Source organism: Lingula anatina, chromosome 8, assembly GCF_051362555.1.
Source record: "Lingula anatina isolate TDL-2025a chromosome 8, LinAna3.0, whole genome shotgun sequence".
NCBI classification, from domain to species: domain Eukaryota; kingdom Metazoa; phylum Brachiopoda; class Lingulata; order Lingulida; family Lingulidae; genus Lingula; species Lingula anatina.
The window spans coordinates 16,968,227-17,089,452 of NC_141774.1; the positions used below are offsets into that span (position 1 = coordinate 16,968,227).

At 38.2% G+C, this 121,226-nt stretch overlaps 10 protein-coding genes across 17 annotated transcripts; 7 read left to right on the forward strand and 3 right to left on the reverse strand.

Annotated features, from left to right (window-relative positions):
* Positions 1-6,313: 6,313 nt before the first annotated feature.
* Positions 6,314-9,599, forward strand: LOC106159943 (fibrinogen C domain-containing protein 1). 2 transcript variants are annotated; one of them, XM_086994325.1, is made up of 4 exons: positions 6,314-6,521; positions 8,141-8,283; positions 8,486-8,582; positions 8,727-9,599. In XM_086994325.1, the coding sequence occupies exons 1-4, from the start codon at positions 6,431-6,433 to the stop codon at positions 9,140-9,142; spliced, it is 747 nt and encodes a 248-aa protein (XP_086850451.1). In that variant the 5' UTR covers positions 6,314-6,430; the 3' UTR covers positions 9,143-9,599. The 2 variants fall into 2 exon arrangements, with proteins under 2 accessions (XP_086850451.1, XP_013391852.2); XM_013536398.2 differs by lacking the exon at positions 6,314-6,521 and adding an exon at positions 7,402-7,529.
* Positions 9,600-12,324: 2,725 nt separating this feature from the next.
* On the forward strand, positions 12,325-28,327 carry LOC106159944 (uncharacterized). The gene is made up of 18 exons (XM_087019206.1): positions 12,325-12,493; positions 14,335-14,415; positions 15,075-15,133; positions 15,710-15,830; positions 16,289-16,418; positions 17,055-17,192; positions 17,744-17,879; positions 18,279-18,434; positions 18,901-19,028; positions 19,895-20,050; positions 20,888-20,928; positions 21,549-21,662; positions 23,991-24,085; positions 24,438-24,537; positions 25,406-25,636; positions 26,010-26,149; positions 27,012-27,111; positions 27,576-28,327. The coding sequence occupies exons 2-18, from the start codon at positions 14,352-14,354 to the stop codon at positions 27,761-27,763; spliced, it is 2,097 nt and encodes a 698-aa protein (XP_086875332.1). The 5' UTR covers positions 12,325-12,493; positions 14,335-14,351; the 3' UTR covers positions 27,764-28,327.
* Positions 28,328-30,152: 1,825 nt separating this feature from the next.
* LOC106159257 (uncharacterized) lies at positions 30,153-37,384 on the forward strand. Of its 3 annotated transcripts, none has more exons than XM_087019208.1 (6): positions 30,153-30,477; positions 30,851-31,090; positions 35,632-35,886; positions 36,112-36,251; positions 36,508-36,607; positions 36,880-37,384. In XM_087019208.1, the coding sequence occupies exons 1-6, from the start codon at positions 30,474-30,476 to the stop codon at positions 37,062-37,064; spliced, it is 924 nt and encodes a 307-aa protein (XP_086875334.1). In that variant the 5' UTR covers positions 30,153-30,473; the 3' UTR covers positions 37,065-37,384. The 3 variants fall into 3 exon arrangements, with proteins under 3 accessions (XP_086875334.1, XP_086875335.1, XP_086875336.1); XM_087019209.1 differs by having other exon boundaries at positions 30,156-30,477; positions 35,632-35,790; XM_087019210.1 differs by lacking the exons at positions 35,632-35,886; positions 36,112-36,251; positions 36,508-36,607; positions 36,880-37,384 and adding exons at positions 31,926-32,056; positions 32,761-32,860; positions 33,151-34,219 and having other exon boundaries at positions 30,172-30,477.
* Positions 37,385-38,936: 1,552 nt separating this feature from the next.
* LOC147760489 (uncharacterized) lies at positions 38,937-40,795 on the forward strand. The gene is made up of 5 exons (XM_087019211.1): positions 38,937-39,058; positions 39,269-39,523; positions 39,735-39,874; positions 40,119-40,218; positions 40,484-40,795. The coding sequence occupies exons 1-5, from the start codon at positions 39,055-39,057 to the stop codon at positions 40,666-40,668; spliced, it is 684 nt and encodes a 227-aa protein (XP_086875337.1). The 5' UTR covers positions 38,937-39,054; the 3' UTR covers positions 40,669-40,795.
* A 1,381-nt stretch (positions 40,796-42,176) lies between these two features.
* Positions 42,177-44,441, forward strand: LOC147760490 (uncharacterized). Its single transcript, XM_087019212.1, has 5 exons — positions 42,177-42,327; positions 42,517-42,747; positions 42,973-43,088; positions 43,286-43,385; positions 43,781-44,441. The coding sequence occupies exons 1-5, from the start codon at positions 42,324-42,326 to the stop codon at positions 43,963-43,965; spliced, it is 636 nt and encodes a 211-aa protein (XP_086875338.1). The 5' UTR covers positions 42,177-42,323; the 3' UTR covers positions 43,966-44,441.
* Positions 44,442-44,549: 108 nt separating this feature from the next.
* LOC106159960 (uncharacterized) lies at positions 44,550-52,887 on the reverse strand. Its single transcript, XM_013536442.2, has 9 exons — positions 52,638-52,887; positions 50,085-50,316; positions 49,244-49,398; positions 48,671-48,926; positions 48,282-48,418; positions 47,462-47,553; positions 46,884-47,042; positions 46,298-46,367; positions 44,550-45,958 (listed from the first exon to the last, which is right to left on the reverse strand). The coding sequence occupies exons 2-9, from the start codon at positions 50,294-50,296 to the stop codon at positions 45,885-45,887; spliced, it is 1,155 nt and encodes a 384-aa protein (XP_013391896.2). The 5' UTR covers positions 50,297-50,316; positions 52,638-52,887; the 3' UTR covers positions 44,550-45,884.
* On the forward strand, positions 51,653-74,049 carry LOC106159957 (sodium/mannose cotransporter SLC5A10). Of its 3 annotated transcripts, none has more exons than XM_013536435.2 (16): positions 51,653-51,816; positions 54,608-54,717; positions 57,945-58,016; positions 58,416-58,520; positions 58,986-59,045; positions 59,989-60,093; positions 67,731-67,836; positions 68,742-68,822; positions 69,003-69,220; positions 69,808-69,943; positions 70,469-70,576; positions 70,871-71,021; positions 71,650-71,818; positions 72,067-72,282; positions 72,539-72,695; positions 73,110-74,049. In XM_013536435.2, exons 2-16 carry the CDS (start codon positions 54,628-54,630, stop codon positions 73,355-73,357), a joined length of 2,022 nt encoding a protein of 673 aa, XP_013391889.2. In that variant the 5' UTR covers positions 51,653-51,816; positions 54,608-54,627; the 3' UTR covers positions 73,358-74,049. The 3 variants fall into 3 exon arrangements, with proteins under 3 accessions (XP_013391889.2, XP_013391891.2, XP_013391890.2); XM_013536437.2 differs by lacking the exon at positions 51,653-51,816 and adding an exon at positions 53,037-53,400; XM_013536436.2 differs by lacking the exon at positions 51,653-51,816 and adding an exon at positions 53,598-53,616.
* A 662-nt stretch (positions 74,050-74,711) lies between these two features.
* LOC147760491 (uncharacterized) lies at positions 74,712-82,537 on the forward strand. The gene is made up of 7 exons (XM_087019220.1): positions 74,712-75,729; positions 76,842-77,185; positions 77,955-78,147; positions 78,711-78,964; positions 79,396-79,561; positions 80,976-81,121; positions 81,594-82,537. Exons 1-7 carry the CDS (start codon positions 75,562-75,564, stop codon positions 81,748-81,750), a joined length of 1,428 nt encoding a protein of 475 aa, XP_086875346.1. The 5' UTR covers positions 74,712-75,561; the 3' UTR covers positions 81,751-82,537.
* Positions 77,657-98,272, reverse strand: LOC106159958 (uncharacterized). 3 transcript variants are annotated; one of them, XM_087019222.1, is made up of 6 exons: positions 97,827-98,258; positions 87,359-87,637; positions 85,937-86,473; positions 83,887-83,928; positions 83,183-83,223; positions 77,657-78,057 (listed from the first exon to the last, which is right to left on the reverse strand). In XM_087019222.1, the coding sequence occupies exons 1-6, from the start codon at positions 97,963-97,965 to the stop codon at positions 78,037-78,039; spliced, it is 1,059 nt and encodes a 352-aa protein (XP_086875348.1). In that variant the 5' UTR covers positions 97,966-98,258; the 3' UTR covers positions 77,657-78,036. The 3 variants fall into 3 exon arrangements, with proteins under 3 accessions (XP_086875348.1, XP_013391893.2, XP_086875347.1); XM_013536439.2 differs by lacking the exons at positions 77,657-78,057; positions 83,183-83,223 and having other exon boundaries at positions 83,480-83,928; positions 97,827-98,272; XM_087019221.1 differs by lacking the exons at positions 77,657-78,057; positions 83,183-83,223; positions 97,827-98,258 and adding an exon at positions 96,353-96,804 and having other exon boundaries at positions 83,480-83,928.
* Positions 98,273-99,801: 1,529 nt separating this feature from the next.
* On the reverse strand, positions 99,802-108,601 carry LOC106159925 (PR domain zinc finger protein 14). The gene is made up of 10 exons (XM_013536374.3): positions 108,340-108,601; positions 107,071-107,495; positions 103,645-103,725; positions 103,140-103,300; positions 102,660-102,933; positions 102,246-102,375; positions 101,808-101,934; positions 101,375-101,485; positions 101,040-101,193; positions 99,802-100,875 (listed from the first exon to the last, which is right to left on the reverse strand). The coding sequence occupies exons 1-10, from the start codon at positions 108,402-108,404 to the stop codon at positions 100,655-100,657; spliced, it is 1,749 nt and encodes a 582-aa protein (XP_013391828.2). The 5' UTR covers positions 108,405-108,601; the 3' UTR covers positions 99,802-100,654.
* Positions 108,602-121,226: the final 12,625 nt, after the last annotated feature.

A 121,226-nucleotide genomic window follows, 5' to 3' on the forward strand; every position in this document is an offset into this window, starting at 1 on the left:
TCAATACAGCTTCAAAGTAACAGTTAAACATTACATCTCGGCAAGCGATACAGATACCAAACGAGGAGGTGCCTCTTTACGAACTTGGGACTCTGACAGAAGATAACTCTATTATTGTGCTGCAGTCTATTTCAAAACATTTGAGTCGTGAAGACGGCAGTCAATTGGCTGCAGAATGTGGCTTTGTCGCTCTGCTGCTCCATATTCTTGGATACTTATTGCAACAAGGTCGTAGGGCGCTAGATATAATCGCTGAACTTACTTCAAAAACTGTATTTGACTTGAAATGTTCATTCTCAATGCCCGAGAGCCTAAACGCCATAGCTTGCATTAACTTGTCTTATAAACAATTGGGCCAGGAAATGGAAGATGCAGTCCAAATCCTATCTCTTTTTCCAACAAGTTTTAATGCACAGGATGCATTTAATCTTTTAACTAAACATCAAACTAGTTTTAACATCATTGATGAAAATTGCAAAACACAAGCCGAAAATTTTACCATGTGGGATTGCCATAATTGTCTTCAAACCCTTTGTGATGCTTCGTTTCTAGAGTATGATGCAGCAAGTGAAACGTATGCCATGCACAACATTATACAGGCATTTGCACAAAATCAAACTTCACAGGAAAACTTAGATCGTTTCAGAGCGACTTTCTTGGCATTTATGGAGCATCTGATTGATCAGATCCACACACTGGCTATAGCAGAAAAAGGTCGCGAGGCATCCACTTTTTTTGAAAAAGACAGAGATAATCTTTTGGCGTGTATCGGTTTTTTTGAGGCATTGCAACCGGGCTCAAAGAAAGCCACTTACAACATAACGAAAAAAATAGCTTTCAGTCTCAGACAAATAGGGAGGTTCACTGACTCTATTAGATGTTTCAAACAATTATTAAAATTCACTAAAGAACAAGGACAACAAACTGAAAATTCCGACCTAGCATTCTTCCATTATAACATAGGTTATCTACAGGGGCAACTTAGTGATCCTCGTGCCGCTGTTGAAAATTTGTCCATTGCAATAGCCGAGTATGAGAAGCAGAGAGAGGGTTGTGATTACAAGGATTATTGTAAGTCCTGCTATAATTTGGCACTAATGCTTGACACAAAAGAAGATTATGCACGCTGTTTGGACATACTGAAAAAATGTTTTGACGAGGCCACTGTTAACCATGATTTAAGTATGCAGTATCTTGCACAGGGCACCATTGCAAAAATCAAAGCCAGACAAGGTGACGAAGAGGCTGTTATGTCGACTTTGCACGACATATTAAGGTCAAATCCAGAAATGGACGGTAAGGAAAACGGAGTAGGTGTGGAGGCCTTGCACGAGGCGGCTTTTGCTTTGGCTGGCATTGGCAAAAAAGAGGAAGGTTTATCTTTTTGTAGACGGGCAGTTGCTGTAGCCAAACACTGCTATGGCGATCACCCTGAAACTGCCATTGTTCTCGGGAACTTGGGTTACCTCATGGTTAACAACGGCAAAGAAGACGGTGCCATAGCTGTCCTCGGGGAAGCTATAGCTATGAGAAAGAAGACACTGGGAGATTACCAGACAGATGACATAATATTTCATTTAGCTTTTGCAAAGTCTGCACTGGGAAACCACGAAGAGGCCCTCAAAAGATACCAAAGAGCTCTATGTATAAATGAACAGGTTTTGGGTGGAACACACGATCTTTCCGGTGTAATATACGCTATTATAGGTTTTGAAATGAAAGAACTGGGCAATGCAGATGGTGCTGTGGATGCCTGTAGGAGAGCTCTAGCTATAATGGGAGAATGCCACGAATATACAATACACACAATGATTTTAATGGCGCGTGCCCTAACTGCACAGGGAAATTCCGCAGAGGCCATCAGTACACTCCAAAGAGCTCTTCATATACAAGAGAAAGTACTTAGTGACAGTCAAAGTACGGGTTCTATACTACATACCATAGGGTATAATTTGATAACACTAGAAGATGCAGATAGTGCTGTGAATGTTTTCAGAAAAGCTCTGTCAATGCAGGAGAAGGTGCTGGGAGAATATCACGAAGAGACAGCAGCTACACTATGTTCCTTGGGTCGCGCCATGTCCGCACAGGGAAAGCACGCCGAGGCCCTCAGTGCATTCCAAAGAGCTCTACATATACAGGAGCAACTTAAGGGTGAAACTCATGATACTGCCTCTACCGTTCATGATATAGGCATGGAAATGATAAGGCTACATGACATAAATGGTGCTACATCAACTTTCAGAAGAGTAGTAGCTATGATGGTGAATATTGTCGGAAAATATCACGAAGAGACCGCGCAGCATATTTTTTTGCTAGCCACTCTCCTATCTAAACAGGGAAAGCACGCAGAGGCTCTCAAAACATTCCAAAGAGCTCTACGCATACAGGAGCAAGTGCTAGGTGAAAGTCGCCAAATAGCGGATACATTACATTGCATAGGTCTTGAAATGATTACCCTGGGAAAAGGAGATTTTAGGGATATCTTCAAGAGAGTTCATGCCATTAACGAAAATATGCAGGGAGAATATGAGGGAGAAAAAGAAGACAAAATAGAGAAAATGCTCGAGTTAACAAGTGCCCTGTCTAAAATGGGACTACACTCAGATGCTCTTAATTGTTACCAAAAAATATTGATTTTAGCCGAGCGAACTCTGGGCGAAAGTGAAAAAACAGCTACTACACTGCACTACATAGGTTTGGAAATGCTAATGCTGCGCAATCCAAATGGTGATGTGGGTAAACTCAGGAGAGCCCTGGCTATAAGAGAGAGAACATTGGGAGAATGTCACCTACACACAGCAGATACATTACACGTGCTATCCTGCGCTTTGTGTATGCAGGAAAAACACGCAGAAGCTTTAAGTGCACTGCAAAGATCTCTTAAGATACACGAAAAACTGATGGGTGAAAGTCGCATTACAGCCCAAATACTGCACTGCATAGGGATGGAGATGATGAGAATAAAAGATACAGACGGGGCCGTGAATGCCATCAGGAGAGCTTTGGCTATGAGGGAGAAGACACTGGGAGTTGATCACAAAGATACAACAGATACAATATTTCTTTTGGGTCTTGCCATATCAGCACAGGGAAACCACGCAGAAGCCCTCACTACATACCAGAGGGCTCTAGGCATACAGGAGAAAACGATGGGTGAATGTATAAGCACAGCTACTACACTGCACTGCATTAGCCATGAAATGCATATGCTGGGTGATAAAGAAGGAGCTATGATAGCAGTCATCAGGGCAATAGTTATGGGAATGAAAATCATTGGAAAAATACCACAATGAGAAAGAAGTCGCAAAATATGAATGTGGTCTTGTAGTAAGTGGAAAGGAAATCTATTCAGAGGTCCCGAGAATAGGCACATACTAAACAACTTCACATATATTGGATTTTCTTTAATGAAAGTTTAACATTTGGTTTCTCTATATTGAACATTGTGTACATATATATACGTCTGGGATGACACTCCTATTAGTATCGTCCTGAGATGTACTATAGACGTGGACTGACCATTCATTATGCTCTGGAAGATAAGAAAATCACAAAAAACATTTCACCATAATGGAAGGCAAGCTGGAACATACTGAGAGCGACGGGTTAAAAGCTATTGGAATTTGGAAACTGGCAAATGATTGCAAAATTAAAATCGCCGATCCTCTTTATAAGTTCTTTTTAATGATTTTTTTATATTCAGGATACCTGTGTGAGGTATTTGACGTGTATATAGAGGTAACATTTTCAATCACATGTACATTTACTTTGGGTCAAATATTCACCTCGAATGATGTATTATAGAGGTAACAGTATGGAAGTCTAATGCACCAGTCAATAGAAGCTCCGCCCCGACCCCAACAACACGCCAAGGGAAGCTTATGTCTTTCTGGTTATTGATGCATCACTATAATACCGTACCCTCTACCAGGGCGAGTGATAGATTTTTACAGATATTCACAGATATGTCTCTAGCTAGATAGATGTTCATTTAAAGCTGAGTTGAGCTGGCAGTTGGATGGATGGAGATTAACGATGCAATCACACTGCAATTTAATTTATTTTGGGTCTGACAGTTACCCCGAGGAAAGAGATTTAGCTGCAGCCTTAGAGTGAGATTGGAACTTCGGAAATTTATCCACAACTAATGTTTAGTGAGATGACAAGATGAAGACAAACTGGGCATTCTTGAAATATTCTCAAAACTGAAAGATAATTTTTATGATATGTTTTTATTTAATTTGTACGCCAAAACCAATAAATAGGAAGACAAATAAAAATAAGAGATCATGTCAAAATTAACCTGAATAAACAGAATATGTCGCAGTTTTTCTCTCTGCCTTAAAAGAACAATGTACGATGTCTGCAAAAGACGGAAGTTGCGTGCTGCTTTACATTAGTGCTGATTTACATAATAAATTCATGTGATTTACATAATAAATTCATGTGACTTTATCAATCAGCTTCGTGTTTTTTACTTCTAGTTGTTCACAAAAGTTAAAAAAGTCTGTCATTCAGACTTGAAATTTATACATGAAGTTCGCTTTAAAAATGAAAACATTAAAGATGTACCCGAAACAACATGCGTGTTTGTTCGGAAAACATTATTGTTTTTTGTGTACTTTATTTTTTCTGACACTTTATTTATTCACTTATATAATGCATTTTTCTGACTTTTCTATTCTCAATTCCATTTTGTTCTTTTCTTTTTTGTCTTTATTATAATAAATTTAAAGTTAAACTTTTATCTCCCTTAGCTTCTATTTACACTGTAGGGTTTGAGCTTTTAAATCACTATTTTCATCAAATTCCAATATTTTTCTACATTTCCCCCTCAATGAAACATTCATATTGTAGCGTGCTCTCCCTAGTTTCTCTCCCTATAATACGAGTCCGGCTCTCTGCACTTATGGTAAGTGGCGGGCACAGTAACATAACTCGGCCCTCAGAAAAAGCTGGATCACCACGGTCTCGGCTCGGCTGTATCTACTGGATACCCGGCTGTCTCGGCTGTCTCGGCTAGGAACCCGGCTGGCTGGCTGGCTGGCAGGTCGTCTCGGCTGGAGGCTCAGCTGGAAACCCGGCAGGAAGGCCGTCTCGGCTGGCGGGTCGTCTCGGCTGAAAAGCAAAATCTCTCTAGTGTGAGCACACCTCGGTTAGCCTCATCGGCGTATTACCATGCAGGTCGAGAGAATCCTCTAGTAACTACAGAGCTTCGGTACTGAGAGGCGTGGTGAATCTGACACTGGAAGTATCTGACTGCCGCATTCTGCTTTTACACCCCCTTTTATATGGGCGTGAGCCATATTTGATTGTGAGTAAAATTAAGGCATTCTTCAGTTCGTCAATTACTAAAATTCAGCCGGCCAAATAATGGTGTCCTTAACGGCAATTATAAGCACAACATAACTAAAAGTCGATTTCAATTAATTAAAATAACCGTGAATTGGCCTACAGTTAATGAATCATTTTAATTACATTACATAACTTCCTGTTATCGAGTGATATCAGCGGCGAGTTGTTTTCCATTTTATGGGGCTAAAAGTTCGTCAAACGTTACAATATTTTGGGTGGTGGCTGGGCATTTGAACCTTTAAAGCTGAGGTATCAATATGTTAAAACTAAATGGATAACTTGAAAAAATGGGCTTAAATCTTGATATAAATAATATGCTTTGAACTTACACAGAGCGAAACACGTTTCTATGGATGAACATGCAAAGACAAATGTGCAAAAATTAACTACCATTTTCTTAGTCATGGTAGATATCATGTATTGCAATCCAGTTCACTGATTTATACTCATCAAGGTATCCTGCAATTTGGGGTATTGAGGCCAACTTTCGGCTGCATTATTTGTTTTTGAAACAAAACCCAGCACAGTTTAGTTCAAACTCCGCAAAATTCTCTTGCCTTCTAGACCTTGTCAGAACGGCTGAGAATTTTGGACACCTGTAGAATGTTTTTTTTCTTTTTTTTCTTGATAAAAACTTTGTGGCATTTCTAAGCTATCTGTTCTCAGCTGGATTATTTTTTCCCATCAGCCATAAAAACCACGCGATGTCCTTGTGTCGCTCCATTTCCGATCACAAATCGTACAGCTGCACTGTGTGGGTCATCTTTGAAATTCTTATTTTTTTAATGACAGCCTTGTTTAGGCTCTTTTTATCTGCCTTTCTTCAGATGGTTTAATTTTTTTACGACAGATAAGCACACTGAAATTGGTTAACCACCTCTTCTTCTGTTTCCGACCAGATATAAACACATTTAAAGATCAACTTACCAGGATGTGAGGCTTTATAGTTCTATTATTTGCCATTACAACCCATTCAAAAACAGGACTTGAAAGAGTCAACAAGACTAGGCGCTTCCTTCGACGGCCATATTCTACTTCTACCAGAGGGGAATAACCATCAAGTCTGCGTAAAATGAGAACGTATATTTGGATACCAATGATGGTTTGGATAGCGGTGACGAAAGAGGCAGTTACCTGTACATGCCAAAAATTTGAAAGAGCAGGTAAGATGAAAAATAACAGAAAGCAATCCAAGAGCGAAGACCACCGCCAAGAGAAAATGTAGAAAAACCTGAAATGAATAAACAATAATAATAATAAACGTCAGACCTAGATTTAAATAACATTGCAATTAATCACCTCTTGCATAACGTGTCTATCAGGCAAAGTATATAAGTTACAATGCTCACTTCTTTAAAATTTAGATTTTTTAGGTTTAAAGAAAGCTACAGTAAATATATTGACGTACAAAGACATACATTTGTGCTTAACTGAGTGGAGGAAAGTATTACAAGTCGCAGACGGGGTGCTGTTTCTCCTATAATTTCCTACGTTGTTTTTTACAGTGACTGTGTGCGGCCTGATGTCATAGTATAACCTTGTTCATTATTATGTTTTTTAAAATGAATTTCATGTTATCAAATCGCACGCCCTTTCTGGCATGCGAAGCTATCTTGACCGCAAATTTCGTTTTCAACCTCGAGACGAGATCAACAAAATTACTTTGCTCGCCAAATTAATACCTGTATGAACCGTGATTCGGTAGCCATTTTTTTCATCAAAGGAAACTCCAAGAATAACAGTTCAGAGAGCTTCCTATACCGTGATTACCTTTGAAATGACACCGTATGCCAAGCATGGCACAAAAAAGAGTTTCTTTATAATTTTGGTGATTAACATTATAAACACCGCTATCAAAGTGCTTTGTACAGGCATCACCCTGAATGCACGGATCACCTGTTTCTATAAATTTAAGAATTCATTCCTGGCTGTTCTAATATGAGCAGCATGCATAGACGAAGATTGTATACCCATCTAATGTCCATTTGTGGTATCTTTCGTCACATTATGTAAAACGAAGGTCCCTACGATACGTAAACAAGAGTTTGAGATGCTTTTAACATATACACCAGGCTTTATTTCTTAAGACAACATGTTAAGAAGAAAGTCAATCGAGTATCTTGTCTTATGCCAGGCCTTTTTGTCTATATTTCCCAAAGTTTCCATCTCAGGTAAGAGCTAACTTATGGCACTTTTAAATATCAAAGAGGGTGGGTTCTCTGCTTAATCATATGCAGGTTCATAGATGAGAAGAGGGGAGTTTCTTTGACTTTAAATATCTGTAGACATGCAGGTACATGTACAATGTACAACCGGTAGCCATTAAATGTACTTACTTTAAAAAGGCTTCTTTTTATTTAAAAATTAAGATTAGGTCTTTGATCAATAACGAATTAAAATCTTCGTAAAAAAAGTGAAAGATCCGCCCCCTCTTCAACCAAATTAATTTCATTTGAATGTGAACATTTTTTTTTCTTATTACCCCTTCCCGTGTGCGCAAATAGTGGATTTATAGAAATGTTGTGTTTTGCTTATCCTTGATTTTATAGTCAAGGGTATTCACTTATCTAATTTTATTAACTAATCTAGCTGAATTATCTTATATTTCTGTGAGTGTGCATATGTGCAGTTGCATTTGTTTGTGTTCGTGTGTGTGGGTGTGTGTGTGTGTGAGTGTGTGTGAATTCCCGTGGATGAGTTATCACTCATTTGCGTGCATGAGAGACAAATATATCAATAAACGCACTGCATTATCAAATAACAATCCCTCGTTCCCACGCAGATTGCTGTTGTCCACATCCAGACTGTGCCTCCATCTATCGGTCGGGAGTACATCAGAGCGGCGTTTACTGGCTCAGACCGTATGATAACAAAGGAGGGTTCTGGGCGTATTGTGACATGTTGACTGACGGGGGCGGATGGACGGTAAGACTCTTTCTATATTTGTGTGTCTGTGTGGGTCTCTTCTCTCATTCACGTGAATATCCATACACGCATGCGCGCAATTAATGACAGATTAAAGTCACTTAATGATAATTAATGATATTAATGATTAATTAATGATATATATTCCTTTTTTTAATAGACAAGAGAAAGGATGTTTACGGGAGATGTTCCTTATTTACAGGTGTTCCAGAGACGCAAAGATGGTTCCGTTGACTTTTTCCGTGACTGGGAGGCATACAAAGAAGGATTTGGATATCCCAATAGTGAACACTGGCTCGGTAAGGCTTTGTAATCAAGAATGACCACTCCTAATTATGGTGTGAAATACATTCTGCGCATAGGAATGACAAGCAAAATTTAAAGTTGGATGAATTTCTAATTCATTTCAATTATTAGATTTGTTAACTTATGGTTATTTCCAGGCAACGAGTTCCTCCACCGCTTGACGGGACAGAGGGTGTACGCTTTGAGAGTAGACTTGAGAGACGGTAACGGTACCGAAGCCTACTCAAAGTCCTCCCTCTTTAAAATCAGCGATGAGGCTGGGAAATACACGCTTACACTGGGGGACTACTCGGGAACGGCCGGCGGTCCCTTGTCTGGTAACGGGGCCGCGTTCAGTACGAAGGACCGGGACAACGACGTTTATAATCAAAACTGCGCTTCGATCTTCAAAGGCGCATGGTGGTACACAAAATGCCATTCTTCTAACCTGAATGGGCACTACTACAACGGACCGCACGACTCCTATGCTGATGGTGTGAATTATCAGCAGTTCAGAGGGTACCATTACTCGCTTCCATTCACTGAGATGAAGATACGCCCATCTGATTTTTGAAATTATTATGCTCTGTACTGTATACTTTCAATACGAAAAATTAAATAGGCACTTGCTCTGTGTTGCGAAACAACCCTATTTTTAATCATTAATATCCAATTATGTTTTCTTCAAACCTGATGTTGTCTCATACTAAACGTTGCACCCCCCTCCCCCATCTCAAAAACCATCCCTGGCCTTTCAGTTAAATATTTTAATATTTATATTAAAATACTGCTATGGCTATATCATTAAAGCTCCCTTTTAAGCCACAGTATAATATTAGTATATCATGCGTCCACTCTTTTTTATTTCTGCAGAATGCCTAACGATAAAATATCAAGCAAGATTCTGCTACGATTTTGTGGCCTTATTTAGAATTCAAATCGGTTTAAACTGAGACTCTTCGAGGCAAAAACTGCTACATGTATTTTATGCTTGATGAAATAAAGTTATGAAAAGTAATTGTACATGATAATCACTGGTCTTCGTGTGCCTTCACCCAGCTTTATGAGGCCTTTTGAATCACTTGAATAGCTGTCTTGGTTATAGAGAAAATCCCAATACCGAAAACGGCATTTTTCCCCTCAAATTGGCGCCAGAGCGTCATCCGTTGGACACTGTACTTAATCCCCGTCTTTAATTGGCCTTTTGGGAAGTTTGTTTTAATTTTTTATAAAAACTTATAAGCCCAGGGCTTTGTTTCTATGACTTTGGTCCTTTTACTATTAGTGGCCTTAAAACATCTCCATCCTACAAACACAATGCACCACATGTAGTTGCTGAAACACGTTTTATATTCTGCAATCAAAGAAATTCATACGAGGGTTTAAATAACACAAAATTAAAGATGGTGTGTATCTATGTCAATTCAGATTGAATCTGATTCTGATATTAAACATAAAGCGCTATTTTTTCTTTAAACGTCTTTTAATAAGGTGGACTTCGCTTCAAGCGACAAAGTGGTCTAAAAAAGTAAAGTAGGTCTTAAAGACTTCGACTTCATGTGACTATATGTGTCACGAAAATTAAACATTGAGCCTAGCAAAGACTGCTAGAAATTGTAGCCGACAAGTTATCTTTTTTCTTTAAGAGGAGTGGAGCGGCGGATCTTAATATATTTTATGACTTCCTATACATTTTAAAGTGTGTGAATAAAATGGATTATGCAACCAGTGTTATAATGAAGAAGGATATAAAAATTGTTGATGGGTTGCTTAATTTACACGAAATGTACACGTAAATCGCATTCCTTTTGGGGAAAAAAATTGTCGGCGCTTTTGCTTTTTTAAACGGAAAGCAACCCACCTGTCACTCATCTATGTGTTTTAACGACACCCTCCTCTTGGGACTCTGCTGCCTCTGTTCATTTGCTGCCCATGGCTCGTGGTAACAAAGGCTACTCAAAATTAAAACCATCCAGATGTAAACTGCAATGAGTATCATCATATGCTCTTCCACACTTAATCTCGGTGTACTATAATAATAATAGCAAAATGATAATTAAAATATCTGACGTCAGGACTTTAGCCAGTAATTTCCAAAGGAGGAGGGGGATTTATTAATTTTTTTCAAAAAGTGAACCTTTTACCACGAAACCTTTGTGTACGGGTACCTAGAATTTGCCTGGAGAGGTCCTTTCCAGGCACAAAGGGCAGCGGCGGACTCAGAGGGGGTTCAGGGGGGTCCTTACTCCCCGTTCGGTTTCTGAAAAATATATCACATCAATATTCCCCTATTGAAATTAGAATTCTGACTTGCTGAATCATAGTTATAAACCGCAGCAAAGGCACTGCTTGCTCTCCAAACCAATAAAAAATGTCTCGGGCCATTGAGCAGGCTCCGAACCCCACGCTAAGGGGGCAATGGTCGGCTTCGCATCCGAGGCCTGTCGTTCCGGACCCCCTCCCCCTTCAAATAATCCTGGGTCCGCCGCTGAAGGGGGTTTTTTTCTTTCTACCCCCCCCCCCCCCCCCCCCCCCCCCCCCCCCCGGTTACAGGCCTGAAGTCGTGTCTTTCTTAATATATTATGTGTACTCGTACACAATGTACATCTGGAACCTCCTCGCTAATTGTGAAAATCATGAAATCATGTTTGAAGACTGGCGTTGCATCGATTTGAAAATAACGCATTGCTGGAAATCCTGTCATATGAAAATATTGACAAATAAAAAAGAACACAAAATAGATGAATTAAAAAAAATGTCCATCTCTGCGGCTTCAAATTCTTATCATCCTTTTGACAACCTCTTTTTACCACTCTTCCCTTCGCAGTAAAATAAAACCCTTGATCCCAGCAGCGTTTTTAAACACAACACTTCAGTGACATTTGGTGTAGCTGAAAATGGACGGTGTGTCACTGTGCGTGTAGTCCATATCGTCACACCGTCCAGTAGCATTCCATTGTTTAACATACCTGTAATACCACAACGTCATTCAGTAATGATGAAGTCGGCCAGGTATGCATGTAGTACGTCTACTAACCTACCTATTAAATATGCAGCTTTTCACAACACCCTTACTTTAGCGCCACAGGGGGGCGGGCGGGAAGATCTTGATGGTTTTGTTGATAGATACTGTTATCTGTCCCATACCGCACTTACGTATAAAGTGTATATGTGCAGGACTGGTATGTACAGGTGCATATCACACTACAGCGCGAGTGTGATAGGAGTAAAGGCACACTCCACGGGTTTGAAAATCCCCCCAAATGCTAGTTTTTGCCATTCACAGCTTAATGAAACCTTACATACATCTTAAAAACGATTTGAAGCTTTTTTTTTTTCTGGAGCCTACCTGATGTTGATATTTCCGAGTTAAGGAAGAGTCGATTGTTATAATGACTTGGCAGTCATTTTAAACTAAATCAACCTTTATAAATTAAATTAAAAGTTAAAGGGAAAGGTAAATGAGCCGTGAGTACTACAAAATTGCTTATTTTCCCGGGAAAATTCCATTTAAATAAATGTTAGTCAAATTAAGTTCATGCTTGCCCGGGCGCAAATAACCATTTTCTTTGAAAATTTTCCACAGGCCAAGTTTGTCTACCATCGAAAAACCTGCAGCATTAATTTTTTCTCATCTCATAACTCGAGAACTCTAATTGCTATTTCCTATTTTTGAATAATTTTAGATAACATCACATAAATGCTAGTTTCATCGACAGAGAATGCTCACAGACTTTTGGTGTTAATAGAAATGAGGACATTCCATAAAGACAGAATAATTAAGTCAGATCTTTTCCATCGATAAAGTCATTACTGCCGACATAGAGATGTGGCGTAAGGCTACATGTGTTGGGTACTAATGAAATATTGCTCTCTTTAGACTACGTAGGTTGAAGGGGGGTCGTGAAGCTCAATGTCGACAAAGGTAAGTCGCCAATAGATGTGCATTTCTCATAAATATCCGGAATAAATGCGTCAAAATGCACGCAGAATACACAGACAAGCTAAGCTAGACGTGTATTTCGTGCACAAATATCCGGAGTGAATACGCCGAATACTCACTGTTAATTGTTTGATGTGAATGCTTGTTTTGGTCCATTGTAAAGGGCACGTAATTTTTAAAGAAATGCCTCATCATTAAACATAGAGGCGAACGTTTCATATAAGTCTGAAAATATTTGTTTCGAATATACTTGTTTTATGAAGAAAGCAAATAGCATGAGAACTAAGTAAGCATTGGGAACATGGATGTTTTCCATGCCCGCTATATATAGTTATATATGTCACGGTGGGTAAAGGCTGGTTTACTCACTGCTAAGATTCTATAATCTTAAGGCAACCAACCCAGACAGAAATATTTCTTATCAACAAAAAATATAAAGAAGTAAAACGATCAACAAAAATATAAAGAAGTAAAACGAGAGTGCTACATTAATAATTCCTTCCAATTACTAAATTAAAACAACTTCACATTAATTGATTATGCGCTGAAATTGTAACATTTTAAAAATTAAGCACAATGCAGTAGCTGTACCCTTAAATCTGATAATTTATTATTTTAAAATTTCCCGCAGTGACTCAAGTTTAATTAACAGAATTCTGGCCTGTGTGTGCTCACATGCACTAGGGACAAAACGACTGAAAGGGCGGCAGGTGGTTTTATTTATTACGAAAAGCTATTAAATTGTGTTTATACAATCATGTGCATACAACACAAAATTACTGTTATGTAAATAAAGTGAAATTAAAAAGACAGAGGAATGTGGAAAAGAAAAAGAAGTCAAAGATATAACACACGTGTCCTTTGCCAAGCAAAAGATATTTTAAGAACAGCGTCTAATCGGTTAAGGTAATGAGGAAAATTAGCTTAATATATCATCCAAAGTCAGATTTTTATCCACTAAGGCTTATCTTACAAGACGGTCATTTAGAGACAAAATGTACGGGTGTTAGAACGTTTGACTCGTAGCAACTGGGCAACTTGCAGCCTGCCTGTAATTATACCTGGTCGACCTTACGAAAATGCATTAAACGCTTTTATACGATTTTCTCTCTTTGCATTTTCGTGGAACTTTCCTTATGCGATCAAATTTTGTATCTTAAAGCACATTGTGTCAGTAATTCGCTGCTATGTCTTGAAAAACATCAAAAGTCAGGTATTGTTAACTAAAAGATGTCTTTTAATACAATCAAGATAATGTTTTCATTTGATCTTGGACATTTCCATGGATCATAAACGCAAAGAACGGTAAAAAAATTAAAGGCCCGGCAGCGCGAGACAGGTCCGTACTTGGGGGGAGGGGGGTTGGAAGAGCCCTCCCCCCCTTTTACCAGGGAGTAGTTATTTTACACATTATTGGCCCAGCAGCTCTTGTTGCTGCTCTATTTGTGCTACATGTATAGCGTTCGGTCTATATAAACCGATCTTTTTTAGTCATTTGTTTAAAAGCGAAATGATAAATGATCTTAGAATTGATCCAGTATTTTTAGAACGACCAAAAAATTAAAGGCCCGGCAGCGCACGACAGGCCCGTACTTGGGGGGAGGGGGGTTGGAAGAGCCCTCCCCCCTTCTCCAGGGAAAAGATCCCCCTTTTAATACATTCATTTCATTTGATCTTGGACATTTCCATGGATCATAAACGCAAAGATTTTTTCGCTGATTTTTGTTCATAATCCCCGAAGAAGGCCCAGGGGCCAAAAGCTCGGATTGTATTTTACAACTGAATGTAGATCTTCAAAGATGCACAAATATATATACTTCTAGGTTCGAACTGATGAACGATGTGGTCACTTCTATTGTACCTTCTCGCCATGACAGTGTTCCTGTTACCCAGACCGGGGACTGGTATGTATACCCAAAATATAGAAAGGTCTTTAAAAAAGATATTGCTGAGTAGTAATTTTACACTTTATTGACCCAACAGCTCTTGCTGCTGCTCTAACTGTGCCATAGCGTTCGGTCTATATAACCGACCTTTTTAGTTGTTAAAAGTTTGTTTAAAAGTGAAATGATAAATGATCTTAAAATTGATCCAGTTTTTTTTAGAAAGGGTAAATTTACACTGATTTTTTTTTCGCTGAAAGCAGACGAAGTTGGCGGATAGTGAAATGTAACGTCACATCCATATAGCGCACAACGTTAGGCTATGCTTGGACATATTAACGAATGTCCAAGGGCTAAGTGAAAAAATATTGCCGTTGTGTTGTGTGAAATATGACAGCTGTGGAAAACACAATTGTTGACGTATAGGGTATAAGTACTATGAAGCATGTGTCCTCGGCAAATAGTTGTTAAATTGTCTCTCCATGACAAAACTATTTCCCACGGCATATCGGGAACGATAGGATTGCAATTTTCCTCGAACAGCCAGTTGTGAACAGCCTGTGAACATTGTCCGCTTTGCGTCGGGGTCCCATTTCCTCTGGCCGGGTAATGTTCTTCACAGTCCCTTGACAGTTGTGCACTATTCGTTAAATAATTATATTTTAATAACATCATTTCAGGATCACACTTCAGGTTCGGTACAATCAGCTGTGCACCATCTCCGGGCAATGCACTGCAGGTCAGTGACCCACTTTCGTTTTTAGAAATGAGTCAATATATCGATACTGAAATCTATGGCGGGCGTTAATGGTTTTTTATTGACTGAGCACGACTCCTTACTACCCGGGCTTGTGAAGTTATTATGGGGCCATGGCCAGTCAACGCATTGCAGTGACGCGACGTCTCACGTTCACGTTTACTTGTTAATACCTTGATGTTAGACCTACGTTCTTGATTCCGTAAAGACAAAATGTGATTAATTTTTGAGCAACAACATGTAAGATTGCTTTTAAAATTTTACATATATTAATATATACATGTAGACTTTCTCCATTGCATCCTTGTTTTTTCCAGCATCATCACTTTTTGCGTCTTTACCAAGCAATAGTATAGACTTAACTTTTAAAGGCAGTACACGCTTTTTAAACAGCTTTTATCCAAGTGCAGTGCCGCATTTTAATTTGATCCCAAAACCAAATTCTTAATGTATCTATTGTATTACTTTTACTCTGTTTATTATCAAACCTGCCCCAAAAGAAAAATGATTTCCGATTTTTATAATTGACTTAATAAACTCTTATCTTATCTTACGAAGGCGCGCTGTTCTTGGCGATCGGCCTGGAGATTAACTGACGGTCCATGCAGGAACCCGTGCACAGAAGAAGACGTGGGGCAACTCACTACTGGGCTCCTAGGGTTCTGGCAGTGTTTCTTAGGTTAGTAATGCTACAGGGCCAGGTGTGACAGGAATGGTAGTCCGCTAGGAACCGTAGTCCGGTCCCCATTACTTTGTACAGGTGACATTCGTCCCTTATAGCAACCTCATTGCTTCTGCTTTAAATTTGGGCTGTTTTCTTCTAATGTTCGAATGAACTTAAAATAATAAAGTTTTTAGGGTGGGCAAGTGGTTTTGAAATATCGCTAGCTTGCATATCAAGAATTATTATTCTAAACAAAACATGACAACTTTAAGTAACCATGCCGGTGTAACGTTACAAAGAGTTCCCCATGATAGAGAGCCCGCCTCCCATTCATTTGTACGTACAGGTCAGCCTCGCCCTAGATTTTGACCCACTTAGGTCAGACTAACCCTGACCATTGTAACTATATGGAGGGTGGACTTTCTGTCATATGGACCCTCAGTTTCGTTACACCGGATCTTCTTTTACTTTAGGCTGCGGATTCGCACAAATCATTGCCCCACATCGATACTACCTCACCGCCATTGACAGGGACGACTTTTGGCAACAGGGATACAATGACTTTACATTTAATCTGCCAAATGCCGGGGTGTTTGCGTTTGGGTAAGTCTTTATCTTCTTATCTATAATAATAATAATAATAATAATAATAATAATAATAATACGTTCATGTATGTAAACATATATACTGGGATATTTATTGCTACTCATAACAGTTGGATTGTACGATGAAATTTCTGTTATATATTTAAAACCTAATTATCTCGGAATTATCATTCACAATTATTACCATAACTATTACCATATAGCCAGGTCAATACCCCCACACCACACTCTAGCCCAAATGTTCTTTCACACCATCTGTGTTTTCCGATTGGACAGATGGTATGGAAGAAAAATAAGTTATTCATAGCCAATGAAATTATACTAAATTTGTGTGTTAAATAAAACAAGTAAGGCTGCAGGCCCGTAGCCAGGGGGGGGGTTCGGGGGGGGGGGGGTTCGAAAGAACCCCCCTTTTTGCTGGAAAAAGGTCCACTCTGGGTAAAATTTGACATAGGTACATGGGGATTATATGGTAAAAGGTCCACTTATTTAGAAAACGAACCCCCCATTTGAAATTGCTGGCTACGGGCCTGTGCTGCATTCACAATCAAAGTTGATCTGCAATCAACCTGTTCTAAATGCCCCCAAAGTGTGTATTTAAGTTTCTCATAATGTGTATATTTACGCCGTCAGATACGTAGGCTGTTGCTGGGTAACGTTGGTCTATGGAGGGGGAAGCTGGGCCGTCTATACCGAATATAATGCCGGCATTCGAAGCGACACGGGAACACCCAACTCCAGTCCCATAACCACAAGCAAGCCATTAATTGAGTAAGTGTGTCTGAACAACCTGCGAACGGAGAAAAACGTCTAAGTTGTGATATGTTAATAAGCACGTCAGTTAAGCTTTTTGTAATTGAGCGGCAGTCCCTCGAAAAGAGATACATTTATATATGGGGAATAGTACTTCCCCTATACACAAACCCAAATTATAGCGCCTACACCATCCGAACGCACTGAAAAATGGCCAGTTGTCACGTAACCATAGAAACGGACACATCCCAAGATGGCCGCTGTGGTAATTGTTATTTATATAAAGGTACAAATAATTGATAGATATAATTATTGGAATAAACAAAGTAGGTAACTCTATGTGTTATAATGAATTTGGTCAAAATCCAATCGTGTAATGCATCAAATTTCACGTATTCAACATATTCAATTTTTTTTTTGTTGAAATACATCGCCAAAAATGCGTATCTTTCACTAACATGTCATTACGTCAACAGGTCTAAGTCTAAACAGCGTCCCCTGTTTAATGTATATTTAACATATTGGCTCAAACAATTCATAATTCTTATCATTATCGTCATTTTTCTTAGCATGGATATTTTATGCGGATATCGATTTGAGATCCCGTACGCGGATGCAGACGGAGATACTGTGCGATGTCGCTGGGGAACGGGCTTTGAGTGTGGCGGTATATGTAGCAGACTTCCAGGGGCCACTTTGTACCCAGTACGTGAACTCTCTTTCTCTTACTCTCTTTCTCTCTCTCTCTCTCTCTCTCTCTCTCTCTCACACACGCACACACATATGTTCACTTTTTCTCTCTGCTTCTCTTACACACGTGCATCCTCTCTTTCACCCTCACTCTCACAATCTCATACACACATTAATGCGACTACGCGTGCATATCACAGGCACACCGATTCAATTTTCTTTGATAAACGGAAATCGTCACCGAGTAAGGCGATTTCTTTTATCACGTTTAAAAACTTGGTTTTACAGTGATTTTAATGTAGTCCTTCCTTAATTATACAAAGGCAGAAAAGCGTAAAAGACACAGACTTTACACTATCTCTCAGTCTGCGATGAAAAATTATTTCAAACTGTGCATTTTTCACTTCATTTCAGAACTGTACTCTAGTAATCCCGGCTTCTGCCCGTCCTCTGTACGGTAACGGTCTATATGGAGTAGCAATAATGCTGGAGGATTTCCCGACATCCAGTATAACACAGGGGGGCGTGCCGAAAGATGGATCGACTCCCCTGTCAAAGGTACCATTACAGGTAAGCCTGGTAAATTGGTGAATAAAAAATTGAAACAAGCAAATAAATGAATAAATTGATGATCAGCTAAAATACGATAGATTTTTAGAGCTTCATACAGCAATATTCACAGGGATGCTCCTTTTACCCAGGTGCAGTACGTATTTGAAGATGCGTAATTTCACTTTTTATGTTTAAGTTACCTTACACATACTAATTTATGTGACCAGGAAATTGCTAAAAAGGGAAGGGCTCTGAAACATGAATGAAATAGAAAATGAGGGCTAGTTAACTATGATGACACTTTTAGAAAAATGATAAAAATGGTTATCTCCACCCACAGGGGTGGGCTGTCTAAGGTAAACATTTTTAGATTTTCACCATGTATCTCTGAAAGAGGGAGGGGGTCGGAAAAACTGTTTGTACACTTGTGAAAATGATAATAAAAAAGATGACACCTATCGTAATCACCTGGTGAACATTTCAGTATATTGCTCGAGTAAAGGATGGTTGCGATTGCAACAGCCGGCCATCTTTTACAAACCTTCCAGTGAGTGAATTCATAAGTCCAGAACAGCTTTACGCGATAAACATTAAGGCAACTTCCCCGAACGGGTATGTATATAGATATTTGTTCCTTATTATACCAGCTATTTATATGTATAAGCACATGTAAACACTATTGCTTTAAAATGTTGCTTTGGAATATTGAATATTGTCACACCTTCATTAATTTTGTTTTAAAGAGCGATACTAAGTACTTGAAGCAATGAGTTCAATCATTTATTTCTATAAATGTTCACATCACCAGACTAACGAAGAAACAAAATTCCAGATTTTGATATTGATTCACCAGTGAACACTTTTTGATTGCAATAAGCCGCTGTAAGGGTCTGGTTTAACACAATCAAATGCATTCCTTTCCCAATGCGAACTCGAGTTAACTTTGCTGTCATAACCATTTGTCTCGCCACGTAGTCAGGTTCCCTGGCCAAGAACTTAATTACCATTGTTACATGGTCACATGGGCACACCTTACCCTATCAGGGGCAGTGTAACAGCACTCTCATGGAAATCCTAGTCAACTAAGCCAGAGAAATGACTTAAGTTTTTTTTAGTGAAACTAGGGAAAGGCTGATGTAGTCTACGTTTGGCAGTATATCCTGCAAAAAGCTCAGCGACAGTGAACCTGATAGATATTTTACTCATTGTGTAGTTATATTGGGGAAATTGAAACAGGTGTTTGGGATACGACATTAACATGCAAATTTATCGCCTCGTCCAAATGTGAAGAAAGCAAATGAAGCATTCTGATGTTTTCATCATCACGCCAATTGTTTCCAGTAAAACTTATGAGCCTTACCTTACCACCTTTTAGGCAGCTTTGCCTCGTCTTCTCGTGGAAGTTATGTCTGTATGATACATTCACAATCCATTGCAATATACTTCTATTTTTAACTTCAACTTTTTTGCCAAGGTAGAATAAGTACCATCAAGGTCATCCCGCCAGTAGGCGCAAATGTGGATCCAATAGTTCCGATAGATGGCACCACTTCCTATGTCAATTTGACCTGGACACCGACCACTGCACAGATCGGTGCGGTCCAGCTATGTTATGAAGCCACAGACAGTAATGGGTATGTAAAAAAAAACTTGAAGCTGTTTAGATGTAAAGTAGAGTGCATTCCCATAGATTTAGATCGATCCATCTAGATCGACCTAACTCCTTGGGGGTTCACGTTATATTGCTGTCAGCCGAGCGCGCACGGTAGTTAATTACCCCCTTACAGCTGTTAGTTGGCGGGACAGACATTTAAGCCGGCTAAGCTGACGGTAATCTAATGAGACTCCCCACAGGGATAGATCGATCTAAAATCCGTGGGAATGGGGTCGTAGTGTTATGGTCTTAAAAGGTGGTCGGTGCTCAAAAACTGTAATAAGTTGTTGTCAATGTTTTGTTATACTAGTAGTATTCGTCAGATAGGCTACTGGTCTGCTGATGGATGCTCAATGTTACGCAGCATAGCTTAAATCTTTGAAGTTAACTTTACAATGAAAGATGTCATTTGGACTGTTCCTCCAGAAATGCCTCGATCGTATAAGGTTTTTCTTCCCCAAAAACGTACTTTTCCTGTACTTATGTCAAAATTGAATATCGTAGATAAAAAAGAGAAACATAATGAAATGAACTTTTCCCCAAAACAGTGCTCATATACATCGAATCAAGAGACCAATTGCTATAAAACGCCCGAGTTCCGACAGACCGTTTCGGTGAAATAATTTAAACCAATAATTGGTCTTAGCATTTAAAACAACATTCGAAAAACACACGAAAAAACATTAGTAGTAAAATCTTACGAATTTGTTACATGTTTAGACACCACGGGCTCTAAGGTGCAACTGATTTAATATGCATTATGAATGTCAAAAATGTGATAATTAAAGAAACGAAACAAATTCATTTCCATTTGCAGTTGTCCCGGGCCCTTCCAATGTGACACACTTAAAGTTGTAGGTAAGATGCATGGTTCGATATTAATGGTTTGCACTCGACGTAGAGCCTGGTGACTGGAACCAGTTACTGGTGTGACAGGAATGGCACTGGTAGTCCTAGGAATGGAAGTCATTAGCCCCATATTGATTAGTACAGGTTCGGGTTAGTCGAGTTAGTATATGGGACCATTGTCACCCGTACAAAGTAAAGGTGGAACGGACTACGGTTTCTATTACCAATCCTGTCACACCGGTATCAACAGATACAGATCGAGACCAGTGGCGCAAAATAACACGCGATCTTGTGGGAACAAGTGACTTAAATACTGCTCATATTTTATAGTGCGTCGATCAGAAAATCATTGAAAAGCAAAAGAAATCAGTCACTTAGGACCGTCTACTAACATATTTTCTCATACTATGTATATGTAATATGCGGCAAGAATTCAAGATGGTCTTAAAACGGGTGACAATACTGATTAAATTCAATTCATCTAGTATACACGTCTTGACCTCTCTTCTCATAACCACACGATCTGGATCATCCCAGCAGGCCTGTTTTCCCCGTAACCTGAAAACGGTTATGCATATATCATTTATCACATAAGATGCCATATAAGATAATATAGTATTTTGTTGCAGATGACCCATGCTTGTTTGACCCACCCTGCTTAAATAATGGAACATGTAGTAGTATGGACGGTCAGTTCACGTGCACCTGCACACCGTCCTTCACCGGGACTCTCTGTGAGACACGTAAGTTTAAAAAACTCAATCTATTTATATATGGGGTGCTGAATGAAACATCGAAAAATCGAATTTTTACTCTTTGTTCAATTCTGTTACGCTAAGATCTAGATAATTGTCTTACAAAGAAGAAACCGGAAAAGGCTGTTTTAACACATTTCGTTCATTTTAACATAAATGAGATCAACTTAAAGGACTGAAGGAGTCATTAATTAGAATTGAATGGGTGATGAAATATAGTGCAACCTTGATTAGTCACGTAATGGAGACTACTTTAAATCTATATAGCTTTTCCAGCTTCCAATTCCAAATGCTTTTCGGTCCTTTGGACTAAAGCCAGTCGTTGATTAAAATATCATCTCTGTTTCATATTACGGTATTTAATGTTACCTGATAATAAACAATAGGAGGTCTTTACTTTTCAATTCAATCCAATTCAATTACCACGGTATTTCTCTCGTTTACACACACACACACACACACACACACACACACACTATATATATATATATATATATATATATATATATATATATATATATATATATTATTAAAAATGAAAACGTTTTTCCTGTACGAGTAATATTATATATAATAAAAGAAAAAGAAGAACAGCAACTTTCTTGCCCCGACCGGTTTCTTTCTTTCTTCAGGGGGTTTTGTTTATTTGTTACTAGGTGATGTCATAAAGGCTTAAATGTGACGTCTTTAACAATGAGTGTTTAATTATTACTTTTACCAATGCTTTTATCTATTCAATGTAGGTTTATACTTATTAATGAATAGATTTTCTTTTATTTCCCTTTCTGTTTGGGTTGTTTCCCTGGTGAATTTATAAAATGGGAATACCGTAAAATCCTTATTTTTGTTCATAGAGCATTCCCTAATGTGCCCACTCACAGACGTGCACTGATATTTAGGTTGTCTTATTTGTTGTCTGTGAACGGTCATTCTATGTCGGAGAGTGTCTCCAGTTTGGAACAGACAAAACAGATACCGAAGAACGACCTGAGGACCACCAAAGACAAAATTAAAATTAAAAAGGAAGCCATACCGTACATATCAACATATAATCCAAAAAATCCGGAAATACATAAGGTCATAACTGGAAACTTACCTTTGGTAAAACAAGATGACAAAATGAATGAGATACTAACCGAAATGCAGATTATAAAGAGTAAGAGACAAAGTCCATCACTAAAGCAAATTTTAACAAAAGCAAAATTTGAAAACAATTCCAGGACATATGTGGAAACCTCAACAATACGAGTACAGAAATGTGAGGTACCCAGGTGTGGCACCTGTCCACTAATTAAAGAGGGGAGCCATATAACATTTAAAAATGGACTTACATTCAGAATCAAACACCCATTCACCTGCACTAGCTCAAATTTAATCTATGTATTAACTTGCAGTGGATGCGGTGAGAACTATATAGGACAAACTGGAGACACTCTCCGACATAGAATGACCGTTCACAGACAACAAATAAGACAACCTAAATATCAGTGCACGTCTGTGAGTGGGCACATTAGGGAATGCTCTATGAACAAAAATAAGGATTTTACGGTATTCCCATTTTATAAATTCACCAGGGAAACAACCCAAACAGAAAGGGAAATAAAAGAAAATCTATTCATTAATAAGTATAAACCTACATTGAATAGATAAAAGCATTGGTAAAAGTAACAATTAAACACTCATTGTTAAAGACGTCACATTTAAGCCTTTATGACATCACCTAGTAACAAATAAACAAAACCCCCTGAAGAAAGAAAGAAACCGGTCGGGGCAAGAAAGTTGCTGTTCTTCTTTTTCTTTTATTATATATATATATATATATATATATATATATATATATAAACCTAAATACCAGTGCACGTCTGTGAGTGGGCACATTAGGGAATGCTCTATGAACAAAAACAAGGATTATACGGTATTCCCATTTTATAAATTCACCAGGGAAACAACCCAAACAGAAAGGGAAATAAAAGAAAATCTATTCATTAATAAGTATAAACCTACATTGAATAGATAAAAGCATTGGTAAAAGTAATAATTAAACACTCATTGTTAAAGACGTCACATTCAAGCCTTTATGACATCACCTAGTAACAAATAAACAAAACCCCCTGAAGAAAGAAAGAAACCGGTCGGGGCAAGAAAGTTGCTGTTCTTCTTTTTCTTATATATATATATATATATATATATATATATATATATATATATATATATATATATTAACCCATTTACGCACTCATACGTCCAAAATCGCAGCCTTGTTCGTACAAAATGCAAAAACCTGTCTGCTGTACAGTATGCTGTGAACTTTTCTAGCCACCTGTAGAACGAACGCCGATTGCAATCCCAGTGCGACAGACTGTCTCGGCGTTACGGGGATCACTTCAGACATTGCTAGTGGGGTGCTGACGGTAAGTATCTTCATAAGTGTTTATTCCGGTGTGACAGGAATGGTAGTCCTAGGAATGGAAGGCTGGACTAACATATGATTAGTACAGGTTAGGGTTAATTGGAGTATTGAGGTTAATATATGGGACAAATGTCCCCCTGTACAAAGTAATGGGAAGCGGACTCCGGTTCCTAGCAGACTTCCATTCCTGTTACACCGAAACTAAGCACAATCGGTGTTTTCCGCCGTGGTTCATTGTATCTTGTAAAATCACATTAACATTTGGCACTCGTAAAGTAGAAACAGCTTAACCATGACATTGTTTTAGAAAAATGTCTTATTCTGTCTATTGTTTTTCTTTTTACTTAATCCAGCCAATAGCTAGTGTGATGTGCAGTTTCAATGGTCGCAATGCCATGGATGTCAATGTGGTCCACTACTGCAATGCTGGGGCCTGTGCTGAATTCACCACAAGTGAGTTTTAAGGGGTTAATATGGTCTGTAGTAAGGTTGGTCTCTTCGTTGATATTTCTGTTAACAGGTACATGTTAATTAATGGGCATTGGTTTTAGCTCCGCACAAGAATTCAACGGACTTTAAACGTCCCCTTGGCATTAAAGAATAAATAAGATTGAGAATTTTAGAAGTCCGTAACGAAAGTGTAATGGATAAGCATTATACGATTCGAAAATTTCACAATAAAGTTTTTGAAAACATTTGTAATGTCTGTAAAAATAACGGCAAGATCCCTTAATTTGGAAATTGAAAGTTATTATTCATGATATGGACATAAATATCAAAACGTTTTAATTAGACCTCGTTACTTCGATTGAGTTGTGAAAAAATTTACGACCCGAGCAGATTGAGATAATGTCTGCAGTAAGTCCACTGGCGCCACTTATCTTTCTCAATCAGCATCTGGAAATATATATTAATCTTTTTATCGCAGTTAATAAACATTTCATGCATGTTGGTCGCCACTGCAGCGTTTTAATCAGTTTCTATGATTATTAACGGACGGAATTATGTACAACTATTTTTTTTTTTTGTATTTTTTTTTTTTTTTTTGATAATGACGCCTAACTTGTAAGACGTTTCAAAATCTTAGTGGAATGCATCACGTAAGAATATAAATTGCTGTTATATTATATGATATTAAGAATATTAGGGAATACACTCTTTATCTCATTTATCAAGAGGTAGATAAACGATAAAAAAGCGTAAAAAATCGTGTAATTAAATGTAAATTTATGAAGAAATGGGATTGAGTGGAAGTTATTTTCTCTTAGTAATTCATGACAAATGTAAACCTTCCTCGTGTAATAATTATTTTACTTTCCAGGTAATACTCTATTCTCCGAGTGCACTGTAGCGAACGCTTATAAGAATCTAAGCACAGAGACGCTATGCAGCGTGGCAGACACGGTGTCTCCAATCTGTACGTTCAATCCGTTCTTCCTCTTCTTCACGAACTCTGGATACCGTTGTATGTGCCCACTGGGGACGTACCCGTTCATATTCCCTTTCTCTTATGTTAGCAGAGCATCCACGGCGGTGTCGGCGTGTTTTCCAAGTAATTATTATTATTATTATTATTATTATTATTATTATTATTAAACGTAAAACATGGATTCAGAGCAAAGGGAAATATAAAAAAGCAAATTATTTCTAAGCTTTTATTATTATTACTATTATTATTGGTGTAAAATGCACATTTATCAAGTTATTGTGTTGCTTTCGTTGTCATCATCGCTTTTCTTTCTTATTTCTATAATGCAAGCACAATTTGACATGATGGTTGTGAACTAATCTTATGTTACATGGATATGGTATACCCTATATCTTTCTTTTGTATTTACACCATCTTACCAAAAAAAAAAAAGTTCTGTTTAATCCAGATAGATTTTTAGTATATATATATTTAAAATTTCTGTGAAATGTTTCAGTTTCTGGTTCTCTCTGCATAACCAACGACGACTGCAACGTTAGGGCGACGGACTGTCTTGGCATTCCAACTCGTCCTAGTTTGGGCTCTCCCTCTGAATTCCTGGGAGGGATATCCTCGGACATTGCAAGTTTCCTAACGGTAAGGTCTTCTCAGCCTTTCTTTTTCAATTTATCTTTATAAATTTTTCATTTTTTTAATTTTCTCTTAATTTAGAACCGGTGTGACGAAGCAGGGCGCGTGCAACAGAGTCCACCCTCCATTTAGTTATACAGGTTAGGGTTAGCCTGATGCAAGTGGGTCAAAATCTAGGGCAAGTCTTAGATGTGCCTATTAAAGGGAACTGGCCCTTCTATCACGTACAATCACTCCCCTGTGACTCGGTGTACAATTTAGAGTTGCATATACTGGAAAAAATATTAGCATATTTGCAAAAGCGTACCTCCAGTGGTTGATGGGTGGGTTAAAAGAGTAACATGGTTCCTTGGCACGTTTTCTAATGTTTAAAATATTTTGGAAGATATGATCGACAAGGCAAATTCCCCGCTTCGGTGGACTACCTGTATGTTGGTAGGTAAGAAAGACATACATTAACACGCAATCAAGATATTATTGTCGCAACAAGCACATCGGGTAAAGTCTGTGTCACAACTTGGCCAGTATTTCAGTATAGTCACATGAAGCAAGCGTGGATTCCCTATAACGCATATATACCGCTTTAATTAGTTTCTTATACGACTCACAAAAAAGTAGCCATGCCATTGCATAAACCAAATTAATCACTCCCTCAAAACATGAAGATAATTTCGTAATTTTGCCCATGCTCAAGGACCTTGTCTTCAGGCAAAGTCCAAGGGATACCAGCCATTATGTTTTGAAAACGTAAAGGAATTGTGAGTGACATATTTGAATGGAAACACTTGTGTTATGTATAATCATAGCATGCATTTTGTGAACCTATGTATTGTTACATTCTATCCATCCGTTTTTCCTTGAATTTCAGTCGATAACTAATGTGATTTGCAGTTTCAATGATCGCTACACCGTTGATGTCACGCCCGTCTACTATTGCAACGCTGGCAGCTGCGTGGAATACGACACAAGTGAGTTTTAAGATGTTATCGTGCTCTTTAATGACAGGGCCGCCGCCTTCATATTCCCATTTATATTATTTGGGCATTAGTTTAAGTTACACCTCAAAGTCAACAAAATCTGTTTTTCATTTGGTAACAAAGAGTTAAGAAGATGAGCATTAAAAGAAGCCGATAAGAGAAATGTGTTAGAAAAGCATGATATGATTTAAATACATCCCATAACAGCCTTGGAAAACATTAGTGATATTGAGGGAATGGAAGGCGTTGACTCCACTTCTGCAGGAGCAGTATAGAAAAAGCTGCCATGATTCATTAGTGTGGATATATAGTGGAATGCACCAAATTATTTATTTATTTATTACAGAGAGTTCCAATAGTTTATGTGTTATGGTAGTTTTATATAGATTCCTGGTACATAATCATCACCTTCGTTCTCTCATTGTATCAAATGTCTTTTTCAATGTTTTTTTCAGGTCCTCTGGAGAACGCGCCAGTTGTGAACGGAAGTATTCTTTTCTACGAAGGTCTTGTCAGGGATTTCTTTCCGTCTTTATTCTCAACATATCCCAATGTGGTGCCAGATCCGAGTACTGGGAACCGCCTGACGTACCTCGCTCAAAATATCTACACGACGGTCTTTAGGAAACTGTTTCCGCCATAGTAAATGGCTGCGCCGATTCCTGCGTTGAGTACAAGTGCCATTGGAAATATTCCATGTCTAAAACATACAGTAGCTTATAGCGTATTATGTTTATTGAATATGTAAATAATACCGTTGTTTTTACCTCGTTCATTACAGTTAAGGTCTTATTACATGCGTTGGATGTTTCAACTTCTCTTTCTCTTAGTTTATGTCTTTTTATTCTTTTTTCTTCGTTGTCTGTGTCTTACTTGATCTTTCACAAATAATATATATCATCGGATAGTCGAAATGTTTAATATCAGTTATCATAATCTGTTGCCTTTGATTACGTGTATAGATAACATTTAATTTTTGAGAATTCGTTGTCTACTATTTTACTATTAACTTTACAGAAATATGATAACTAATAAAAATTGTCTCATTCAGAATGTTTGACGGATCGTATTTATGTAAATATAATGCATAGAAGAGGAATGTTGTATGCTTATTTTTAAGTATTTGTGTATTCTGGATGTTAAATAGCAGGAATGTGCATACTTATTAAACTTTTAATTTGTAGAAATAAACTGTTATATTACGCAATTATTTATTTTTGGTTCACACTGCTATGACTCGTATTGTAATAACCAGCAGGTTGGTTATTCAGGTTCTTTGATTTACTTTTCACCAGTAAGACAACTGAGACAGGCAGGTATAGTTTTCTGCTACATGGTTTATTTAAGTGTAAAGCTCAGGTATCTGTTCTCTCTCTCTCTCCATCTCTCTCTCTCACGATATGTATCGTAATATATGTCTCTGTCTCACTACGTCCATCTACATGTTTATCTATATGGCTCTCTATATCTCTCTGTCTATCTCACCCCCCTCTGTGGCTCGGTCGCTGCTTTTATACTCTATCTTAATTTACATTTTAAATGAATTTCCATAACTAACATGCAACATGACATGTCTTTATATACATGTACATTTGGATAATTAAAGCTAAAACAAATGTGCATATCTCATTTATGCAAATTTAGAAGACTATCATTACTATTAGTGGTTCCCTACACATATCTCCCTTTTTTACCAAAAAAAAATTAAGGAGCTTAATCTTTTTTAAACCTATTTAACCGACAACTATTTATTTACTGTAATTGATAGAATGTTAAGCCATAATACAAGGTACACATTTATGTGTAGTGAACCACAAATAGTCTTCTGAATTTGCATACATGAGATATGCATATTTGGAAGACTATCGGTACTATTCGTGGTTCACTACAGTACATGCTCCTTTACAAGTCGCGCAGATGCTGGATTTTCAATATATATAGGTTAATCATCATAAGGAATCTTGTAATACCAATTGTCTATTATCTAGACTGGTTAACTAGGAATAATAATGATGATGCTGATTTATTCATATATGGAGCATTACGTAATGTCAATGCCCCTCATAGTTGAGGAACTAAAATATTCAATGTACTAAGATGGTAAAATGACAAATTAAGAGTGAATTACACACATCAGAAGATGGAATTCATGCTTACCGAAGTACGAGGCGTAACGGGATATTAATGCACGACACTGCCGGACGTTCATGTATATCTTGTGGTTGATAGACTGTTATCACAACGGTAAAGACTCCTGCGAGTGCTTATTATAGCTATTACTTTCCCTCGAGCTGGGCACTGTAATTGAATGTCTACGAATAATTTTAGATAGCATCTCTTAAATGATAGCATGACTGGTTGACCACAATTATGATGAATATATAAGGCTGTATTCCGAACAGTGGACTAACTACTCCGCGCCCCAGATATGTCGACCGACTAAATACCTTGCCGTGTAACCCCACACTGAGCTTCAGAGCTAACTTGACACTAACCTTTTCACTGTAGCCTATTCTCCATCGTGTCAAGTAACCTCTGACCACATTCGATTGCCCCCGCCGCCCGCCAATCAAATTTAAAGCCCGCACTCAATGACTCATTGAACGATCTAGCCAATGAACGTGAACGAGTCAAAGCGCGCTTTGTTCAAATCCGGACCAATCAAAGATAAGGCTGAATATCAGGGACTTGCCGTAACCTGTGGGCAGCACGCAAAATACATCATCCCTCAGTAGATAATGATGCAGGGCATCAAACTGCTCTGGTTTCAATTCCGATATACTCCATGCTTTCTTTGTGTACGGTTATGCACTCGGAACTACTCGGATGTCTCCGCACTCGACAATAACTATGTTGTTAGTATGGAGCTTGCGGAATCAGCCGAGGATTGCCGATTGACGATCAACCAATCAGCGTTTTCACCAAACTTTGGTGAAAAATTTTGAAACATGGATTCGATTGGCTTATATAAATTGGGTCAAACTATTTTCGTCAGAGGTTACTTGACACGATGGAGAATAGGCTACAGTGAAAAGGTTAGTGTCAAGTTAGCTCTGAAGCTCAGGGTGTGTAACCCGCGAATAGAGACTAAATATATTCGCCATGGGGAAGTATTCAAGTGGGTCGGCCATATTTGACCCGTGGAATAATTAGTCCGCTGCTTTGAATGCATCCTATGATAATTAGAATAATGAAGGTGTCTCCGATGTCTCTCCACCGATGTCTTCATTTGCATCACTTCTATAGCTAGGCCAAGTGCGGATAAATTGAGGATTCCAGCAAGTTTTCAGTTTTGTACTGCATTGTTATTTCCTAACGTTTCAAACAGCTGTGAAGTTTTCTGCCAATATACCATGGGTGAGTCGCTCGTAGAGAAGCTTTTGCATGTGATGTAATATTAATTCATATTTTCTCCATCTCACGTAGTATAAGAAAGAAGTAACGAAAACACACTACACACACACTAACATAGGTTGATTAATATTTGTCCAGTGAAGGCCGCTTGGACCAATGCCAAGCCAAAGTGAAAATCATTATGGATTTAACTTACTGAATATAAAATTAACATGTGAATCTGTAAATAATTGAGAAGAGTACTGGAATATATCGTGACTAAAATCAATTTTATGATAATTAATTACGTATGAATGAACTTTTCGGGGTTGGAGAGGAATGGCAAATATCATAAAACCCCCCTATCAAATTATTAATTGGCTTGTCTACTTTCCAGGCAATACCCTATTCAGTGAGTGTACTCTACCAAACGCTTACCAGAACATAACCGCGGCGCCGGAATGCACAATTGGCAGCGTCTCTACGAGTCTCGTCTGTACCTTTAACCCGCTCTTCCTGCTCTTCTCCGCCTCTGGATTCCGCTGCCTGTGCCCGCCGGGGACGTGGCCATTCATTTATCCGAGCTTTGCTATACCTAATGCACCGCCTGCAGAGGTTGTGACAGTCTGCATCAATAGTAAGTGTCAACACTTTAATTATCATACACAGTATCTTTATCATTTAATTTTTATTAGTTATACTATGGGACCGTTCATATGAAAAATCTATTTTCTAAAAATCTATTTTCTATTCGCGGTATCTTGTGATCACGGTCTGTGCCCTGAATACCCCGCGGCGTAATTACTGGCAGCGCGACCCAGTTACTTCCAAAGCTGTAATTAATTCTTGGCTGCGCTTGGAGTGATCACAAGATACCGCGAATAGAAAATAGATTTTTAGAAAATAGATTTTTCATATGAACGGTCCCATAGTGTGTAAGGAAATACCTGTGGAAAACCAAAATAATTTAAATCACGCTGTAACACCGTCCATTCAATAATAATAATAATAATAATAATAATAATAATAATAATAATATTTGTCGTTATTGTTGTTACTTTCATGTTATCAGGCCTACCCAACTACCAGGCTCGGCACCTAATGATCCTTAAATTCACCGATAGATCGGACCACACTACCCGTTTTCAAGGTGTGCGTCAGTACGCATTTCACAGTTTCAGAAAATTTTATCGGAAGAAAATTTGAGATGAGGTACACTACTTTGCAAACCCGCTGAAAATCATCACTATCACAGCGCGTACTAGGCAAGAACGGTGTCGCGTTAGAAACTGAGAAGTGCGTACTGATACATACCTTGAAAACGGGTATTGTGGTCCGATATACCGGTGAATTCAGGATCATTCGGTGTCGAATCTGGTGTTAGGTAGGCCTGGTATTTATTGTAAAATATTAATTTTTAAAGCACGACGAATGTTTGTACGTTTTAAATGAGTTAAAATCTACATTCCAAGTTGAAGGCTCTCCATGCTCAACGGACGCAGATTGCAACCTTAGAGCGACGGACTGCCTTGGCGTTGTCTCAGATTTTGTCGTCCCGGGGCTCTCGGGACGGATTACCTCGGACATTGCAAACTTGCTGACGGTAAGAATTCGCATATCCAAAATTTCCCACTTCAATTTACTTTCACAGAAGTCTGGGAACAACGCTTGGTTTATTTTGGTCGCTCAGTCACCTCTCTCTTTAAATTTGTAAGTGGTGGTCACTTTGTCTTACTGCGCCTGTGGACAATAATTTTTCAGCCTCGAAGATCACAAAGTGAAATTAATGTCTGTCTGAATTTTCTTGTAAAAATATAAATTTTTAAACTCTGAAATTTGTCCTGTCGGCCACAAGATACCGTGCTCTATCGTTTTAAGCAGGACCTGTCTCTTACACACAATTCAAATACATTAATTAATTAATTAATTAATTAATTAATTAATTAATTAATTGATTAATTAATATAAAATGATATAAATTCATTTTCTGGGAAATGTCTTCCTTGCTAATTTTTCAAAGGGGTCACGGAAGATTTCAGATTTTCTCTGAAACACTCATATTTGGCTACAGTGTAATATGTTTTGGTAAGTCAACTAGCCTCGAATGGCTCGCTAAAATTTATTAAGGCCCACAACAAGGCCTATTTTAGTTACAGATTTACGATGACTAGGGAAAAATGCTGCTAAATCAGTAATTATATTAAGAAAAAAAAGGCGATGTGGATGAGTTTGTATTGGGTTTACCTGTGTTTGTTATAAACATTGCATATAATTCTAATCTCGTGCTTTTTAAAACTTTCATTGCAGCCAATAACAAGTTTTATATGCAGCTTCAACGACCGGTTTACCGTGGACATTACGCCCAGCTACTCCTGCAACTCTAACACATGCACCGTTCTAAACACAAGTGAGTTTTAACTGGTTAACATGGTCCCTAGTGAGTTTTTTGTCGTTGATTTTTCTTTTTGATGGACACAGGGATTACATTCAGATCAACAGACGATCACTGTAATTACAGACAATATAAAAAAGATTAAAAACAACAACAACAAACAAGCAAACAAAAATGCCGTATGGAAAACAAACAATATAAGCATTACATAATTCAAAGATATCACCTTATAGTCTTAGTATCAAAGTATCAATAATCTTCGCAATATTTATAAGTCACATGTCTATGTCACGTGTCTTTTGCAGGTCCACCTGTCAACACGCCACTCGTGAACGGGAGTACTTTGTTCTACCAAGGCCTCGTCCGTGATTTGCTTCCAACCATCTTCCGCACGTACTCCAATGTGGTACCAGACCCGAGCGCCGGAAACCGCCTGACGTACCTCGCTCAAAATATTTATAAGACAGTCTTTCCATCGGTGTTTCCCTAACTGTATCTTTATCGTCGAGATTTGTTGTGCACAAATCGATTTTTATTTGTGTATGTTGAACTTTAAATGGTAAATCTTAATTGGGTAAAAAGCTGATATTTTACATGTATATATTTAAATTCCGGACTATGCAAATGCTTAGTCATTGTAGGGTATTCTGAATACCTCTGAACTTGCTTTCAAATATGACTCGTTTGTTCTCCTGCTTCATATGACCCAGATGCATGCTTACAGGGAACTGTTTTAGAAAAACGGCAATTATTTGTCGAATTAAGGTTTGGTCCTCTCAAAAGAAGTTGATTTTGTACAAAAAAACGGCATGCAATTGGTGATATTTTGAAAGTATGATAACGACTTGTAATACATTCATGTTGTACTAAATATAGTGGGGAAACATCCATAGCATGATCCAATACAGTTTTTAAGCATAATTATACCCGCGCATCTACACATGCATGCTTCTTGTATGCCGTTTTGATGAGAATAAAGTTGCACGACCCAACTTTTCAGCAAGTCTGAATTAATGTGAACCACGGCTTGCACCTCTATGTACAAAATGTACATATTGTTTGATATGGAGCCTTTCATCGTTATATATGTGCATTTTCATAGTAGTGTAAAACAAAATAACCACAGTTTAGTTCGGCTGTTCATCTTTGTCATCTTTCCATTATTTTAGGCAAATACTACGAACCTGAAACAGTTGTTTAGCATTTTATACCTGTGCACGCATATTTCATCTCTCTGCTGTTTATGATGAGTAAATGTATACGGTCCAAACATTCAGAAAATAACATATCCATGTTCGAAATAGATATATACATCTTAATTTACGAGGTATGTTTCATCGTTTCTTAATATTTAATAAAATTTCATATTTTGTATCTTTTTGATTAAGCGTCCTCTTTCTCATAACTCCGCCTTAAGTAAGTAGTAAATGACTATATAGTAATATAGTAAATAATAAGTAAATATTGAATTACAAACTCCATCTAACTAAATGATTGAATGAATGAATAAATGAATGAATAGATAAACAATGAAATAACACCTTTACACTAGTGCTATTTTACTTATGTGGCCCAGCTTATATGAACGTTAAACCATTGTTATAAAACATGGATATTGAAACCGGAATGTTTACAATGCAAAATCTAGGGTTTCGCAGTAAGAACTCGAGATCTTCTCATGAACCTGTGGCCAGAAATATCAAAATGCGCCGAACACGACTGAAAATCATCAAAAACTGCCATAAGTTACCAACCAAACTTAGTTATCAGGAAGTGACGTTCCATTTCAAAAAATGTTTTTTCCTACAGAAAAACCACATCCAGAAAAAAAAAATGATAAGAGAACGATAAGAAATTGCAAAAAAAGGAGTAATATAAGACTTACAAAGATATATCTGCAATATTCAAAGCCTTTAATCTTTTAAAGTGAATTATGCGGATTCTGATCAACACCCATTTTGAGATACTATGAACACTATCATCATAATTCACAATTATTACTGCAATTTTACCATATTTCCAACAGAAAAAGCTGACTCAGTGGCAATAACAGTCACCATCTTCTTGATTTGTGTTAGATATGAAAAAAAGAACCATTACATGCACACCTTGTGCAGTTATTTTCGACCATTTTACCAAGTAAAACATGCGTTTTCGGTATGTTAATACATGACAGTGCCGGGCGTTCATGTATATCCTGTGGTTGATGAACGACGGTAATAATTCCTGAAAGTGATAAACACAACTATTTACTTTTCACTGAGCTAAGGGTGCTAACTCCGTATCTTCGAATAATTTTGGATAACATCTCTTAAACGCAGGGTAGTGCGAGAAAGATGACCGGCTGCACTTTATTATAACGATCAAGAAAAACTGTGACAAATTTAAAAAAAATTAAATAATATAAGGACCGATGTCTCCCCTCCATATCGTCATTTGTACTGCTGTCGTACCTAGCTGGCGTGTGGATAAATTAAAGATTCTAACAAGTTTTTCAACAAGTTGTGTACTTATTGTTACTACTGTCTTAATTAAGACTCAAAACGTTGTGGAATTCAAAGTCAACATGGGTGAGTCGCTCACAAAGAATTAGCTGAACAAAAATGGTTTAAGATATCCAGAACGAATGTGTTTAATCATATACATAAAAGTACCAGAGTTTACTCAGTTCACTTCACACCTATATGACATAGTCGTTGCCGCCATAGTCAGTTTTATTTATTTTGGCATTTCAAATGTTGCAAACGTTCACCATTAACGAACTATTTTACTTCTTAACTTTCCAGGCAATATTGTATTCAGCGAGTGCACTGTACCAAACGCATACCAGAATGCAAGCACGCAGATGGAGTGTATACCAGACGGGTTACTTGGCAGTAACGCTGTGCCTCCCATCTGTACATTTAACCCGCTGTTCCTTGCCTTCACCGCCACTGGATTCCGTTGTATGTGCCCACCGGGGTCTTTTCCGTTTACCCTTCCTACCTCCGTTTTTCCTAGTCCAGTAGTGGATGCGACGTTTGTTTCCGAATGCGTCACAAGTATTTATCATTATTATTGTTATGATTTATTATACCTTGTTACAACATTCAATGATAACAAAACACATAATTGCCTTTCATGTAATTGTTATTATTATTATTATGGTCATGTTGGTGTTGTTTTAGTCCAGTTATAATCATTATTTTGATAATTTATTTCAAATCAATATAGTTGTTTTTTGTTGTTTATACATAATGTTCTGATTTTCGTAAAAATATATATAGTTGAAGGCTCTCCATGCACTACGGACACAGATTGCAACCTAAGGGCGACGGACTGCCTTGGCGTTGCCAGCCTTGCCAATACAGATATCCCACCGCAGTTCAACTTCGGGATTACCTCAGACATAGCACGTTTTATCACGGTAAGCACATTCTTTTTCATATTTTTATTTATTTATTTATTATTATTTATCTGTTGTGTTCTTTTACTTTTATACTGAAAACATTTATCCATTTGTTACCCTGCTTCCCACAACCTATCCTGCTACAGTGTACCCTCATGTAAGCAATTGCAGAGGATAACTGCCAAAGCAGCGGCGTCTTTTGGATTTGCCTACGATGATAAAAATCATCATTCGTATTTTTCAAACTTTTGCTTTTTAAAACTTTTTATTGCAGCCAATAACAAGTCTCATATGCAGTTTTAACGACCGGTTCACCGTGGACATCACGCCTATCTACTACTGCAATGTTGACGAATGCGCCATTCTTAACACAAGTAAGGTTTTTTTTTTCTGGAGACCTGTAAGAGATCCACATCCAAACGATTAAGTCAGCTACGTTTATACACTCCCTTGATATTAAAGATTGACAAAAAATTTAAAGTGTGGTATGGTTGTATTCATATAATTTTTTTAATTATTATCACATTCCTCGTAGTAAGCTTCAACAGTTTATCCGCATAATGGAATCCCTACCTGTACAATCTACGACTCAGCTGTCAATACCCTGTTCAATACGTCACGTGTTGGTGTCACGTGTCTTTTGCAGGTCCACCCGTGAACACGCCACTCGTGAACGGGAGTACTTTGTTCTACCAAGGCCTCGTCCGTGATTTGCTTCCAACCTTCTTCCGCACGTACTCCAATGTGGTACCAGACCCAAGCACCGGAGACCGCCTGACGTACCTCGCTCAAAATATTTATAAGACACTCTTTCCGTCGGTGTTTCCGTAACTGCCTTTATCATCACGATTTGTTGTGCACACAAATCGGGATTGCCTGTGCGTGTTGTTAAACATTAAATGCCTTTTATCATTGTTGGAAAATAGCTGATATTTTATATATTGAATATCCGGAGTATGCAAATGCAAGCTGAGTCATATAGTGGGAAACAAACAATATGTTAAGCATCATTTTACCCGTGCGTCTGCATGCTTCTGGTATGCCGTTTAAGTTTAGATTAATGTTGCACGTTCAGCAGCCTTGGGTAAATGTGAACTGCAGGATTGCACCTTAATGTACAGAAAAAAAAAAGAAATACATCTTACTCGATATAGTGTGTTTCATCTTTATATGTGCATTTTCATAGAATTGTAAAACATAACCATCGCAATGTAGTTCGACCGCTATCTTCATCATCTCTCCATTATTTAATGTAGACACTATGAACCTGAAACGGATGTTTAGCATTATACCTGTGTATGCGTATTCCAACTCGGCCGTTATGATAAAAGTGAATGTATACGACCCAAACTTTCAGCAAAATAGCGACTGCATGTGCGAAATAGATATATACATCATGGATTTACGTGGATGTTTTGTAATATTAAACATAATTTCAGATTTCTTCTCCTCTTGACTGAGCGTCCTCCTAAGTGCGTAGACACCTTACGTAAAATAACAAATATTGAATTAAAACCCCCATCTAACTAAATTATTAATAAATGAGTAAATAAATGAATAGGTAAACAATGAAATCGAACGATCAACAATGACGCCCCTATAAAACATCAAGTATATTGAATCCAGTAATTTTACTATGTAAATTATAGGGTATCCTGGTGTGAAGGCCTGTCCTGAACCCCTGAAATTATAAAAATGTGTAGGACTCGACTGAAAATCATGAAAACCTTTAATTACATCCTTACTAATTTCCTAGAGAGTGACGTTCTACGTGTATTTTTTAAATATTTCTCCATAAAGAATGACCACAAAAAATAAAGAAGGTAAAAACAGGCTAATTCCAAAATTCACCGCTGTTTTGGTGGTAAAATGTGATTTATTACATTTCTAGGTGTTGTTAACAATGTATATATTATAGGATTTTGAATCCCACGTGAAAAGTTGTTATCCCTTTAAATTATTTTCGTGCTTCCGTAAAGCTGTTGTGTGCAATTGTCTTGATCTAAGTAGCAATAATCAGTCTATAGAGACCGTTAACAATACTAATGTACGTTTAGAGTCATGACCAGTCGTTCGAAACTATAACGCCCATCTAGAAATAGCGTTATAACTATTATCATAATTCTCTATTATTATTTCAATTTTCCAGAGATGGTGTGCAATTGTCTTGGATCTAAATAGCAATAATCGGTCTATAGAGACCGTCAACGATATTTTAATACAATTCTCAATTATTATTTCAATCTCCCGAGTTTCCAAAGTTGACGCAGTATCAATAACTCTGACCAACTTTTTATTTTTGTGAAATATGAATATATGAACCATTTTATTCACACTTCGTGGAGACTCAGTATTTTTTACCAATTTACCGAAATATATCTGGCATTGATGGGACATTTTAATTTACATTAAAATGCCTGACACCGCCGGGTGTACACGTATAACTTGTGGTTGATAGACAGTTATCACAACGGTATAATGACTCCTGCAAGCGAAAATAACTGTTTTCTTTTCTCTGAACTAAGGGTGCTAATCCCATATCTTCGAATAATTTTGGATAACATCTATTAAACGCAGGCTACGGCTACGGCCAGAAAGATGACTGGCTGGACATAATCAGATAAAAAATATGAAGAATGTAAATAATATAATATAATGCAAATAAAGACTACAGTCTCCCCTCGATTTCGTCATTTGCACTGCTGCCATACCTGGGTGACGTGTGAATAAATTAAGCATTCTAGCTGGTTTTCCAGAAAGTTGTGCACTTGCTGTTATTACTGTCTTAAGTTTCAAAACGCTGTGAAATTTAAAGTCAAACATGGGTGAGTCGCTCACAGAGACATAGCTAAACTAAAATGGTTTTAGATATCTAGAATGAACGCGTTTTATCAAATTCGTATACATTACAGAGAGAGAGGTTAGTTCATACCTATATGACGTAGTCGTTGCCTTGGTCAGTTTAATTTATTTTGCCATTGCAAATGTTGGAAACTTTCACCATTTACGAACTATTTTACTTCTTAACTTTTCAGGCAATACTGTATTCAGCGAGTGCACTCTACCAAACGCATACCAGAATGCAAGCACTCAGATGGAGTGTATGCAAGACCAGTTACTGGGCAATGACGTTGTGCCTCCTATCTGTACATTTAACCCGCTGTTCCTTGCCTTCACCGCCACTGGATTCCGTTGTATGTGCCCACCGGGGTCTTTTCCGTTCACCATTCCTACCTCCATTTTCCCTAGTTCAATAGTGGAAGCGACGTTTCTTTCCTTTTGCGTGACAAGTAATTATCATTATTATTGTTTTACTTTATTATAACTTGTTAGAAAAAGGACAACATACAGTGATTACATAGCACACATTTGCCTTTCATGTGCGTTTTACTATTAAAACCGAATTGTTAAAATTGGTGTTGTTCTAGTTCAGCTATTACCATGATCTTGATATTTTATTTCAAAAGGAATATAACGTTTTGATTTCCTTAAAAATTCAAGTTGAAGGTTCTCCATGCACTACGGACGCAGATTGCAACCTTAGGGCGACGGACTGCCTTGGCGTTGCAAGCCTTGGCAATTTGAATATCCCACCGCAGTTCAACTTCGGGATAGTCTCTGACATCGCAAGTTTTATCACGGTAAAATAATTTCATTTTTTCAATATATATATATATATATATATTAAAAAAATAATATATCACGTGTATACCATGGCACGTGTATACTATTATTTATCGTTTGTGCTTCACTTTTATTCTGAAAAGGTTTATCCATCTGGTATGCGGTTCCCACATTCTATCCTGCTACCATCTTTTAAGCAGTCCCAGAGGATAATTGCTAAAGCAGCGGTAATAATAACCATCGTTTGTATCTTTACTTCAGCCAATAACAAGTCTCATATGCAGTTTTAACGACCGGTTCACCGTGGACATTACGCCTATCTACTACTGCAATGTTAACGAATGCGCAGTTCTTAACACAAGTAAGTTTCAACGAGTAAACATGGTCGCTTAGTGTTCATACACGGGTATGAGATCCATACTGAAACGATAAAGAAACGATTTATACCCTCCCTTGGTATTAAAGATTGAGAAAAAATTAAAAAATACGATCATTGTCATATTCCACATAGTAAGCGTCAACAGTTAAATAATCTGCATAAAGGAATCCCTAGCATTACAATGTACGACTCAGCTGTGGATACTCTGTTCAAAACGTCACGTGGTGATGTCACTTGTCTTTTGCAGGTCCACCTGTGAACACGCCACTCGTGAACGGGAGTACTTTGTTCTACCAAGGCCTCGTCCGGGATTTGCTTCCAACCTTCTTCCGCACGTACTCCAATGTGGTACCAGACCCAAGCACCGGAGACCGCCTGACGTACCTCGCTCAAAATATTTATAAGACACTCTTTCCATCGGTGTTTCCGTAACTGCCTTTATCAACACTATTTGTTGCACATAAATCGGGATTGTCTGTACGCGTTGTTGAACATTGAAATACTGTTTATAATGCTGTTTCAGGTTCATAGGGTCCACATTAAATAATGGAATGATGATGAAGACGGTCGGTTGAACTAAATTGTAATGATTATGATTTACAATTGTATGAAAATGCACATATAACGATGAAACGCATCATATCGAGTAAGATGTATTTCTTTTTTTTTTTCCAGGTCTACCCAACTACCAGACTCGGCACCGAATGGTCCCGAATTCACCGGTAGATCAGACCACACTACCCGGTTTCAAGGTGTGTATCAGAACGAATTTTACAGTATCAGACTCGACACCACTCTTGCCTAGTACGCGATGTGATAGTGACGATTCTCAGCGGGGTTGAACAGCATTGCATCACCACTCAAAATTTGTTCAGGGTATGATACTGTGTAGTGCGTACTGACTCACACCTTGAAAACGGGTAGTGTGGTCTGATCTACCGTTGAATTCGGGACCATTCGGTACCGAGTCTGGTAGTTGGGTAGACCTGGAAAAAAAAGAAATACATCTTACTCGATATGATGCGTTTCATCGTTATATGTGCATTTTCATACAATTGTAAATCATAATCATTACAATTTAGTTCAACCGACCGTCTTCATCATCATTCCATTATTTAATGTGGACCCTATGAACCTGAAACAGTTTTTTTAGCATTATACCTGTGCATGCGTATTTCAACTCTGCCCTTTATGTTAAAAGTGAATGTGTACGGCCCAAACATTTAGCAAAATAACAACTCCATGTACGGAATAGATATACACATCTTGATTTACGTTTTGTGATATTTAATATAATTTCGTCTCTTCTTGACTGAGTGTCCTCTTATTCATCTCTCAGACGCCTTACGTAATGTAAAAAAAAAATATGGAATTACAAACCCCATCTAACTAAATTATTAAGGAATGAGTAAAAATGAATAAGAAAACAATAAAGCAAACATCTTTTTCTTGCCCTTGATCTACTATTTGTGTTCTTGTCATATTGCAGTAATACGACACAACCTACAAGAACGTTTAACAATGAAACCACTATAAAACATCATGGATATTGAAACCTGTAATTTCACTATGCAAAGTATAGGGTTTCCCAGGCACACGTCGTGTAGACTCAGTTATTTTGGATCATTTTACCGAAATACATCAGGCGTTACAGGATACTAATGCACGACGCTGGGGGGGGGGGGGGGGGGGGGGAAGGGGGGGGGCAACACGTGTAAATTGTAGTTGATACACAGTTATCACAACGGTAAAGACTCCTACTAGTGATAATAACATATATTTTCTTATCTCTGAAGTAAGGGTACTTATTTCCTGTCTTTGAATATTTGGATAATATCTCTTAAACGCAGCCTACGACCAGGAAGATGTCTGGCCTGACTTAAAATTAACGATCAAGATTAAAAAAATGAAGAATGTAAAAATACATTGATATAAAGACTGATATCTCCCCTCAATACCGTCATTTGTACTGCTGGGATATCTAGGTGACGCGTGGAGAAATTAAGGATTCCAGCAAGTTTTCCAAGTTGTACACTTACTATTATTACTGTCTTTAGTTTCAAAACGTTGTGAAATTTAAAGTCAACATGGGTGAGTCATCACAGAGAATAAGCTGAACAAAAATGATTTTAGATATCTAGAATGATTGCGTTTGATATATGTATATATATACTCATATGACTTAGTCTTTGTCAACAGTTTTCGATTACATTAAATTTGTTATGGGAAATATTGTAAACTTTCACCATTAAATAATGATTAAAGTTCTGCACTTTCCAGGCAACACTCTATTCGCCGAGTGCAGTCTACCAAACGCGTATCAGAATACAAACACGACGACGGAATGCACAACGCTTAGTGTCGGCAGCTTGACGAGTCCCGTCTGCACCTTTAACCCGCTCTTCCTTGCCTTCACCGTCTCTGGATTCCGCTGCCTGTGCCCAGCGGGGTCGTCTCCCATTCCCTTTTCTCCTCAATTAGGAGTGGCGGTTCCTTTCGTCTGCTCGAGAAGTAATTGTTATTGCTTCATTTTGTTATATCTTACTATAAAGGAAAACATTGCAAAGCACATACCCGACTTTCGTGTAATTGTTATTATTATTATTATAACTGTATTGTTATAGTTGGTGCTGTTTTAGTTCAGTTATCGGGATTATTTTGATCGTTTGTTTTAAAATAATATGGTCAATAGTTTTTGTTCATTCATAATGTTCTGATTTTCGTTAAAAAATCTAGTTGAAGGTTCTTCATGCACAACGGACGCAGATTGCAACATAAAAGCGACGGACTGCCTTGGCTTTGCAAGTCTGGGCAATTTGAGGATAACCTCGGACATCGCTAATTTGATCACGGTAAAAACATTATTTATTTATTACCATTTATCTTTTTGTGTTCTTTCACTTTTTTTTTTCTGAAAACGTTTATCCATTTGATATGTTGTTCCCATATGTTGTATCTTGCTACCATCTTTTAAGTAACTGCAGACTATAACTGCTAAAGCAGCGGTGTCTATGTTAATAATAACAATCGTAGGTATTTTTTACTTCAGCCAATAACAAGTCTTATATGCAGCTTTAACGACCGGTTCACCGTGGACATTACGCCCATCTACTTCTGCAACGTCAACCAGTGTGACATTCTTAACACAAGTGAGTTTTAAGGAGTTAGCATAGTGCATTTGGTCGTTTTTTTATTTTTATTATTATTATTATTATTATTATTATTTTTGTACGGGATACTGGTAAAAGACCCAGATCCAAAAAATTAAGTCAGCTACGTTCACACACTCACTTGGTTTAAGAGATCAAGCACGATTGACGAAATTAAAAAAAAAATGTGGTATGGATATATATAACATAATTCAAAGATGCACTGCTTGGGGATGTATCAATATTATTTTTATTTTTAATAATATCATCAGAATCATTAGAGAAATAATAAATTTGTATAATGGTGTAACAGAATCTCTAGCTGCAACTTCTACGCCTCAGCTGTCGATACTCTGTAATATACGTCACATGTTAATGTCACTTGTCTTTTGCAGGTCCACCTGTGAACACGCCACTCGTGAACGGGAGTACTTTGTTCTACCAAGGCCTCGTCCGTGATTTGCTTCCAACCTTCTTCCGCACGTACTCCAATGTGGTACCAGACCCAAGCACCGGAGACCGCCTGACGTACCTCGCTCAAAATATTTATAAGACACTCTTTCCATCGGTGTTTCCGTAACTGCCTTTACCATCGGGAATTGTTGTTCAGATATTGGAATTGCCCGAGCATGTTGTTGACATATTGCAATTGAATGCGTTGGTAGCGCAGTAGCTGATATGGTACGTACTGAAAATCTGGATTATTTCACTGGATATGTCCATAGTTTTGATACTGGACGTTTCCTCCTTCTTTCCTCTTTTTTTTTCGTTTTCTTCTTTCTCCCTTCTTTCTTCTTTTGTTTATCACTCTCTGTTACTGCACATACTTCACTCTTTAAAAATAGTATCATTGTTTGTTAGATTTTAGTAGTTGTATTGTCTTACCAAACTGTATTTCTTTTAATCTTTTAATCTTTCTATCAGTTCTACAGAGATGTGGTACTTCATCAGTGGTTTTGGGCATAGTATTTCAATGATATGGATAAATAAATTTCTTTGTTGACCAATTCCTGTGTAAACTTTCATAATTTTGAATACAGTAATAAACTTAGTAAGTAAAAAAAAAAAAACTCTCCTGTTCTAAGTATGATGAATAATGAACTTCATATGGTTAATCATGATTGTAAAGATCACCTACATTTAGAAATACAAACAAATACTTGTACGATAGAACAATATATAATAAACTTTATTTTAGGAGGGTAAAATACATTTGGTGTACACTTATCTTCCACATGGTACTCTATGAGGGGTTAAAGGAAGAAAAATCTTATGCTATAAAATGTTATGTGTTAGTTAACAGTTAAAATAAAGCCTTGAAGTTATTCAGCAGCACTATCATGTGTGGCCTTCACTGTTCATTGTCAAGATAGAATGCACCAACTATAGTCTGCTTTAAGCCTCGGTCACAACCGGACGCACGAAATTCAGGATCGTACGTCCCCTGCGATTTTTGGGTGTTGCGGAGGCCGTGGAGGTCGTAGAGGTAGAGTAAAAGACTGTCTTGCGAGTCGCAAGGGCCACATGAGATGTCTTTTCAGGCAGGGACGCTATTTGCAAGGAGCGATGGTCGTGGAAATTGTACTCATTTCTTGAGTTTGTCATGCTTCCTGTGTACGTGGCACACACTCACCACTTATGAAGAGAATTCAACGCAAGGCGAAAGTGGTGCCCTTTTGCGTCAGTTTTGCTTCACACTTGCCCCACGCGTTTGTGGTGACGTACTGACGGCGTACGTCAGTTTTGCTTCCTGTTCTCCTCTTCCTCCTCCTTTTTTTCTACTATGTAAGCTTCTTTCTCTTGCCTTTGGAGGCATATTAGAATCTAAATTGAGCAAAAATTTGAAAAATTTGTAAATTGTTGTACACGTTACACAGTCAACGTTCATTGTAAAGACACGAGCATGCGTCGTGAGCACGCCTTTTATACACCAGGCGTATGGGTGACGCACGTGCGATACATTCCCGGTGTGCTCTCGACTTTGTTCGTTAGTTGTGAGGGCGTGCGCCTTACTCAACACGCAAAGGGCACTTGTTCCTTCATTGCTTGCGACATGCGTCTTGCACAACGTGCGTCTCTCTTACTAACTCCGTGCGAGGGGAGAAAGTTACGCTTGCGGCCTCGCTGTTCGTAGGCTATTCGTAGAATCTTTTGGACATGTCCAACATCCTCCGTACGTGCTTACGGGCTGTCTGCGAACTCGAAATTGCGTAAGAAGGCCTTACGTGGGACGTGAGATTCTGGGCAAAATTTGGACGCAAACAGCCCGTAAGAGCCCGTACGGCCGGTTGTGACCGAGGCTTTACATCACCTTACGGAGAACTCCAAGCTATGGCACATGGGTAATTCTGAACAAATTAGATTTATATTATGCTCCCAAGCGGAGGGCCTCTTGTAACAATAATACTTTTTAATTAGGAACATATAACACCATGTGTATAATAAATTTATAAATAAATAAATAAATAAATAAATAAATAAGTATGGGTGTTATGGAAATTACAGCTTTGGTTGCAGGTAATGACTCTCGTGGACAACTAAAGAACGCTGGATATCCCCGATGTTGGCACAGCCTATAAAAGAGAATAAACAGATGCTGAAAATATTAGCACAATTGTAGAAAAATAATCTGCTAAGAACTGTAGAAAATCTTAAATCTACAACTTGTGGCCAAATCAAACAATAAACCAAACTACTATGTATAATATATATAATTAAAGGTCAGCGAAAAATACGGGGTTATCAACAGCTACCTCACCCATTAAAAGCAGGGAAGAAAAAAATCTAAGATGATGACTGTGAACAAGCTTGTAATTTAAAAAGAAAACCTCTTTATCTCAATACACATCTGTGTGAATAAGTGTTATTTAAACAAACACATAGGAGTTGCCGGTACATTATCTGGATTATACCTGCTAGAGCCATTGCCAAGCTGAGTTCATCTCTCAACATCTGCAGAACCAATTTCACGCCTGCTTCCCCCTAAAATAACCCATCATACATGTATTGAATGACCTGTGGTGTGTGTAGGGTACGGCAGGTGGAGCCACTAGAAGAGTAGGGCGCCACTGAGAGGGTTTTCTTGGACTTGTAGCGGGGCATCCTCAAAGAAGTGTCAAAACAAGTTGTGTGATTCCGTTGGGCTTTATTACAGCGTATCTGTTCCCCAGTCGATACGCCATTGGCCATCACAATAGGAGGGGTCGGAAGGGGGCGCATGTATGGGGCAGGACGGTCTCGAGAATGCTTAACCGTAAAGGAGACTTCACTGGCAAATACTGATGGAATTATAGTTTTACTTGGAGGGTGCACAAGTTGATAATACATAAATGTTGTATAAAAAGGTAAATTCACGAGAGAGACAGAGAAGTCAACTGTATTTCCAACCTAATGCTGTCTAAATTTGCTCATGTAACATACATGTCACATATGAATGAATTAAAACACTTAAATAAAACAATCGAGGTGTAATTATATATGTGACTGTTACATCCTTACATTGTAAGCCAATCCGTACAGCGCAGGTCGGCCGATAAAGACTGCGCGTGCGCCAAGCGCCAAAGCTTTAAGAACATCGGTCCCTGACCTAACCCCACCGTCTAGGTAGACCTCACACCGCCCCTGGACAGCTTGGACAACCTCGGACAACACATCTATCTATGCAGACAAAACCAAATACAGAAAGAAAAAATTAGAACATATATAACGTGTGGATGTGAGCCAAATATGTTACGCCTAGGTTTAGAGGTTTAGAGGCGCCAATGCGTATCGGAAATATTTCTAACATACAGTTAAGTAGAGTGGATATTAGGGCCATAAGAGTGCAGAAACGACACAGAGACATTTACGAGACATGAATTAGAAAGAAAGACAACTATGCAGAACATGTCAGTGGTGAATATTATGTTGACTATGGCAGTACCAAATTCCACCAAAATGTTCTTTGTTTCTTTCTTTCTTTTTCTATCTATCTATCTATCTATCTATCTATCTATCTATCTATCTATCTATCTTTCTTCGTGTGTGTGCGTGTGTGTGTGTGTGTGTGTCAAAGAGGACTTTGTTCCAATTTTTACCGAGGCAGGCACACCGTCGAGCTGACGCCCTCCATGGTTTGATACCATGATCCCGTCTACACCACTCTCTACCGCCCTGACGGCGTCTTCACCTAGCATTCAGACAATATGATTTAATAAATGGATGAATAAGCCAATGGATGTATCAATGGATGAATCTATTAAGAACAATATAATATGCAGAATAAAAAACAGGAGTGCACAAGCATTAAGACAAAATGATTTAATAAATGAATATATAAGCGAATGGATGTATCAATGGATGAATCTTTTAAGAACAATATAATATGCAAAATAAAACAAACAAAGAGGGGTGTGCATGTTGGAGTGCAATCTGTAAGATATTTGTTTGGTCATGATATATTTTATTTCAATGTGTCTGCTGTTCAGGAGGATAAGGCAATGTTTCTCCAAAGTATTCTGCTCGTGCCATTGTGCAGGCATATGCTAGTATGGTGGTCAATGGGGGAATTGTTTGGTGGTTTCTGCACTGCAAGACAGAGCCAATGTCATGCCTTGTTGTGCAATGGATGTGCTCTCAACTACCGCAATAAGTATAAGTGTTAAATTCCTGGAGGTAAACGAACGAAAGTTCCCCTTTGAAGTTGGAAAAAATGTTAACTTCTTAACTTTTTTAAAAAATAATTGGCCATGCCTTTGAACATTATAGAAATGATACCTCTCACAAGTTTCTAAGTTACCCAGTTTCCATTATTATTATTATTATTATCTCACTTGAATGACTAACGTACCTTGTAAGACTCTAAACAACTTGTTAACATTTAGATTATTATTACAGTGTGGACAGATCGATCTCTACCTGTGAGAACACCTTTAACCACCACAGGGAGTTTTGTGAAACTTTTCAACTTCTTCACATCACTCCATAACAACGGTGCAAATCCAAGTCCACACACTCCGTCATATGGCTTTCCGTCGTCGGATAAATTCTCAGTTCTGTAAAGGGATAAATATACATTTACCATTGCTGCTATTTATTTTTATGCATTGGTATATAATATTTAATAACACTTACTATTAGTAACAGACTTTTTCTTCTTCAATAACTAACTAACTAATTAACTAACTAACTAACTAACTAACTAACTAACTAAATAAATAAATAAATAAATAAATAAATAAATAAATAAATAAATGAATGAATAAATATATTGCTCTAAGAAAGCGGTGGTAGAATCATCACTGTACCTTAGGTGCTTTGGCAAAGTAAACTTGTTTCTGATATCGGCTCGTTTCATTCCTGAATGGTAGCAGTCAATGGTCAGCACCAAAGCCCTGTAGCCACTCTGCTCAGCCCTACGTATAAGATCCTCCGTCTGTTTTTGGTTTTTAAAAACGTAGAGCTGAAACCAGCGCAGGCCATCTGGTGTGGCGTCGGCGACCGCTTCCATTGTGGAGGTAGCATATGTACTGAGGATCATGCAAGAACGCACTGACGCTGCAGCTAAAATATATTTTGGTACATGTAAACAAATAAATAAATACATGCATTTTTCATATGCGTGATGGTAATCGCTTTCCTTTGGAGATATCAAACGAATGATACAATTCTAGCTTTTTGAATTCTAAGTTTAAATTCTAAACCTTCGCGGTTTAAAAAGAATCTTAGCATGTGGTCGGACAATGAAATCGCACTTAAATTTATATAAATCAGCGGCAGCAAACCACAAAAATCTACATCGTTTATAAAGCCTGCATAATAAACGGGTCACGTTTTTTTTTTTTTTTTTTTTTTTTTTTTTTTTTTTTTTTTTTTTTTACCTCTGGCTGTTGCCACTTCTCCGTCAGGGTGCGCCATGCGCTGTACGGCAGTTGGCGCGATGCCGACTGGGAAATCTACTGGCACGCCCTGTATGGTGGTGGCGAGATCTTGCGTGGAGACGTCTCGACGCAGAAACATTGGCCTCAGTCGATATCTAGATAAGTAACTTTGTTCTTTTAGAAATGAGCGAGGGGGTGTATTTATTTATCATTTGTGCGTTCTTTCCTGAATTTTTTAAAAAATTAATCAATTTCTTTTTCTTTTAATAAATTCCTTTCTTCTTTCATTTATATCGTTAATAACCCAATTCGTGAAATTGTGCTTTTTAAAGAGATGTTACTCCTTCGGGAAAACTCGCACTTGGTACATGTAGTAGACCAGAAATTTATTTAAAAAAATGCCGCAGCAAAATTGCACCTAGGGTTGACGGGTTCAGCCACTTGTGAGATATCTTTTCTAAAAAGGTGAACAGTGAGTTAATAGCCATTTTCGAAGAAAAAAAAAATTTATCACGCCATTATGCGTTCACATAGCCACGTGATTTTAAACGGTTCAATACGCATCACTGCCCTGTGTCATACCACCACTATTAACTGTACGTAGCTGTCAGTAATACTACACCATTCACTTACATGCCCGAATAGCCAGCAATTTCAAAAGGGTTATTCTTTTTCTGAAAAAATGGACCTTTTACCATGAAAATTTGGTGTACCTAGAAATCATTTTACCCAAAGGGGACCTCTTCCCGACAAAATGGGCGGTTCGTTCGACAACCCCCATCCCGCCCGAACCCCCTGGCTACGGGCATGGTTTACCACATAGCAATTCTGATACTTCTACCTCTTGAAAGCGGCCCTGTTGTCCCCGAGAGTCTGTTGATCATCGGCACCACTTCTATAGTGATCGTAGGCATTTTTAGTCATCTTTTTTAATGCAATTGCCTCTACGTCGTCCAGGCAAACCGGAATAGAGTCACCGTCTGCCATCTTGGCTTCCTCTACAGGTGCGCACGTAATTGAATCTTGTGAGGTCATTTCCATAGGTCGTGACATAGTTGTGGCTGAGACGGTAACTTGAGTAAATAGATAAGGAAAAATTAGCACTGTCGCCAAAATTACGCCGATCAATATCCCGTTTTAATTGAGTGTTCAAATTGATCAACAACCTCTAGTTTGGAATAAAACACCACGAGTATAAAACATATTTTATATCAAAATACATATATTAAATGTTACCAATTAACTAAACAAATCTTTAATTATGTCCCCCCTACCCCCCCCCCCCCTTCGTTTTCACCCTCGGTTTGGGGCACCAACTGTCATGTTGGTTTCCACATCTGTGACACTGGCCATTACTCTCTTAACGTACGCTCAGCCCACCCTGAGTTTGAAGAACTGACGCACACGGTCCCCGATACTGATTCAATATCAGTAAAAGCATTGATGTTGGCAAAGACAGCACCTACAAAGCGAAGTTAACTTGCAAAAAAAAAAAAAATAAAATAAAAAAATAAATAAATAAATAAATAAATAAATAAATAAATAATAATAAATAAATAAATAAATAAATAAATAAAATAAAAAAGATAAAAACTCCCTGTAATTGAAAGAGACCTAGGCTACTCTTAAAGAAGGGGAGAACAGCATTTTAAGTTTCAATTAAAGGGATTATAACTCTTCGTTTCGGCCAAAAAATGAATTTTCCTGGAGTAAACAGCAATTATCCCATACTAACCAATGGTTAATGAACCCATTTTTACATTCAAAGTTAGTACCTGGTTTTTTCTAAAAAGTTTGTTTTTTTGTTGAAATCTCTTAAGAGATTTTAACAGAGTATAGTCATCAATGGATGTCACATAGTCTAAGGACAAGCTCAGATATCAGAATAATAGCTATAACTGCCGTTTTTTTTAATTATTATTATTATTTTATTTATTTATTTATTTATTTATTTTGGTAAAACAGAATATATTATATTTCTATGAGTTATTCACAATGTTTTTATTGCGAAATATAGATCTTATACGAAGTTATTATCCCTTTAAGATTAAAGGTATTATTGAAGTGAATATAGTTTAGCGTTACACTATGAATAAAATAATTAATTAATTAATCAATAAATAAATGAATACATAAATCACTCAGCGCCTGAGATTCCGACACACTCGATTCTTGTCCATAATTTATTCAGTTGATGTAATCCCCATGGCACACCCATCCATTGTTCTTTTTATCCAATACTTGCTGGACGCATTGCTCCCTTTAATGTTTTTCCGATACTAGGCCAAAATACCTTTGCGATTCTTTATTCAAGTCAGTCGCGATCGAATACAATGCGCGAAGCTTTTTGTAGGAACTGCTACCGCAATAATGTCAGACTCGTTTACCCTGTATTTGCCATTAAATCTCTCGCGCATGAAAGTAAACCGTGTCAAGGTCGAATAGCTGAGAAAGCGACGTGGGGGCCTTGAATGACTGCCGTGAGAGAACTCAGCATCCAGGGGGTTCGACGAGGTTTTTAAGCGGCGGGGAATATCTGGCAGAGCTGGAGGCCAAGCAGTAGGTCAATACTCGTACGTACACAATTAACTGTCTAGTGCAATCGACGTCGGTTGACTCACAAAGGATACCCGCATATGTTAACCTACATATATACATATACGTGTGTTCAAAGCATCACAGCATTAAGTAGGGGCCTATAACACGAATAACGTTAAACTGAAGACGCAATGGCGTTTTAAAACTAATTTCAACGAAACAAGCTTCGAGATTCCAAGATTCCATTAAGAGCTAGCCGATAAATGCACTGGTGTTACTAGAGCAGACTTTCGAATGAATTCACATATAGCTGTAGGGTCAAAACTGACCGGTAGGTCAAAAGCACGTACATATTTACTAGCTATCGATCATCGATTAGACTGAGCATGTCATGAGATCTCCGAAGTAAAATAAGGGGATGAACTACTCTTCCTCTCTATAGCCCCCTCTGTGCCCATTTGCGATATAATTTGTACCAAATCCTTGCTGGGTCATCAGACACGTAGCCTACGATATTCAATGTTTATGGTAATAGCAAAACACACATTAACCCTATGGAATGACCCCGAGGCCAGCCGTTATCATTGCGTCGTCCACATTTATTCAAGAGGCATAAAAAAAGTTATCGCTCAACTGAACTTATAATATGAGTGATTCGGTTTTATTAATTGTTAGATCTAGCTAGTGCAAAGTGAGACCAGTGCGAATTATTCCAAAAGAAAAAAAAAATGACGTCACCTCCCAGCTGGCCTAGGATAGAGAGTATACGTAGGACATTACATCGGCTGATACCCCCCCCCCCCCCCCACACACACACACACGGGCGAGCGCGCTCGTGCATACACACGTAGTTCACCTCTTCTCTTCACATTCCTCTTCTCAGCTATTCAGGTTAAGTAGAAGGAAATGTCTATATCCTCCATAAGCCGCGTTTTGTTTTCTTAAATTTCATATGAGTCAGCACTGCCTAGATCTTTTTTAAAGCAACAGAGCCTTTATATTGATCCATGAATCCTGCATGATCTGGTGAAGGTAAATATCAGAATATTAGTCTCCATATATTGGTTAACTGAGGTATTTAATGCATGCTGTTATGTGTATTCTAAGATGTATCAGTGATGTGGACGTGTAGGTGTATATATGCGTTGTTGTAAACTCCCCTAATTCCATGACCTCATAAAAAAAAGTATACCACACCCCTCCCTCATTTTCCTCCCGAGCTAACATTTCGGCCTATAGATTGGAAATGTGCCCATGCTGTCAACACGCTCAATTAGCTTTTACAGTTAGAACACTTTCAGATCCCTGTATGGCAAATATTACAGGACAAAACATGTATCGCTTAAAACGAGTTACATGTAACACCACTGAGAAAAACCAAATCCACACTCGACATAGATATAACCCTAACACTGCTTGCTCTTAAATGATAGATAAGAAAAGTAAGCAATCAGGAAAAGTTCGCTCCAGTGACCTGTGCTCTTCTTGGTCATCCCGTCTCCGCTCCCTCCCTCTTATCGCGACAAAATAACGTCGATTTTCTCCTAGTGCGATAGCCCAAACATAGCCAAACAACGGCGTGTATTCAGCGAAGAGCTTTGAAGGGGCGCTGAGAAAAAGTGAGTACAAAGGTATGCGTCTGAAGGGGTGCGTTCTAATAGTTGTTGCGTAACGACGACATTAAGGGTGTTTTGACTTGTTATTGCTACGGCGTGCATTATTTAAAAATGGTCGGCGAGGAAGAAAAAAAGGGGGAGGGGTCACCTCTTAACGAGTGCAGACAACAGCCGAGACAAGACCACTTACATATTTTATGGTGTATTACCTATACTCAGGTAAAGTGCCATGATTTTTCTCATAGAGTAGCGCTTTCGATCAATCAGTGCCAAAATTAAAAGGACCATTAAGGCTTAGGTTAAAGATCCAAGGTAAGAATGGGAGATCGGTTTCTTGTTAAGATATAATTATTACTCTGCGTAGAAGCTAGGACTGAACTTTCCTAGAAATGAACTTCCTTGTGTAAATAACTAAGTGTAATATGAAATAATATGACATAACGTGAAGTGACGTAACTCAACGTAACGCAACGCAGCGTAACGTAACGTCACGTCACGTCACGTAACATAACATGATATTACATAACATAACATAATGTCATTTTTAACAAGATTATCTAAACAAGATTATCTACAATTGTTTTTCTTATTCAACATACAGGTGATTTATGTCAAATACATGTAGCAAGGCACTGCCCCCCACCCCACCCCCCACCCACCCCCACCTACTAAACGGTCAGCGAAATGACCCGTCTGTACCATTGACCATGATCATGTGTACACAAGTATGCACAATGACTTTGACAGTGTTTCCAAAGCCAATACATACACATACACTACCTCCTCTTGACATTAATTATACATTATACCCTTCAGGCCATTTAGGACGCTACAATTAAGCATTTGCAAACTGACCTTTTTCAGTGTAACCTATTAATACATGAAAATGTATTTCGGTTAATCACCTTTACAGGCCTTGCTTGGTAGTGCGCGCTTTTTTTAACACTCTGTGAAGACTTAATGTTTATTATTCTAGACACGTTGAATCACAACACGCTTATTTTGCAATGCATCAGAAGCATTGCTTAGATTAAGACTGGTCGTTCGGTTGTCTCTATTGGATGTAACTGTACTGTATCTGCTCCGGCAAAATACGTAGCACTACATGCTCGTCAGTGTAACAGTAGGCCTATGTTAAGATCTATATATATAGAATTCGTATACACCGTTTAGAGTTGTTGTTTTAACGGTGACATTCCTTACGTTTCAGGGTAGATTTAGACGAGGGAGATGGCACAGAGAGAGGCTGGGTTCGACCACTGGGCCGACTACGTGACCCTTGCTATATACTTCTTGGTGGTTTTCTCCGTGGGGATATGGGTGAGTTTACTATCGTACGTCTAAACTGGGCTTGACTTCTCGAATCTCCTGTTGCGACGCCGGAGTTGTGATGTGGTTACTGACAGAATATGGTCGATATATTTGTGTTGACATGTGCTGAAAATCACGTGTACAGGGAGGCTTGGTTGAACTGGGCTGCACTGGACTGTTAATAGGTCGATGGCAATGTTGCGTCACCAGACGATCACACGCATGTGCTGAAACAAGCACACACGCCTACACACACGCAAACAAGAGCACACACGCACACATACATATTTTTTAAAATATGGTTGTCAGGTCTGACATTTTCTTTGTCAAGAATGATGGTCGCGTGCACTTGACCTTGAGACAGCCTTTTAAGTCTGTGTTACATCAACTATGATCGTCGTCCGAAATGGCGGACCCAGGCATGTACTGGGAGATGGGGGGGGGGGGGGGGGGGTTAGAGGTTTCCATCCTCACCTGGCTCGGCAAACATAATACATATTTTAATATGTAAATACAGACACGTTTACTGAAGAGATACATTTAATCACTGCATATAGATAGGAAAAGTCAAAGAGATCCAGTGGCTTTATCTCATTTCACTCCAGTTTTTGAGGGGGGGGGGGAACAGGGGTACGTCAGAGGCTAATGGGGGGGTGGGGTGGAACAGGGGTACGTCAGAGGCTAATGGGGGGGGAGGGGGTGGAACAGGGGTACGTCAGAGGCTAATGGGGGGGAGGGGCGGAACAGGGGTACGTCAGAGGTTAATGGACGGTAACGCTATGGTAATGTCCCCGTCTGCAGATCGATTTTCCATTAGAAACTGATCGGTTAGCTTCTACGGCACACCACGCGCTTTTCTGTGATTAAGACTATTATAGTGCTTCTAAGATTATATTTATAGTGGCGTTCCGTGCTATATATAGTTTATTTGAAGAAATAATGATCTAAGTTATGTTATTCTTAACGACATTGGTATGTTTTATTGGTTGTATATTGGATATTTGCCATTCCATCGAGGGTTTTTATTCCAATTTATTGTTATTGTTGCAACTTTTTATTTCTCACGCAGGTTTTTTACGCACCATGACATTCGAGTCGTGCGTAAGCATATAAGCGTTTTGTGTTCGCAATTGTGTGAGCTCGTGACCTTGGATCATTGTGGTCAAATGCGCGTGCACTCGTACTCTGTGTGACAGGCGTATTATAAGAGTACCTGTCGAGTGCACAGCAGATCGCGTACGTAGAAATACGTGAGTACACAGGCGCCCCATGCACATGTCTTTGCAGAACACAGACTCAGTGACTTCTCATTTACAAACGTGCACGTTGGCACAGACACACACACACACGCACACTCACCACTCTTTCGCATAACACACATAAACACACTAAAACGGCAGCTCACGCACAAACACGCCCCATGAGCATTTCTTGCAGTACATACGTCATGTACATCAGCACGTGCTGATAACCAATGTTCAATTGGTCGCATCTTGACTCGTGAAACATCGTAGAAACTCGACTACTATAATTATGTACATGAACATGAACATGGTGCATAGGAATAGGAACATCTGCGACTGGCTGAGCCGTTTACTACACCCGTATAAGTATTTATATTGGAATGAATGGATGAGACTTCTAATCTAAGTATTATTAATGCATACCGCGTTTTTTTATACACTGGAGAAGGAGGTCATTTGCAAAGAGTTTGCGTGCAAATAATTCAACAGATATGGTTAGTCTGAAATAGGCGAATGATAAATATACTTTAACTTGTATCTGGTTATATAACCATTCGTAAACAAGCCATGTCTTTACTCGTTGATCTCCTCATTGTATACATGTATAGCAACAAAAATGTATTGATGTCAATTATAGATAGGAAAAATGATTATATATGCATTTTTTATTATTGTTTCATTTCGTTCTATCAGTCCATCAGATTTTCGAATAATTTAATTAATGAACACATTCGAGATTGAAAGCGAGATCTTTAGGTGCATCTGTAGAACACCTTTTTTAAAAGTTCATGTAAAATATCTAGTTTATGTCACTTTAATGGGAGATCTCGTTACACGGCTTACTTCCGTTTTAACTTGGCCCATGACAGTGTTTTTGCATGCTAGGGATCAAACAATATGCAAAACTACATCTCCTGAGTCATCAGTGTGATTTACGTCCCATTTTATACGTAACTCAAAATCAATACTACGCTCATAATTTGCGGTCCATGCGGTATAAATTATTACATCTTACGTTACTGAGCAGCCATACATTTCACACGGCTGAGAATAATATGACTTACAAAATGCATATATTAACTGGCTTATTTTAGGATAGGTACGAAAGTATACTAGTACGTGCATCCATTATCACATATCTAAGTAATAAAAATGATTGACACTATAGAGAACAATGATATCGCATCATTTAAACTAGGGTAACAAGCTATTAATGTACCCAGTAATTATTATTATTCTTATTATTATTATTAGCCCATTCTGACTCTCCCTGAAAAGTTTCTCAAAATCCACCTTTTCCTTTTTGAGTTGGGCTGTTAACTTTCACACCATCAAAACATCAAAAGCAAAAACTGAACTTCACTGACGTAAGTAAAAATTCAATGGAGGCGTTCATCAGAAGAGGGTAAAAATCGGGACGTCTTGCAAACAGTGGGTCCATCACCATTGAACGTTTGAACTTTTACTGATTAGATAGCCAGTGATGGTGCAAAAGGCAGTCTCGACCCAGCCGTATTCTTGTCGGTTTTAAGAAAGTTGTTTTAGCTTTCTTTCCTGAAAGAGATCCTTGGTTTCCGCGGCACCACTGTATGTCATATAGGCATGGGTGTCCTACCAATGTAGTGATAAAATGTCATTTCATTTATAAGTTTTACGGGGTCTAGGTCATTGGACAGCTGACTCATGCGAAATGTACATATAATTTGCATTTTTACAACATTTTAATATTAAAATATATGTATGTGGTGAATACATGTACAAGTTGATTTCCACGCCATTGTACTTACTTAGCATATGAGTGTTGTCTAAACATTAATGCCAGAAAAGTATTTAGTCATGTAATCGCCTCTTTCCTGTCCCATATGAATTCATCGGTAGTGATGTTTACAAATGTAAAGAATCATACTTTTATATTTCTTGCTTATCATTCGTTACACTCAATCCATCCGGTTTTACAGAGGTGTTTTTATAATGATTATTTTTTATCTTCAGTCTATTTTCAGATCTAAAAGAAATACGGTGTTCGATTTCTTCCTTGCGGGTCGCAGTCTGCCTTGGTGGCCTGTAAGTGACATATTGGGCATTTTCTGACTGGCATTATGGGCATTTTTAGAGTGGCATATGGGCATTTTCCCAAAAAGCAGACACTCTTGAGTTAATTTATGAAACCCGAGCAGCACCTAGAAACTAGTGTAAAATGTCATTCAATGATATAAATATATATGTAAAATACACCTTCCTATTACTAATTAAATGTGATTGATGCGAGGAAGCTTTAAATCTTACTTTCATATTCTTCTGATTTATCCTCTTGAAATGGCATTAGATTGTTATCATTAATAAATGTAAAGCAATTCAACTTATTTATAAACTTATTCATTTTTAAAAGAGAAACCGCAATAAGTCATTTTTTTTTTTTAATTTCGTCGTTGAAATATCTCAAACTTTCCCTTTGTCTTACAGATTGGCCTGTCTATCTTCGCCAGCAACATTGGTAGCGAACATTTCATTGGCCAGGCTGGAACTGCAGCAGTCACAGGGGTCGCTGTGGTCGTTTTCGAGTGGAACGTAAGGAGGCTCTCTCTCTTCTTGATTTTCTTCTTCTAAGTTTTTTTTTTTTTTTTTTTTTTTTTTTTTTTTTTTTTTTTTTTTTTTTTTGGGGGGGGGGGGTATTTCGTTTTTATTTTCTTTACTCTTCACTATTTTATTTTTAAAGATGCATATTAAGAGAGTTGACATGCCAAATTATTGTCACTAAATACCAAATACCATCACATATAGTTTCAAAAGGTATAACTAAAAAAATACCACAGAGTTTCCTTACCACCAGAAATCTGAAGAAAATCCAGTTTCAAAACATTACCTTTATATTTGGCTTACTTTTTTGGACTTTTTTTAAATTTGTATGCGGTACAGGGAGTGTACACAGCTATACTAGTACTCCGGCTTAATTGCTGTGCGTCTTTTATCTATAGAAATATTTGTTCTCTGATGCTGTGGATACATTTTCATCACATGTATTATATTTTATAGGCTATACCATGTCTGCTTGCCCTGGGCTGGATATTCCTCCCAGTCTATATCGCTACTGGGGTAAGTATCATTACTTAAGGGAGCTGCTTCCATAGGCTGCATTCAGAAAAGTGGACTAACTAGTCCGCGGGTCAAATATGGCGACCCACTAAAAAGCTTGCCGTCTAATCCGCTAATAGACACTGAATAGATTCCCCTTGGGGAAGTAGGCCTATTCAAGTGGGTCGGCCATATTTGGCCATCGGACTAGTCACTCCACTGATTTGAATGCGGACTTAGAGGATATACAGAATGAGAAGAGCCAAGTGCTAGCTAGGCCACGACCTAAATATGGCAGACCTACATGAAAGGAAGACTGCTTAATCCTGTAATGGTCTCTCTGCCTCTCACACTCCTCCCCACGCGTCCTCCCTGCAGGGGCACAGTAATTAAATCTCGGCTCAATTCAACCGGTCGAGGGACCACGCGTGGGGAGGCGTGTGAGAGGCGAAGAGACCACTACATTCATCAAAAATCACTTCTAAGTCGCCAACATATTAAATGGCATTTTCTTATGAAATTAAGATTGAAGCAAACACGAATATACGAGAAACTACACTTTAAAGTATAGAGTACAGATGAAAAATGTTCCAGATAGTTAGATCTATAGTTCATGTTTCTATCACCTGAACTGTGGTCTATTTGCAAAACTTTGAAAGTGGAAAACTATGTGGCGCAAATGACCACTCTCAACGTCTTAGTGGGTATCCAACAAAAAGACCTTATCCTTATTCTGGGCATATAAGTATTTATGAAGACAATTTGAATGAAATAATAATGAAAAAAGTAAAACTGTCTCCATACATTTGTTTGCCAGCGTGTACAGACCAAGGGAGATTATGACACAGAGTTATGAAATATCATCTGGCTTGTTCTAGCCATATTCTTTTATGATGAATATAATAAATATGCAGGAGACTGTTGATTTACAATGTACATATTTATTTATATCCTTCATTGCCAGGTATATACTATGCCAGAGTATCTGAACAGGCGATATGGAGGCCAAAGACTGAGGATATACCTCACCGCGGTGACCTTGATCATCTTCATCTTCAACCATATATCGGTACGTTATCTATCTTCACAGTCGGAGGCATCCAAGGTTTTATTCACTGAGAGAAAAAAATGGTGGAGACAATGAATGAACTATTTAAATATGAACTGCTTCGTGGTTCATGACCAAGGTTAAGCATCTTATATATATATATACACCAATCTTTCCGTGATTGAGCACTTCTGTGCCTGTCGTAGGCCTATAAATTAAACGTGGGCCTGCGTCTGCATTCTCGACGAGGAATAATTCTTGCCTTTGACAAGTCAAAGGTTCAAATATGTTACACCCACTTGCCTTTTGCTGTATATATTTGAATTCAGGACTTATTGTTCTTTTTTAGCGATGGGATCATTCACCCGATCACACGATGTCAATTCTGCTTAAATTATACCTGTACGTGCCAAAAAAATTAACCATTGCCATTGGTCTCTCCCTGAACATTTTTATGTACAGACACAGATGTGTCTGTACATATAGCCATCATCTGCGTCTGTCGTCGCCGTCGCCGTCGCCGTCGCCGTCGTCGCCGTGCACTTTTACCGATAACACGATAAGTGGAAAACTGTTTTTTCTTTTGGCTTGAAACTTACAGAACTGATGAATATTCGTAATACGCAGGTCAAGTTCGAAAATCAGCATGATCGGGTCACTTATAGGGAATTTATGCTGTTTTTTCACTTTTTTCAGCATATATGCAGCACCGATAACACGATAAGTGGAAAATCATTTTATCTTTTGGCTTGAAACTTACAGAACTGATGAATATTCATAATACGCAGGTCAAGTTCGAAAATCAGCATGATCGGGTCACTTATAGGGAATTTATGCTGTTTTTTCACTTTTTTCAGCATATATGCAGCACCGATAACACGATAAGTGGAAAATCATTTTACCTTTTGGCTTGAAACTTACAGAACTGATGAATATTCATAATACGCAGGTCAAGTTCGAAAATCAGCATGATCAGGCTATTAATATGGAAGTAATGCATTTTTTTCACTTTTTTCAACATTTATGCAACACCGATAACACAATATTTGAAAAACCGTTTTACCTTTTGGCATGAAACTTACAGAACTGATGAATATTCTTAAAACGCAGGTCAAGTTCGAAAATCAGCGTGATCAGGCCATTTATATTGAAGTTATGCAGTTTTCTCACTTTTTTCAGCATTTATGCAACACCGATAACACAATATTTGAAAAACCATTTTACCTTTTGGCATGAAACTTACAGAACTGATGAATATCTATAATACGCAAGTCAAGTTTGAAAATTGGCATGATCAGAGCATTTTCATAAAAGTTTTGCTGTTTTTTCACTTTTTTTCAGCATATATGCAACACCTATAACACATTTTAAGGAAAATCGATTGCCCAATTGTCTTGAAATTCACAGTAGTGATCAGTGTTACTGAAATACAGATTAAGTTTTGAAAATAAGCTTGATCAGTAAAGGTTTGGTGAAGTTATGCCTTTTTTTTTGTATACAAGTGATTTTTTCTCTCAAATTTAATTCTCAGGCATGCTAACAGTCTCATTTTTGAACTAATTAGATATGTTAAGTTGTTCTTTTGACATTTTCTGCATCTTAACAACATTGTTAGTTGATTATAAAAAAATAATGGTAAACCTGATATTGTGTATTGTTTAATAAGTGACCAAAATGGAAAAAAAAAACATATCTTTACAGTTTGTCAGATTCAACCATTCACTATGTTCAGAATTTCAGAATGGAGCAAGTTGGACATTTATAATTGTTCTATTGATATTTTTGATTTTACAACATATTTTTTGATTGATCATATAAAAATGACAATAAATTGATTATTTTGCTTTATGTAAAAAAGGTGTTGAAAATGGAAATAAACTCTTTCAATACAGTTTTCTCTTGTTTACATTTTGGGATTTTCAAAGTATGACTCTGAACTCTATAGGCTAGTCACATTTTCTGAATATCCATGATACTTTTATTTTATTATTAAACAATTTATGGTTATTATGCTGTTAAGCATTGTGTAATATTGCATCAAAATTGAACAAAACCCTATTCTGGGCACTGCCTCCGTAGTGGCGGTGAAAGGAAAACCATGTCACTTGCTCTTCTCACACTTACAGGAAAGAAACAAAGGTTAAGCTCTCTGCTAGATAACATAGTGTCCATAATAAGGAAGCAGTGAATAGCAGCTTCATTGGAATTGTATTTTTGTTGTTTTCTTTTTAATTTTTTCTCCAACACTGGCATTTTTAAGATGTGATTTTTAACTCCCATCCACCTGAGGCTCTGCACATTTTCAGTATTTCCACATAAGCAGTTGTATTGGTATTTATGTCTTTAAACACGCTGTAATATTATTTTATGCACTGTCATCATTTTTATGTACAGACACAGATGTGTCTGTACATATAGCCATCATCTGCGTCTGTCGTCGCCGTCGTCGCCGTCGCCGTGCACTTTTAACGATAACACGATAAGTGGAAAACCATTTTACCTTTTGACTTGAAACTTGTGGAACTGATGAATATTCATAATACGCAGGTCAAGTTCGAAAATCAGCATGATCGGGTCACTTTTAGGGAATTTATGCTGTTTTTTCACTTTTTTCAGCATATATGCAACACCGATAACAAGATAAGTGGAAAACCATTTTACCTTTTGACTTGAAACTTACAGAACTGATGAATATTCATAATACGCAGGTCAAGTTCGAAAATCAGCATGATTGGGTCACTTTTAGGGAATTTATGCTGTTTTTTCACTTTTTTCAGCATATATGCAGCACCAATAACACGATAAGTGGAAAACCATTTTACCTTTTGACTTGAAACTTACAGAACTGATGAATATTCGTAATACGTAGGTCAAGTTTGAAAATCAGCATGATCGGTTCACTTTTAGGGAATTTATGCTGTTTTTATGTACAGGCACAGATGTGTCTGTACATATAGCCGTCACCTGCGTCTGTCGTCGCCATCGCTGTCATCGTCGCTGTCGCCGTCGTCGTCGCCGTGCACTCAGTGATAACACGATAAGTGGAATACCGTTTTACATTTTGTATTCAAATTTACAGAACTGATGAATATTCATAATCCGCAGGTCAAGTTCGAAAATCAGCATGATTGGGTCACTATTAGGGAATTTATGCTGTTTTTTCACTTTTTCAGCATATATGCAGCACTGATAACACGATAAGTGGAAAACCATTTTACCTTTTGGCTTGAAACTTAGAGAACTGATGAATATTCATAATACGCAGGTCAAGTTCGAAAATCAGCATGATCGGGCCATTTTTAGGGAAGTTATGCTGTTTTTTCACTTTTTTCAACATATATGCAACATTGATAACACAATATAAGAAAAACAGATGGGCCAATTGTCATTAAACTCACAGGAGTGGTCAATCTTACTAAAACGCAGGTTGAGTTCGAAAATCAGCATAATCTGTCTATTATTTTAGAACTTATACTTTTTTTTCACATTTCCTCAGATTCAATTCTTAGGCATGTTAACAGTCTCATTATTGAACTAATAAGATACGTAAAAGTGTTAGTTTGATATTTCCTGCATCTTTACAACATTGTTAGTTGATTATGTAAAAATGATGGTAAACTTGATATCATGTATTGTGTAATAAAGTGTCAAAAATGGAAATAAACTCATATCATTGCAGTTTGTTAGATTCAATCATCCACTATGTTCAGAATCTCAGAATGGAGGAAATTGGACATTTAACACTGCTCTGTTGATATTTTCCCCATCTCATCAATTTTCTTAGTTGGTCATATAAAAATGGCAGTAAACTGTTTATTTTGTTATATGTTAAAAAAAGTGTTAAAATGGAAATAAACCCATTTCAGAACAGTGCTGTCTTGTTTACATTTTGGCATTTTTAAGATGTGACTTTGAAGTACCATGAGCCTGCAGACCTTTGCTAGTCACATTTTCTGAATGTCCATGTTACTAGTATTCTATTATTAAAAATTGATGGTCATTATGCTGTTAAACATTATGTAATGTTGCATCAAAATTTGAAGAAACCCCTATTTTGGACACTGCTCCCATGATGACCATTTAAGGAAAATCATTTCACTTACTGTGCTCAAACTTACAGGAAAGAAACATGGGTCTAAATTACATGTGTACAACTTTAGTAGGCAATGCAGTCTGTTTGGTAATTTTTTTCTGGCAATTAAACATTTTTTTGTGAAAATTTTATTTTTCACTTATTGGCATTTTCAAGGTGTGACTTTGAAGTTCCACGAACCTGAAGACCTTTGCTTGTCACTTTTTCTGAATGTCCATGTTACTAATATTCTATTATTAAAAAATTGATGGTCATTATGCTGTTAAGCATTATGTAATGTTGCATCAAAATAGAAGAAAACACAATTTTTGGTGCCGCTGCCATGATGACCATAATGAGAAAACTGTGTTACTTATGACTATCAAACCTTTAAAAAAGAAACACTGGACTAAAATGCAGCCTGAGTTGGAAAAGCAGTCTAATTGGCTTCTTTTTCTGGAAATTATACATTTGAGTGAAATATTCATTATCTCTTTGGCATATTCATGGTGGGACTCGGAGCTCCCATGGACATGAAGGCGAATGGTATTCAAATTTTCTACATGTCCATGCTATTTATAGTCAATAATCAAAAATTGGTGATAATTATTCTGCAATTTATTATGTAATGTTACATCAAAATTGACAACAATCTTTTTGCACTGCTACTGCAAACATTATGAAAAGAAAACTGTGTTACTTATTATCATTTTTAACTTCCAAGTATGATTTTAAGGATTGGCATGCAGTTCAAATTAGAAAGCCAGGTCAATTGGGTTATCATTTATTATTGACTTTATGCAATTTTGTGTGAAATTTTCATTTTTCTCATTCTGGCACTTTGTAAGTATAAACTTGAACTCTGATGGGCCTGTAGCCTTATACTCTTACTTTAGTCGGTGTTACTTGTTGTGCATAATTAAAATTTGATGTTGACTGTGCAGTTAAACATAATGTATTATTGCATCAGAATTGGTAGTCTCCTATTTTGTGCATTATTGTTTTGTGCTTTTCTTAAGATGTGACTTATGGGCCTGAGAGGCCTATGAGAGGGTCAGTCTGTAAATTTCCCTTGGGTATCACTTAGCTTAGTTTTGAGTTATAAATTCATTTGCCTAATTGATTATTAATAGGCCATTAAATGAGATTACATAAAGCACACTTGTTGATATCTCCCTGTAAACTACCAAAGGTTAAGCTCTCGGCTAGATTAATTATAAGGAAGCAGTGATAATTATGGAGGTAAATTATGCAGGTAATTATATATATATATATATATATATATATATCAAACACGAAGATGAAAAGTTTGAATAGCAGCATCATTGGAATGATATTTACCTCAGGCTCTGCCAAGGAGGTTATATTTTCACCCCTGTTTGTCTGTCATCAACATAACTCAAAAAGTTATAGACGGATTTCGCTGAAATTTTCAGGAACTGTCAGAAGTGGTTCAATGATTAGTTTTTGGTGGTGGTCTGGCTCAATTATCAATCAATAATCAATAATAATCAACAATTGCTGCCTTGGCAGAGGTCTGCACTCTCGGAGTGCTTTTCTAGTTTTGTTATGTTTTCCTTTATAATTTTTTCTCAAACACTTGCATTTGTGACTTTTAACTCAAATCCGTTCGAGGCTCTGCACATATTCTGTATTTCCACAGAAGCAGTTGTATTGATTGTTTTTATGTCTTTAAACATTATGTAATATTATTTTATACACTGTCATCATTTTTCAAATATTGAGACTTTCATCGTGCGACTTTGGTCTCTCATGGTCCTGAAACTGTAATCTTATTGAAGGGGTGGATTGAGACCATCTTCTGGGTCTTCCGGAAGACAGTCAGGTTATTAAGTTTATATTGACTGGTATCTATTTTTTTTTTCTGTTGGAAGACCATCAAAGTGGAGGATGGATCAACATAGATACTTTGGAATACTGTCAGAAAATATCTCAGGGTCCGCTCCTGTTATTGACCATGTTACCTGTTGTGCATGATTAAAATTCAGTGTTGACTGACAGTGCTATTATAAGCATTATTTATTATTGCATCAAAATTGACAAAATGACCTTTTTTGTATCTTTATTTTCTGTTTTTTGTCTGTACATTTGACAGCTTTGCTGCCTTGTTTCAAACTAAAGGTAGCCGTTGTCCAGAATTCGAATGTCTTGTGCCATTATTAGAGTCCTTGGCCCTGCAGCCCAAAGCAACATCATGAGCAACTTTACTGATAACTCCGCATGGCCAGAAATGTGCAGCATTTACGCGATACGCGAGGGCGCAACAGTAGGGCTTCAGGTGACTCAACTAACCAATCACAGCACAAGAATGGCATCGCACACAGACTCTGTGATAAGTGCTCAGCCCATTGTCAAGTAGTGTTAGTTCATGGTGACAAGCGTCTGATATGTGCAGAGAAGTTTATTATTATAATATATATTGTTCTTATTGTTGCATTATTAAATCTAACTCTGTATCCAAGTAGTAACTATAATGTACCAAGTCAGGTACTGATGATGTACAGAGGTCATATATTCCAGAACAAGCCATTACCACTGATTTATAACTTTCATTTTTGTTTAATATGTTATTCATGAAAGAGTTCATGAAAGATTATTTTAATTTGTTAAATCGTGATCTTATTCTTTTTATATTCAAATAATTGAATATTGCGGGTAAAATTGGTCTTCCACTTCTTATTTGCATTTTTCCTTTACTACAATATTATTTCAGAACAGTTGCAGCATTAAAATTTTAAATAAATAGCAATCTGAAAGAAGAATTTTGCATAATCATTAAATGATGATAGGAATTTGGATTAAGAGATTAGTTAAATACTGAGTAGTGACATGGTCAGTCAATTTATGTAGAATCTGATAATATGATTGAAAATACTGATTGAATTCTTGGCCTTGCAGTTTTACATTTGTGCCAAGTGCTCTTTTTAGACTCCATTGTACAGTGGTAAAAAATCTTCAATTGCCATGAATTTTTTTAATCAGACTCTGTATGTTACTGCTATCAGCTGGTGCTATCGGCAACGAATTAATTTCCCTTTGTTTCTGAGTGAATCTACCGTCTAAAATCACTATTACTGAAAATATTTGCGTTTTGCTGAGGGTAGTCTAGGCAATATACGGCAAACTTCTTAGTACGTGTGTACAACAGAATTTTTTTTAAAACCCTAGCGATATTTGGTCAGGAGTTGCTTGAAGCATAGCACAGCGTTGCTGTCTATCGGCATCAGGCCGTTAGTTTGTCAATTCTCACGAATTACCCACGAATCGCGAACCCATTCATTTTCCTATGGCAATCTAGCAACTCATTAAAAATGCACGCATGCGCAGTGGGCTAGACGTGACGTCATGCAGTGCATTTCTGGGGATGGCCCTTTTCATTGGGAGTAATTCTGTTGATTATAAAAGTGAAAAGGCCGACGAATTCAGTTTCAGTGTTCGACGTCATAACAGCGTAATGTGCGAGAAAAGGCAGGAAATTTATGTGCATTACTTTTAGTTTTTTTAAACCATACCTTTATGTCACCGTCGTGATAACATCATCGCCATCATGGTTGCCTCGTTCCAGGTCGACCTGTACAGTGGTGCCATCTTTATTCAGCAAGCTATTGGCTGGAGTATCTACACATCCACGTTCATCTTACTAGGGGTAGTCGCCGTGTACGTGCTCCTAGGTACTGACTGGTGAGAAGACCGGGTGATTTCTTAATGGTAGACTTAGACTGGGTTTCCATGCCTAGATCGATCCATCTGGATCGGTCTAACTCCCTGGGGAGTCTCTCTAAATTGCTATCAACTTAAACGGCTTAAATGCCTGTCATGTCTACCGAAACCGCTTGGGGGTAAAAATAATTACCCCCTAACAGTTTTAATAGGCGTGACAGACATTTAAGCCGGCTAAGTTGATAGCAATTTAGTGAGACTCCTCAGGGAGATAGACCTATATAAATATCTTTGGGAATGGTCCTTTAGCGGTCAGATTCAAACATCGTACCAGCTGGACCGATCCAACTCTGCGGGGGATTCTCGCTGAAGTGCATTCAGTGTAATCAGCTTCACTGTCTGATGCTCGTCCCTAAAAGGATAGTTTATTAGTTCATTACCCTGTAGCAAACTCTATGAGGCGTGTGTGCTATTTAAGTCGATTACAGTGATTGCACTTTGGAGGCATCCCCTGCAGAGTTGGAGAACGGTGGGTTTATCTGAACGCACCCGTAGACGTGGGAATTAGATTACGTAAACAGTCAGCGTTGGTGTAAACCTGTTCCTCATTATTGACTTGATTTAACGTCAAGTAATTTGGTTATATATTTGTATGATGTCCAATTTTTTGTCACAATGGTTTTAGAATATCATTCCTGACCTCTTACAGCTTTAGCACACACACAATGAGTAACATTATGTTAAATATTTGGAATAATTTAGATAACTTTCAAAGTGAGCGCACCGTGAACAAGAAAATTATTAAAAGTCATATGATCAAATAACGCTTTGTGCATGATTTGAATACACGCAGTTTAGCTGCTCTATATTCATCACCCAAAATAAATCTGTCTACGTTCTTGTTCGCGTGTTTCAGGGGGTCTCACCACAGTGATATTTACTGATGCAGTCCAAGTGATCGTCATGCTCTTAGGGGGCATCGTAGTCTGTATAATGGGTGAGTGCTCTCTCTGTCTCTCTCTGTCTCTCTCTCTCTCTCTCTCTCGTAGATTGATTAATTGCTGATTGGTGCCCATTAAATACCAAAACCACATAAATACGATTTTGTGCCAAAAAAAGCAATAATGATAATAATAATCCCATGCAGTGAATGCTAACTGTAATCCCAACCCTTAAGGTTTTGACAGAATCGGTGGATGGAACCAACTGTTGGTAAAATACATGAACGCCATCCCGGCCTCGGCCAATGCATCCAACAACACGGCGCACTGCGGCTACCCCCCTGACGACGCCTTTCACATATTTCGAGATGCTGGAGGACAGAGTTATCCGTGGCCTGGCCTCTTTCTGAGGACCAGCATAGCAGGTTCCATGTGGTTCTGGTGCGCAAGTCAGGTGAGCGGTTTTGAGATCAACTGTTAAAAGTCAAATATCAACAGATCATAGTTCAGAAAGAGGCCACAGTACTTTGATAATATTGTGCCCGTTATGGACTTTGGGGAGCAGTTTCCTTAAATTAATCACAGCAACAGTTTGAGAAGTCCAGAAAGTCATACATAAAATTTGGTACGGAAGGGAAGGGAAATAAGAGGATAAAAATAAAAAGTGAATAGGACTGACAGGTTTTATGAGATCCAGCAGTGTCGTGATGCTTTGCCTGATTGTATTTCAGTTAACACAGCAACAGTTTGAGAAGTCCAGAAAGTCATACATAAAATTTGGTACGGAAGGGAAGGGAAATAAGAGGATAAAAATAAAAAGTGAATAGGACTGACAGGTTTTATGAGATCCAGCAGTGTCGTGATGCTTTGCCTGATTGTATTTCAGTTAACACAGCAACAGTTTGAGAAGTCCAGAAAGTCATACATAAAATTTGGTACGGAAGGGAAGGGAAATAAGAGGATAAAAATAAAAAGTGAATAGGACAGACAGGTTTTATGAGATCCAGCAGTGTCGTGATGCTTTGCCTGATTGTATTTCAGTTAATAGTCCAGAGAGCATTGGCCGCCCGGTCAGTGACCCATGCCAAAGGCGCCACGCTGTTGGCGGGAGTTTTGAAAATCAGCCCAATGTTCCTTATGGTGATACCTGGGATGATCAGTCGCATTCTGTTTCCAGGTACTGTAGATCTTGCTTTATGTGTATTTTAAATCGTTTTTGTCCAGTTACCTGCCTATGTGCTAAAGTACATGTAGTAGTGAATATAACGTGACGTATGTGTATAGAAAGGTAGGCAAATAAATCCAATACGTTGTGGTGTACATGGAACTGCACCAGTGCTTGACAAAGCACGCGTGAGCCTGTTAGGAAAGGAGCAATGTGATAACTGAACTAAAGAGTAGATGAGTGAAAGAGTGAGTAGGCGAGTGAGTAAGTGAGGAAGCGAGTAAGTGGGAAGACACCTATCAAGTCCAAATACAAAGTCGATAACTAGTTTCTAAATAGAAAATAAGTTTTTACTATCTACGAGGCGTTACGTTAGATATGTAGAAAAAGCATTAACTCTCTTTAGAAACAATATTTTATATGAATTACAGAAGAGAATTGAAACCATACTTCAAAGTCGTCCATAGTTTTAATCCGCTATTTCCAGTTTTTCGTGTAATAAAACATGCCCATGACGTCCCATATTTAAACACTTAGATGAGGTTGCCTGCGCCACTCCTGAGAAATGCATGGAAGTTTGTGAAAACCCAGCGGGCTGCAGTAACATTGCCTATCCTAAGCTTGTCTTGGAGGTGCTGCCACCAGGTGAGCGAAAAAGAAATAGAATGTATGTGATTGTGTCCTAATATGTTTATTTTGTGTTACTCTCTCACGGCGTTTTTTGTGATACCAAAATTGATTAATAAATGAGTACTAGTGGGGATTGCTAAAGCAATGAAAAATTGCTTTTGACGTAAAGGAAAACATTTTGTAGGCTATCTTGGTGGTAAATATTAACGTTTGTATGGACGGAATCCTCTCTCTCTCTCTCTCTCTCTCTCTCTCTCTCTCTCTCTCTGCAAACAACATTCTATGATTTCCCAATCAATCCTCCCCCAGGTCTCCGTGGCCTGCTCCTGTCCGTGATGATGGCGGCCGTGGTGAGCACCCTGACCTCAGTCTTCAACAGTGCCAGCACCATCTTCACACTGGATATATGGCGGCGGTTCCGCAAGTCTGCCACCAATGTAGAGATGCTCATTGTAGGAAGGTAAGTCCATGTGGGTACTTTCAAACCAGACTCTGACCTCCCTCCCCCTTTTCAATTTCTGAAAAAAAAAAAAAAACACCAATACCCCCCTCCCTTGAAAACACCCACAGCCTGTTTTTCCTTAAAAATCGACCCCCCCCCCCCTTTCAAATAATCCCAGATCCGCCCCTGCATACAGTCAGTGGTGGTTCTTTGGTAAAAGTGAAGATAAGTGGGGTACTAACCAAGGCACAGGTGTTCTTCATATTTGTCTGATGATTCTTTCAGTTTGATATGTCTTTTTCATTTCTAATAATTATTTTTATTCGTCAAACAATAATTCTTGTTGTAGAAAATATTTGTGCTCCGGCCTCTTCTTTCAAAGTAACACATTATTCAAACCTTATATTTCCCTGCTACAGTCTGTTTTATTTGCTTACCCTTCGTCTCAGATATCACTGGAAGCTAACCTACTTGTTACGTATGGGCGTGCATTTGTCGCTCGGTAATGGTGTTAAGTTGCCAGCAATATCCGATTCTCAGGGTGCTGTTTTACCACCTCCAACATGCCACAGGTATTTGAAAACATATGACACTTACGTGCCTCCTTTTCATCTTCTTATTCTTCTAATTTTTTCAAATGTTCCAGAGTATTTGTAGTATTTTTATTCGTCATTGCCGTCCTGTGGATGCCAGTGATGTCTTCGTCACAGGGAGGACAGTTGTACCAATACTCTGCCTCATTTATAGGTTACTTCCAGAGTCCAGCCTGTGCCATATACCTCCTCTCCGTGCTGTGGCCAAGGACAACAGAACCGGTATTTCTAAACTTTCATAATATAATTGCGTTTTCGATAAGCTTGGCTCAAAAACTAATCAAATAAATTAACACTTAAGTACAGTCAGTGTTTTAAAAGACGATAAAAATATAAATAAATCAATTGATAAAATAAAATAAATAGATAAATAAATAGATAGATAAATACATGAAAGAATGAATAAATAAATGAAAATGAAGATAAAACATAAAGAAAAATACATAATTATTAAAACAATCTCGTTTCAGGGTGCTTTTTATGGAATGTTACTGGGGCAGGTGGTCGGAGTGGTCAGGTTTATCCTGGACTTTGTCTACCCGGCTCCGGGCTGTGGTGAGGTAGACACACGGCCAGTGATAGTGACCGGAATACACTATCTCTACTTTGCCGTGATGCAGGCTGGGATAGCTGCCGTGTCCGCTATATTGATCAGTCTTCTGACCACCCCTCCGACTGCAGCGCAGGTGATGGTTTTAAACCTTTTTTAAAATTTATTTATATGTGGAAGTGAGATTAAAATGATTTTGATAAAATTGTGTAATCTCGTCTCATTTAAATTGTCTTTGGAATATATCAATAAGGGAAATTAGCCACAAAATAAAGATGTGTTGACAACACATTTTTCTTTTTGATTAATTTTCTTTACTGTTTTTGTATTATTATGCCACATTGTGATTAAATACACATAATTAAGAACGTTTTGAACAAATTCACATTTAGCTCAAGGACGCCACCTATTGGTCGGCCCGGAAACACCTCAGCGTTGGGTACAGTTATGAGGCAGACAAAAAAGACGAGGCAGAAAACATGGAGCTCACTGCAATGAATGGCCAACATTATGGAACAGATACAGAGTCGGAAGACACGCCGGGACAAGGTGATTTTGTTGGTTTGTTTGTGGCAAAAAAAAAAATACCATAATGAAGAGAGCAAGATTTGATTTTGAACAAATCTCAGCGTGATTATATTTAGTGCAAAAAAGAAAAAAAGGTTTTATCCCATTTACACTTTATTTGTTATTAACTGGTGAATTGATAATAGGTGTCTTAATAATAATTATATCTTTACAGCATAAGTTATAGTATAAAAGGAAAGGGGTTTTATCCCATATACATTTAATCTGATGGTAACCGGTGGGTTGATGGGTGTTTTGAAAATATTTATATCTTCACAGCAAAACTTTTAGTCATACAAAAGAAAAAATACACCACAAAAGAGAAAGAAAAAAATAAATAAAAACAAAAGAAGCTACATGTAGCTATTAAGCTAAACAATAATTTTCAATTCCCAGGGCTCAATTCCAAAGAAACCATCGTCGCTAAAACAGAATCGAAGTGGAAACACTACCTTAGGATAATCTGTGGGTTAACCAGTGAAGACACCCCCAGTGATACCCCCGGGAAGACAGGTGAGTCGGCCACGAACTCCCCAAACCGCGGGAAGGTCGGCGGAGAGCATCCAAGATGGCAGCCAGTGGTCAACGTGTGTGCAATTCTTCTAGTCGGTCTTTTAATGTTTTTATACGGGTATTTTGCTTAGGAAGTGAAAGGCCTTTTTATCTTTATTTTATTTATTTATTTATTTATTTATTTATTTATTTATTTTTTATGTTTTTTATTGTTGTTTCCATTTTTTGTTTTATTTATCTACTTATCTATGTATTTTTTATATTTGTAGAAGCTATGATCGCTGAGCATGGTCACTTAAGTACAAAACACAATATTTACGTTTTGTTGTTACAATTTTTAGACACGGTGATATTTTTTTCATCACCATTCAGAAGTAAAAGCATGGCATTTCAGTTACGTGAACAAACGGGGCATTAGAGCTTCCACTGTTGAACGCGGAACTAGTCCTTAACTCTGTGGCTGTAAGAAAGTCGGTTAGATTGAATGATTCTTGGATTCTATGATCGGAATCAGAACAGTATATTGTTATGAGACAAAACAATTATTTCATATTTGATTATTGCTTCATCTATTCATGTGCTTCAGTGACTGACCAAAGAGAATGTTAGAATTATGAATTATAACTTAATAATTGGAGTCGAATGAACATTACACAATCATCATTGCGTGATCCATTAATATCATTAACAGATACGTTCATAATGTTATTGCAATGCATTGGATATTTGTTATTTTTTATAATTAAGCTTTTATACTGAAGAATTCCAGTGCATTTTTGCACTAATGCAGATGTCAAATAAATGATCAACGCCGTAGTGGTTATTTGCCTGTGTGAAGCGTCTTCATATTGAACGGGAGAAGGGGAGACAGGGTGGATACGGGGAAGAAGGGGTAAGAAGGTGGGTATGGGGGCGGGGTAGAGTGCTACGGGCACGCACAGAGGTGGAACTGATGTTTCCCTTTATACCTCATACTCTACTTATAATAATAATAATAATAATAATAATAATAATAATAATAATAATAAAACATTGATAATAATGAATTGTTTTTTATTTTAAAAAGGAAGAAGAGAAAAACATAACTCCAGGATCCACCTATGGATATATAATGTTTGATAAACATTTAGATATATGCTTAGCGTTTACATTCTTTCTCGCTGTTTCGCGTCATTGTGCAAACTCAACCTTTCTCAAGAGGTTTATTTCAGTGAGAAAAGTGCACGATGTCATTTAAAGCAACAAGTCGAGCTAAAAATTCCTCGTGAATAATAGTGCAAATCAACTTAACCGGTGCTAATATTGTATAAATAGTTCTGTCAACACATACTCGGCCGTGTGCTCACAGCCTGTTGACATTAGGTGTTGTGTTAAAGAACAAACCGCCAATGTGGCCGACACAATTGTCACTTCTCATCTATCGCATTCTGCATTGAAGCTTTCCGTTTACTTACATTTTGACCTGGGTGAGGGGAACCAGCGACCGTTACGAAATAATGATTTAAGGACAGTAAAGTAACAAGAACTCGTATGTATTGTATTTAAGGTATCAAAACCCACTTTGTGCCAATCTACCGTACATGATATAAGATTTGTAAGAAAACTAGGTCACCCGGAGCGTACAAACTGATAAGGGGTCCCAGACAGCTGGCACAGGTGACGGAGGGTACACACACCATACGTTACTCAGTAGAGCAAGAAGTGAGGACATCTCACCACTTTCTTGGATCATGTCACCATTCAAGTGAAACTTCGCACTTTTACAACACTGTGTGGCTCTTTACTGAACCCCCCCCCCTCAACCCAGTGGTGATCAGAGACAAAGAAGTCAAGGTCGGTGGAGGGTGTGTCAGGGTGTAATGGGGAATTAGGAGGCCTCCTGGAACATGCTCTGACACATTAATTCCCGGTGTTTGTGACCCGGTGCTTCTGTGTAGACGACCACGAAAGAGGAACAGAGGGTGGCAAGCAAATAGGAGCAAGTTGACAATCTGATAAAAGTATTCTGTTGATGTCTCGAGCTCGTATTGATCTACTTGTTGACATGATAGCCCCGATCTAGGAGTCGATCTAGGGTGGGCGAGGTAGTCAACGGTGTGCACGGTAATCTGTAAGCGAAGCTGAGATCTGTAGCAGCAAGGACAGACGGTGACTCGGTATTCACCTCCCTTTCTAACCACTGCAGGACCCAACATTACTCCCACTAGCCCAACTAAGAGCCCGGAATCCAAGGGACAGGGCCTTAATGTCCGCTAAGGCCAAGTAACACTTTCTACCACCCTCCTTCGTGTATAGAATACGTAGTGGTCTTCTCACAACTCTCGCCGTGGCCAAGATGTTGTCACATTCAGCTCTGGCGGCCTTGTTTGCTGTCGCTGTGGTCTTTGGTCGGATGGGACTCCTTATTTCTACCCCGCTGTGGATCGACAGCATTCATGTGGCCAAACTCATCACGAATGCTTCCATTGGAAATGACTCCGGAGAGGAGATGATGACCCCTTTGGTAATTTATGAATATATTTATTCGTTCTTCCATTTCTTAATGATGATGCTGCTGGTGACACTATTAAATTATTGAGTTTTGTTGCATTCTACATACTGAGCTGAAGCAGGTTCAAATAAAGCATACCCTAAGACCAAATCTGATTGGATAAATAAATGATGAAGGTTCGGTACTCTCCAAAATTCTAACAGAATCATAGAAAAAATATCTTTCAGTATATATATCCATAGATACCCCTGGCTATCCAGTGTGGATTTTATTTTTTGCTCACAGTGACGTCATCTGGTAAAGGGCATGTGTTCTCTACCGTAGGGCCCATTGCCAATGAAGCTATTATTCTACGAAGATCGATCCAAACCTGCGGGTACTTTCAGTGAAGGTAATCATATAAACAGATGAACACCTAATCACCTGACACCAGCTTTGTTGTACTCTACACAACGCCGGAGGGGGGGTGTTATTCTGAGTTGGATCGATCTACGTTGCATTGGGAATGAGCTCATACGGTGTATTGTCATGACAGTGACATTCGCTAAATTTACTTGTGTAATAGACATGAAGATTAAGCGGTCAACGCGATACCGAGAAATCATTAACTTACGAATGACGACAGAAACCAATACCTTAATGCCGGCGTGACAGAAATGGTACTCCGCTAGGAACCGTGGTCTGTTCCCCAATAATTTGTAATAACCCCAGTACACCCACTAACCCTAACCTGTACGAATCGTACGGGACCCCGGACCCCCATTCCTAGGACTACATGTACCATCCCTTTCACACCTGCTTTATGCAGACTTCAATACAGCGTCGCACGCTGATTTTTTTTTTTTTTTGGTTTATTGGATACTCAAAGTTTCCAGCATGACAGTTCACATAATGCTCAGAGCTACTGTCTTACGTATTATTCCGTATTGTAAACCTGCGCCGTTTGTTATCAATATTTTTTGCCCTGACGGAAACTTTTGGATGTATGGTGTGATGTTTCCTACAGTACGTTTTCCATGTCATCTGTGTTCCATTTACTCATGTTCAAACCTTTGTTTTCATTTTTCTTATTTATGAACATAATTCTTTTATTTTTAAATTTCTGATATTTATTTAATTGTCAGGATCACTGGGACCTCCAGTACACCCGTTTGCTAGCAGGCGACAACGATGGTCAGTCAATCAATCACGGGACGCCTGACATCATCAGCCCTTATTTCGTCATCTTAGCGCAAAACTTCTGCGCAGTCGTCGTCACCGGAATAATTCTCCTAACAGTGCGTATAAAATCCCCGGAAAAGATCGGGGAACGGGAACGGAATTATCCGAAGAAATACTTTGTTGTGATTGGCTTCTCTGGAGGGCTTTCATTTCTGATGAGCACGTCGTCCGTCAGTGGAACAAGAACTGCCCCCTATCTGCAAGCTATTCTTGCCAACTTTAATATACCTATCACCTTCATTGTCAGGTAAGACGGCAAAGGGGTTACTTGAAAGAACGGAATATTGAAAGGGGGGAGGGTGGAGGATAATAATAATAATAATAATAATAATAATCTAATTTAAAAGTATGCTTTTCTTGGTGACACTGATCATATTTTAAAAATGTTATTATTATTATTATTATTATTATTATTATTATTATTATTATTATTTTGAATTAGAGAAGACAGGTATTGGCTTGGTGTGTCGTTGTGGGGATAGGGCCGAAATAAAATATGGGGTCGTAATTTGTATTTCTATCAACACTTGTATTATGGGGCGGGTGTAGAAGCATTTCATATTGTCACTGTTCACCTCTTCAGTTTACATTAACTATAAGATTAAATCTTCGTGTCGCCACGTTTTCTATGGGTTGGATGACAAAAACGTCCAGTATGAACGAATTTCGGTTTTTGGGTTTTAAATAGTGTATGATAAATAATAGATGAAACAGAAAATAAAAGTACACTTTTCATTATTTTTATCTTAATAATGTACAGTAGATATTTATATTTTTGTTCTATTAATAAGATAAAATTGTTTTGATAATTTATGGACAATAACAGCATGTAGAGTGGTTTTGGTTGTCGTATCATGTCGTTGAATCATCTCTAATTCTAGATTACTACCTTTATGTTTTTTCCTGATGAATAAGAAGACTACATGTAACTCTGTAGGTAGTAAAAGAAGGAAACTGTCCACCAAATTATGTAAATCACACAGTATCACGACAGCCACGTTTCTGATTGTTTTCAGATTCATACTCCTCCGGAAGCGGCCTACTCTGCGCAAATTTATCTGCGCACTGGTCGTAATGGCGGCCGAGTTCGTCTGTTTGTTAACCACCATATTTCCACGCCTGGAAAATAAAGAAGAAAATGAGATAGAGGGAGGACAACAGAGTGGACCGGGAAGAATTTTATGGCCACTGTTACTAGTGGGATCAATGGTTGGTTCTTAGGTTTCTTTATTTTTTATAATCTCACTATATTTACAATTATAACAATTTTTTTTTATTTTACATGCGTATCAATCAGTCTCTAATATATGTTGTTATTATTTATTATTTTCATAAAAAAAAACAAAATGCAATCATTTATTTTTATAAGGATAAAAATTTATAGTTTAAATCTTTTGAGTTTCCTAACGTTTTGTAAAATGTGCTGTGAAAATTTTGGTGTAAAACAAAACGAAATTACATGCAGATATTAAAGCAATTGCATATATATGTAAACTAATATATCTGATTTTTGTAACATTAAAATAATATTAATGGATTTTACGCAGTCCAAAAAAAAAATAAATAAAATAATAATAATAATAATGATAAATAATAATAAATAAATAAACATGCTTCAGGTCGGTAAACTACCATAAAGAATTAATGCAACTGATTAAACATGCCAAATTGAAGTCCAACATATCTATACGCACTCAATATGCTAAATTAACGTTTTGCTGAATATAAAAAATGACCAAATTTTCTTAATATTTGCTTTTCAACTTTGACAGATTCCGTTTGCAATTGCAAACACAATTACAGAGAAAGCAACCAAGGATGGGCACAGGAAACAAGAACAGTTGTCTGACGACAGCTCGCCAGAACAGTCCCAAAACTCCCCAGTAGTCTCGGCAAACGAACTGAACATGGCTTATGTCTTGTTCTGGAATTTTTTCTGTACATTTGTGATTGTGTTGCTGCTGTTCTGGGTCGAGGTTATCCCTGGCTTTGGGACTGTGGACAGCATGGGGCATTTCTTGGACAGGTATGAGAACACGTGACTTCCGGTTGTGTGATTTTCATTACATGAATTTATGTTGCGCATGCTGAATGGCAAAACATAATATAGATACAGTTACCGAAAAGACAAATCGTTTTTCACTTTGTATGAACTTTTCTGCCACTAGAGAACATTAAACCTATTTCGCCTTATATTCGAGTATATTTTTGTTTTACACCCGATCAAAATTAGAATATAAAAGATCATTAAAAGTGCAATGTGCATCTTATATAGTTTTCAGCAAACAAAGTTCAAATTCTAGAGAATCATGTCTGCATAAAGGTGGACTATTATTCTTGTGTAGGATAAGTAGATGCAGAGCAACCACTAGTAATAAAAAACTGCCATCTTTTTTCGGTTTAAAGACGGGCAAGGTTTTTATGCTATTTGTCTTTAATTTCCCGTGTGATTTTCAGCATGGAGTACAATTTGCTCTGTTCGCTGTCCGTGTCTGGTACAGAGTGCCACTGGTATGAAACATTAATGTCCACTGGCTCCATTGTCTGTTATGCAACCAGCATGGCCGCCATTGCCTTTCTTCTGCGGTTTGGAGAGGGAGCAAATTACCTGGCAATAGTTCTGGTAAGCCTGCTATGTATGATTTTTTTTACTTTTCTCGCTTTCTTTCTTTATTTCTTACATTCTTGGTTTTACAATGCAGCACTTTTTTGTGATTTACAAAGCCTTAACAGAGGGCACATTCTGTTGCGATATGTCTGTCCCGTTTATACATAAACACGAAAGAAAATGCATGTGATTAAACAGAATTGTTCCTTATTTAGAGACTAAATATTATGAGTCAAAATCGGCGTTCAGGTCCACCATCTTTGGACTTCGGTCACTTGAATGGTCATCTAGCGCCTAAGTCATCTACTGTGAAAAACATCTTCCATTGTGTCATTCACGGGGTTGTACATATTTTCTTTCGCTCTTGTGGTACATGTAGATAGTATAATATCCAGATTTCAGTAGGGGTTGCAGTTCTATAAGAAGCTATGGTACGCAGGTTTTAAATACGACTTCCCAAGCAAGGAAGGAACGTTTTTTTCTACAGTCCATGTCACGAGTTAAGCGTGTTCTGTTGGCATTATGGAACATATTTCAACGTGCACAAAAGGAAGTGGCAAAGCAACCACGTGCTCGTATCCTTTGCAAATGCTAATCTCACGTAAGCGTGGACTTTATGCTTTGAAACAGATAGCTAGGTATGCGCCTTCGCTAAATGTTAGGGGAAGGAAGTGCATGTTTGTTACTGCATAGCTGACATTTGGCGGGTGCGGAGTCAAGTTACAAAGCAAAACTGATATATGTCAAACCTTACTAAAAACATTTAACATTAAACCTTAATTGCCTGATTTGTTTACAAGAAAGGATGTGCAAAATGTCAACAGGCATCAGTTTTAATCACCAACAATTAAGCAATGTTAATCTCGTCGCTTGCAGGCTTGCCTTGCCTGTATGTCTGAAGAATCGCCAAACTATGATTAAGGGTATTTTGTCATAATTTAGTAATTTATTGAGTATGGATAGCCAAGGCAAATTCAGATTTATAATCATCGAATCTTCTTGTCGTATTGTAGTTATCAATAATGGATCGTTGTCCTGTTTAAATAAGTGATGGGACTTGCCTATGTATAGATAACGTATTACAAATTAATTTATGCCCTCCTCGAATTCAACCCAAATGATGTTAAAAATATATTAAATTTCTAACAGTAAGCTATCCCAGTCAGTGCTTGACACTGCTACAAGTCAAATTAGTCAATATCAAATTCAGATCCGTGGTCTCTACATTCATAACATTAAAATATTACATCTTTACGATTGCGTATAACAGGACAGCAGTCTCTCTCTCTCTCTCTCTCTCGTATTAATTGTTAATCGATAATGTCCCTGTTTTTACTGGCCTTAAACCATCTCGTTAATAATTCACAACAATTTATTTTCTATTTTAATTCGTCTTTACTGATTCCATGTCACCTCGCCCCTGTTTCAGACTGTCCGCACGCCGCTGTTGTTCCTTTTCTGGACCCTATTTGAAGAATCTCCGTTTCAGTGGTACCCTCACGTGGGGCTTAGCACGTGGCTTAGCATAGGTGCCATGTGCGTCATGCTACCGGCGGTTTACATATATAACACTGGGTAAGACTTTGACCAATTTTATCCTTGAATTTTAACTGGTTTTAATCTGCAGGTTTACCTTCAGTGTATGCGTAACGGTATCCGGTGTTTTGGCTTGATTATTAAATGCCATTTTCATTTAACATTTACTTCACTTGTTACAGTATATACTCTGCTAGTAGAGGACGTTTATCATTTCTCATTATTTTCTGTGCACAATAATACTTTTAGATATTTTGTCGTGATTCGGCTTCTTTCCATCACTAAATAATCTTTGGCTAGCAATAGACAAGTGCAGATTATAATGGGATTTCAAGATTAGATTGATAACTGTAATAGCTTTATGTCCATTATGATGATAAATATTGTCAATCTTGTATTTATACTGATACTGATGCACTTCCCTCCTCTTGGTTTTCTAGCTATTAGTCACAATGTGTGCTGATATGTCCCATTGCATTTTATTACAAAATATTCGCTTGTTGTTTCACAGAGCTCCAGAAAAGACGGTGGTCGTCAGAGGTCACATCGACGAAGACGCAGCAAATCGTCTGCTGAGCGGCAGTGTCTCCAAAGTCCAGTATCACTCCATAAACCTTATAGATGGCGACGGCTCAGACAGCTCAAGTAGTGTCACCAGGATAAAATAGATGGCGCTGAATTCCAAGTTTCTCCAGCATCGTGCTGTCCAAGGGGCAAAATTTATAAAACGTTATGGGTTTTCCTAAGGGTTTTCTTTCTAAATGGTATTTGATTCGATTGTATAACATAAGATTATCGGGTCAGACAGCAAGACTGAGATCGGAGTGCGTATTATTCCCGATAGATTCTAATTATACTTGCAATAACAGTCCCGTTTCTTTATTATAGGAATTTGAAATGGCTTCGTTTCTAAGAAAAAGCAATAAATTGGGGTTTATGCTATCAAGTAATCAACAGAGGTATTTAAAAAAACTCAAGCCTCGGTTTTTGCGACTTTTTGACCAACAATAACTGTGTTAGTGAATTAGAAATGGCGTTGAGTTAATTATTGAAAGAACAAATGAGATGTTGTATTATATTATTAATTTCTTCTCATGACAGAGTTGCTCGTTTTGGGGTGCCTCGGAGACAGGCAATATAGCATTTTTTATATTAAAGTTTCCAGGCCCTTCCGGATAGCGCTTTATTCATGACGTTATCTAACTAACGCAGCATTGACTTACTTCTCTTAACCTGTACATTTCAACAACATAACCATCAATCTCCCCCTAGTTGGTTTTACATTCCTCGAGCGTCTCTTTTCAAATAACATAAAAATGCAATGCTCCCTAATATCATGTGTAAAGGGCATGTGCATGTCTTATCATGTGTGTAACGCGGTGGGAGGTCTCATTGCCTCCCAGAAACCTTTCTTGTTGCTGTCAATATCTGAACATTTGGTTTTTTAACCTTTTATGATGTTAGTTTTGATATCCAATTAAAATGTTCGACTAGGCTAAAAGCTGGAAACCCAACCTGGCCCTTAAACTTTTTTTGTAACTTGGGTCGAAACACAGCACGTGGGTTATCACATTAACACGAAGGGGGATGTTAATTAAGTTATTCACCTTTAACCATGGTCTTAAGCCGTATCAAATACCACGAGGCAAATGTTAAGGAGTGTAAACAAGGTGATGTGTTTTCAAGGTAACATTAAAAGTGCGCATTAATATCATCGTAGCTGTGCGCAAGCAATGAGGGGATGGTTAAAAAGGACCGATTGTAGGACTTCTGGGGACTTATCAATATCAATTGCAAATCGTTCAATTTTCCGTCTTTATCGATAGCCCGTGTTTAAATCCCAAAGATGCCTTCACGATACATCCTTTGAGAATGATATCACAACGCCTGCACTTGCGTTCAAAGTGACTATGCAGCAAGGCGTGCAACCGTTCACTTGGATTCAATGGTCGTAAAAACATCCATATTGGGATTTTCTAAAACACGATCGATCGTGTTGGTGAGACACTATTCCTAAATTGTCGACTACGCCATTATCTTTCCTTGCCAGAATCACACAAATGGTCCCTTTAAAACGACGGCAGGTTTTTTAAAACTTACAAATAAAGAATTCCCATGACGCTTGAACGATTGAGTGGTTTCTGAAAACGCAAAATGGAATCAGCCACATGTTTATATCTTACAATAAGCAAGCCATATCGAAAAAAATAACATGAAAAGGTTATAAAGGAAACAAGAATGTCGCAAGGTTCAGTTTGATTAGCGGCCCGACTAAGACATCACATGTTAAAGCAATATTAGTAGCACTTAATGTTTCTCATCGGTTGGGTTGTGGGGGGGGGGGGATCGAGAAGTTGGGGGGTGTGGATTCACGATTGACACCTCCATGAATGAAACTTAATCTCTCAAACGGGATTTCAACTCTGTCGTTTCCCCTTTTTATTCCATTAACTTGCCAAACAACGCATGTACAATAGTCATAAACAGGACGCAAACAACAAAACTAAACGTGTTCCAACCAAACGACAGCGTTAACAGTGAAAGTACAGGAATAAGAGCAGCAAAATAATAAATCGTTTCAACAGAGAACGGCAACATTTCATGCTCTCCGTCCGCATGCTCTATGATGCTGTTGCCCCTGGAGGAGGAGTCACTTTCTACAGTAGAGAACAGTTTCGTAACTGAGCCATCGCTCTGCTTAGAGTTAGCGGTCGCATCCAGGTTAGTTTCGAACGAACTATAGTGTCCAGCAAGGCCGTTCTCATGCATGGTTTGAACATCATCATTCAAGCTATTCTCCCTACTTCGCGATCTGCTCGTGTCCACTTCGAATGGCCTCGGTTTTCCTGGAATTTATACAAAGATCATTGTTACTCAGGATGAGCCGGGAATTTAAAAGAAAGCGCGTGCACAGTCCTACAAGGTTCATACATCAAGCGATCTCGCAATTCATTTTACTTGCGTCTAAACTCTAAGACACATTTGTCATTTGCTAGCGCTTTGGCTAAACTAAATAAAATTACCCCCATGTCCCACAAAAATGCCATGCACAATCAAGTTTCGGTTCGTTTATGTATGGCCAAAAGCACCAATCTGCAACCGAAGTGCCACAGAACTAACGACTGAAATTAACTGGTGATTAATGATGCTCTTCTCAGTAAATTTTCAAGCTGTCAGCTTTCTTTTACACGGGTTGATTCTGCTTCACTTTGATTACGTTGAACTGATACGGAACGTATTCACTGTGAAGGAATGTTTTCTCAGATAAGAAGCGAAGTCAGCAAGTTAGGTATGGCTTTTCACAATATTTACAAAGAAATATGTACATTAATTTCATTTCGAGAAATAAGACAAATATGAGAGACGCTTTAAAACTAAGTTCCGCTAACATAAGGTAACCGCAGTAAATAGGGAAAGCAGGTGCGGGTGTAAAACATACAAATTCTTTTAGAACACGTTAAGGATAGGTAGGTTAGGGTAGGTGTCAGAAGATGTATGGGTGCTTAGGTAGGTACATTAACTATGAAAGAGGCATTTCATGGTCTCTAGCTAGGATGATAAAACCGAATTATTATTTCCTTAGAGACTAAATAACATAAACACGTTTCGGTCCACCACCTACGGACTTTGGTCTCGTGAATGGTGATCTCGCTCCAGAATCAGTTCACATTTGGACCCAACGCCCCCCCACCCCCCACCCCACCCCCCAACACACACTCAGCCGCGTCCAGGACCTCCAACTCCGCTGGTTTACGACAGTGTCTTGTTTTATGAGCGTCGGATTTCAGGTGCGACATTACTATTCACGTGACCAAGGTCCATAAGAGGTCGTGTTTGATATTTAGTCTATAAGTAAAGAAAATTTCTATTTTAGGTATATATAATTCGGTGTAGTTACATAGGTAGGCAGTTTTAGGCAGGTATATATATGGGTCTCATTATGTTGGGATGTTCTATATGTTCCGTGAATGCACACATTTATTCAACTGAGAATAACATGTAACGGTCAAGGGCCGGCTGATATTATTTCTGTTAACATGTCTTTCATAAAACCCTATTTGTAGCGACCAAAATAAATTAAATCCGATTGTTTCTTTTTGCTAATAAGAGAAATAACAGGTTTGCACGGTACTGGGGTACTGGTTGTGTGCAATGGGTCATGCATCCTGTTTAAACGTTTGGAAACAATGTTCGAGTGATATATTTATTATATATTTATCCTCTAAGAAATAACAGAAATGTCACCAAAACAAAGACAAACACCGCTTCTGTCATACTTAAAATAATCCAAAGAAAGCGCTTTCTGGGAATAAGACGTGTAACACATAAAGAGCAGTGGAAAGGAAGGCTGGATCATCCTTTATGAACAAACTAGCATGCCAATGAGCTCAAGCACATGCGAAACATGCCATTTTCGTCATACATAGGATTGTTAAATTACAGAATGTCCTGGAACTACCTGGTGGGGAAAGAATGCCCAGTTACATGCAAGTCTTAAAGGTTAACGCTGGGATGAGATGAAACCTGGTTAATTAAGGATAAAAGGAAGTCTGAGGGCAAACATGTTTGTATCTACACTCTTCGTAAATTGTGAAACGTGCGTAATTCAAATGAACGGTTTATATTTGATTGAGTGTGTTAATACCCGGTAGTATACAGAGCATAAAATGGGGAATGCATTTGAAGTACCCACGTACCACACAATTCGTTTCAATAAATATTGGTAGATAAAAGTTATTAGGAGAAAGACATATGCTACCTTCCATCTCTCTCTTTCTCTCTCTCCCCATCCACACACACACACACACACACACACACACACACACACACACACTAAAACTGAACTTTACTTACTTCTTTTCCTAGATTGTCTAGTGTCAGCGGTTGGTTTTGAGTCGGGTTCAATATCTGGCAACACTTTTAGTTTTTTATCCTCTATGAATGATATATCATTTGTTCCAGAGTCACCATTCGGTAAACCCTTCTTAGTCTTTTTCACTATAGAGTCCCTTATGGCCTGATATCTCGCATCATCTCGTTGTTTCTCGGACTTTGCCACAGCATCCTGTACAACCTGTCTTCCATGTTTATCCAGCAACGAGGAATCATTTTGTATTAACTTGTCATTCTCTAAATGTCCTTTGTGCTGTGACTTTTTATTGGATTTGCTAAGGAGAGAAGCGTGTTTCCGCGCCTTTTTATATTCTTTCCGTAATTGTTCTAAGGAGCTGAGCACAGGAGAAGGCGGCAGCCTGCTGTACTCTTGTTCTTCCCTCTCCTCGTCGCTGATGTTCTCTGTTATAGTGGACACCATGGGGGAGAGGGACACAGCACGTGGGTTGTTGCGATGGCGACGAGGACTAGGGGATCTGGAGCGGGATCGTGCCTCTCCTAGGGAAGAAAGAATAATACAAACAGTATAATATCCCTTTTGATGCAGTATTATTTCGGTGCTTTGCTTACACTCTGGTGTTTTTAAAATGTGTTCATTTGTTTTCTTTATGGTACTGAGATGGGTGTCAAGTGACCTTTTGCAAAAAGTAATTAATGAATTGGGTAAATAAATATAAAAACCCAGGACTACCACCAACATTCATAATAAATAAATAAATAAATAATGAGTGAGTAAAAATATGGCAAGATTCCACGTGGCCATTTAATGCCGCCCATGCAAGTTAAATCTGAGTCTGATTTAAGTTGTGTTATCACGTGACCTGGGACGGTTGGAAGTGGTGTGCAAGGCGACTGTTGGGTCAATATGCAGCAATTTCTGTCGGAAATGATCTCCTATCCCACTGCTTTGAAGTCATTAAACAGCTCCAGTGAATATTGCCCTCTAGTTCATTGATTTAATTCCCGCATTGGGCATCGCCTCCTCGTTTTCGGGCTAAGAAATCAATTTCTGTGAATTGCAGCGGCAACGACCTTCCGCTATTTATATCCAATTAGTACATTGATGAACAAACCAATGCATGTGTTCTTGTATGTATGTGCGTGTGTGCAATCAAACTATTTGAATATTCTGGTGCAACAGGAATGGTAGCCCCTTCCCCATTATTGTATACAGGTGACATTCCCTAATATGCTGACTTTGAAATTACCGGTTAACCCTGTCCTGTACTAGATATTGGTGAGCTGGACTTGTTTTCTAGGACTATGGAACCCATCTCACTAGACTGATCTCGTTTTTATTAACCATGACCTTCACCCTCACCGATGACGTCAATGAGTGATATAATTGAGAAAACATGGCTGCTGCATGTAGGTTCATCTCACCTTTAACAGATATATAACCTAAAGTAGAGCTGCTTCCTTCCTTGTTTTCAGCTTTACACTTATATGCCCCTTCGTCTTGCTTCCATACAGTCGAAATTGTCAATTTGTGTCGTCCGCCATCGTGTTCTATTTTATACGGAAATTCATTGGTCAATACTTGGTCCTCCTTGTACCACGTGACCTCTGGGACAGGGAATCCGGATAGTAAACATTCTAGAGACACTGTTTCTCCAGCATCTACTTCTTGGTAGGTTCGCAGTCTTTCTTTGAAATCTGGAGCTGCAATTACAAAGGGTCCAAAATTTGAGTTGTTTTCAAGCAAGGAATCAAAAAAAAAAAAAAAAAAATTTAAGAATGAATGAACCAATGATAATGTGAATGGATGAGTTGATGTAAGATTGAATGATGGAGTGAGTCAATAAAGCAATTAATTAATATTCAGTTATTTAAAAAATCCGTACACAATGAAAATTTCTTAACGTAAGTCTAATCACTGCTCTCAGATACATTCCAAATCTTAATATTATTTAAACAGTAAAATGATAAGAACTTAATAAAACCTGCGGTGGGTTGTATTAAAAGATTAAAATGACCAATTATCTATTGACACAAGCACATTTTGATACAGTGGCCATGACCCTACGATAAAGTACATGGAGAGTGCATATCTCTTTACGTACACTTACTTAACAGAAAAAGAAATGTTTCAGAAACATTTTCTTAAACCCCTAACCCATAGACCTATTTGGCTACCCCGGTGGCATAACTGAATGAACGAAGTAAACACAAGTGCTATCAAGCCACCATACTACTAATGTCAGACGAACGGCATTTAAAAGTACATGTGCACTTGGACATATCAATGCAGGATGATAACTGTGCTAAATTGGGTGAATCGAAGAGTTCAAATTAATTCATCCAAGAAATTATTTTCGACTGAAAAAATTGAGTGGCTTTTACAGAAGGCAGCACTTTAAACCCAATCATAAACGGATACCATAACCCGGCGTACTCTCCAGAATTAGATTACATGAACTGTGGTTATCTTAGCTGGCTTCAATAAAGCATTACTCTGCTGCCAATTTCCCCTATGAACTGAAGTGAATTTAAATGTGTTGTTGGAAGTAGCGAACAATTTTGCCGAGAAACAAATGGGTTTAATTTAAAAGTAACGTCCATCGATGAAATAATTTTTAGTTTCATCTAAATGCAACACTTGCCATTCTTCTAAAACAATTGCAAAACTTATTAGGGAAACGTTTTTACTTTTAAATCAAATCGCTCTCCGTTTAATCCACTTAGAAAATGACAGATAGAGATACGGAGTACCGAAACAGTCTTTCCTAACTCAGACCAGGGGTTTAAAGACCCCACTGGGTATTATGCCAAAAGCCACACAATGATTAAATCTATAGAATATAACATACATGTTTCAGAAGATTGGAACTGACACAATCCCTGATAGCAGAGATCGATTGTCCGGCATGATAAAATTATAGCACTTCTGGTAAGTTTTGTCCCTCTAGACAGAAAAAGATACGTTCATAAAAGTACATCCACAGTAAAAAACAGTATAAACAAATTATGTCTACGTTTTTTAACAAAGGGGTATCCCTTTTTTAAGACAGATAGGTAAATATTTATATTTAAACGCGATGGAAATATAATTAACTAATGAACAGATAAGTAAGGTAAAACGGCTCGTGGACAAGCAAATCATTGTTCGGTCAAGAACGCGTGACTATAGCAGTAAGGTTAATCAGATTTTAAAGTAAATATGAATCATTACTTGTATGCATGCGAATATAAGCATTCCAAAGATGGCAACATCCATGCATGTATTGTTAAGTAAATATAAAAATTACCGGCTCATCGCTTAAAATCAACTAAAATTCTTTGATTGATGTTTGCTTGAGCGACCCAAACACAGAACACATGTGCCTCCATAATCTACAGAATATTCCGCATTACACCAAATTATCAATTATTTGTATGTTCTCCATAAGAAGTCGAATATATTAACATAAAATTTTGGCCATAGATTTCTGAAGTGAAAAAGAAAACTTAATTTTACTCGTTCCATATAGTAAGGTACCAGTGCGCTAGAGTGTATGTTCTCCTATTAGTTATCTATGTGGTACTTAGCTATAGCCATTAGTGAAATGAAGGAAACGTGTTACAGCAGTTTATATCTCTCTCTGTATGTCAGCTACTTCCTTATTTATGGAATTTGTATACCTCGAAACGAATGTTTACCAACGAGAGAAATAGAGAGACAGAGAAAGGGAGAGAAAGGGAGAGAAAGGGAGAGCGAGCGGTGAGAGGGGACATTTACTCCAGACCATATTTTATCGAACCCGACAACAATGTGGCGATAAGAATAAACATGAATAATTACAAGAAATAAATTATTTTTTTAAATAAAAGATTCATTAATAAAGCCAGGCGTTCTGTATATTCCCGGCAACATGGTATGTGCATGTGCTAGCAGATGATTAACAACCTCTCAACAGAACAGCCAGGTGAAGATGCCCCCTTGCAGAGTGTTTTGGCAAAGGTTAAGCATCAAATGAGGGACCAATGCTATCAGGATAGGTACTTTTAAATGGTGATACAAAAAAAGGGATTATTCATCACAAAACGAAATGGTATTCTTAAAATTACTCTACATTTTTTAATTTTTCATTCTTAATAAAGCAGACAGATTGCAGACTTATGAGCAATACAAGTAATATGGCAAATTCAGTTTAGAGATTCAATATTTTATCTGTGCCTCATTTGAGTGCAAATGGTTTCTCAAGATGGTAACAAAAAAACTTTTTAGTACAAGTACTAGAACAGCACTGCGAGAGCGCAGACCTCCGCCAAGGCAGCAGTTTTTGATTATTATTGATTATTGATTGATTATTGATCCGGATCACCACCAAAAACTAACCATCTCTTCCTTGGTCCACTTCTGACAGTTCCTCAAATTTTCATAAAAGTCGGTCCATTACTTTTTGAGTTATGTTGATGACAAACAAACAGACAAACAGGGGTGAAAACATAACCTCCTTGGCGGAGGTAAAAAGGCTGTTGATCCAGGTTATGAATTCGTTGGACGTGGAGGCACATTCTGCTATCATTACATCTCACGGTATCAGGAAATAATTAGAGTGACATTGACACTTTGGGAAAAATAATAAAACGGGGATGAAATGGGAGCATCCATACCAAAATCAATAATATCTAATAGTGGGGACGCATTGCATTCTCTCTCTCTCTCTCTCTCTCTCTCTCTCTCTCTCTTTTTTTTTTCTTTCTTTTTTTCATTTTTCTTTCTCTTTTTTTCTTTCAATTTTCCTTCATATTTGAGATTATTAAAACGACACTTTGGAGGTTTAAATGAACTGCCTGTCTTATTTCCTAAAGTGAGCTGTTTATTATACTCAAAAGGCTACAGAACCAAAATAAAACATGCCCTGACTTCCGCACAACATGATTTCATTACAACCCAAGGTTTCAAAAGATTATGAAAAATGATATATCACATTAGGAAGAGAGCAGATGTATGTTTGCTAACCTCACGAAACCACACGTTATCGCTATATGGTTTCATAAGATTACCAGACAGTCAGGGTTAATATCTATGCTATCGCAGCTTGGTAAACATAACAAGAACTCTTTAGTAAAGATTCAAAATCACCAAGCCGATAAAACATATGTGATTCCTAGATCCTGTCGTACTAACTGTTGATCGATCTATCCCTTAGGGGATTCTCGCTAAATTGCAATCAACTTAAGCGGCTTAGGTGTCTGTCACGCCTACTGAAGCTTCTAGGGGGTAATTAATTATCGTTTTGCAGCTTCAGTAGGCGTGACAGACATCTAAGCCGCTTAAGTTGAAAGAAATTTCGCGAAAAACCCCTCGGAGATGGTTCGATCCTGTAAGATCGATCTTCGATTTAGGTGTGGAAACCCAACAGACACAAAAAGGAAGAAGAAGCTCGTAACGTTCCCGATTACATGTATGATATTAAATATGGCCCTGCAGTGGCGAACCCAAGAGGGTCTGCGCATGCCCACTAGTTTTTGAAGCACCCCCCTTATAAAGAATAGTAAAATAATATTTTATCTTGCCCCCCCCCCCTAAAAAAACACACATAAATACACTCACCTTAACAAAACCAGTATTCGTCAGTGTTGTTTTGTAAGACATATGACATATTAGTGTGGTATTTCAATAATACCAACAAACCCGAATCCCTTTCCTTGGGATGAAATATCGTCTGCTCAACATTCATTTCAAGTAAGACTTAAAAAGGCAATAAAGCACCCCCCAAATTATACAGGTCCCAAGAAAATCTCATCTCTGCTGTAAACATGCCTCTGTCGTTTCGTTGACTGGTAGAATGGCAGACCCATGCTGATGGCAGAGGAACGGATTTCCAGAGAGCTCTGAAACGCAGGGTGCCACATGGATGCCACTCTTAGATAATTAACTGACGATGAAATCGGCTCCCGCAAAGTTGCTTACAGCACACGGAGATTAAAATAACACTTACATAGGTAGACAAAATACAAATAGTTGTTAAAACAGGGACGTGGGATGACAAAAACGCTGTTCGGCAGCCGTTAAAGACCTGTAATTTACCTGCATGCGGGTAAATTGGACCCTCCTGCGGTACCATTTTACCATGTTGTCTAAAGGGGAAAAAGATTCCTACCGGACTGCTTGATATAAAGTTCCAGTATGGAGAAAATGCCATACATACCGTAATATATGTCTTTTTTTTCAAGTCAGTGAGGTATTTTTTTTAAAAATAGGCTTTAAAATATTTCATTTCCCATTTGCACTAAGCTGCCTTTAAAAAGCTGTGCCACATTTACTTTTTTGGTAGGTTTACTGAAGTTCTTACATCAGTGTTGTTAGATTGAGAAAAAACACTTTAAAAGTGATACCAGTGCAATCCATTAATTTGTATCTTAAGCGTCGTCTTTGGCGGCCATTTGCATGTCCTTAGACAGTCTGATGAATGATGAAATAGTTTGGAACGTCAATAAATCCCAAAGATAGGGCAAAGATCAGAACATTTATCAATAAAAATGGTGGAATGTTGAACTACCGTGATCTCGACTTGAATAACAGTTGAGTGATAGTCCAAGAAGTGAACTGAAAAGTTGAAGATAACACTAATCGCACTGCGTGATAGAATGTCACTGATTTTCTTTCTTTCTTTTTTCATTTTTTCTTTTCTTTTCTTTTTTTTCTTTGACTTTTCTTTTTTTTTTTTCTTTTTTTTTTTTTTTTTTTTTTTTGACGTTCGCAATTATTCGACGTAAGACTTGTTTTCTACTTTTCTTCCTTCGTTATCGTGTCATTCCGGTTTATCCCGGTTCACTCTGCATTCCAATGAACGGTTAGAATCTTACGGCCTGCATTTAAGGGGTCGGTACAGAGCCGCCTCTATCATGGGTATGACAAATTCGGGGGGGGGGGGAGATTGGGGGGGGGAGATCGACGGAAGTTAAAACCACAACCCTTTTTGGTCTGTAAATGCCCGTACTGAATCAAAATCATCCTACGTTGTATGCCATGTCTTAAATTAGTCAACTATTAGTTAAAATGACCCACTTCAGTTTTTCGGTATTTCAGAAATTGCTTTCTACAGGCCTGGTATGTATACATATATGCCTTTGCTAGAAACTAATCGACAATTTGCGGTGACCAATACCAAACATTTCCGATAACTTATGAGAATATATCGTCTGGTATAAGTCTACCAATCCAACGACCACCCCACTGCAAGCCCTTGGCTAATTAGTGCTGAGGTCGACAGCAGTAAATACAATTATTGTGATTTAATATCTCGTAAGGTGACTAAGACCGCGGCAGATATATGTATGCATACTGGAAGTAATGGATGTGCAAGTTACAGTTCGGAATGATGAGATGTTACCACGCGAAAGATGTAGTTCTTTAAAAGGAAATTGCCTTTTGTAATAAATGACAATAATGCATGAGCGTTTTTCAAGTAAGGTACTTGTACTTATGTTACAGCACGGGCGTGGTAATGATGGGGTGTGCATGTAATGAGGTCCAACCACATCGTAAAATCATCAGAGAGAGAGAGAGAGAGAGAGAGAGAGCAGATTGGATGCTCTTTATTCATTAAAATTAATCAAAAACTTTATCTGCTTTGGGCTAAAATTTGGGTCCCAACAAAGAACAAAATCAAATGACAACTTCATCAATGTTTTGTTATGATATCATTCCTCATGCTAAATAACAACGTAACACGACCACCAATTTAAAATTCTAATACCGCAAAATGGGTGCCTCAAAATAGGCTTATTGATCATATAATATGGTAAATGCAATTCTATCATGCCCTCGCTAGAATATCAGAAATGTCAGACGCAGCGCGTTGCAGAGAGGAACACATTTTCCACGTGCACCATCGGAGTAAAGTCGGTGTTTGGTCCCATTTCAATCAATATTTGATCTGTATCAACAGGCACTTGCTTGCTTTACCTCTTTAATTCCTTAAGGCGCTGTCATGCATCAATAATCGTCTCTTTCATAATCCCATCTGTACACAATCACGTTATACGCTGTGTGAGTGCTACATGAATATTGTCGCGTTTAAAACAGTTTTTTTTTTTTGCCAAGAAAGAAAAAAAAGAAAGAACGACCGACAGCAAGAAAGAAAGAAAGAAACAAAGAAACAAAGAAAATACAAAAGACTATATATATATATATATATATATATATATATATATATATATATATATATATAAAGCAGGCTCTCCCCCTCAAAAAAAAAAAAAAAAAAAAAAAAAACACTCACAACAAACACTCTGTAATCACTCCTTACTCATTAAGTAAATAAGTGTCAAACTGAACAAAAATGGCACAAAGCACAAAACTATAAGTAAACAAGGCTCTAGCATCCCGGACAAGTGAGGAAACCGCCCCTTGCGCACGGCTACCCATACAAGATACACCAACTTCTCCTTGGCAGAAATTCTAATCTCAGTAAGCAGGCCATTTGGTCATTAGCTGCAAGACGGTCGATTTTAATCATACGATATTCATTAATTTCCCAGGAAAAATGACGGAGTGTGTTTTACTATTGTCTAACGATGAAGTTGAAAATTACAGATACGCTCTATGCTGTGGCATTGTGAGTGTGTGTGAGTGTGTGACTGTTTTTTTGAAAAGAGAAATAAATTGATAAAACAACTAAAAACGACGAAATTTATGCTGCATGTGGATATTTTTCCAATTGGCATCTGCCATTTGCACACCTTTACTCTGCATGCCCGTGGAGGTAATTTTTTTTTTTTTTTTTTTTGAGGGGGAGAGCCTCGATAAAGCCAGGGCCCTTATCATGGAGGCGCATCTACCAGTACGGTTTTCTGTCCTTTCTATGGCATTTTTCTATCCAGCAAAAATTTTACTTCCACGGGATCAATTACAATAACTGATACCTAGAGATTTAACTGGAATATGTCGTGCTGTAACAAGGCATGACGCCATTGAGACTGGGTCGCCTTACCTAGATCGATCTAACAGGATCGATCCCTCTCCGAGGGATTTCGCGCTAAATTGCTTGCAGCTTAAGCGGCGTAGATGTCTGGTACGCCTACTGAAGCTGCAAAACGATAATTAATTAACCCCTTACATCTTCAGTAGGCGTGACAGACATCTAAGTCGCTTAAATTGATTGCAATTTAGGGAAAAAACGCTCGGAGATAGATCGATCCACAGTTAGTACGATGGGGTCTGGGAATGGGCCCTGACACGCGCACTGCTAACAATCTAATTTGAAGACGGTGAGACCCGCCTATAATATCCATAGCGGGGTTAATTGTGCGATGTCACTACGGGAAAATCTAATCTACATCATTGCCACTGAGTTTGAATTCCTCATTTTGCGACCTAACGCCCAGGTAGAAAATGGCAGAGAGAGAGAGAGAGAGAGAGAGAGAGAGAGAGAGAGAGTTTATGGCACGTTATCTCCAGGAAATGCAATATGAAAAAATACAGAACATTAGTTTGAGAGACAGTGATAGATTTTCTGGCTTGAAGGCGGCCATGTGCGTCTTGGTCAATCAATAGGCCAACTTTCATACTTCAACTTCCACGAAAATCAAATAATCTATCAAGAATCGCATCCCCCAGTCTGGATATGAAATCCAAATGCCATCAAACAGAGTCGATAAGTCCAGAAAAAATACATGTTCCATCAAGATATCCATAAATTACTCTTAATTCCGTGCCTCGCGCCCTTCAAAACATTATTCCCTATTTGAAGTGGATTTTATTTTCAATTTCGCAAGTGTGTGAATAGATCATTTATTGGGCCCGGAAGCCCGATTGTTGGTAACTTTCATTTATCAAAGATAACGAGGTTCTAAACAAGACTTTTAGCAGCACTTTGTATGATCTTTAGTAGTCTGCCTGGCTATTATATGCAAAGGCATTGGCCATGCAATTTAGATTGCTCTTTATTACTGTTGTTATCATATCTGTTCTTTCGCTGTCGATCACTGAACCGTGAAAAAAAAAACCCAAAATCTGTTCGTTAACCTGCGGTCTTCAATAAGAGAGCAAGTTTTATTTCAGATCTATATGTTTTCCTCCTTGCCTGTTTAGTTTAATTTAGAAAGTAGGCTGCAATAACTGCTGATCTATATTTACTGCGACGAGCATCTTACAGCTAGGTCTCTAGGAAAATGATAATGGGCTATTTCTGAATCGGTTCATTAACTTAGATGTTTTGCTCGCTGACTATTCTACTTTCCTCGGCCTTGATTAAAATCAAAGAAACCGTACGCTGATTTCTGGCTGCATTTGTAGCCGTGTTTCCACGTCCCATTAGCGTATCTCGACTATCGAGGTTTAAACTGACGTCAAAGAAATTCTGTTCTGTAACCGTCGGGTTTAGCGCTCTCATCTCTCATTTACCTGGAACGCACTGCAAGTAAATGCTAAGAAAACACACCCACCTATTACAAATTTACACAGCCGTTGCTTGAGTCCCATGCTAAACCACGGCGTTTATAAATACACCTGCTGCGTCCACATCTATAATACATCTATGTACAAAATTAAGTTTGCGGTCTGTCCAGTCCATTTCTGTGAGAAGTACAGCGTTCCAGGCTATTCCTTCAGCTCCTTCATTAACTTTGCTTTGAAGGCTTTAATCATTAAAATCATAGCAACGGCAAGACTGATCGCTCCAATAACATACATTGTGTAGGAATCCATGTTGGCGGGGGAAGGAGATCGTCTGCGGCGGATCAAACTTATCGTCTGCTTTCACGGGTTTGGAAATGACGCAGGAGAAAGAATTTGGTAAAACACCTCTGAGGAAGAGCTTTGGAATAAAAAAATTCAACTTATCATCGGCCAGTCATTCATGAAATATAACAGATACCGACGTGTAATAAATCCAGACTTCCTAACTCATAAACATGATTGCCAGATGTTTTTCACTAGTTAGGAAATCTGCCCAAACCTTCAACGTTGAAAAAAACACACGGGGGGCAGAGGTGTCCTATATAATTAACTAAATAGAGCACCATCCCTACAATCCTCGGGTTTAAAACTATTAAGTACGCTAATGGCCGGTATCGTGTATTATTAATATTCAGGCAACAATTATCCTTTTTATTTGCCCTTTATATAAACGAATAAATGTTATACGTCCCGACTTTCTCGTCTACGTGGATTTACATAGCGATGGTGCTAACAAAGATAACACAGAATTCAATGGAAGAGTTTAAACCTAAACAGTGGTAGGTAGTTAGGAAAAAGGAAATAAGGGCAACAGGCATCTTCACCAACCCCCCCCCCCCCCCCCCCCCCCCCCCCCGCCCACCTAAACACCCCACGCCACCCATGCCTCCCCACCAGATTCTAAATCTAAAAGACTTAAAGACTTATGTTTGGGTTAAAGACCATTTATTTTAATCGCCGTTATAGGACGTTGAGATTTCCCAGTGTGTTAACAATGTTTGTGTATGGAGTCCCGGCATGATGAATAAACAACAACACAGCGGCTTCAGGACACGGAAAAGGGGGGGGAGGGGAGGCCTTCTCTTTCACAGAACATGATTTTGACATTCTGGCATTTCCTTCCCACTGACAGACACGCCACACATCCCTCTCAACTCATCATATCTCCTAACTTGGTCAGGTTACCTCGAAGGAAAAAAAAGCACGCTCACTCCCTCGCCATGACCCCCATGGCTTTGCCACTCGATCAAAGTCGAGCGTTTTCCCGGCTGATGTATTCGAACTTTGATGTGTGTGAGGTGAGATAGGTGTAATCGGTGTAATGGCGCTCACGTCCATCAAAGTGCGTGATATGCTACTTCTTCAAAAGGTCGGCATGGCACCCAGGTCAGCTGGGGCAGGATTTTAGAATCAAACAACATTAGACTTGGAAGACTACGATTAACAAGAACACAAACTCACCTATGGAAAAATCTCGTTTCCGCTGAGCGAACCTTAGCGGTCGGGTTGTAGCTAGGGACGGCTCGAAATCAGCATCGTGTAATGTCTTATCATCCGGTTTGTTCATTTTAGTTTCCAAGAACGGTGATTCGATTTCCATTTTTTGGCACAAGAAGCAGCCAAGATACCTCCCCACCTCCCAACGCAGGGAGAGTCAGCAGACGACCAGGAGGAACTTCCTGTGACGCCACATCCGCTATAAGCGTTTCTTCAGAATTGCTGCTTGTTGAAAGCCGGGGTTAAAACCCCTTGTGTAATGGCTCAATGAATACGTTATTTAATCGTCCTTCCCGGCGTAATTTGTCGTGGAATTTGAACGGTGGTGTCTTGGATCGTTTATCTCGAAGGAACGTGAAACACGTCAGCAGTGATGAATCTACCAAAACAGAAATAGCTGAAGTAATATTGAAGCAAGCGGTAGCATAGCCGAGTTCTATTTATGGCACCGCAGATACTCGATAGCTTCTGCTACTTTAATGCGTTTCTGTGCGTTTAACCACAATTTTCCTACCTGGCAGTCTTGAAAGGCTCGGGCAACTTAACATATGGTGTTTGAGCAGAGGTAAAAAGCGGCTCTCGGCAAATCAACCGCACTGTACGCTACAGCCGATATGGTACAGTCCTGAGCGAAAGTCGTATTAAAACAAAACAGCAATGCTTCTTAAAAAGTAGCGAACCTCAGTTAATCCTAATTTTTGACGAAAAATAGTGAGCCTCAGTTAATCTTGTGGTAAATCCAGAAGGGTAATTTTGACGAATATCGTTACGGCAGCAATACCCATGGCTACTGAGGCCGCATTCACAACAACAGAATAATCGATCTGCGGATGACATATGGCCGACCCACTTGAAAGCTTCCCGCTTATTCTCCACCGAAAATCTAGTCAGTATCTATTAGGGGATAATGCGGCAAGCTTTCAAGGGTCGGCCATGTTAGTCCACTATATCTGCTGGTTGTGACTTCGGCTTCCGAGTCTGGAATTAAATATGCGACACCCGCTAGTGGGTATGGCACATCAGACTGAACTGAACTCATTGGGAAATATTTTGAAGCATTCTCATCGTTAAATAAGGCAACTGTGTTGAAAACAATTTTGAAAAAAAATATCAATATCTCTCCAGTAATGAGAACAGGTTTTTGCCCTTTTTTATCGGATGTGATATTATGCACATGTCTTCTGTGGCTTAATTACCCCACCCAGTGGATAGTAATTCATTTAAGAGTACAAAAAAAATCGATGCAAGGTTAAGCGTTACTGAGACAGTTGCGAGGAGAGTTGTGACTTTGGGATATGTGGCAGTGGACTAACTAATCGTAACCAATTTTCTAACATCGAATGCTGAAAACAACCAAATGATCGAATGTTAATTCATATGTTTTTCTGAAGTAAAAAAAGCCTATCGAGGGACAGTTCTTTTGAATAGTTAAAACGTAAATAGAAAACTTCTGTGATTAATGATTTCTGTTTATTTTCACCGCGTCTATTAGGATCAGATTTTGTACATAGCCAGAATGTGAATAATGTAATAATTGTTATACGTCGTAGATTGCTCTGCGGTTACCTTTCAACGCAACTTGAAACGCTTTGACCGATAAATTTAGAACAGCGAGAAGTTTAAAAATTTCTTCTTGGTTTTGGCCATCAGTCTGATATTTTCTGGGGAGTCTGGGTCTCTGATCTGTTTATTTGGCAATAAAAATCTCCTCAAAATTCCAAAGTATGAATTCCTGGTTGCTGATAGCTGGTCTTTGTACTCTCCTAATGCGTATAACCTTTACAAAGCTGACTTTTACTAGCGATGATTTGATTTCCTTTGAGCAAATTATTTAAAGAGGTGAAGAGCTGCATTTTGTCTCTAAAGACAATGGGACATAGCGCATTGGACTAATTTATCTTGATAGCTTTTAAAACAAAATGAATTAAAAATACAAGCATTTCACCATAACAATCTTTATTTTTTCTTTAATAAATAATAAGTCATGTTTACATGATCGCGTTTTATCAAAACTGATAACTATATGGAATGTCGTTGTCATGACAGTGACGAATAAGTCGTCACGCACTCGTTGCTTTTCCTTGAATACTTCATGTCATTCACATTTCCGCCATTATATATCTGATATATAGTCAATTACTTATGTACATAATAAGTGTTATATACATAATACCATATTTGTTCTGTCAATAAAGTGTCTTCTAGGCTAAACTCAGTTTGGCATATAGTCTGAGCTAAAATGACAGCTAATTATCGTATAAAGCCCATTACTTAAGTCTTTTAAGTCAACAGCAAGGCTTGATGACTGTACCTCTTATTACGTTAAAATAATTGGCAAGGTTTGATAAATGCGAATCTATTGGCATTCTTACTCTTGATTGTCGTATTAGCAACTATATCTTCTATTTACAAATCAATCAGTTCTATGCTAAACACTCTTCAAACTATATACCCGAAACTTTTATGTGCACAGAAACCAATTTTATAAAACCTAGAGTTGATTCGATGCAGTTTTTGGAATTGTCGAGAAAAATCAAAATGAAATTCAGGCAGCTGTGCCAATGAGTTTTATATCGACTTTTGAAATATCTTTCAGAGATTTCTATCGATCGAACAGGGCGTTTAACGGCTCGATGGGTAGGCTATACATGCTTTCCGTGACACACAGGATGTGTTGAATTCCAGCATCAACTGGCTTAGACAGGGAGTACAACAAATGATCAGACGCTCCTTACTAGAATATCTACTGGTGTATAAAAAAAAAAGGAAAATTAGAAAAGTGAACAATGGGATTAAGCTTCGACGTCTATGTATTCCTCCGGTCGCTCAATAATGGAGTCATTGGAAATGACGGAATCCCCATCAGAGAACCCGCTGCTAGAAGAGTCACTGCGCATGCTCACGCGCTTCGCGTGCTGGCACTGTCCGCTGGTCACGTGGTCGTGACGTAAACTTGGTGTCACGAAGTGTAGACCACATTGCTCGCAAGTGGTGTCTGGGTTGGTTTGCTCAACTGGAGATATAATTAAATAGGGCATTTAAAACATACGCCATGCTCCATATAATTTTGAATGCAGTTGCTCGGTACATGTTGAAAACGAATTGCTTGAATTTCATCATAAAGAAAAGTCAGTTTAGCAAATATAAAAAGTATGTGCAAGAATGTATTATACACACCTTTATGCGACCGCATATGGAAAGACAGCTCATAAGTCTGGTTGAAAGTTTTGCCGCATATTGCACATGCGCATGCCTTGTCTTTTGTGTGCGTGCGCCTCACGTGACTGTCATGTGCTGCGTGCGATGCAAAAGCTTTGCCGCAATGCTTACACTGTAATGAGAGCAAAAGAATTGTGAGTATAAATCAGCATTTTATAGGAGAGTAAAATAAAATCTGGAAAACTAATTCGACCATCCTAACCTTATTTTATTGCATGCTACTTGTGAAGTGATTTTCTATTTAACTGATCGTCAAGCAGTTTTTCACTCAAGGGGCGTGGCATTACCCTTACCTTAAAGGGTTTCTCTCCTGAATGCTGACGTATGTGTGTCCTCAAAATGCTAGATGCCGTAAAAGCCTTGCTGCAATACACGCATTTATACGGTCGTTCACCGCTGTGGACCTGGAAACATTAAATCAACACATTAAGTTTACTTAGTATGCCATATTTAATTGTATACATTTCCATCTACTAACGAGATTTGTGAAACGTAGTTTATGATAAGGGTAAATTCATGTAGACAGACGTGTGTCTTATCTAATTTCCATACAGCGGGTCGATTTAGGCTTGAATTGTTGATATGTGTGCTTAGGACATGCTGCACGTAACAAAGGCAGCCAATCATTTTACACTGGGAGACACCGATTCCAGCCGATTGCAAACCGATTCCACCCGATTGGACACCGATTGCGACGGATGAGATGCCGAGCACAATTCCACTTACCCGCATGTGTTTGTTGAGACTGGAAGACTGGGAGAAACTCTTGTCACACACGGTGCATTTGTGGGGACGGTGCTTCTCGTGGACATGGAGGATGTGGATTCTCAAGCGGTCCCTCTTCTCAAACGATCTGATTAGAATTAAACAGAATTTAGGGTTTAATATACTTCAGACTCAAATTCAAAGCAACTTAAAATTACAAGGCATGCTAAAGGTCATCAGTCCTTTTTTGTTTTATTTCTTTTATTATCCGTGTCTTGAGTTAATAATTCCAGAAAAAAATGAAACAGTAGAATTTCAGGATACATTAACCTGAAACAATCGGAAAATTCCTTAACTTACTGCTTGATTGATTGGTCAGTTAAGTTGTTGAGATCGAACATAATTATAAACTATTTCCTTAGAACTTCCTAAGAAGTAATAGAAAAAAGCAACCCTCACCGATCACAAAGGTGACAGGGGAACTTTCTGTCCCCCTTATCCACACAGCGTGTGTACTTTAAGTGCTTGTCTCTGTAATACTGGTAAGCAAAAACCTTGCCGCATCGCTCGCACTGGAAACCCGGTGAACCTGGAGATTAAAGAAATAGATATTGTAGAAGCACATTTTTTTTAACTTTTTACTTTGTCCGGACAATATTTATGTGTGTATTTATGAATAAAAATTACTCTTTCCTAGACTAAGAATAAAGGTGTTTTCGGGTCCATGTTTCCTCTTTCTCTTATATTATAAGTCTGTCTTTAAATTTACACTTTCTGTCCACCTATTTATTTTATTAACAGCCATTTAAGAGGATACAGATGTACTGTCGTCATGCCAAGAGACAAACGAAATGTGTCAAAGATCTGACTTACTTTCATCAATTTCTTTCTCCCTTTCGGTGCTCTTCACATCTGCACTTATCCCGCTTGAAATCATCATGCACTGCTTATAGTTCTCTCCGTACCAGACCAGCAGTTCGGAGCCGAGCAGAATATCCTTACAGGCCTCATAGTAGATCTCGTCCTTGACCTGGATTGCCTCGAGATTTTGCTCTCGCGGGTTGCGCGCGCTGTTCACAAGGGTCATCCAGTTGCCCTCTATGCCGCGGCCGTCGATGAAATGACTCAGCTTGCCATCCTTAAAGATCTGAAATGAAAATATAAGTGAATTTGAACTCACTTTTCAAAGCTCATTGGAGAGTTGTAAATAGTTTGCAAAAAAAAAAAAAAAAAAATCCTCACGGCAAAGTGAAAAAAAAAACAACTTAAAACTGAACGCATCAATAATAATATCGATGTTACCTGTTAAGAGAGGTGCAAAGAAATGAGAAACAGTATAGATTTTACACTCACCTCCCACATTCGAGAGTTTTCTTCCTTATCTTTCATCTCGCTTATGTGGACGACCTTGCCCTTGAACGGCCCAAATCTCGTGCCACGTGGTATGGCGGCGTGAGTACAGAAAACACTATGGTGCGGGGCCTCATTGACGAATGTAGTACGGATCTCTAAGCCTAGAGTAGAAAGGTCAATTAAAAAAATGACACTTATTTGTCTTTACTGAATATCTGTTCATTTATTTTTGATTGTTTCTTTATTTTTCATTTACGTACTCATCAATATGGAAAAGGAAAAAGAAATTATTTCCGATTCTTATAATTAGCTAAATAAACTCTTATCTTAAAATTTAGAGGGAATATTAGCGTACAAGACATATATGCAAACAATTCCAAATATACTCAAAATTCAAACGCATCTTTCTGCACAAGCGGCACTGTCATCAGCATTAATTTAAAAAAAAAGTTCTACATAGTTTTGAACATACAGATAACACCCAAGAGAATACCGGTCAGCTCACCTTCTGGTAACTTGAGGTTGGTTGCGTCAGATTGTGCCGGGCGACAGTCCATTGCAACAGGTGAGACGAACATTGGTTTTCCTGAAAACACAATACTTGGCATGAGCTCGGGTACGTCATGGCTGAGATTGGACAAAGCTGATTAAAATGATTGAATAAAAAATCTGGATGATGATGGCCCATATTGAAAACTGCAACATTTCATTATAAGTAATGCAGTTGAGGAAAAGATAACTGTAACTAAGTCTACGCAAAATAAATTATTTTATATATAAAAAAAATAAAAATCCATTTTTCATTTGAATGTTTGCAAACGTTTTGATCAATTTTGCCTTTACATCTTTATCTGGATTAATGGACATCATATAAATCATATAAAAGAAATAGAAATATGTTAATTATTGTCTAACACAGCGGCCTGTGAAGGTTTCTTCTCATTTTATTTAATAATACAATAACAACGTGTTTCTATAACACTGTTGCCCTGCCACAGGTAGAACAACATCTCGTCGAACCAGTCAATCAACCTCACCGGGATAATCCCGAAACAGGTGTTGTAACGTTCTTAAAAGATGAACGCTTAAGAAAGTAAAAGAGAGAAGCGGCTGAGCTAGCTTTAAAGAGGTCATTGGAAACATCTTAAGGTATTTTACGCGTAATTCGGTGGAGTGTTGTAAGTGGTGTAAATTGACCGAGGGTGATAAAGCCAGTGAGTAAACATAGTTCGAGTGGTTGTTGTTCTTTTATCCCAACAGTCAAGTGGATTTTGCGGTGGACTAAACATCCCTTCGGGTTAAAGTTTGAAGAAGTTTTGATTAAATCCCTCTTAAGTGGAGCCGACAAATACAGGACGCTTGTTACAAACTTAATACCCCCTTTTCCTTAATATCCTCATCTTCTAGTATTCCTGACTTATTTTATGGTTTGATATTATATATATTGAATATTTTTTCTTGTACTTGAAGCACTATGTCAGTTCCGCTTTCTTGGCTTTATTGCGCCTGTTAGATGATTAAGTCGTGAATTCTTTCTTTCAATTTAATTCGAAACGATATATTTCTATCCATACGTAGTTCCAAATTATTTCATTAAACTATTTTTCAGTTCAGTCACGAGTTACAATTTAATCTATTTTATGGCATATCAATCACGGATATAGACATTTCAAATCTATCACTGGACTAACAATTTATCATAAGCGATGTCCTGTCCTCAATTATAATGAACTGGTAGTATAGTCCAGTAGCATATTTGAAAAATACTTTATTCATGTAAAATACGGCATTGAAATTTAACTCAAAATGACATTTGACAGTGAAATTATTGTATCTATTTGAAGAGAGCGTACTCATATCACACTATAAAGGTAATTAACCCAGTAAGTCGGCTTTGTGACACATTATTGCGTTATTCTAAAACACAGCTACACATATGAGCCGGGTTCTAGAATGAGCTTAAGTCTTTATCTGTAAGAGATAATTCATAGAACACAATTTGAATAAAGATCACAAGCATAGGCCACGTAATTTGTGCTACAAAATAGGGGCAATATTTGATTTAATTGGACCACTACTGGTTTATTTATCTAAGGTCAAAGTCGACTCAAATTTTGGGCTAAAACTTTTAGACCAGTTTTCGGGCTAGAGCTCTTTTGTGAGCCCAAGCCCCAGTGGCTAGTTAGTGCACCTTTCTAGTGCAAACGCAAAGGTTCATTAAAACCGTCGACGATTATGTCCGTATTATCCCCAGCCAATGAGACATTTAATTGCCCTAAACAAAATAACATTCTTGTTGTTAGTTCAGGCACTCGGGTCGCGAAGTGAACAGACCTGTATAGAGATGGGGAAAATTAAACCTTTTCATGATCGGCCTAACAAAGCTCAGAGCACCCCTGGACATTATTTCGCCTCACCATTCAGACATAATGTACAATAACAAATAAGTCGAAGGGGAGAATAGAAACGGAATTTGAGCAAATTAAATAAATGGCTGGGTCTTTAAACGGTCTTTAAAGTTGCCATTGAAATAGGACCGAATGTGTTTAGCCGAGCCCCAAGCTCACGAGTAGATTAATGAAACGAAAACAGAGCAAGAAACCACCATTCTGGGGACCCATTCAGCCGCACTAATATCCACAAATTAGTAACATTACTTGATCTTGCTATAAAGATGGTACCGTTTGATCTCGCTCTGGTGTTTGTCTACGATGACTTGCCCCTGTTTTGCCTACGGATAGAGTAAACGTTTATTTTCTTATTGTAAAAGAAACCACACATACCAAAATGATATCGGAGGGTGAATAGGACCCCTGTAGGTGATAGTTGGGACCTAATACAAGTTCAGCACCGCCTTCAAAATTATAACAAAATTAAACCTCTTTCAGATCTCTGTATCAAGTGTTTGTCCCCGCGCGCTTGGGGAAACAGAACCAAAAGCAACCTTTTGTGGTGGTTAGATATGTAATTTAAGGGGCGGTCTCTCTTTGCGGAGGGACGCTGGGATCTAATTAACAAAGGTCGTGGCTCTATTTGATACCTGGCTATAACGCGGCTTGTTGTCCTAACGTAACGAAGCTTTCTGGGAAAATATGAACAACATCGAAAAACTAACACGCACCAAAAATGCGGACTTGATGTGAAAATGACCGCGGTTTTGTTACGTGCCGCGTGCCAAACAAAACTGTCCTTTTATTAATTCGTGTAAAATATGTGCTGGTTTGTGAGTCATCTTGGAACATAATGGAATCCGAATTTAATAGGTTTGAGGCTGATAAACTGTTTATATAATGTCCCGCTAGTTAATTAAGTTTGATGTTGTGGTTTTCTTAATGCGCGGCTGTATTACAACAGACAATACACGATTTAAAGTGCCGAAAACAGTTGAGGTAATTATTACTCTTATTTTCTCATTTTGAATGGAGATTGCGTTCAAATATCATTACAGTGTTTTTGCTACTTGTCAAAAAGAAGCGTAAAGACCCCGCCTTCTTGAAAATGTACCGTTTAGATTTTGCACGGGCTAAAGAACCGCGGCGTTTCTCTTCACACAATTTATTCCACTTTCTCTGAAGAACGCTCAAACCATACTTTGTACTTTCAGTGCTCACTATGAAAATCAAATATTTTAATTTTTTTGCTGTTGTTCATCATTACTTTTAGCTATATTACATTTCTTTTCAAATTTCATTTTCATTTATAAAAGATAGGGTAAAAATTGTTATTATTCTTAAGGGTCTTATTTTATTTTATTTTATTTATTTTTATTATTTTTTTTGTGTGTGTGGTAATTTTGTTTGACGCATAGGAATCATTTTTCTCTTTAGCCTGCCACTAAACCTCCAACAAAATAACCATGATAGGAATATGGACCGAATAAAAATAGGTATCTTTTCTTTTTTAAATAGGACTAAGATGTAAATTAATTTACCTTCCATTCCAGAAAGGGCGTAGTTATACAATCTCCCCGCCTCGGCTTGCAACCAACGTCCGTATAACATCGCATTGATCTCCTCTTGGCTTATCATCCCTCGTGGTACTGGTGCTGCTGTAGCGGCGAGAAGATGAGGATGAAGAGAAGGCACGGGATGCGGCGGTGACAGCGCAGACGACGGCATCAGCGGGCATGGAGCGCTCAGCAGAGATCTAAATGGTGCCATTTGATTGGTTAAAATCGTAGGTGATAGCCGTGGTTGAGAAGACGATGGTGAGAGATTCATGGGTTTTGGTCCTAAAGTTGTTGGGACTGGAATGTGGATACCCATGGTATTTTTGTGTCGGTTGGAGAAGGGAAACCCGATAGGATGGCTGTTGTCTTTAGGGGGTGATGGTGGGAGTTCTAGCTGTTCGTCCGACCTGAAATTAATAATTTTCGTAAGTGGGGAATTAAAAATATTCTAAACCCAAATGCGCAGTTATATAAAATAAAAGCCTGAATAAATACGATGATTTCCTTTTACGAGAATATGTAGATTGGTAAAGTTTACAGTGGTTGTTTAGTCAATAAATTAAATTTAAAAAAAGTAAAAAAAAAATCTAGGTTAATTTTTATGTACTTTATCTTAAATAACATTTTCTTATTGATATCATATTCCCTTCTGGGAAAACGTGTGATGTAGTACGTACTACATGAGATAACATGTAAAAAAGCTGTGCACGAATATAAAATTCATGTTTCTATTTTGTTTTTATAAAACCAAACTTAACGTTTACGTAATAAATTATTCTAGGCATGAACATACATATTTTGAAAAAAGAAAACATATACTTTTTTACCGAATAATCTTATCTTATAGCCTACTGATCACTGTGAAATAATAAGAAATGCTGATATAGTGCACACATATTGTGACACTGCTTACAAAATTTAAAACAAATTAATAATAATACAAAGCCACATAAAATTAAATGTATTCCTTTAGACATTACGTAATTTATTATCTTACAATCATCAATTGAAAAATTCCAATCTTAAAATTTTAAATAAACTGAAAATGATTTTTCAATTAAAAAAATATATATATATATTTTTACATAATTCCACCCTTAATGCTGATATTTAATTTATCGTTCTATTTTGTCACTCGAAGCAGAAAACAAAATACAAGAAAAAAATAACAAAAACATTTCCTACTGAACCTATATAAACTGATGAAACTTTGTTCAAATTTATGCTAAAAAAATCATTAAAAAAACTTACCTGCACAAAACAGCCGTGGGTGACAGGTGAAACTGCCCGTGCCGCAACACCTCAGCCTGCATCATCTTGACCAGTGTCCGGCAATGAAAGTGGTCAATGTCCAATAATTATTAAAGTGTCACTTAATCCAGAGAGCACTTGCAGAGCGATGTCCACTCACCAGTGGTCGGCTATCGAATGACTCCTCTTTCTCTCTGTGGCTTTTATTAAAAACCACCGCTGCTCGTGTTGTTCCAACAAGTGCTCTAGCCGTTGTTCCTCATCAAAAGACACCGCCCTCTGCCGCGCATGCGTCAGTAAACAGATCTGTTTTCGTACTGCGTTTTACCTGCTAGTCGTGAACAACACTAATACAATAGCAATGTTATGGAATGTTGGCTTAATGAAGCGTGTATTTAATGGGAATGCTCAACTGGTAGGGTAGAATTGAATAGATTCCCGTATGGGGAAGGCAATGCTAATTAGTCACAAAAGGCGGGACACGGTTACCGCAATTACCTGCTATTAACAAACAGTGGGGGAAGAATTTAAAGAACTCAAGGGCTTTATTTGGGTAATTTAGAGATTGTATAGAAACCGGCCCCCGTTTTAAGTCGACCCACGCTGTAGTGAAGCGTAGATTGTCAAGCGATAAAGGGAGCGCTGCGCGTGTGTTATTGTCTTTTGACCCTTACCTCTCTGTTCTTCACCTATCTCACCTGGTTTAAAAATGTGCGAAGATATTCCTGAGAGATCTCTAAATTGATAATGTCCCTATTTAATTATTTTACAACTCTAAATCGGGCACTTAGCTTCTGATAACTAATTCGAATGCTGTTATCTTAAATAAAACGCTTTATTCGTTCAAGTATCAACCGAGCATTTAGTTGGGGTGAAAATATTATCAAGTTTGCTTTTCACTCAAATTAAAATTGGGAAGAGTGATGCAGTGATGGAGTCTCTTCTCAAAAAGACTTTTACTATGCATTGTGAGAAAGCATTTTTTTCTATATTTTTTTTATATTAACGCGTATTTCACTTAGTTCATCTTCAAACGTTTAAGTCTATCCAACTTTTCTTTTTCGTTACTTTACCTACGCTCTTAGCTAAATTTGGACCCATTTCCACATTTTGTTTTTCGTTTATTTTTGGTTGCACGTTTAAGTTTGAAAAACCTTAGCGTCGGAAATGGTAAGAAGGAAATGATGTGGGATAAATAAAAATAAATAAATAAATAATTTAAATAGTTTATCCCAATGCATTCTCGCGTTGTCGCTTGTAATAAGACTGTGCCTTTCCTTAGTGTACTCCACATAACGGTATTCTGATGCACTTCCTCAAAAACAAGCTGCTGTCCCAGGTAGGGGGTCGGGGGAAGAGGATCAACGCACTTAAGTGGTCAGATTGAACCTTCACGACCCGTTACCTCTGCAGGTAGAACCTGAAAGGCAGAGCGCTTGACGCAACCTGTTAATTAAGGCAATTAGTGCAGCCATTAAGACACCTCGCTCTCGCGCGTCTCAGCAAGGCGGTTGACTCACCTCTTAAGCCCTTACGAGTATTTCAGGACCCCCTGTCGTGTCTCTATCGCTGTTCAAGGATCTGAATCGTTTGTCAATTAACCAGGTGTGCTCGAAGTGAAGTATCGGTTTCTTTTTCTGTCAGTGAACTATCAAAGTCTTTTTATTTGCTGCTCCTCCTTCAGAATTAAATTCATTCTGCTTTTTTATTCTTTTTTTTTTTTTGAGAAGATAAACGCGTGGTAAGGATTAAGGCAAGATAAGAGAGGTCTTTACAGATAGCTTCTTCATCTTGAAAATTTAAATTGAAGAAATAACCAACCAAGTACATGTATATAAGTTTTTGCGAACAAAAATGAAATTTTGATTTCTTTCTCTTCTTTCTTGATTATAGTTGATTATAGGCATTTCTATTAGCGGTAGAATACATGAAATATCAATAACTTGTGACGAAGTTTAAAGTCATGGTTTTTCCATAGTGATTGCGCTTCTAGTCGGAAATGTGATTAATTTATTAGAAAAATTATTGTCATATCTCTAGACAAAGATTTTTTAATATGAGTGTGTTGAAAAATTAATCATTGGACACTATTGGCTCATTCTATTTGTTGAATCCTTCAGTCCAACGATTCATCAGAATATAATTATTTATAATACAGCAGCATATAATAGGATAGGACGTCGTTAACTCATCGCAGGTGTTGGAACAAACTAAGACCGTGCAGCACTTGTTGTCATGTCCATGTCAACACGAATGAACTAATCGATAGTGCCGTAATTAAGGGCAGGTGCTCAAAATGGGCCAATTAGCCAAATGTGTGGTTTCTGATATGCGAGGTGTGTATTGTATCGTCTATTTACCGAAATGTACCCACAGTATTTCTATATACTTGTGTACATGTATGTTTATATAAAATCGTATATCAGTCTCGTTGACAGGACTGTGTAGCTGGTTGGAACGAACGAATCACAATTTGAACTAGGTTTTGTGCGATATCTCACAGTGGGTTGACGAAGAAGGTAAAAAAAGTCTACTTTTTCAGAAAAAAATACCTCCCCCCTTCGTTTAACTACATGCTACAGGGATTAGAGCAGCGCACCCAACAAGTAAAATGAATATCGAGAAGATCAAGAACTATTTACGAGAAAGGTTTTTATTTTAGGACTGACTTGATCCTATTCAGGGGCTTGTGTCACAAGAGAGCAGAAACGGAACGTTGATCAAATTTAAATATCAAAATGTAAAGTATATATAGACACAGTATATGTCATAGGTAGAAATATTGGTGTGATATATTTTTCAAAAACCCAAGGTGGATCAGAACCCCCCCCCCCCCCCCGAACCTCTTTCTAGAACGGTCACTGGATCCACCTCCAGGGGAAACACTCATTAAATCCCATTAAGTGCATCTCATGAAAATAGTGTGGGTGGGAGTAGGATTGGTTTGATGGGGGGGGGGGGGGTACATTGACCGTGATCGCCGGACGTGACCCGACTAAGACCACCAATAAATCCTTCCCCTGTTTTCAAAACACTCTTTAATACTTAATACTAGGGGATCACAGGTAAACCTACACGCATTGAATATTCTCTATTATGAAATAATCGTTTCAATTCCAGTGTTTTGGTGGACTGCTTAAGTACCCCGCTCAGTGGCTAAGTCGTTAAGAAAAACAACATCCACCGGCCGTGAGGGGCAGGCTGAATAAGGCGGATAATGGAACGCTCGATGGTATTATACGTATTTAGAAAGGTGAAAAGTCGTTTTGGATTGACTCAAGTTGTAGCTTTAATTAACACAGCCCCCAGAAGATTTTAAAATATTTTTCATTGTATTTCTTTATTACTGAAATCTATAAACAAATCTCTTCTTTTTATTTATTTATCCATTCATTTTCAATTGGGAATCATATATGCCTCTGATGAACATTACTTATAATTCAAAACTGGCAGGTCTACCGCCACCCAAACTTTGATTCAATAAACACGATAAAAACGATAAACAAAATAATAAAATGAAAAATATAAAAGAAAACATATATGGAAATAATGACGATGATAAACAGAAAAACATATATCAGAAGTGTTGCGATTCTTATTATCGCCACGACAAAGAGCGTGGCCCTTTTAAAGTGAAGTGGTTGCAGGTGAGCTATACTGTAAAGATTTCAGGTGAAAACGAACCCCGTAGAAGTATCACCGTTGAACAATGCCCCCTCCTAAGTTGTTCTTTGTCACCACAGGGGTCTTCCTATCAGTTCTTTGTCAAGAAGAAGTGCTACTTTACCATTATCTCCCTCTTCTCAGTACAATGACTTCCGTACAGGAGTGGATATCAACACACACTAGCCCATAGGGGCCAGCTATCTGAAACCAGATGAAAGTGGCCAAGAGAGAGAGAGAGAGAGAGGGAGAGAGAGAGAAGGAGAGACAGAAGGAGGGAGAGACAAAGAGAAGAGAGAGAGAGAGAGAGGGGGGGGGGCGGGAGATAGATGATAAAGCAGTAGCTAGAGTGGGCACGTGTAGACTAGAGGTTGTACAATTAAGCAGCTGGGTGACGGACATGGCACTCTGCTATATTTTGGACAGATACAGTGTAACATTCGCCCCACATACGAAACGACCCTCTACCAGCGACGCAGATTGTACTTTTCACCAGATATTAACTTATGTAGGGCAGTTTTCTTCACTGGGACCGTAGAGAGTTGTGTCATGCTTCGGCCAGAAATATATCTGTGTATATATATTGTTTAAAAAATCAGTAGCCCTGACAGGGAGCACCATGGCACTTCTATCTTACCATTATCTGTGCCAACCATACAACTGCCCGAACGTCCATTTCTAAGTACATCATGTCACATTCGTTCTGGTGACTTTGCGATTCAGGGGACAGGTCATTGTTGTGGCTGACCGGATGGTTTATGTTGACTTTGAATTTTTATTTCATTCATTCACGCCATCGACTGCGCTGTGACTGACCCGCCCACCCTCCGTACATACGATTTTCCTCTTATAGTAATATCGCAATTTTTAAAATCTAATTCTGCAAAAAAAAAAAAAAAAAAAAAAAAAAAAAACTAATATATTTGCTTGGTCTAAAACCAGCGTCCAACGCAACCCCAGTCCCCGACCACGGTTTATCATGAACGGTAAAATTCATGATGTACAGGAAGCCATGTTTGTTTGAGAATCCGACACAGAGCTCGGAGTTTGTTTTATACTAAGATTAATTTTGGCTTTACTCATGATATTTAAGAGTGCAATGGGATCAAAGGCGGTTCACAACAGACGTGTTTTAGTTTTAGAGTGACCCTAAGAAGAGAGGAAAAAAACATTCAAATGTGTAATAACTGGTGCGATTTTCATATAAGCAATTGCAGAGATACAGGTAAACCTGTTTTTAATTTTTATATATATATATATATATATATATATATATATATATATATATATCATTTTTCTGCTGAACACGGTTAACAGGTGGTATGACGTGCTGTTATACCGGGAAAGCTAATGAATCAATTCCTCTTATAGTAACCAATCGGAATTTTTAAAATTTAAATCTGGAAAATAAAAGAAGTGCTGTACTTGGTGGGCCTCGAACTAAGGTACCAGAGATCGACTGTATACGAGACAGCAAAGTTACCACGGAGCCACGCCAGCTTCGTTGATACGACCTGATCCGATGGAAACTTTCAACCTTGCCACGAAGAGAGCCAGGTTGGATGTAGATGTGTATATCTGCTATCCCGATCGATAATCCGGGTGCCACATTTCATCCCCAGTCCCCGACCATGGTTTATCATAAACGGTTAAATTCGCCATATACAGGAAGCCATGAATGTTTGAGAGTTTGTTTTATACTAAGATTGATTTTGCCTTTGCCCATGATATTAAAGGGTGCAATGGGATCAAAGGCGGTTCACAATAGACGCGTTTTAGTTTTAGAGTGACCCTAAGAAGAGAGGAAAAAAACATCCAAATGTGTAATAACTGGTGCGATTTCCATATAAGCAATTGCAGAGATGGAAATTTTGAATAACATATATTTTGCAAATAAATAAAATATATTATTTTTCTGCTGAACACGGTTAACAGGTGGTATGAGGTGCTGTCATACCGATAAAGCCAATGAATCAATTCAAGTTCGTTGGCTTTCATTGATAGGCCTGCTCGGAAAGTTCCTAGTCAGATAACTTTATTTTTATTTTGTTTTGCACTGAGATAACGTTTGCTTTCATCTTTGACGATATATAGTGCGATGAGGTCCACAGCTGTTCACGCCTTTGCGGTTTTAGGATTGAGTAGTCTTTACTCTTTCAAATGTCGACTGCGGACTTGCCCCGGGTACTGTGTGAACACATGAACTGTCTTGAGAAGCAAGGGTGCAAAAAAGGAAATGAGGGGCTTGAAAAGACAACATGTGTCCTTGTTGAAAACAAAAGCAACAGAGACATAAAAAATAAATGAATATTTTCTCTCTGATAATCCCACCGAGAAAGATAGCACATTTTGATGAAATGCAGATCATACGGAATTTGCTCTTGCTCAATTCAAGTACAAGATCTGTGGCACCAATCTAAGGACTTTTCACTGAATAGAAAGGAAATATTCTTGACGACGCAGACTTTATTCTAATGACCAGCAATATGTTCGTTTTAAATCGATCATTTAATGTAAACTTTCTAAAATATACCGTATTTTTTTTGCAAAAGGTAATTTGCTAGGACCCAGGAGAGCCCAGATTCGTTCTCGTGACATCCGGGTCCCGATTCAGGTGGGGGACTGGGGTTGTCGTGATGGACTAACGTGCCTCATCCGGGATTCGAACTCGTGACTTTGCGTTGCCATGGTTTGGGGGCGCTTTGGGTATCTCATTTGCATCCAAGCACGCTACCGACTGCACCGTGACAGACCAGCCCACCCTCCGTACTTACGAGTTTCCTCTTATAGTAACCAATCGGAATTTTTAAAATTTAAATCTGGAAAATAAAAGAAAGTGCTATACTTGGTGGGTCTCGAACCATGGTACCAGAGATCGTCTGTATACGAGACAGCAAAGTTACCACGGAGCCACGCCAGCTTCGTTGATACGACCTGATCCGATGGAAACTTTCAACCTTGCCACGAAGAGAGCCAGGTTGGATGTACATTTGTATATCTGCTATCCCGATCGATAATCCGGGTGCCACATTTCATCCCCAGTCCCCGACCATGGTTTATCATGAACGGTTAAATTCGCCATATACAGGAAGCCATGAATGTTTGAGAGTTTGTTTTATACTAAGATTGATTTTGCCTTTGCCCATGATATTAAAGAGTGCAATGGGATCAAAGGCGGTTCACAATAGACGCGTTTTAGTTTTAGAGTGACCCTAAGAAGAGAGGAAAAAAAAACATCCAAATGTGTAATAACTGGTGCGATTTCCATATAAGCAATTGCAGAGATGGAAATTTTGAATAACATATATTTTGCAAATAAATAAAATATATTATTTTTCTGCTGAACACGGTTAACAGGTGGTATGAGGTGCTGTCATACCGATAAAGCTAATGAATCAATTCAAGTTCGTTGGCTTTCATTGATAGGCCTGCTCGGAAAGTTCCTAGTCAGATAACTTTATTTTTATTTTGTTTTGCACTGAGATAACGTTTGCTTTCATCTTTGACGATATATAGTGCGATGAGGTCCACAGCTGTTCACACCTTTGCGGTTTTAGGATTGAGTAGTCTTTACTCTTTCAAATGTCGACTGCGGACTTGCCCCGGGTACTGTGTGAACACATGAACTGTCTTGAGAAGCAAGGGTGCAAAAAAGGAAATGAGGGGCATGAAAAGACAACATGTGTCCTTGTTGAAAACAAAAGCAACAGAGACTTAAAAAATAAATAAATATTTTCTCTCTGATAATCCCACCGAGAAAGATAGCACATTTTGATGAAATGCAGATCATACGGAATTTGTTCTTGCTCAATTCAAGTACAAGATCTGTGGCACCAATCTAAGGACTTTTCACTGAATAGAAAGGAAATATTCTTGACGACGCAGACTTTATTCTAATGACCAGCAATATGTTCGTTTTAAATCGATCATTTAATGTAAACTTTCTAAAATATACCGTATTTTTATGCAAAAGGTAATTTGCTAGGACCCAGGAGAGCCCAGAGTCGTTCTCGTGACATCCGGGTCCCGATTCAGGTGGGGGACTGGGGTTGTCGTGATGGACTAACGTGCCTCATCCGGGATTCGAACTCGTGACTTTGCGTTGCCATGGTTTGGGGGCGCTTTGGGTATCTCATTTGCATCCAAGCACGCTACCGACTGCACCGTGACAGACCCGCCCACCCTCCGTACTTACGAGTTTCCTCTTATAGTAACCAATCGGAATTTTTAAAATTTAAATCTGGAAAATAAAAGAAAGTGCTATACTTGGTGGGTCTCGAACCATGGTACCAGAGATCGTCTGTATACGAGACAGCAAAGTTACCACGGAGCCACGCCAGCTTCGTTGATACGACCTGATCCGATGGAAACTTTCAACCTTGCCACGAAGAGAGCCAGGTTGGATGTACATTTGTATATCTGCTATCCCGATCGATAATCCGGGTGCCACATTTCATCCCCAGTCCCCGACCATGGTTTATCATGAACGGTAAAATTCGCCATATACAGGAAGCCATGAATGTTTGAGAGTTTGTTTTATACTAAGATTGATTTTGCCTTTGCCCATGATATTAAAGAGTGCAATGGGATCAAAGGCGGTTCACAATAGACGCGTTTTAGTTTTAGAGTGACCCTAAGAAGAGAGGAAAAAAAACATCCAAATGTGTAATAACTGGTGCGATTTGCATATAAGCAATTGCAGAGATGGAAATTTTGAATAACATATATTTTGCAAATAAATAAAATATATTATTTTTCTGCTGAACACGGTTAACAGGTGGTATGAGGTGCTGTCATACCGATAAAGCTAATGAATCAATTCAAGTTCGTTGGCTTTCATTGATAGGCCTGCTCGGAAAGTTCCTAGTCAGATAACTTTATTTTCATTTTGTTTTGCACTGAGATAACGTTTGCTTTCACCTTTGACGATATATAGTGCGATGAGGTCCACAGCTGTTCACACCTTTGCGGTTTTAGGATTGAGTAGTCTTTACTCTTTCAAATGTCGACTGCGGACTTGCCCCGGGTACTGTGTGAACACATGAACTGTCTTGAGAAGCAAGGGTGCAAAAAAGGAAATGAGGGGCATGAAAAGACAACATGTGTCCTTGTTGAAAACAAAAGCAACAGAGACTTAAAAAATAAATAGATATTTTCTTTCTGATAATCCCACCGAGAAAGATAGCACATTTTGATGAAGTGCAGATCATATGGAATTTGTTCTTGCTCAATTCAAGTACAAGATCTGTGGCACCAATCTAAGGACTTTTCACTGAATAGAAAGGAAATATTCTTGACGACGCAGACTTTATTCTAATGACCAGCAATATGTTCGTTTTAAATCGATCATTTAATGTAAACTTTCTAAAATATACCGTATTTTTTTTGCAAAAGGTAATTTGCTAGGACCCAGATTCGTTCTCGTGACATCCGGGTCCCGATTCAGGTGGGGGACTGGGGTTGTCGCGATGGACTAACGTGCCTCATCCGGGATTCGAACTCGTGACTTTGCGTTGCCATGGTTTGGGGGCGCTTTGGGTATCTCATTTGCATCCAAGCACGCTACCGACTACACCGTGACAGACCCGCCCACCCTCCGTACTTACGAGTTTCCTCTTATAGTAACCAATCGGAATTTTTAAAATTTAAATCTGGAAAATAAAAGAAAGTGCTATACTTGGTGGGTCTCGAACCATGGTACCAGAGATCGTCTGTATACGAGACAGCAAAGTTACCACGGAGCCACGCCAGCTTCGTTGATACGACCTGATCCGATGGAAACTTTCAACCTTGCCACGAAGAGAGCCAGGTTGGATGTACATTTGTATATCTGCTATCCCGATCGATAATCCGGGTGCCACATTTCATCCCCAGTCCCCGACCATGGTTTATCATGAACGGTTAAATTCGCCATATACAGGAAGCCATGAATGTTTGAGAGTTTGTTTTATACTAAGATTGATTTTGCCTTTGCCCATGATATTAAAGAGTGCAATGGGATCAAAGGCGGTTCACAATAGACGCGTTTTAGTTTTAGAGTGACCCTAAGAAGAGAGGAAAAAAAAAACATCCAAATGTGTAATAACTGGTGCGATTTCCATATAAGCAATTGCAGAGATGGAAATTTTGAATAACATATATTTTGCAAATAAATAAAATATATTATTTTTCTGCTGAACACGGTTAACAGGTGGTATGAGGTGCTGTCATACCGATAAAGCTAATGAATCAATTCAAGTTCGTTGGCTTTCATTGATAGGCCTGCTCGGAAAGTTCCTAGTCAGATAACTTTATTTTCATTTTGTTTTGCACTGAGATAACGTTTGCTTTCACCTTTGACGATATATAGTGCGATGAGGTCCACAGCTGTTCACACCTTTGCGGTTTTAGGATTGGGTAGTCTTTACTCTTTCAAATGTCGACTGCGGACTTGCCCCGGGTACTGTGTGAACACATGAACTGTCTTGAGAAGCAAGGGTGCAAAAAAGGAAATGAGGGGCATGAAAAGACAACATGTGTCCTTGTTGAAAACAAAAGCAACAGAGACTTAAAAAATAAATAAATATTTTCTCTCTGATAATCCCACCGAGAAAGATAGCACATTTTGATGAAATGCAGATCATACGGAATTTGCTCTTGCTCAATTCAAGTACAAGATCTGTGGTACCAATCTAAGGACTTTTCACTGAATAGAAAGGAAATATTCTTGACGACGCAGACTTTATTCTAATGACCAGCAATATGTTCGTTTTAAATCGATCATTTAATGTAAACTTTCTAAAATATACCGTATTTTTATGTAAAAGGTAATTTGCTAGGACCCAGTAGAGCCCAGATTCGTTCTCGTGACATCCGGGTCCCGATTCAGGTGGGGGACTGGGGTTGTCGTGATGGACTAACGTGCCTCATCCGGGATTCGAACTCGTGACTTTGCGTTGCCATGGTTTGGGGGCGCTTTGGGTATCTTATTTGCATCCAAGCACGCTACCGACTCCACCGTGACAGACCCGCCCACCCTCCGTACTTACGAGTTTCCTCTTATAGTAACCAATCGGAATTTTTAAAATTTAAATCTGGAAAATAAAAGAAAGTGCTATACTTGGTGGGTCTCGAACCATGATACCAGTGATCGTCTGTATACGAGACAGCAAAGTTACCACGGAGCCACGCCAGCTTCGTTGATACGACCTGATCCGATGGAAACTTTCAACCTTGCCACGAAGAGAGCCAGGTTGGATGTACATTTGTATATCTGCTATCCCGATCGATAATCCGGGTGCCACATTTCATCCCCAGTCCCCGACCATGGTTTATCATGAACGGTTAAATTCGCCATATACAGGAAGCCATGAATGTTTGAGAGTTTGTTTTATACTAAGATTGATTTTGCCTTTGCCCATGATATTAAAGAGTGCAATGGGATCAAAGGCGGTTCACAATAGACGCGTTTTAGTTTTAGAGTGACCCTAAGAAGAGAGGAAAAAAAACATCCAAATGTGTAATAACTGGTGCGATTTCCATATAAGCAATTGCAGAGATGGAAATTTTGAATAACATATATTTTGCAAATAAATAAAATATATTATTTTTCTGCTGAACACGGTTAACAGGTGGTATGAGGTGCTGTCATACCGATAAAGCTAATGAATCAATTCAAGTTCGTTGGCTTTCATTGATAGGCCTGCTCGGAAAGTTCCTAGTCAGATAACTTTATTTTCATTTTGTTTTGCACTGAGATAACGTTTGCTTTTATCTTTGACGATATATAGTGCGATGAGGTCCACAGCTGTTCACGCCTTTGCGGTTTTAGGATTGAGTAGTCTTTACTCTTTCAAATGTCGACTGCGGACTTGCCCCGGGTACTGTGTGAACACATGAACTGTCTTGAGAAGCAAGGGTGCAAAAAAGGAAATGAGGGGCATGAAAAGACAACATGTGTCCTTGTTCAAAACAAAAGCAACAGAGACTTAAAAAATAAATAAATATTTTCTCTCTGATAATCCCACCGAGAAAGATAGCACATTTTGATGAAATGCAGATCATACGGAATTTGTTCTTGCTCAATTCAAGTACAAGATCTGTGGCACCAATCTAAGGACTTTTCACTGAATAGAAAGGAAATATTCTTGACGACGCAGACTTTATTCTAATGACCAGCAATATGTTCGTTTTAAATCGATCATTTAATGTAAACTTTCTAAAATATACCGTATTTTTTTTGCAAAAGGTAATTTGCTAGGACCCAGTAGAGCCCAGATTCGTTCTCGTGACATCCGGGTCCCGATTCAGGTGGGGGACTGGGGTTGTCGTGATGGACTAACGTGCCTCATCCGGGATTATCCGATGGAAACTTTCAACCTTGCCACGAAGAGAGCCAGGTTGGATGTACATTTCTATATCTGCTATCCCGATCGATAATCCGGGTGCCACATTTCATCCCCAGTCCCCGACCATGGTTTATCATGAACGGTTAAATTCGCCATATACAGGAAGCCATGAATGTTTGAGAGTTTGTTTTATACTAAGATTGATTTTGCCTTTGCCCATGATATTAAAGAGTGCAATGGGATCAAAGGCGGTTCACAATAGACGCGTTTTAGTTTTAGAGTGACCCTAATAAGAGAGGAAAAAAAACATCCAAATGTGTAATAACTGGTGCGTTTTCCATATAAGCAATTGCAGAGATGGAAATTTTGAATAACATATATTTTGCAAAGAAATAAAATATATTATTTTTCTGCTGAACACGGTTAACAGGTGGTATGAGGTGCTGTCATACCGATAAAGCTAATGAATCAATTCAAGTTCGTTGGCTTTCATTGATAGGCCTGCTCGGAAAGTTCCTAGTCAGATAACTTTATTTTTATTTTGTTTTGCACTGAGATAACGTTTGCTTTTATCTTTGACGATATATAGTGCGATGAGGTCCACAGCTGTTCACGCCTTTGCGGTTTTAGGATTGAGTAGTCTTTACTCTTTCAAATGTCGACTGCGGACTTGCCCCGGGTACTGTGTGAACACATGAACTGTCTTGAGAAGCAAGGGTGCAAAAAAGGAAATGAGGGGCATGAAAAAACAACATGTGTCCTTGTTGAAAGCAAAAGCAACAGAGACTTAAAAAATAAATAAATATTTTCTCTCTGATAATCCCACCGAGAAAGATAGCACATTTTGATGAAATGCAGATCATACGGAATTTGCTCTTGCTCAATTCAAGTACAAGA

What these genes read in the sequence shown, in the direction of transcription:
- LOC106159944 (XM_087019206.1), top strand. Translation starts at nt 14,352, where the DNA reads ATGTGGTCACTTCTATTGTACCTTCTCGCCATGACAGTGTTCCTGTTA. An exon ending in GCCGGGGTGTTTGCGTTTGG is followed by an intron (nt 16,419 to 17,054) that starts GTAAGTCTTTAT and finishes TTACGCCGTCAG; the next exon opens with ATACGTAGGCTGTTGCTGGG. An exon ending in ACAAGCAAGCCATTAATTGA is followed by an intron (nt 17,193 to 17,743) that starts GTAAGTGTGTCT and finishes CATTTTTCTTAG; the next exon opens with CATGGATATTTTATGCGGAT.
- LOC147760491 (XM_087019220.1), top strand. Translation starts at nt 75,562, where the DNA reads ATGTTGTCACATTCAGCTCTGGCGGCCTTGTTTGCTGTCGCTGTGGTC. An exon ending in TGTTACTAGTGGGATCAATG is followed by an intron (nt 78,148 to 78,710) that starts GTTGGTTCTTAG and finishes CAACTTTGACAG; the next exon opens with ATTCCGTTTGCAATTGCAAA. An exon ending in ATGGGGCATTTCTTGGACAG is followed by an intron (nt 78,965 to 79,395) that starts GTATGAGAACAC and finishes TGTGATTTTCAG; the next exon opens with CATGGAGTACAATTTGCTCT.
- LOC106159257 (XM_087019208.1), top strand. An exon ending in TGTGACAGTCTGCATCAATA is followed by an intron (nt 31,091 to 35,631) that starts GTAAGTGTCAAC and finishes TTAACTTTCCAG; the next exon opens with GCAATATTGTATTCAGCGAG. An exon ending in ATGCGCCATTCTTAACACAA is followed by an intron (nt 36,608 to 36,879) that starts GTAAGGTTTTTT and finishes TGTCTTTTGCAG; the next exon opens with GTCCACCCGTGAACACGCCA.
- LOC106159960 (XM_013536442.2), bottom strand. Translation starts at nt 50,296, where the DNA reads ATGTCACGACCTATGGAAATGACCTCACAAGATTCAATTACGTGCGCA. An exon ending in AGAAGTGGCAACAGCCAGAG is followed by an intron (nt 48,927 to 49,243) that starts GTAAAAAAAAAA and finishes AATATATTTTAG; the next exon opens with CTGCAGCGTCAGTGCGTTCT. An exon ending in TGTACGGATTGGCTTACAAT is followed by an intron (nt 46,368 to 46,883) that starts GTAAGGATGTAA and finishes GGGTTATTTTAG; the next exon opens with GGGGAAGCAGGCGTGAAATT.
- LOC106159925 (XM_013536374.3), bottom strand. Translation starts at nt 108,404, where the DNA reads ATGATGCAGGCTGAGGTGTTGCGGCACGGGCAGTTTCACCTGTCACCC. An exon ending in CGCCCTTTCTGGAATGGAAG is followed by an intron (nt 103,726 to 107,070) that starts GTAAATTAATTT and finishes TTGTGTTTTCAG; the next exon opens with GAAAACCAATGTTCGTCTCA. An exon ending in CAGGAGAGAAACCCTTTAAG is followed by an intron (nt 101,194 to 101,374) that starts GTAAGGGTAATG and finishes CTCTCATTACAG; the next exon opens with TGTAAGCATTGCGGCAAAGC.
- LOC106159957 (XM_013536435.2), top strand. Translation starts at nt 54,628, where the DNA reads ATGGCACAGAGAGAGGCTGGGTTCGACCACTGGGCCGACTACGTGACC. An exon ending in CGCCGTGTACGTGCTCCTAG is followed by an intron (nt 67,837 to 68,741) that starts GTACTGACTGGT and finishes CGCGTGTTTCAG; the next exon opens with GGGGTCTCACCACAGTGATA. An exon ending in GAGATGCTCATTGTAGGAAG is followed by an intron (nt 71,022 to 71,649) that starts GTAAGTCCATGT and finishes CAAATGTTCCAG; the next exon opens with AGTATTTGTAGTATTTTTAT.
- LOC106159958 (XM_013536439.2), bottom strand. Translation starts at nt 97,965, where the DNA reads ATGGAAATCGAATCACCGTTCTTGGAAACTAAAATGAACAAACCGGAT. An exon ending in GAAACGAGATTTTTCCATAG is followed by an intron (nt 87,638 to 97,826) that starts GTGAGTTTGTGT and finishes TTGTAATTGCAG; the next exon opens with CTCCAGATTTCAAAGAAAGA. An exon ending in AGGTTATATATCTGTTAAAG is followed by an intron (nt 86,474 to 87,358) that starts GTGAGATGAACC and finishes TTTCTTCCCTAG; the next exon opens with GAGAGGCACGATCCCGCTCC.
- LOC147760490 (XM_087019212.1), top strand. An exon ending in TCCTTTCGTCTGCTCGAGAA is followed by an intron (nt 42,748 to 42,972) that starts GTAATTGTTATT and finishes TAAAAAATCTAG; the next exon opens with TTGAAGGTTCTTCATGCACA. An exon ending in ACATCGCTAATTTGATCACG is followed by an intron (nt 43,089 to 43,285) that starts GTAAAAACATTA and finishes TTTTTACTTCAG; the next exon opens with CCAATAACAAGTCTTATATG.
- LOC147760489 (XM_087019211.1), top strand. An exon ending in TCTTTCCTTTTGCGTGACAA is followed by an intron (nt 39,524 to 39,734) that starts GTAATTATCATT and finishes TAAAAATTCAAG; the next exon opens with TTGAAGGTTCTCCATGCACT. An exon ending in ACATCGCAAGTTTTATCACG is followed by an intron (nt 39,875 to 40,118) that starts GTAAAATAATTT and finishes TCTTTACTTCAG; the next exon opens with CCAATAACAAGTCTCATATG.
- LOC106159943 (XM_086994325.1), top strand. Translation starts at nt 6,431, where the DNA reads ATGAGAACGTATATTTGGATACCAATGATGGTTTGGATAGCGGTGACG. An exon ending in CTGACGGGGGCGGATGGACG is followed by an intron (nt 8,284 to 8,485) that starts GTAAGACTCTTT and finishes CCTTATTTACAG; the next exon opens with GTGTTCCAGAGACGCAAAGA. An exon ending in CAATAGTGAACACTGGCTCG is followed by an intron (nt 8,583 to 8,726) that starts GTAAGGCTTTGT and finishes GGTTATTTCCAG; the next exon opens with GCAACGAGTTCCTCCACCGC.